The sequence below is a fragment of the Scyliorhinus canicula genome, chromosome 6 (assembly GCF_902713615.1).
Source record: "Scyliorhinus canicula chromosome 6, sScyCan1.1, whole genome shotgun sequence".
Taxonomy (NCBI): Eukaryota; Metazoa; Chordata; class Chondrichthyes; order Carcharhiniformes; family Scyliorhinidae; genus Scyliorhinus; species Scyliorhinus canicula.
In genome coordinates this window covers 108,231,018-108,366,601 of record NC_052151.1, presented here as the reverse complement: position 1 = coordinate 108,366,601, position 135,584 = coordinate 108,231,018, and the positions used below count along the sequence as shown (strand labels likewise).

General features: G+C 47.0%; 1 protein-coding gene and 1 long non-coding RNA gene across 2 annotated transcripts; one reads left to right on the top strand and one right to left on the bottom strand.

Moving 5' to 3' along the window:
* The first annotated feature begins 16,871 nt into the window (after positions 1 to 16,871).
* Positions 16,872 to 21,337, top strand: LOC119967381. The gene is made up of 2 exons (XR_005460973.1): positions 16,872 to 20,315; positions 20,878 to 21,337. It is a non-coding gene; the product is annotated as an uncharacterized LOC119967381 (long non-coding RNA).
* moxd1 (monooxygenase, DBH-like 1) lies at positions 20,780 to 130,510 on the bottom strand. Its single transcript, XM_038799875.1, has 12 exons — positions 129,830 to 130,510; positions 109,448 to 109,597; positions 87,524 to 87,691; positions 87,270 to 87,353; positions 66,648 to 66,827; positions 65,391 to 65,493; positions 49,533 to 49,699; positions 46,737 to 46,928; positions 39,564 to 39,623; positions 31,590 to 31,732; positions 24,724 to 24,892; positions 20,780 to 21,308 (listed from the first exon to the last, which is right to left on the bottom strand). Exons 1-12 carry the CDS (start codon positions 130,115 to 130,117, stop codon positions 21,153 to 21,155), a joined length of 1,860 nt encoding a protein of 619 aa, XP_038655803.1. The 5' UTR covers positions 130,118 to 130,510; the 3' UTR covers positions 20,780 to 21,152.
* Positions 130,511 to 135,584: the final 5,074 nt, after the last annotated feature.

Below are 135,584 nucleotides of genomic sequence, written 5' to 3'. Positions count from 1 at the left end.
AAGGCTATTTGTGGGGTGGTGAATGTGATATGTGGCCAATGATTCCTGCCATTTTATTCAAGTGCAACCTCTAGATAGAGAATGCAACTGGAGGGTGGTGGGCATAGGACAATGTAATACAGCATTATTATACTGCTTGCGATATGATTAGAGGTTAGGAAATTCCACTTTATATGGAAAAATCAAAACCATTCATTGTTCAATCATGGTTGGATGACAAGTCCATCAAATGTTTTACATATTCGGGATCAAAAAGTCAGTTGTTCCCCCTAGTATGGAATAGATCTAATAGATTTATCTTTCCTTACATTATTTTAAAGTGTTAAATTTTGATCTGTAGTAGTTTGCACTGTTTTCATTTTTGACTGCTCAGATTGGCAAGGAGATATCCAGATTTGGGTTTTACATTACTGTTCTACTACTGGTTTCCAAGAGTTGTTACCGTGTTGGGCAATGAGTTGGTAAATGTATGAGATGGTAAAACTGAAAAAGGGTTAAGCTTCAAAATATCAACCTTTTAAGGCTTGGTGAAATGCACTAAATTCTGTTTCCAATGTACTGACTTTTCTCGTGTGAGGTAGAGTTGATTGACATGTATGTGAAGGTGTTGGCCCTGTTAATTTCTTAGTTACTGAAAAGTATTGTGTTAGGGATAGTTGATGTTTAAAGAAAAAGCCTGAACACCTGGCAATTGACCAACATAACTATAGCACAAGATTGCATGTTTTTAAACAAAAAAAACCCTTCATTTTATATATAAAGAGGAATTTAACAAAGCTCAGATCACTAACTTAACACTTATGAAGACGTGCTATAAACTCAGTTGTACTTCTTTACTCCCTCAAGAGCTCTCATCTTACAAAATCTTCACTCACCTTTTCTGGGACCAACCTAAAAGATATGCCACAGCCCTCTGGAATTTACTTTAATTTTCCTTGGTAGTCCAGCTATTCTTCAAGGTACACATTACATTGGAATCTTTCCATTAACTTTGGCTGGGCAATCCTTTAATTTTCTTCAACCACCTCAGCAGGACTGTGGACTCTTCAGCTCCTTGTCCTGGAGATGGACACAGATAAAAAAATTTTAACCAGTCTTCTCACACAACCTTCGTATAATTCTTTCTAAGATAACTGCTCTAGCTGATTCATTTCTCCCACAAGGCTCTGTGAGGATTACTGTAGATTCCTTCTTCTAGTTGCAAGCTAGAGAAAATCTTTTAGTTCCTCCCTCACAAAACTTGGAACTGCATTGCCTGCTTCTGTTTTTGCAAGCACATAACTGAAAGAAAATAATTTTCTAACCAAGGGTCCAACCCTGAATCACTCATTTCTGCAGTAAAATTGCACACACTGCTTATTCCCTGGCAGATATGCTGACTTTAGAATTTCAACATTTTCCTTTACTCTGGGAAAACATATGAATAACTTGTGCTGTGTTTCTTTGAAAGACGGAGCAAAGCGGTGACTTGTGCTGTGTTTCTTAGAAAGATGGGGCAAAGTTGTGACTTGTGCTGTGTTTCTTAGAAAGGTGGGGTAAAGCTTCCCAGACTTTCTAGAACCATTATGAAGCTGATAGCAAGCTCCCTCCTGTTTATGATCTTACCTTTCTAGCCAGGGCCGGCTCAAAGCACCGGCAACTCAGGCAGTCGCCCGGGGCGCCATGTGCTAGGGGGCGCCAGACTCGGGTCCCGCGCATGCGCAGTTGGGCCGGCGCCAACCAGCGCATGCGCGGTGGACGCACTCCCCCAGTGTGGCCGCACTCCCCCAGGGCGGCCCCCCCCCCGGTCCGCCCCTCGGTCCGCCCCCACGCTCGGTCCGCTCCCCCCGCCCCCCCCTCGGGTCCGCTCCCCCTGCCCTCCCCCCGGGTCCCCCCCCCCCCGGGTCCGTCCCCCCTCGGCCCCCCCTCTCGGCCTCGCCCCCCCCCTTCTCGGCCCCCGCCCCCCCTCTCGGCCCCGCCCCCCCTCTCGGCCCCGCCCCCCTCTCGGCCCCGCCCCCCTCTCGCCCCCCCCTCTCGGCCCCGCCCCCCCTCTCGGCCCCGCCCCCCTCTCACCCCCCCCCTCGGCCCCGCCCCCCTCTCTCGGCCCCCCCCTCTCTCTTGGCCCCCCCCCCCACTCCCCCCTCGGCCCCGCACCCCCCCCTCTCGGCCCCCCCCCCCACCAAGGGCGCCGAAGTTCAGCTTGCCCGGGGCGCCAGCAACCCTAGGGCCGGCGCTGTTTCTAGCTCTGACTACAAGTGAATATGACCTGTATGCTTTGATTGCTAATTACCTTTTTTACCATTTTTGACCAAGAGCTTGAATCTCCATTTGGGAGACTAAGTGTTGACGCCAGTGGAGCATGTGTGGACTTTCACACCGAAAATAATCGGTGCAAAACTCTCTCCGATTCCGGTACCAGTGAGGGGCTAGCACCAGTGGCGAGTGAAACTCCCACGAAATGTGGCAAAAGCGGCTGAAGAATAGCCGGGTCCTGGGCCCCGCACGGCTGATATCCTGCACCGGTCACGTCGTAGAACATTGGGTCAGCCGTGCGCGAACCCAGCCATGACTCCACAGCCAACACTCTGGCCACCCCCCACCAGTCCCCCCACTTCAGCAGAAGCCTCGCCGAGCAGCGGCACGGATCCCGACCGAGTGTGGCTTTAAATATCAACAACTTTCAAATTGCCCTCACGTTTCTACAGCCAGATTTAAACATCAGTCAGAATAGAATTTTGGACATTGCCAGAGCAATGGGTTTAAAGATTGCAAAGAAAAGGTCGATATGTCAGGCGGTACTGCAGAGGACCATAAAATAGCGGCACTATCACTAGCATTGGCTGTGCGAAGTAAACCTCAAGGTCGCAAAAGAAAGAAAATGTAAAACATAAAACAATTCCGCAGCCGGCACGCTTGGTAGTGTAGCCACCGAAGCTGGCCACTTCCCGACATAAAATGGAACATTGAGTTGCATGCAGGGAAAATTAGACAATGACAGAGAGGCAAGCAGGTTGCAGAACCTCTCTGCGGATTCTGTCTGTGAAGAAACCAGACAGCATAGAAACTAGCAGCTTGCATACTAATTGAGTGATTCCCAGGCACAATGGACACAACAATTAGAAGAGATTGAAACATTCTATAGCAGGTCAGACATCCCGGCGCCAGTGGAGTCTGAAACAAAAGGACACAAACAAGGTAGAAAGAACTGCCCAGTGATCAAGGAACAGCCCCGTTATTGGGGAAATTCAAATCAATCAATTGGGAAGAGACCCAATTGATTGCAAGTTTATAGAGTGTCCGCCCAGATGGGCGCGAAACCCAAAACAGTATAAGACAGAGACCCCGACTCCAGCTCTCACTCTTAGCCAGCCTTCCTTACTCTTAGCCAGCCCTCCTCGCTCTTAGCCGGCCCTCCCAGCAGAACACCTTTGCAGCAGCTCTCCAGGAACATGGACGTGAGAAGGAGAGGCCTGGCCAATTGCTATACCGACAAGTAAGTGTCATACAACGCACGCTACGAGAGTAGACACTCCTGACCCCTTTAGTCCACACCAACTGGAAGCCTGCGGATCCGGGACAAAGCAAGAGGCCATTGTTCCCTGATCCGGCAGTTCCCTTATTCCAGATAAGTATTGGCCTAGTAGTGGTAGGAAAAGTTTAGTCTTAGTATTATGTGCATGAGTTGTAAATAACTGTAATAATAAACGTGTCTTGTTTGAACTTACTAACTGGTGTATCGAGTCATTGATCTGAACTTGAACTTGAATCTTGTGGCGGTATCATAAGGATACCTGGCGACTCTAGAGCCAAGAAATAAAGCAGAGCCAATTGAGTATAAAGCACACTCACCCAGAACGAGCAACAGTTCCCGCATGCTCGGGACCACAGGTGGTCAGCGCCATAGGGACCTCGGCCCATTGGGGGTGGAGCATCACTGGTGGGTCGGCCGATGACACGCCAACTGTGTTGAAATGGCGCGTGTTTCAAGATGACACCGGATTTGAGGGGATAGAGCGTGTCAACCAGCGGTGGCCCCGATTCTGGTGTCGGAATCCATTCTCTGCCTGATTGCCGATCACGATTTTGGCATCAGGCTAAGGAGAATCCAGCCTGAATCCAGGTTTTGTTTTAAACAATTAAACTTTCTTTGAAAAGTTCAAATTACAAAACCAGTTTGAAAACATATGAAGCATTGTTGCAACATGTTAGACATTCATACCAGTACTCAAAGGCCAACAGCATATTGATTAATTATCTGGTGTTAGAGCAAAAGAAGATGAGGAACTGAGTGGGGCCATGAATAATTCTCCATGGGAAAATGTTCAAGGGTGTTAGCAGATAAACAACTTTAATTGCGAGGAAATACAACATCATTGCAGCTGGCTTTCAGTTTGACATGAGAGTGGATTAGTAATGTACAACATTTGAATTAAATCATTCCCCTAGGTTCTGTCACAGTTCAGAACAGAGGGCAATCAAGCAAATTTGAAATCAGGCCAAAAGTAATATGAGGGGTCACTGAAGTCTTCCTTCGAACTAGGTTTGTTTTTAAAAGAAAGGCCTTGAAGGAGAGAGGCAGTGATTTTCAGTTCCTAGATGACTGAAGGCATAGCTGGTAATTTAGGTCAAAAGAAAAAAGGAATGAAGTTTTAGAGGTTTGTTGATTGGATAATGATACAACGATAGGGAAGAGTGGACTGAAAGACAATACAAGTCAGTGAGCACACGGTGAGAGAGTTTGTGAAGGGTAGGAAGAAGTATGATGTAATGCAACTTTGGATGAGTTGAAGCAATAGAAGGAGGGCTAATGGTGCAATGGCAGTATCCCTACCTCTGGACCAACAGCTCTTGAGGTCAAGTCCCACTTCAGGACTTGATGGCCATGGAAGGTGCGTGCCTAATGTGATGGTGAGCGGCTGCCTTGAATCGCTGCAGCCCATGTGGTATAGGTGCGCTCACAGTGCTATTAAGGAGTTCCAGGATTTTGACTAACGGCAGTGAAGGAACAATGATATATTTCCAAGTCAGAATGGTGAGTGGCTTGGGGGGGAACTTCCAACTATCTACTGACCTTGCCCATCCAACTGGTAGTTGTGGGTTGGAAGGTGCGGTCTAAAGAACCTTGGTGTGTTCCTGTAATGCATCTTGTAGAGAGTACATACTGTTGCTACTCTGCATTGATGGAGGGATTGAATATTTGTGGGTGGGGTACCAATCAGGTGGGCTGCTTTGTCCTGAATGGTGTCAAGCCTCTTGGGTGTTGTTGGAGCTGCACTCATCCAGGCAAATGGAAAGTTTCCATCACACTCCTGACTTGTGAATTGCAGAATGTGGACAAGCTTAGGGTGTCAAAAGGCAAGTCAAAAGGAGGAGGAAGAAGCTATGGAAGACGGGGATGCAGACCAGCTGAGCATTTGAATAGTCGAGAGGTGACAGAAGTGTCAATGAGGATTTGAGCAGTAGACTTTGCATGGCTGGGTGGAGATGGCAATGTTGCAGAGATTCAGAAAATGGGCAGCCATTGCGATAAAGTGGAGGTGGATTAAATGTCCAGCTTATCAGGTAATTAAGAGATAGGAAGGTTGGTTTGAATGCTTTTAGATGATGTCAAAGGGAACATGTAGATAAAAGGAGACAATCATAGATAGATCTGTCATAATATGCATCCATGTATATAATGCAGTGCAGACAGGCAGTGATTGACACACAGGATGACCTGTGAGCACACAGAACAGAGCAGCCAATCACCAGACAGGACACAACCACTATAAAGCCAGAGGGCACCAGTTTTCCCGCTCCCTCGGGATCCAGCCATGAGACAGTCAGAGTTCGTGAGCATAGCCAGTACAAACAACATGTGGTAGTCAGTTAGTCTGGTCAGGCTAGCCTCAGGTCTCCAGTCAAGTCAGCATAGTGTCAACCCACAGTTGAACATGTAAAATAGTTAGATGTTAAATAAAATCATGTTGCATCTCATCAAGTGTTGGAAGTCTGTCTCTCGCTACACTGCATCAAAAGCAGTCCACATAGACCCAACCTACCCAATACATCATGGTACCAGGTTTGGATGCTGAAAATTGACGGACCTACCTTGAGTGAATCAGCGTTGACCTGCAAATAGCTATCCGGTAACATGGACAACATCCGCCCTCCTCCGCAGCTCCGCATCGCCGGCAACCTCGGTGCAAATTGGAAGATCTTCAAACAGAAGTTCCAACTCTATCTTGAAGCCACCGACCTCGAGGCCGCATCGGACGCCAGGAAAATCGCACTATTCCTCTCCACAGCCAGGGACCACACCATCCACATCTACAACTCCCTTACATTCGCTGAAGGCAAAGACAAGACAACATTTGAAACAGTCCTGCTGAAGTTCGACAGCCACTGCGACATTGAGGTGAATGAGAGCTTTGAACAGTACGTTTTCCAGCAGAGGCTTCAGGGTCAGGATGAACCTTTTCAATCCTTTTTGACCCATCTCCGCATCCTCGTGCAGTCATGTAACTATGACTCGACAACTGATTCCATGATCCAGGATCAGATTGTTTTCGGGGCCCACTCCGATTTCCTTTGCCCGCAGCTCCTGAAAGTCAAGCAGCTCACCCTCACCATCGCCATCGAAACGTGCATTCTCCATGAGCATGCTAACAACCGGTACACTCACATCAGGGCAGCAGAAACGGCTAAGCTAACCCCCCACGAGACAGAACGGGTGCAGGCCATTGCACAAATGCAGGGCCTGAGTCTTGATGAGAGTGGCCATTTTGCGTGCTTTTCCCGGGCCCCTGCGCATGCGCTCCACGACCAAGGGGACGACGAGACCGACAACCAGCCTGTGCAGGTGTGTACATCATTCGACCGCACTGCGCATGCGTGATGGCTCACGGAACGCGCTGACGTTGGCGTCATGATGTGTCCGAATTGTGTCTCCACCCATTTAAAGCAGCAATGTCCGGCAAAATCACAACGGTGTCTACAGTGTGGCAAGCTTGGCCACTACGCAGCCCTTTGCAGATCTGCTCCACTGCCCAACATCCAGCGATCCCAGCCACGGCGCAGAAGCGTCCGTTCAATACAGCAGGCTGTGCCAGACTCCGACCCCGACAGCCCATCTGATCCTGGCGCCGAGTGCTTCACATCCCCATTCCGGGTGGGCATCATTCCCAAGCATGCGCTGCCTTTCTCAAAGATGGTGAAACACCTCCCAGTCCTAAGCGTGGATCCTGACGATGAGTGGTGCGCTGTCCTCACAGTTAACAAGGCCAGCATCCATTTCAAGCTGGACACCGGCGCATCAGCGAACCTCATGTCAACATCCGATCTCGACACCATCTGCGTCAGACCAAGCATTCTTCCACCGACCTACCAGCAATCCTACCGACCTCTGCGACTACCGCATTGGCGGCAGTCCCGCCCATCAAAGTGCAGGCGGCCCCTGCTCCACCCTTGAGGTGGTCAACCAGAATTCGTCGCCCACCACAGAGCCTAAACTTATAGACTGAATGTTTGCACAATTTTGTTACCTCATCGTTTTGACATCTGTAAATATCATTTTTTGACCATTTTATCTGCACTAGCGACACCTTCCTATGTATATAAGTCCATTTTAGCATATTCTGTATATAGTCACGTACATATACACATCTTCATGCACATACACCTTACTATTTATTATCTGAGCACTTCTTTTTAATAAAGGGCAGGAGAGATGTCATAATATACATCCATGTATATAAAGGCGTGCAGACGGGCAGTGATTGACACGCAGGATGACCCGTAAGCACACCAAACACAGCAGCCAATCACCAGACAGGACACGACCACTATAAAGCCAGAGGGCAACAGTTTTCCCACTATCTCGGGATCCAGCCTCTGAGACAGTCAGAGCCCGTGAGCATAGCCAGTACAAACAACATGCACTGGTTAGTCTGGTCAGGCTAGCCTCAGGTCTCCAGTCAAGTCAGCATAGTGTCAACCCACAGTTGAACATGTAAAATAGTTAGATGTTAAATAAAATCATGTTGCATCTCATCAAGTGTTGGAAGTCTGTCTCTCTCTACACTGCATCAAATGCAGTCCACGTAGACCCAGCCTACCCAACACATCAAGATCTTTGAGATTCCAGAGGCAACTGAGGCTGGAAGACAAGCCATCGCGAGAGATGTTGATGGCTATAATTGGAACTAAGCGAGGGTATTCCCACTGAGCTGGGAAATAATGAAGTGGCATTGGAGGAGAATGTTATACAGGTTAACTCTATTAAAGGGTACAGAGTGATCAAGTATAATAGATTATACCATGTTTATCGTGACAGAGGAAGCCATTTGTGACTTTTTTTTCCATTGTCATTAAAAATGTAGTTTGTGAAGCTCAGTGAATCGATTGGAAAATGTATTGTGTCAACATTTGTTAAAAGGTCTTCATGGGCATTTGCTGTGAATGTCTGCAATCTTTTCTTATATAACTGACTATACTTCAAAGTAAGTTGCAAAGCTGCCTTGTGGATGAAAGGAACTGTTTAAATTAAAGTACTTTTTCTTAAAGTCCTTGATCTGTGCCTTGATTAGATAAATCAGACAGATGAAATATTCTGATAGATTAATACAAACAAAGTGATTGAAAAACTCAGGCCTGGCAGCATCTGTGGAGAGAGAAAACGTTTCTTGAAACCGAGTGGGCAGCATGGTGGCACAGTGGTTAGCATTGCCCTCTCAGCATCAGGGACCTGGGTTCGATTCCAAACCTGGGTGATGGTGTGGAGTTCTCCCCGTGTCTGCGTGGGTTTCCTCTCACAGTTCAAAAATGTGTAGATTAAGTGGATTGGCAGAGTGGCCTAGGTAGGGTGCTCTTTCTGAGGGTCGGTGCAGACTCGATGGGCCAAATAGTCATCTCCTGCACTGTGGGGATTCTATTTTTTTTTAAGCTTTGACAAAGAGACTTACAGACTCAAAATGCTAGCTCCATTCTCTCTCCGCCGATGCTGCCAGATTTGCTGAGTTTTTCCACTAGTTTCTGTTTTCATTTCTGACCTCCAGTATCCACAGTATTTTGCTTTTACTCTGTTAAATTACTTCTCTTGCCTGGGTATTTGCATTCCAGGATTCACAGGTGAGTATAAATGCTGACAGCTGATGAAGGATGTACTCTGCTATCCTTTTGTTAAAAAGACAAAACAATAATTATGCTGTAGGTCATAGCAATGTCAGTGGTCAAGACCTTAGTCCTTAAGCAGCCATTTAAGGAGCAAATAAGATCGATAAAAGCAGGCAAAGGTTGAAACTAGAATCATACACTAATTAAAGTGCACTTCCTATTAGCTGTGTTTAGATAGTCATTCCCCTGCATCTGATACAAGACACTTCAACACCTGATATTTTAATGTCCTAACTGTTGCCCTGATAATATGGGACTCCCCTCATCTTAAATGTTGCAGGAGCAACTCAAATGGGACTCATGATGTAACCCTAGTTAACAAGGTTGCCTTCCCAGAAGTCTGAGTATTACCTCACTTTAAGATTAACAAATTTACCAATGACCAGATGGTAATCTACATGGCATTGGACTTGAAGTGATAGTTGATGGAGCAATCCACCACAGACATCAGTCAGTTAGAAAACAAGCAGTAAAGGCTGGCACGGAGAGCTTCTAGATCAAAGTGCACAGGAAACATAACTATAATGTTGACTGACCACAGATAAGTGCATTATTAGGCAGTGCAATTCTTGTTGACCATGTTTAAAGACAGACCTGCTATTGTGTTACTATGTTGGGTCACTCTTAAGTCAGCACTCAAGTGGCAGAGTCAGTGCGGTACATCTCAATTCACCCTCCACGTGGAAAATAAACTGATTCAGGATATTTTAAGGAGTTGAAGTTTGTGTCCAAAATGTTTTCTACGTACTACAATCCCATCCTTCAGTGCTAGGGCCACAGATTTAAGGTGGTGAAATTTAAGTAACATTTTGGTTTAGATTGGAGCCAAAATGAAACAATACAATAATATAATTTGTGGGGCATGTATGATGCAAGAATAAGAGTTTGTATATGTTACTTCACATCAGCATCATGCTATTTTGATACCTATGCTCAGCAGTATTCCTGCTGTCTGATGAACATATCTCATTTGAGGACTAAAACCTTTCCAAAGTAGGCAATGTGTCCCCAAGTTTCATGAATTGAGATAGAACTGTACAGCACAATACAGGCCCTTCGGCCCACGATGATGTGCCGAACTAGTCTGAAACTAAGATCAAATCAACCAACTCCCAATCATTCTAGTGCACTCTATATGCCTATCCAATAACAGCTTGAAAGTTCTTAAAGTGTCCGTCTCCACTACCATAGCTGGGAGTGCGTTCCACACTGTTGCTCGTTTTGGGTGAGTATGCTTAACACTCAATTTGGCTCTATTTCGTTCGTTAGCTTTGGAGTCGCCAGGTATCGTTAAGATACCGCCACAAGTTTCAAGGTCAAGTTCAAAGCAATAAAACCATACACCAATTAGTAAGTTCAAACAAGACACGTTTATTATATTACAGTAATCTACTAATCATGCATATAAACTATAAGACTAGGCTAATCCTACTACTACTAGGCCAAATACTTATCTGGATAAGGGGGCTGCCGGATCAGGGAACAACGGCTTCTAGCTTTGTCCAAGGTCCGCAGGCTTCCAGTGGTTATGGTCTAAAAGGGTCAGGAGTGTCTATTCCCGTAGCGTGTGTTGTGACACTTACTTGCGGGCGCTGCTTTTCCAGACCTCTCCTGCACAAGGTTCTTCTGCTGCAACGGTGTTCTGCTGGGAGAGCTAGCTGGTCAAGGAGAGGCTGACAGAGAGCTAGTCGAGGAGAGGCTGGTAGAGAGAGAGAGCTGGGGTTGCGTTCTCTGTCTTATACTCCTCTCAGGGTCTTGCGCACACCTGGGCGGACCCTCTATACTCTTGTAATCGGTTGGGTCTTTCCCAATCGATTGATTTGAATTCCCCAATAGTGGGGCAGTTGCTCGATCACTGGGGCGGTTCTTGGGGCTCATTGTTTTGGGCTTATTTGGCGCCGAAAAGTCTGGCCTTCCATCCAATGTATCGATTAGTGTTAACTTGTGTCTTTTGTGCCTGGGGATCGCCCGGTATCGCCTCATTAATATGCTAACTTTCTTTTCATAGTGCTGTCTGGTTTCAGCAACAGCCAAACTGGTTTCTGTAGCAGTCCAAATATACAAGCACTCTGCAAGCTGCTTGCTTTTTACAACCTGTCCAATTTTCCCTGCATTCCTTGCAATCTTCCATTTTGTGTTTGGGCAGTGGTCACCCCAGGTGGCTACAACACCCCAACCACTCTGAGTAAAGAACCTACCTCTGACATTCCTCCTATATCTTCAGCCGTCACCTGCGGGAGATGTTCACAGACTCGCTAGCTCGGGGCACACTGCCACCCACGTTAGCACAGGCCACAATCTCGCTGATACCTAAGAAAGACAAAGACCCAACGGAATGTGGGTCATACAGACCCATATCTCTGCTGAACGCAGACGCCAAAATCCTAGCCAAAAGGCTAGAAGACTGTGTACCTGAGGTGGTCACAGAGGACCAGACGGGCTTCGTCAAAGGTAGACAGCTCACCTCGAACAGCAGGCGCCTGCTGAACGTAATAATGACCCCCTCCGGGGAGAGAACACAAGAGATGATTGTCTCCCTGGACGCAGAAAAGGCCTTCGACAGAGTCCAGTGGAAATACCTCATAGAGGTACTGGAGCGGTTCGGGCTTGGAACAGGGTTCACCGCTTGGGTAAAGCTCCTATACAATGCTCCCATGGTGAATGTACGGACCAACAATACCAACTCCCAATACTTCCAGCTGCACAGGGGCACCAGACAAGGATGCCCACTGTCCCCGCTGCTGTTCGCACTAGCAATCGAACCGCTAGCAATCGTGCTCAGGGCAGCAAAAAATTGGAGGGGGATCCGAAGGGGAGGTAGAGAGCACAGAGTCTCACTCTATGCGGATGATCTGCTCTTCTACATCTCGGACCCACAAAGCAGCATGGACAGAATCATGAAAATGAAAAAAATGAAAGTTTTCATCGCGCTCCTGAAAGAGTTTGGAGCCTTCTCGGGCTACAAACTCAACATGAGCAAAAGCGAGATCTTCCCAGTACACCAGCAAGGGGGGGGGGGGGCAACACTAAAGGGGCTGCCGTTCAAACAAGCCCGACATAAATTCCGCTACCTGGGGATCCAAATAGCCCATGACTGGAAAGGGATCCACAAATGGAACCTCACCAGCCTGACGGAGGAAGTAATAAAGGACCTGCAAAGATGGAACACACTCCCACTCTCCCTCGCAGGGAGAGTCCAGACGATCAAAATGAACGTATTGCCCAGGTTCCTCTTCCTGTTTAGATCCATTCCGATCTACATCCCCAAGGCCTTCTTCAAAGTGCTGGACAAACTTATCATGGCGTTGATATGGGGGGGTAAAAATGCTAGGATCCCAAAGAAGGTCCTACAAAAAACAAAATCCAGGGGGGCTAGCTCCCCCGAATCTACAATTCTACCACTGGGCGGCAACAGCTGAGCGAGTAAGGGGATGGATCCAGGAGCCAGAAGCCGAGTGGGTGCGTGCGGAGGAGGCCTCCTGCATGGGGACCTCCCTCCGGGCCCTCGACACGGCAGCACTCCCATCCCCACCCAAAAAACACTCCAGCAGCCCAGTGGTGACAGCCACCCTCCAATCCTGGAACCAACTGCGGCAGCAATTTGGCCTGACCAAAATGTCGGACAAGGCTCCCATCTGCAACAACCATAGGTTCACACCAGCACTGACTGACGCCACCTTCAAAAGGTGGAGGCAGGACGGGGGGGACACTGACAATCAGGGACATATACACGGACGACAGGATCGCAATAACTGGACGAACTCACAGAGAAATTTCGGCTAGCTGGGGGGAACGAGCTGCGGTACCTCCAGCTCAAAACCTTCCTACGAAAGGAGACAAGGACGTACCTACAACCGCCACGACAGACACTACTGGAAGACCTACTGGACGCAAGTATCCTAGAGAAAGGGAACTGTAGCGACTTGTATGACTGACTGGTAGAAAGGGACGACACCGTACTGGACGCAACAAGAAGGAAATGGGAGGACGACCTGGGGATGGAGATAGGGTGGGGACTCTGGAGCAAAGCACTACATAGGGTCAACTCCACCTCCACGTGCGCAAGGCTCAGCCAGACTCGTGGAGTACTGGACAGCCTTCTTCGAGGCTATGTCCAAAGTGGTGGGGGTGAGGGTGGAGCCATGCCCGATAGTGGCGGTCTTTGGGGTTTCAGACCAGCCAGATCTGTTCCTGGGGAGGAGGGCGGACGCCCTTGCCTTTGCCTCCCTGATCACCCGCCGTAGAATCCTGTTTGGCTGGCGGTCAGCAGCACTGCCCAGAGCTGCAGACTGGCTGTCCGACCACTCGGAATCTCTCCAAATGGAGAAAATCAAATTCGTCATCCGAGGGTCGGACAACTGCTTCCACAGAACATGGGAGCCATTCATGCAATTGTTCCGGGACCTGTTTGTGGCCAACGAACAAGAGGAAGAATAGTCGGGTGGCCAAGAATCAGGGGGAAAATGGATGGGAATCGGGGGGAGGTTGCCGGGGGGGGGGGGGGGGGGGTCTCCGGGTTCGTTATGAGGGTTTGATGGCTAGCTAAGGCCCAAAACCAAACTGTAAATAAATGCCTATAAACGTGCCTCGGCCATATTGGGGAATGTAAAATATGTATGCCGGCTAAAGGGGGGCGGCCACAGTTATTATTACGAAGATGCTTACCTGTAAATATATATGTTAATTTTTCCGTGTTCTTTTTTTTTTCTCCCTTTAACAATTTGTAATTTGTTCAATATAAAACATGAAAACTGAATAAAAAATATTTTTAAAAAAAAATATCTTCAACCGTGAACCTTATAGTTATACCCCCTTGTAACAGCTGCATTCACCCGAGGCAAAAGTCGCTGAACGTCCACTATATCTATCCCTCTCATCATTTTATACACCTCAGTTAAGTCGTCTCTCATCCTCCTTCGCTCCAATGAGAAAAGCCCTAGCTCCCTCAACCTCTCCTCATAAGACCTAACCTCCAATCCAGTCAGCATCCTGGTAAATCTCCTTTGCATCCTTTCCAATGCTTCCACATCCTTCCCATAATGAGGTGACCAGAACTGCACGCAATACTCCAAATGTGGCCTAACCACTGGTTTAGCACAGTGGGCTAAATAGCTGGCTTGTAATGCAGCTCAATGCCAGCAGCGCAGGTTCAATTCCCGTACCAGCCTCCCCGAACAGGCGCAGGAACGTGGCGACTCAGAGCTTTTCACAGTAACATCATTGAAGCTTACTCGTGACAATAAGCGATTATTATTATTACTATTATTATTATTAACCAAGGTCTTGTACAGTTGCAGCATAACCTCACGGCTCTTAAACTCAATCCCTCTGTTAAGAAATACTAACACACTATAGGCTTTCTTCACGGCTCTATCCACTTGGGTGGCAAATTTCAGAGCTCTATTGGCTCGAGATCTCTCTGCTCCTCCACATTCTTCAGAACCGTGCTGTTAACCCTGTAATCGCATTCAAATTTGTCCTACCAAAATGAATCACCTCACACTTATCAGGGTTAAACTCCATCTGCCACTTTTCAGCCCAGCTCTGTATCCTATCAATGTCTCTGCTGCCTACAACAGCCCTTCACATTATCCACTACTCCACCAATCTTGGTGTCATCAGCAAATTTACTAACCCAACCTTCAACTCCATCATCCAAGTAATTGATAAAAATCACAAATAGCAGAGGACCCAGCTCTGATCCCTGTGGTACACCGCTGGTTTCTGGGCTCCAGGATGGAAATTTATCATCTCCCACCACCCTCTGTCTTCTATGTGATAGCCAGTTACTGATCCAATCAGCCAAATTTCCCTCTATGCCATGCCTCCTTGCTTTCTGCATGAGCCGACCACGGGGCACCTTATCAAACGCCTTACTAAAATCCATGTATACAACATCAACTGCTCTACCTTCATCGATGTACTTAGTTACCTCCTCAAAGAATACAATCAAACTTGTGAGGCAAGACTTACCCCTCACAAATCCATGCTGACTATCCTGGATTAAGCTGTATCTTTCCAAATGATCATAAATCCTATCCCTCAGGACCCTTTCCAATAATTTACCTATGACCGAAGTGAGACTAACCGGCTTATAATTCCCAGGGTTATACCTATTCCCTTTCTTGAACAAGGGGATAACATTTGCCTCTCTTCAGTCTTCTGGCACTATTCCTATAGACAGTGAGGATATAAAGATCAAAGCCAAAGGCTCTGCAATCTCATCCCTCGCCTCCCAAAGAATCCTAGGATATCCCATCAGGCCCAGGGGACTTGGCTATCCTCAGGCTTCTCAAAATTTCTAACACATCTTCTTTCCGAATATCTACCTGCTCCAGTCTATCAGCCTGTATCACACTATCCTCCTCAACAACATGGCCCCTCTCCTTTGTGAACATGAAGAAAAGTATTCATTTAGGGCCTCCTATATCTTCAGACTCCATGCACGCGTTCACACTACTGTCCTTGACCGGCCCTAACTTCACCTTGGCCATTCTTTTATTCCTCACGTAAGTGTAAAAAGCCTTGGGGTTTTCCTTGATCCTACGCGCCAAGGACTTCTCATGCCCCCTCCTGGCTCTCCTAAGCCCTTTCTTGAGCTCCTTCCCAGCTATCTTCTATCCCTCAAGTGCCCTAACTGAACCTTGTTTTCTCATCCTTACATAAACCCCCGAATTCCTCTTGACAAGACGTTCAACCTCTTTTGTAAACCACCCTCACTTGACCATTTCCTCCCTGCCTGACAGGGACATACCTATCAAGGACATGCAGTATTTGCCCCTTGAACAAGCTCCACGTCGCAATTGTGCCTATAGCTGACAGTTCCTGTTTCCATCTTATGCTCCCCAATTCTTGCCTAATCACATCGTAATGACCCTTCCCCCAGTTATAAAACTTTCCCTGCCGTATGGCCCTATCCCTCTCCATTGCTATAGTGAAAGTCATGAATTGTGGTCACTATCTCCAAAGTGCTCTCCTACAACCAAATCTAACACTTGGCCCGGTTCATTACCCAGTACCAAATCCAATGTGACCCCACCTCTTGTCGGTCTTCCACAAATTGTGTGAGGAAACCTTCCTGCACACACTGGATTAAAAACAGCCCCATCCAAACTATTCGAATTCTAGTCGATATTTGGAAAGTTAAAGTCACCCATGACAACTACCCTGTGACTGCCGCACCTATCCAAAATCTGCATTGCAATCTTTTCTCCACATCTCTGTTACTGTTTGGGGGCCTATAGAAAACTCCTAACAAAGTGACCACTCCTTTCCTATTTCTAACTTCAGCCCACACTACCTCAAGAGACAGATCCTCCTCAAACTGCCTTTCTGCAGCCATTCTATTATCCTTGATTAACTACTCCTCCACCTCTTTTACCACCTTCCCTAATCTTACTGAAACATCTAAACCCCGGAATCTCCAACAAGCATTCCTGCCCCTGTTCTATTCATGTCTCCGTAATGGCCACAACATCTTTGTCCCAGGTACCAATCCATGCTTCAAGCTCACCAACCTTATTCCTGATGCTCCTCACATTGAAGTAGATACACTTCAAGCCACCTTCATGCCTGCAGGTCCACTCATGTGACTTTGGTACCTTCCTCAGTACTGCACTACCCTCAACTTCCTGAATTCCAGCAATGCTATCTCCTGGACTACAAATCAGTTTCCCATCCCCCTGCCAAATTAGTTTAACCCCCCCCCGAAGAGCTGTAGCAAATTTCCGTCCCAGGATATTGGTGCCCCTCTGGTTCAGGTGTAACCCGTTCTGTTTGTACAGGTCCCACCTTCACCAGAACATGCTCCAATTATCCAAGTTACTGAAACCCTCCCTCCTACACCATCCCTGTAGCCACGTCTTTAACTGCAGAGATCTCTCCATGCTCCTCACCTCGCTAGCACGTGGCACTGGCAGCAAACCAGAGATGACAACACGGTCTGTCCTGGCTCTCAGCTTCCCCCCTAGCTCCCTGAATTCCTGTTTTACATCCCCGTCCCTTTTCCTACCTATGTCGTTGGGACTTCTGGCTGCTCTCCTCCCCCTTAAAGATCCTGGAAACACGATCAGAGACGTCACGGACCTTGGCAACCGGGAGGCACCACAACAACCGTGAGCCTCTATCGTTGCCGCAGAACCGCCTATCAGTATCTCTAACTATAGAGTCTCCAATAACGAATGCTCTCCTGCTCTCCCCCCTTCCCTTCTGAGCCGCAGGGATAGACTCAGTGCCACGGAGATGTACCGCACTGACTCTGCCACTTGAGTGCTGACCTAAGAGTGATCCACCATCGTAACACAATTGCAGGTCTGTCTTTAAACATGGTCAACAAGATTTGCTCTGCCTAATAATGCACTGAACTATAATGTTGACTGACCACAGATAAGTTTCCTGTGCACTTTGATCTAGAAGCTCTCCATTCCCGTACCGGCCTCCCCGAACAGGTGGCGGAATGTGGCGACCAGGGACTTTACACAGTAACTTCATTGAAGCCTACTTGTGACAATAAGCAATTATTATTATCATCTATGAATATGAATTTCTACAATCCAACTATTAGTTTCAATTTAACTTTATAACCAAATGTAAATTGCTTAGGTGTTCATGCATTTGAAATATAGATTTTTCAAAATGTAAGCAATTTTAGTGGCATGAACATAGCAAACAATTTGATGACCTTAAATTCTTGTTTCTCAAGGTGTGAAAATGTTTGGCAAAAAAGCCTATTGACGCATGTTTGCATTTTGTCAACACAAATCTTGCTCTTTGGTGTTATTAAAGGTGTAAAGTTTTCCATTGGGTCTTGATTTTAATGGGTCTCTTGCGTGATAGATGTTTTGTGTTATCTAATTTTCTATGTTAGCTTATTTTAATCTTAAATTCTCCGGAGTTACACCACATGGTGAAGATTACCTTATTTCCCATTTTTTAATTGCACCACTTTGAACATAAAATTCCCAAATGTTCATGAACAAAATATTCTCAAATGCTCAATGAATGAGGAAAAGGAGATCATTAACATCAGTTTTTCTTTGTATTTGCATTGATATGTATTTAATATTTATCTATTACCACCCGCAAGTTTGTACTTTGTAGTAACTTATTGTCACTTTATGAACTTAGTACATTCCATATTATTATGCTTTCCTCAGTGGAAAAACTCCATTACAGTCAGATAGATTCCTAATATTTTCAGCTAACAACTAATACATTTTTGGTGCATGTTTATAATAAATGTAACTTGTTCTTATACATGTGGATGTTGATTGTCTGTTTTTATAAATATGCAACTTTACCTTTTTATTCATATGAATGCGGAAGCCTACATCTTTAAGCACACGTGATTGTATTTTATTTCACACACGAAGATACTCACATGTAGCTTTTTAATTAAAAAAAAAAAAATCTTCACCACCACTAACCCTTTTCAAGGCGTTAGCTCATCACTGGGGTTCATTTCCAGAACCTTCTAAGTGCTTGGTAAAACTAGCCATTTTTACTGAATCTTTCTGGGCATTATGAAATTGTTTTTGCCACCATGATCGGATGAGCAATTGAGCAGTTGCTTTTTTGACACTTTTTAAAAGCTACTTCAACAGAGTGATGGGTTGAGACACTAAGGTTTGTAGCCCTTTCAGGTAACTGCGTTCAAGATGTTCCCAAATGGGACACCAACCAGTGTTTCAGAACCATGTAGGTTCAACACCAAAGTTAATGAGTGGGTCCAAACCCATGTTCATATTTGGATTTTGAGGCCACACCACCAGAATGTTTCAGTTGAATGAATATTGGCATGATCATCAGAAAAACTCCCCAATCCTCTGAATAGTGTCACTGGAAATTTGATGTTCTTCTTGCACTTCTGATGTTCTGACTTATAAATATTATTTAAAAATCAATCAGGAAGACTAAGGCAAGTAATTGTACAAGGGAAGGCCGATTACATTAACATAAGGAAATGTCTTCAGAAGGTCACCTCAAGTGATTTTCAGGGGCCTTTAGAGCTATGTTAGGTCTGAATTGATTGTGATACAAGTTAATTACCTGGTGACGCACTTTAAGTTTCATGTACCTCAGATGCTGTGGTTATAACTGATCAGTTGGGTAGAGTTCTTTCTGATATACTTCAGGCAAGGTCTGAGAAACAGCCAGTTTTCCAGTGTTAAACTTCATTTGAGGCTGGTGTCTCCCACCAGTTTGTAAAAGCTAGGTCATTTAGTGTCAAAAATTGAACATCGGGGGTGGTCACGCGATGTTAGGGCATGGGAGCAGCAGTATTTTCGCGAGCACTGGATCTACTTGTCTATTAATCCTTTATTTTCTCCTAATGTGCATCCCATAATTGCTTCTGGGATATATGTCCCTGGAAGATCCTGGCTAGATTTTACCAATGAGCTGATTTAAATTAAAAAATCCTTGTTTGTTTGAGGCGACCGGAGGCAGCTGGGGTGGGGCCCAGCTTGCAGTGGCAGTTTTGCTGGTGGGTGGGCAGACCTACACCTCAGTGGTGCTGCCAGCATCAAGATGACGACTGCCATTGCGAATGATGTTGTGGACGATGATCTTGGCTCTGTGGTGCAGGTTTTTGGTGCTCACTTTGATAAACTGCAAAATATCCTTGAGAAAATAGTGGAAATGGAGAAGAGAATCCTGTTGTTTGATAGAACAATTTCCCTGGTGAGGACTTGCCTTTCGTCCTTGGAAACTCTGCTGCACAGTATGTCATTTATCCTTGCCATTCAGAGAATAGCGGCCAAAGGAATGATGGTATATGCAAAAATTTCCTTTTGGAATTGGTGTCCTTGTGAATTTTTAGTTTCTGTTACTCTGGTAACTCTGCTCCTATGTCATAATTCTGCTCCTATGTCTTATGGTCTTATGATTAATAAGGGGATCAAGGGTTATGGGGAGAAGGCAGGAGAATGGGGATGAGAAAATATCAGCCATGATTGAATGGCGGAGCAGACTCAATGGGCTGAGTAGCCTAATTCTGCTTCTATGTCTTATGGTCTTATGGTAATTAGATCCTCCAAGGGTGCAGACAGGTCTGAGAGGAGAGGAAGCATGTTATTGGTGCCTCTGGTGATGTTGGAGTCGAGGGAAATATATTCTGGTGTGCGGTCGAACATGGCGGAGGATCCTGTCCTGAATTCTCCTGAGATCAATCGCCGCGTGGGAAGGTGTGTACCGTTTTACCATATTTTCATGGCCTTATCCTGTTCTCCCTTGTTTGCTAGTAATGCATGTAGAGACAACAAGTTGTGTTTAGTGACTGTACTGGATCAACTGTATTGCTGTTCTCCTGCCCTCCTCTGTATCTATATGTATATCAAGACATTTTTGCTATGCTGAACCATTCCTGTGGTTTCGTTGCATTATTTGTTAGAAGTGGAAAAACCTCAATATAAATACTTTCTTTCGAGAAGTTGACCATCTGTGCCCACTGTTTGGTTATTTTCAATATCAGTTACAGTGGAGAAATTAAATTGGACTTGGGGAGGTCCAAACACCTAATGATTTTTAATTTTCATGGAAATATGAACTACTTCCCTGAAGCGCATCAGGTGAACTTCGTGCAACCTGGAGTAATTTTTTTTTATTCACAACCTTGTTAACTGTGTTGTTTTTAAAAAATTCCAGGAAGTTTTGGGTCATAAACATATATTTAATTTTGTTGATCAAGGAAAGTTTAAAATACAGCTGTGAAACACATGGTAGTCATAGTGATGTCATTTTTTCCAGGAGTAAAAAATCCCATGATTGAGAACATCTGGCAGGACCTTTGTTTCCAAAGAGGATATACTGACTTTCATCAGAACAGATGATGACAATTTGTATGGATCTCGAGAGTTACACTGAAATGATTATGCAAAAAACTTTTAACCAATTGTATTTTTTTTAATTGAAAGGATTATCTTGCAAAGATGAAAGTGATTTGGTAGTGCAAATTCAATTTCAGCATAAAAATATAGCTTACACATGAAAATGTATAGCACAGATAAGTTTATATGAACAAATTAAATTCCTGCAGTAAAAATAACATATGAGGTTAATGATAAAAATACATGGAGTGGATCTGAGTATTGCCAAGTTGTTCGACAGGTCACTGGCTCCATTTCTGATTTTGGTTCCCAAGGCTTTAATGACGGTGGTAATATTGCTATACCATGTACCTATATTAAAAAGAGGACATTTTCAAATCTCTTACCATGGAATATATTTTGTGTTCTACACAGTCTAAATGAAAATATCTGGAGCACAAGAAAGAATTCAAGTATTGCCATGTGCTCCACATAGTTGCTGCAATAATACAAGAGGTCAAAGGATCCAGAATCGGGTAATCAGTTGGTCCTTGATGACGATGCCATGATTAAACATGATTACTTCAATTAGCTATGGTCCAGATGCATTTCTTGAAGAACAGGAAAAGTTTAGGTTTGTGTGAATGACAATTATCTAGAGGTGGACAGTCATGATTAGATGTGGTAATCTTTGGAATTGACCTAGGGCCGGATTCTCCATGCCCGAATGCCCGGATAGCGTTCACTGATGGGATGGAGAATCGGGCGTCGGGGCAAAATTGGGGTCGGAGCAGGGCACCGACCCGAACGTGATGCTCCGACCCTCGCTGGCAGCGGGAATGAGGTCCACGCTACATGCCAGCGGGAGCATGGAAATAAATGCAAATGGGTCTTAATGGCCCATTCACATATATTTAGTGGGTCCGGTGCTCTGTGCTCCACCCTCCAGTGATTCTCCAGTCCCCACGGCAGGAAATCCGGTGGACGCGGATCACTGAGGTTTTTGCCAGTGTGTCCCTGATGTGATGGACCTAGTGGTGGGCCCCCTTTGCCCTACACAAGGTCCATCATTTCAGGGCAACCCTGGTTGAGACCATCCATCCAGACCATCCCCCAACAATGCAATGACTGCCCACGCCTCCTCTACCCGACTGACCAACCCCCCCCCCCGCCCCACACACACACGCACACACACAGGAACCACTGTAACAGGGAGACCCCCTTGGAGATCCCCACAGGGACCTTTATACTGGGGGACCCCCCCGAGCACACCTCCAATTGGGAGACCCCCCAGGGGCCCCTGCAAGACCTCACAGGGACCCATAACAGGGGAACCTCCACTGTGAGCTCTGGCTAAAGGAACCCCTCCACAGACTCCACTCCCCCACATACAGACCCCCAACACAGACCCTCTCCCTCAGTGACATAGTAGTGCTAACCACTAGGCCACTGCCACCTTTGGTCTACAAAATTGAGGGACATGAGTTGATAGTCAGTATCTTTGTCCAGGGTGAAAGAGGCAATTACTAGGGGACATGGGTTTAAGGTGTGGGGCAAAGTTTAGAAGAGATGGGTGAGGGGCATTTTTTACGCAGAGGGTGGGTACCTGCAACCTGCTGCTGGATGAGGTGGTGGAAGCAGATCCAATAGTGACATTTAAGGGGCATCTTGACAAATATATGAATAGGATGGGAATAGAGGGAAAAGGAACCCGGAAGTGTAGAAGAGTTTATGTTAGACAAGCACCACGGTCGGCTCAGGCTGGGATGGCCGAAGGGCATGTTCCTGTGCTGTAATTGTCTTTGTTTTTTTTGATAGAGACTGTGATAGAGACCCCGACAGAGATCTCTGGGGGAGGGGAGGGGTCCCCCCTATTACTGGATGCACATCCTCAGATTCCATCTGTGCACTGATGACACCCAACTCTACCTCACCACCAAGTCTCTCCACCTTTCACAGCTTTGGTCTTGTCGGGTTGCTCGTGGTGCATCCAGAATTGGAGGAATAGAAATTTTGTCCAGTTAATATTAGGAATACTGAAGCCATCATCTTCAGCCTCCGACACAAACTGAGCCACTGCTTTTGTTCCTTTTGCTGCTGCTGCTCTGACTGTAAACCAAACCATTCACAAACTTGGCATCCAATTTGAACCTGAGCTGAGCTTCTGCCTTTGTACCCGCTCCATATGGCCAACTTCCACCATTGTAACAACCCTAATCCCTACATTATCCCAGCTCATCTGTTGCTGCAATCCTCAGCGATGCTTTTGTTTCTTGCTAGATTTGACTATTCCAATGTTCTTCTAGCCAGCCTCCCAATTTCTACTTTTTGTAAACTTGTGATCATCCAAAACTCTACTGGTTATATCCCAATTTGCACCAAGTTCCATTCACGCATTGGGCGGGATTCTCCCAGCCTGGGGCCGGGCCGGAAAATCCCCGCAACCGGGCCACGCTGCCCCATCGCCAGCACGCCGATTCTCCACTCTGCGGAGAATCGGCGCCTTTGGCGCGGTGCTGGTCTCTGTACGCAGCCGGACCGCCGATTCTCCAGCTCGGATGTGCCGAGCGGCCGCTCTAAAAAGGCAAAGTCCCACCAGCGCCGTCCACACCTGTCACAGCCGGCGGGGACTCTGCACGCAGGGTCGGGGGAGCGGCCTGTGGGGGAGGGAGGGGGGACTCCAGCCCGGGGAGGGCCTCCAATGGGGCTTGTTCCGCGATCGGGGCCCACCGATCAGCAGGCCGGCCACTCGCTCCCTGGGCCTATTTTCTTCCGCGCCTGAACTCCTGCGCCATGTTGCATCGGGGCCGTCACGTTGAGGAAGGGCATCGCACATGCGCAGGTTGGCGCCGCGCCACTGCGCATGCTCGGATCCACAATTCGCATGCACAGTTCGCGTTTCCAACGGCGTGGACACCCTGCCGCCGATGGCAGAATCCCATTAGCTCTGACCTACATTGGCTACTTATCTAGAAATGTCTTGATTTTTAAATTCTCACCCTTGTTTTTAAGTCCCTCCCCATAGGCTTGCCTCTCCCTATCTCTAGCCGTATCTTGGTACAATCTCAGATATCTGCTCTGCTCCAATTCTGGAATCTTGCGCAACCCCAATTTTCACCATTCCAGCATTGCCTTTAGTTGCCAAGGCCCTAAACTTCACTCCCTAAACCTCTCCAACACTTTATCCCTCTATTCTGCCTTGAAAATGACATCCTTCAAAACCTACATCTTTGAACAAATGTTTGGTAACTGCTCTGCATTCAACCTCAGGCCCTGAACTCTTCTGGTTATTTGAGTAGGTGTTCTTATATATGAAGTTCAGGTGAAACAAATCAAAACTCACATACCTCTTGCTGTACTACAGACTTTAAGAACTACATAGGAAGTCGTGCAACAGTTCAATGCTGCAGACGAGGTTTATTCACCAACTGTGAGGGGTTCTCGTAACAATGAGACTTGTTCCCATCTTGTGTGTTCAACAGCGGTTAGTGTAAACTGGAGCCCTTCCTGTAACTATTTGCTCTTAAACCACACATCTGGTTTATGCTTTGAAACTCAAATCACCTACAGTGAGTAATTTAAAATGTTTTCTGGGCATTCATCTTGATTATATTTGTTAAGATATTGCAGCAAATATTTAACAATGCAACACATTCAAAAATGTTGAATATTCAGCCTATCTTGTTTCTCAGTAATTTCCTTGGTTATGCTTGGAAACATCTTTGGATGCAGTGCAGAACATAGTGGGATGCAACCTGGAAGATTAAGATCAACAATACATACTCACCGGCCATTCCCTCTGATCATGTTTAACACATCTAATATTCATCTCAATCCCATGTACAAGGTTGTTAAATTCTCTTCCTTTCTTCTTGGACCATTTAAATTTATTCATGGCTTCAGTGAAGGAAAGATCCTTGTACTTCTTGGGACTTTTAATGATAAATGGCCATGTCCTTGAGACAGAAATAAATATTTTAAAGTAATTCGGGGAACACACATTTTCTATTCTATCTCTGTACAGATTTACTGCAAAGCAATTGGATAATACCTGTTTCTGGTGCGTAACCTGATCCTGTTAATCAAAGTGAGCCTTCTTTATTGATTCCCTAATTAATAAATTATTTCTTCCAGTAGAATAGGTTTTCATAGAATTTACAGTGCAGAAGGAGGCCATTCAGCTCATCAAATATGCATCGGCCCTTGGAAAGAGCCCCCCACCCTCCCCGTAACCCCAACCCTCCCTGCAACCCCACCCAACCTTTTTGAACACTAAGGGCAATTTAGCATGGCCAATCCACCTAACCTGCACATCTTTGGACTGTGGGAAGAAACTGGAGCACCTGGAGGAAACCCACATAGACACTGGGAGAACGTGCAAACTCCGCACAGTGACCCAAGCCGGGAATATAACCAGGGACCCTGGAGCTGTGAAGCAACTGCTAACCACTGAGCTACCGTGCTGCCCACGGAATCTTGCTAAGTGTGAAATTATAACAATAACAGCCATTTAAGTGGAAATAGTTTCTGCTTTCATACTTATAAATATTACAGTTAAATTTTAAAACCGTTGTCAAAAGGCTAGTTGATTGCCAAATATATTTCCTTACATAACAAAGACAACATTTGCTCAGCCTGTACATAGCAGCAATATTTGCCATCTCATAAGCATAAAACCCTTTTGCAGTTGTTTTCTTTTATTCGTTCAAGGGCCAGTATTTATTGCCAACCCGTTGTAACTGAATGACTTGGTAGGCTGTTTCGGGGTAGTTAAAAGGCAGCCTCATTGCTATAGGCCTAGAGTGGCTTGTAGACCAAAATGAGATTGCCTACCCAATAGGTCACTGGGAACCAGATGCATTTTAAAACAATCTGGTAGTTTCATGAATATTGCTGATTCAAGCTTTTTATTTAATTTATTTATTTAATTAATTCAATATACATTCCTGAGATGCCATAAAAGGATTTGAATGCAAGCCTCTGATCTTGGATTCTGTAACATAACCATGAGGCTATCCATGGAAGCCCTTTCTGTTGTACTGTTCATTATTTGGCTACCTAATTTCCCTTCCTCCTGTCTTCGCCAAGATTTGAAAACTTGTACTTCCCATTTCCTCATCACTAATTTGTGGTTTATTTAAAATTCTCTCCACAGTTTTTTAATATTTTTTATATCCTGCATGAAAGGCATGACTTTCATCCAGAATTGCATCAGCTTTTGAAAGTTTTAAGCTTTCAAGGAATACAGTCCCATTCTGGATTTTGCCTCTTGAGGTATGGGGCAGGATTTTCACAACACGCTTCCGCACCCCGCTTCGAGTCAAATAGGGGTCCGTGGTTGGGGAACAGTCACTCAGTGCAATTTTGTCCGAAGTGGCCAAAGGGCAAGCTTACCATCCAATTAAAGACAGAGGGCAGGCAGCTCTCCAGCTCATGCGGAGCAGAATCTGGCTTTTTCAAGTGAGTGCGCCCCAAGATAGAACATAGACATACAGTGCAGAAGGAGGCCATTCGGCCCACCGAGTCTGCACCGACCCACTTAAGCTCTCATTTCCACCCTATCCCCGTAACCCAATAATCCTTCCTAATCGTTTTGGGTCACTAAGGGCAATTTATCATGGCCAATCCACCTAACCTGCACGTCTTTGGACTGTGGAGGAAACCGGAGCACCCGGAGGAAACCCGCGCAGACCCGGGGAGAACGTGCAGACTCCGCACAGACAGTGACCCAGCAGGGAATCGAACCTGGGGCCCTGGCGCTGTGAAGCCACAGTGCTATCCACTTGTGCTACCGTGATGCCCTGATAGGGTGCTTTCCAACATTTTAAAAGTTAAAATAAAATAACACTGAGCATCTGGGCCACCATTATCCCTCCGCAGGATGGTCAAGGGAGCCTGGTAGACAGGGGAGGGCTCCCATAGGAGAGCATCTCTATACAGTTACTCTATCCTCCAATCCCTCCAGGGTTCCAGAAATGTCCTGTTCATATCCATCAATAGGTCTCGAGCCATTAACCCTTAACCTGCCAGTTAATGGCTCGAGACCTATTGATGGATGTGAACAGGACATTTCTGGAACCCTGGAGGGATTGGAGGATAGAGTAACTGTATAGCGATGCCCTCCTATGGGAGCCCTCCCCTGTCTACCAGGCTCCCTTGACCATTCTAACTCCGGGGAAGCATGTCCCGAGATGGGATGGAACTGGAAATCGGACAGTGGCACAAAATTCCACACCCACCTGTCTCTATGCCCATCCCCATCAGCGCCTAAAAATTTGCATCATAATTTTCATTGCTAACCTGAAACTACAAAATGCTGACATGGCCTCAAAATATTTGCAAACTAATCATGAGTTTGAGCTGAAAATGAGTTACATAGAACAGTACAGCACAGAACAGGCCCTTCGGCCCTCGATGTTGTGCCGAGCAATGATCACCCTACTCAAACCCACATATCCACCCTATACCAGTAACCCAACAGCCCCCCCCCCTAACCTTACTTTTTAGGACACTACGGGCAATTTAGCATGGCCAATCCACCTAACCCTCACATCTTTGGACTGTGGGAGGAAACCGGAGCACCCGGAGGAAACCCACGAACACACGGGGAGGACGTGCAGACTCCGCACAGACAGTGACCCAGCCGGGAACCGAACCTGGGACCCTGGAGCTGTGAAGCATTTATGCTAACCACCATGCTACCGTGCTGCCCACAACATTTTATATTTATAGTTCTGCTGAGTGACACATCAAAAGACACTTCCAACAGCAAGGCCCACCCTGGTGGTTCAATCTCCCAAACTCACCAGGATGCATCTTCTAGTTTCCTTAAATTGCTGCAGGTTCCTTCTCTTCAACAAGCTTCTACCAACATGCTGCCTAGAAGCTAGCAGTGAGCCATTTTTGTCCTGCTGCTCACAATGGCCGTCACAAAACTTTACTTTTTTACTAAAATCTCTGTTTGATATAAAAGCATTCAATCAAACAAGCACTATTAATAATATGGTTTATAGCTATCTATGTTATGCACTCCGATTGAATTCTTACTTCTCCAAGAATTCTCTTAGAACATACAGTTCAGAAGGAGTCCATTCGGCCCATCGAGTCTGCACCGACCGACTTAAGCCCTCATTTCCACCCTATCCCAGTAACCCAATAACCCCTCCTGACCTTTTTGGTCACTAAGGGCAATTTACCATGGCCAATCCACCTAACCTCCATGTCTTTGGACGGTGGGAGGAAACTGGAGCATCCGGAGGAAATCCACGCAGAAACAGGGAGAACGTGCAGACTCCGCACAGACAGTGACCCAGCAGGGAATTGAACCTAGGATCCTGGCACTGTGAAGCCACAGTGCTATCCACTTGTGCTACCGTGTTGCCCAAGATTGATAAGACACATGAATCTTAAAGTTATTTGTTTCTATAAGGACCACCCATAAGTATCCCAAAGTCCTCTTGAGAAGTTTGCTCAGCTCCAGCTATTCTCAGAGGTAAAACTTTACCTTCCCATCTGTTGACTCTGACCACCTCAGTCCCTTTTTCTGATCACTTTCCCAATATTTCTAGGCAATCTTCCCGTTTCTGTTGCCTCACAAGATTCAAACTGAGATGAAGCCTCCACATGGTCAATGATAAAGTTAATGTTTTACTCTGCTTACAGTGCAGGCCTATCTACCATTGATTTTGTCTAACTTCTCTCGGTGAACTGTAACTCCACTAGTTCCAAACTCAAAACGAACTCAATCACCCAGATAAATTGAAACCACAAACCCTTGCTGAGCTCTACCCATCTCCATGATGGCATAGACTGCTCTGGCTATCCTCAAACTGACCTTTATGTTAATTATCCCTCATTTGCATTTCTTTATTTTGATCTGATCAAGTAAAAATGGGTTTAACAACCTTTTAGTGTTTACTAAATACTTTTAAATTAATTAGCGCTAATTCTCAAAACAAAAACTTCTCTCTGGACTGATTTTGTCGCAAGCATTGCAGTCATCACATCTCAGCTCCTTTGCTAATTAGCCCCCAAGCTGTTTCATAGCTCTTTCTCTTCTGACTTACTTAAGCAAACATGCATCACATTTTGAGCTGCCGTTTCTTGAGTTTTTCTCTTAAGATTAGCATTTTAATTATCTTTCTAACTGTTAACCTCTTAAGGCAACATGATACCAGTAATAGGCTCCAATGGCTTTAATTGCAACGATAACAATTTTTTTCACTATTATTCCTGAAACTTAAAAATTATATTCTAAAACAAATGAACCATAAACTAGATATTCACAACAATATGAAGACCATCTCTTCAAACTCTGCTGTTTCAGCATAGACAACATCTCAACATATACAGCAAGGATTTGATAAGGTTTAACATTGTCCCTTTAACATTTTACAGTGTTGCTAAGTTAATGGCACCTATTGTGTAGTTGAGTGTTGAGAGATTAATTTCAACATTGTTTCCAATGTGACCCAATAGGCACAATTTTGGTGTGGCCACTTCCCGGCCTTCCGAGTTGTGACCTCTCTACATTCCCTGATCTTCCAAATTGTTATTTCTCCCCCTCCCAAAACCTCCCACTCTTTGACTTACCTCTTGCCGATTTCCTCTCCTGGACTCATGTTCATGCTCAAAGAACAGGTCCAACTCGAAGCCAGAGCCCCGATGTAGTGGAAGTGTGGGTCAGCTGGGGTTGCCACAATTTTCCAGAGTAACTGTCGAAGCTGTTCCTGCTTCATTGCACTTGGTCCATGTGCTCGGTGAAGCTGGAACATTGATTTTAAAAGGATTGTAGCAGTCCCAGCTCAGCACTTCTACACCATTGGGACTCACAATTCCACAATATCAGAGCTCTAGCTTTGAATTGGATCTGGTCTTGAATGAAACTGCAAGTCTAGGAGAGGGAAGCAGCAAGAGGTTGTGTTAGGGAGCAAGAGGTTTGGGGATTGGGAGAAGCCACAATTCAGGGGTTTGAGGAGTGGGGAGAGGCTGCAACGTGGAGGGTCCGAACAAAGAAGAACAAAGAATAATTACAGCACAGGAACAGGCCCTTCGGCTCTCCAAGCCTGCACCGATCCAGATCCTCTATCTAAAACTGTCGCCTATTTTCTGTATCCCTCTGCTCCCTGCCCATTATGTATCTTTCTAGATACATCTTAAATGCGCTTTCGTGCCCGCCTCTACCACCTTCACCGGCAATGCATTCCAGGCACCCACCACCCTCTGCATAAAGAACTTTCCATGCATATCTCCCTTAAACTTTTCCCCTCTCACCTTGAACACGTGGCCACTAGTAATTGAGTCCCTCCTCTGGGAGAAAAAGCTTCTTGCTATCCACCCTGTCTATACCTCTCATGATTTTGTAGACCTCAATGAGGTACCCTCTCAACCTCCGTCTTTCCAACGAAAACAATCCTATTCTACTCAACCTCTCTTCATAGCTAGTGCCCTCCATACCAGGCAACATCCTGGTGAACCTCCTCTGCACCTTCTCCAAAGCATCCATGAGCGAGAAAGGCCACAATTTGAAGGGTTGAGCAGAGGGAGGATTTGCAGTGGTAGATTAGGGAAGCAGAATTGATGATGAGCAGGAGTGGAAAGCTACATCTTTCTTAGAAAATAAAATAAGTTAAATGGTATTTAATTTATCAATATGGGAATTTACCAATGTAAAATATTGAAACTGTTTTAATACTTTTTTCTGATAAGGTCCTTCAGAACCTAACTCCTGTTTTAACATTGATTCATATGGGAACTAATGTTTTGTTTTAAGTTGTTTCACTTCCACCTTCCAGTCTCAGAATGTTCCTGGAGATCCATCTTTGTTCTCAGGAGGTCCACCTTCTTTCTTCAGTGGTGGGTCAGTATTTTCAATATGATGTCCAGATCTGATGATGGACTACAAGCCACCCTGATCTGTTCCTCCAATGAATACGGCTTAAACACCGAAGTGCATAATTAATGAGGTTGGGGCCGGAATATTTGGCATGTTTTCGTGTCAGCTGCCCCAGCAGGAAGCACTCCAAGTTCCTGTATCCACTACGGTACTCAGTCTCAAAATGGGAGACTTGCACCCTGAAACATCTGAGCACAACAGAAATGACCTGTCTCTTGACCTGCTCTCTCCCCTGTGCCAGAGTGTTTCACATCAGCACACACTGTGGTTTTCCGACCATTTGTAGGTGAAACGTAAAATGTTGTGCGTAGAAGTTTCTGGCCCAGCCGGCAGTACATGGATATTTGGTACATGGGGGAGGTTGTGGAAGCAGATACGTTAACGACGTTCAAAAGGATCTTGACAAATAAATGGATAGGATGGATATAGAGGAATACAGCACTAGGAAGTGCTGAGGGTTTTGCAGAAGGGTGATATCATTGCCGGTACAGGCTTGGAGGGCCAAAGGGCCTGCTCCTGTGCTGTATTGTTCTTTGTTCCACGTACGCACGATTACCCAAGTGCGGAATTGAACCCTGGTCCTTGGCGCTATGAGGCAGCAGTGCTAACCACTGTGCCACCATGGCGCACATTCTTCCAGTTTATTGATTTAAATGTGTTGTTATTTAGCTGACATGAAAGTACAATTGTCTAGAAAAGGCTTCCTATAGTTATGTAGCAACATTACGGATACAATAGGGAATGATAAATATATTTACATGACAGGATGATAAATTTCTTTCACTCCAATAAATTTCAACTGTGGGTCTATGTCAGGAAGACTCTCACATCTAGAAAGATCTATTTTTGGGTAGTATAGTAGGTATGACAAACACATTTCATCTTTTGTGCTTAGACCACCCTGCAAAAGAATGAGAAAAATCTTTTAGTTTAAAGGTGTTTCATTTTCGAGTGCCTGAACTACTTAGATTTATACCATTATTTAAGTCATACATCAAAACATTTGTAAGATTTAACATGTATCATTCTAAAGCATTACAGCAATTTTCACCTTACCAACCTACAACAGTGAGAAGGGCAACAGTGGAGTTGGATCAGAGTTCACACATAGAATTCCTACAGCGCAGAAGGAGGCCATTCAGCCCGCCATGTCTGCACTGACTAGCTGAAAGAGCCGTCCACCTGGCCCCACTCCCCAACCCCATCTCCGCAATCCCACTTTATCTGCACATCCCTAGTCACTAAGATGTAATTTATCAAGGTCAATCCATCTTCCCTGCACTTCTTTGGACTGTGGGAGGAAACCAGAACAGCCTGAGGAAACCCATGCAGATACTGGGAAACACTGCAGTCTTCACATTAGACACCCAAGGCAGGAATTTAACCCGGGCCCTGATGCTGAGTTAACCACTGTGCCACCATTCTGCCCTTGCAAGGGGAATGGGGGTATGAGGAGCCATGAAAAGGGGGAGGGGGATAGTGGAGCATGGGTTGGCATGGGGGCATGAGGTGGCATATGTTAACATGGATGGAGCAGAGGAAATATGTGACATGCGTGAGGGGTGAAGGAATGTTTTTATTCCTTTATTCCGGAGTACAGAGGCACAGCCCTCCTCCACACCTGGCAGCTTCTCCATTCAATCCAGGGGCAACTGGCCCGACTTCCAATCCAGCTCCCCACCCCACCCCCCACCTTTCCCACCATCCCCAGTGGAGGAAAATCTGGCCACATGTGGAATTATGCCATCTCTGCGCACCTGACCCGGGAGCACAAATCTGAGTGTGTAAAAGGCAACAAACATTTTTTCTAAAACAATTACATTATTAAACAGAAGGTCCCAGATTTTGCTCAGTGTCTGTGCTGAATTCATTGACCTTCATTAGATTGCCATTATAAATGCTCCTGCTGATCCCGGCTCTGGGTCACTGTCCGTGTGGAGTTTGCACATTCTCCCCGTGTAGGCGTGGGTTTCGCCCCCACAACCCAAAAATGTGCAGAGTAGGTGGATTGGCCACACTAACTTGCCACTTAATTGGAAAAAATAATTGGGTCATCTAAATTTATAATAAATAAATAAATAAATAAATGCTCCTGGTGGCCTCAAAATCCTTAGGACAAGATAGGGAAATTCAAGTTAATGTTTCAACTATCTAACAGCCCCTGCTGCAAGTGCATATATATGGTTATATCAGAGTTGACTGTGATATTCACCATAATAAAATAACCAACTAGTGTTTGCAGTCGAGACTTAAAGCTGCACAGTGACCACTTGGGCAAGATGTGAAAATAACTGGTTTGTAACTGTGTCACTGCCATGAATCAGCACCTTCAACACAAGAGGGGTGATGGAAAAGAAACGCTAATTGAGCAAGTAGGATTTTGTGGAAAAAGCAGGGGTCTTTCAATATAAATAGCCTCCCTTCATCTAAATATCTAAATATCTTGATATTGTGGTGATATGCATAATGTAAATTTGTACATAATGTTATGCATGGCTCCGACCACTAGGCGGCATTGTAAACCCATCACGGCACCATGTGATCTGCGAGTTGGGAGTTGATTGTGCTGGGAGATGACGTATTTGCAGTCGTTCCATGAGAGTTGTTCAGTGTTAGCTGTTTGTTAGTTAATTTAGCCTAGTTATCTTACCACGCAGTTTGGTCTATAATAAATTCTTTTAAACTACATGTCTGTAGATTATCTATCACTTTGGCCAGTCTACAGAATATGACAGATATGGTTTTATTTATTTACAACACTTGCTCATATTCAGCTAACTCTACAAGTGTAATTGATCATTCATAATGATATGGATATCGACAAGCACTTTTAAAAAATGTAAAACTTAAGATTGGAAACTTGTTTGGCTGCTACTCCAGATACATTCAAGTCCAAAAAGGAGTAATAATAAATCCATTACATTTGTGTAACTTCATATATAGATGCTGCCGTTTACATAATTGGTCTTTATTCAAGTATCTACAAAATGAGTACACAAATTACACAGCTAAATGTTTACAGATTTCATATGAATCAAATGTGTTTCCATAGTGTATAAAATTCAAGTTTCAATTATTATAGTTTGTGGGTTATTGTTGCATCACCATCACGCTATCACCAAGAAAGCACAACAGAGCCTATACTTCCTCAGGAAACTAAGGAAATTCGGCATGTCCACATTAACCCTTACCAACTTTTACAGATGCACTATAGAAAGCATCCTATCGCGCTGCATCACAGCCTGGTAAGGCAACTGCTCGGCCCACGACCGCAAGGAACTTCAGAGAGTCGTGAATACTGCCCAGTCCATCACATGAACCTGCCTCACATCCATGGACTCCATCTACACCTCCCGCTGCCAGGGGAAAGCGGGCAGCATAATCAAGGATCCCTCCCACCCGGCTTGCTCACTTTTCCAACTTCTTCCATCGGGCAGGAGATTCAGAAGTCTGAGAACACGCACGAACAGACTCAAAAACAGCTTCTTCCCCATTGTCACCAGACTCCTAAATGACCCTCTTATTGACTGACCTCATTAACACTACACCCTGTATGCTTCATCCCATGCCAATGCTTATGTAGTTACATTGTATATTTTGTGTTGCCCTATTATGTATTCTCATGTATTTTCTTCAATTTTGTTTAATTCCCTTTTCTTCCATGTACTGAATGATCTGTTGAGCTGCTTGCAGAAAAAAACTTTTCACTGTACCTCGGTACACGTGACAATAAACAAATCCAATCCAATCAAATCCAATCCATCTCAGCTATTTTTCCAGATCTGACAGACTCAGATAGATATGAATGCTAATTGTAAATATTGACTTTATGTTTCTGTGGCTAGTCAGGAGACAAAAATAATATTGACAATTGGCAGGAAGTGGTAAGAAATAGGATTTTGTATATTGTGCTGTAGGAATGGTACAAGCTGTTTGTTATACTTGTACACAGACTTCCCATGTTCTTTTGCATCGCAAGATCCTGTCAGACAGCTGATATAAACAGCACACTGCCCTCTACAGGGCATTGAGAACCTGTATGACCAGGTACCATTTAGTTCCTTAGCGAACTAATTAAAGTATGGGTGATGAGCAGTACGGGGTCTGAACCAGAAAATGTCAATGAAAATACTGATCTCAATAGCAAGTCAGGTACAGAAGCAAAATAAAGAGAGGGAAAGAAAAGACGGGATTAAGGAAAAGGGATGAGACAGATATAAAAGTGAAACAAATGTTTTATTTATACTTACTGTATCTCCGACAATAATCAAGCTCTGAAACAATGTCATTTATGAAAATAAATGTCAAGTCACAAGCAGGTTGGCAGTAATTAAGACATTTAAGTGCATTACAAAAGACTAGTTACACTGGATTGGGCAAGCTGGAGAGTTTACTTTATTTTTATTCAGCATAAAGTAACTTAACATCTTCTAATATATTTGAAGGGAGAACCATATGGCAAGATGCCACTTTCAGGGAGTTCTTGGAGGAATGTTGCATCTAAGCCAGCAACTTCCAGATCTCCATATTTAGCTGTATGTGTGGTCGGTGGAGGTTGATGCCTTATTTTCATGTAAATAATGGGTTCCACTGCAAAATCCTGCCTGAGTCCTTTCCGTATACCTACCCTAGTCTGGAGCAGGGTGGAGCCATGGAGGAAGACTGAACAGAGTTGCAGAATTTACAGATGAAGTAAAACGGAAAATCAAAAAAGGAGCCATTTTGTATGCTCCCCAGCAGCAGAGCTTGGGAACACTCTTGAGTGTCTACACTATCTCTACATCCCTACCCTATTGCAGGACAAAAAAAAATCATGATTTAAAAAAAATAGTGAGGGTTAGGAATGTTGAAGCTCCACAACATGCTCATCTGGCCGTAAAATACAACTTTTGGATTCTACTATGTGAAGTTATCACTGTAAGTCCATCTTATGAACCTTCCAATAAGATGATCTATCAAAGAATCTTAACTAATATTGACAGCTTAAAGAGACTTCTCTAACTGTCCTGACAAAAAGTCATTTACCGGAAACATTGGGCGCAATTCTCCGCACTCACGACAATGCGGAGAATAGCGGGCGTCGTAAATTTTTACGACCACGCTGGTCTGACGCCCTCCCGCTATTCTCCCCACGCCCACCTCCCGACACGAATCGCTGCCCGCCGTTTTTTACGGCGAGCAGCGATTCTCAGCTGGCCGATGGGCCGAATTCCAAGGCCTTTACGACCGTTTTTATGAACGTCAAACACACCTGGTCTGACCGTTCGTAAAAACGGCCGTAAAGTCCCGATCTGGTGAACCATGGCACCGATTGGCACGGCAGTACCACGGCCGTGCCAAGGGTGCCATGGGCCCGCGATCGGTGGGCACCGATCGCGGGCATCGGGTACTTACCCCGCGCACTCTTTATCCTTCCGCCGCCCCGCTGTATCCATTCGCGGGGCGGCTGAGGGGCATACCGGCCCGCGCATGCGCGGGTTTTCACGCAAATGCGTGATGACATCCGCGCATACGCGGGTTGGAGTCGTTCAATCCGCGCATGCGCGGCTGACGTCATGTGACGCGTCAGCCATCGCAAACTCTGGCTAGCGGGCTTAACGAAATTCGTTAAGCCTGCGATGCCGGAGTTCACGGCCGCGGGATGCTAGCCCCGACCGGGGACCAGAATCGGTTCCCGGTCGGGGGGGGCGGAGGCTGGCGTCAAACCCGCCCGTTTTTGACGCCAGCCTCACGATTTCTCCCGGGTGCGGAGAATCACGCCCATTAACTGTTCCTTTCATCTCAGATGACAGCTGAAATGCTGAATGTCTCCAGCGTTTTCTGTTTTTACTGGATGAGCAGAAATTTTCTCCAATTAAATATTGGGATGAATGAAGCCATTTTATTTGTCACCCAGCACAAACACTGCTCCCTCGCCACCAACTCCATCTTATTCCTTGTAACTATCGGAGGCTGCACCAGACTGCTTGCAACCTTTGTGTCATATTTGATCGCAAAATAAGTTTCCCACCACATATCTACTACATCAGTCTTTTTCCACCTACTTAACATTGCCCAACTCTCCTTGCTTCAGTTCCTCAGCTGCTGAATCCTCATGCCTTTGTTATCTTTCGGGCTTGAGTTTTCTAACACACACCTGGTTGTCCTCCAACATTTTATCCTCTATAAATTTGAGATAATCCAAAACTCATAGTCGCACTAAATTCCTTTCACCACTTGTGCTTTCTGATCTTCAGTCGCTGTTAAGCAATGTTGTGATTTTAAATTTCTCATTCTTGTTCTCAAATCCCTCTATTGCTTGGCCCCTCCCTATCTTTATAATCTTCACCAGCCCTCGAACCCGCTATGATTTCAGTACTCCTCTAATTCCAGCCTGTTGAGCGTTCCCAATCTTAATTGGTACCCTACTGGTGGTGCCTTTAGATATCTAAGCCCCAAGCTCTGGTGTTCCATCGATAACCTCTCTCCAATGGATTGGATGGATTGGATTTGTTTATTGTCACGTGTACCGAGGTACAGTGAAAAGTATTTTTCTGCAAGCAGCTCAACAGATCATTCAGTACATGGGAAGAAAAGGGAATTAAACAGAATTCAAGAAAATACATGAGAATAAATAGGGCAACACAATATATACAATGTACTACATAAGCATTGGCATCGGATGAAGCAGACATGGGTGTAGTGTTAATGAGGTCAGTCCATAAGAGGGTCATTTAGGAGTCTGGTGACAGTGGGGAAGAAGCTGTTTTTGAGTCTGTTTGTGCGTGTTCTCAGACTTCTGTATCTCCTGCCCGATGGGAGAAGTTGGAAAAGTGAGTAAGCCTGGTGGGAGGGATCCTTGATTATGCAATGATCCCTCCACCTCTCAACAATCTTCCCTCGAAACTGTGAAGTCGTTCAAAAGATTCTGCACAGGTCACACACATCGGGCCGGATGCTCCATCCTGCAATGCCTGGATCGCGTTCCCCAATGGTACGGAGAATCAAGCATTGGGGAAAACCAGGATCAATGCTGAGAACTGACCCAATCGGGATGCTCCGACTGGTGCCGGCAACGAGGTCTATGGCCGCGTGCCGGTGGGGGAGTGTGAATGAATGCCCCAGCCCTCCCTGATGGCCGGTCCCGGATGGCCGGGTATCATGTGGGTGTGGATACCTTGTGGTCTCTACCAGTGTGACCATGGCATGGTGGACCAGGGGAGCAACTGTCCCCAGAAAAGAAATCCTTGTCGGGAATCTGTCCAGACAGGGGCAGTGAAAAAATTAAAGCTGTGACACATACCTGGAGGCTCCATTGTCCAGACCTCGAAGGAGAACAGCGGTGATCCTGTTTCTACCGCGCAAATCCATTCGCTGCCAGAAGTTCATAACTTTCTAGTAGTGGGCTGTAATTGACAGCTTCCACAAACCAGCTGCAGCCTTGATTCATTCATTCCCCTTCATGGATGAGTGACTACTTACAAACATTTATCACATCAAAGAGCCGTAAGTGAATTGTAATCATCTGCTTGACAGATTGGAATGCACTTCGTGTTTGGAATGTGTGGATGGCTGGAAGGGGGGAACTGAAGGGGGGCTGGGGGAGGGGGGGGGGGGGTGGTTGGGTAGCATTCGTGTTTGTGTGGTGTGCAGGAGGTTACTCATTATTCCCATGGTGGTGGGGAGGATGCCCTTCCTCAATGAGGGGTTGGGGTTCTCCCTCAGTGAGAGGGAGGGTTCAACATTCACGGTGTGAGGGTGAAGGAGGCTGCTTGACTTAGGAATCGAGGCACCTGGTCCGAATGGCAGCTGGAACCGGAGAGTGATGGGAATCTGATGCACTTGCCACTCTGAAAATTTACATTGCGAAGAATTATAACCCGCACCCGGGCACTGCTCTGAGTGCCAGTGGGGACCAGTCCTGATTCTCCGCTGGCAGGAGCACTTTAGGCGGGATTCTCCAATTGCCAATGCAAAATCACATTCGCTGATTGTCCGGAGAATCCGATTTTAGGACGAAATCGGAGGCGGTGCTGTTTTTCAGATGCTGCACCCCTCAAAAACGCATAATCGGTGAGTACTCCACATACCGTTGGGACGTCACCTGAGGACTTCCCCCGATGCTCCGCCCCCGATGAGCCAACTTCCCGTCTGCGTCGGTCGTGTGTCCTTTCAGTTTTCGGGGACTACGTGTGGCTGCTGCAGACTGTGTCCAGTGCCGCTACAGTCGGGGGGGGCGGGATGGGAGGAAGCTGTTCCGCTGGCAAGGGGGGCATCAGTGGGGCCTTGGGGGGACGGGTGGGGGGTGGGCCCAGTGGTGGTGAGTGGGGTTACAGGGGGCTGGCAGGCCGGGTTGAAGCGCGGCTGGGGCCATGTTCACCGGCGTGGCCACTGCACATCACCGCCGTGCGTATGTGCGGCCATGGACCCGGCAATTCTTCATCCATATCTGCAGGTAAAGCCGGGGGCTTTACGTGGTGCAGTTGCTAGCCCACCACCTGGCGGAGCATCGGTGCCTGGGCGGTGCCGAATTTTTGGTCGTGAGACCAGACGCTTCCTCCGGACAGAGCCACAAAATCGGAGAATCCAGCCCTTAGTGACAGAACGGGAGAATCTTGGCCAAGAGCATTTTCTTGTAAAACATCAAAACTGAGCATCAGCAACTTAAGTGTTTTAGTACAGCCAGAATAAACATAAACTCTTTCCAAAACAAACAGTAGATGACATTTTTATTGAACTTTATTTTTTCTTACCCATGTCATATTGCTGCGGAACGTGGTGTTATACTGACATTCAGTTACCAAACTATCACCCTGAAAAAGATTTCAAACATTTCTGTTAATAAGAAAAGCAGATGAAAAGAGCATTAAATATGTTGTACATTGGGTACAATTTCACATTTATATGAAAGAAGACTAAATATTTAAGGAAAATATCAGTAAAAACTATCGCATGAATACACAAATTCGGAGCAGGAGTAGGCCAGTCAGTCCCTCGGGCCCGCTCCAACAATAAGATCATGAGTGTTCTAAGTTTAACCTCAACTTCACATTCCAGCCTCCCTCCCAGCAACCTTTTACCTCTTTGCTTATCAAGAATCTATATACTTTTGCTTTAAATATATTCAAAGACTCTGGATGGAATTTTCCCAAAGAATTTGTGGGCAGCACGGCAGCAGTGGGCAGCACGGTAGCATGGTGGTTAGCATAAATGCTTCACAGCTTCAGGGTCCCAGGTTCGATTCCCGGCTGGGTCACTGTCTGTGCGGAGTCTGCACGTCCTCCCCGTGTGTGCGTGGGTTTCCTCCGGGTGCTCCGGTTTCCTCCCACAGTCCAAAGATGTGCGGGTTAGGTGGATTGGCCATGCTAAAGTGCCCGTAGTGTTCTAAAAAAAGTAAGGTTAAGGAGGGGGTTGTTGGGTTACGGGTATAGGGTGGATACGTGGGTTTGAGTGGGGTGATCATTGCTCGGCACAACATCGAGGGCCGAAGGGCCTGTTCTGTGCTGTACTGTTCTATGTTCTATGTTCTAATTCCTAAGTATGGTCACTGGCGGGAAACAAGGTACAATTCCCATTAGGTAGATGGGTGTCTTCCACATCACAATATACCCACAATTATAAATGTTTTGGAGGGTGGCGAGAGGGGCTGGGCCTACACACATCAGCAAACCCGGCTTCACAGAGATCGGAATGTCATTTTTAATGGGTGCCCCAATGTCCAAGTGACAGTCATGGCTGCCCCCCCACCCCTCCACCCCCACCCCATCACCAGTATCAAGATTTCACAGTTCCCCGCCCCAACCTCCATCCATGGCACTGCCAGGGGACAGTGCCATAGTACTGCCATGGCATGTCGCGGACCACCTGGGGCTACAATGTCCTCTGAGCCCCCACCCTGCTGTGGTCATTGCTACTGGTGGAGACAAGTGCCAGGATGCTCCCGTTTGAAACCGTCAAAGCATATAAATATGCTCATCTGGTTCACACCCAGTGAGGGCAGGAACTAGATTGCGTCCCCTGTAGTGAGCCGGGAACATCTTATACTTGCCCGGCGCAAACCCCATTTATTGGCTCTCCCGCTATTCTCCAGGCATAATGGGATGTGTGTCAGGTGCAACCCCCACTGCCTCACCCATCTTTTGAGGAACAGAATTCCAAAGTCTCACAACCCTTTGAGAGAGAAAAAGCTTCCTCGGGTAGGATTTTCCAAGCAATCTGTCATTGGTCCCGTCGTTGTCAAAGCAGTTTCCTGTTGAATGCACCCCTCACTGCCAGGGAACCCCACCATAAGTGCACATCGGCAGGACCGGAAGATCATGCTGGTGTGAACACCCAGAAAATTCAAGCCCTCACCTCTGTCTTAAATGGGCAGCCCCTTATTTTTAAACAGTGGTCCCTAGTTCAAGATCCTCCCATAGAAGGAAGCATCCTTTGCACATCCACCCTGTCAAGCCCTCTCAGGATCTTATGTGTTTCAATCAAGTTGCATCGTCTGCTTCTAAATTCCAGCAGCTACAAACCTTTCCTCATAAGACAACCTGCCCACTCCAGGTATTAGTCTAGTAAACCTTCTCTGACCTGCTTCAAAGACATTTACATATTTCTTTAAATAAGAAGACCAATACTTTACATAGTTCTTCTGATCTGGTCTTACCAAAGCTTTGTATAACGGAACCTCCTACTTTTGTATTCAATTCCCCTTGCAATAAACAATAACATTCTATTAACTTTGTTATTACTTGCTGCACCTGCACAATAACCATTTGTGATTTATGCACTTGGTCACCCAGATCCCTCAGCATCTCAGAGATTGGCAATATCTCACCATTTCGATAATATGCTTCTTTTTATTCACCCTGCCAAAATGGACAACGTCACATGTTCCACATTAAGCTCCATTTGCCAGACATTTGTCCACCTACCTAACTTATCTATATCCTTTTGTAGCCTCCTTATGTCCTCTTCACACTTTCCTTTCTTACCTATCTTTGTGTCATCAACAAATTTAGCAACCGTATCTTTATCCAAGTCATCTATATAAATTGTAAAGAGTTGAGACCCCAGCACTGATCCCTGTGGCAAACCACTCATCATTCCTGCCCATCAGAAAATGCCTCATTTATACCTACTACTGTTAACTAGCCAATCGTCGACCTATGCCAACATGTTACCCATACATCATGAACCTTTATTTTTCACAATAACCTTTGACGTGGCACCTTAGTTCTTTCAAAGAACTCCAATAAATTGGTTAAACATGAATTCCCTTTCACAAAACCATTTTGACTCTCGCCTGATTATTTTGAATTGATCAAAAATTAAAAAGACAATTAAAGGCTGATTTACATGTTGAACTGTATATTCCTGCCTTCTGCAGAATTTGTGTATCAGCTCTGTTGACTATGGGGGAGAATTCTCCGATCGTTCGCTGGTGGTGGAATTCTCTACTCCAGTTGGCAGTGCATCCCCCCCCCCCCCCCCCCCCCCCCCACCGTGAGTTTCCCGGCAACCTGGCATGCTTCAATAGGAAATCCCATTAACATGCGATGGCAGTGGAGAATCCTGTTGCCAGCAAATGACGTGCCAAAATTCTCCATCCTCGCTAGTAGCGGTAGCAGGACAGACTCTCAACAGAGAATCCAGGCCTATGACTATCCTGTTAGTTTGGGGTGTATTTTTCCAATCCTGTACAGGCAACTTTGGACACTGGGGGAGGGTATGTGATATGTTCCTGCCTTTGTGCACTTTTCCCAAATGCAGCTCTCAGCAGCAACAACTAATCACCTGGCACTGGTGTCTAACCAATGGGTAATTAGTCCCTATTCAGGCAATGGATTGAATATTTTTTCTAATGGCACAGGGACCCCTGTTGTGACAGAAACCTGGCAATGCAGTGGAGACAGTAGGAAGTGCAAGATACAAAACAATTAAAGTTTTTGTTAATTTGCCAGCATACAATGTGTCCAAGTTTGCAGATGACACTAAGATGAGTGGTAAAGCGAAAAGTGCAGACGATACTGGAAGTCTACAGAGGGATTTGGATAGGTTAAGTGAATGGGCTAGGGTCTGGCAAATGGAATACAATGTTGACAAATATGAGGTTATCCATTTTGGTAGGAATAACAGCAAACGGGATTATTATTTAAACAATAAACTATTAAAGCATGCTGCTGTGCAGAGAGACCTGGGTGTGCTAGTGCATGAGCATAGCAGCTGCTTCATGGGAAATAATGTGTCCATTAATGCTGTACCTGCTACATACAACAGCCAATGCTGTCTTGTTGAAGGTGCCTCCATGGTGCTGATCCGCCCCTGCTAATCCTGCTGCCAGCCCCTCAGGAGAGCTGACACTGCAAGGGCAGTTACTAGGTCTATCCGTGGAACGTGCTGAATGGATCATCCAACCCTACAGCTCTGCCACGTTCACCAATTGGACAGGGCACCCAGAGGTGGCAGCTTAATCACCTAAGATCTTGCCATGGCTAGATCAGGATTCCTGGCCTGCAAATAAGACTGACATCGGATTGGAAACACTCACTCAAGAGGGACTAGTCATAAAAACAGCTCAGTTTGGCTGGTTGGTTTTGTAGTACTTGTTGATCAGGGAATGGTGAAAAATAGTTTTGAAAATAATTGAGAAAATTGATTGCTCAGTTTCTTCATTGCTACAATCACTACCTTTGTCTTATAGAATGTATCTGCGATAGTTTCCTGGAACAATATGTAATGGAACCTACGAGGGAACAAGCGGTCCTAGACCTTGTCTTGTGTAAGGATTGATTAATGATCTCACAGTTAGCGATCCTCTTGGAAGGAGCGATCACAATATGGTGGAATTTCAAATACAGATGGAGGGTGAGAAGGGAAAATCAAGCTTAAACAAAGAAGCTTACAATGAGATGAGAGAAGAGCTGACTAAGGTCGACTGGGTGCAAAGACTTTATGGTGAAACAGTTGAGGAACAGTGGAGAACCTTCCAAGCGAGATTTCACAGTGCTCAGAAAAAGTTTATACCAACAAAAAGGAAGGACGGTAGAAAGAGGGAAAATCAACCGTGGATATCTAAGGAAATAAGGGAGAGTATCAAATTGAAGGAAAAAGCATACAAAGTGGCAAAGATTAATGGTAGACTAGAGGATTGGGAAATCTTTAGGGGGCAACAGAAAGCTACAAAAAAAGCTACAAAGAGTAAGATAGATTATGAAAGTAAACTTGCTCAGAATATAAAAACAGATAGTAAATGTTTCTACAAATATATAAAACAAAAAGAGTGGCAAAGGTAAATATTGGTCCTTTAGAGGATGAGAAAGGAGATTTAATAATGGGAGATGAAGAAATGGCTGAGGAACTGAACACGTTTTTTGGGTTAGTCTTCTAAATCGGTGGTTTTGAAAGCAGATCAAGGCAGGCCAGCAGCACGGTTCAATTCTTGTACCAGTCTCCCCGAACAGGCACCGGAATGTGGTGACTAGGGGCTTTTCACAGTAACTTCATTTGAAGCCTACTTGTGACAATAAGCGATTTTCATTTTCATTTCACGGTGGAAGACACAAATAACATGCCAGTGACTGATGGAAATGTGGCTATGACAGGTGAGAACCTTGAGACGATTGTTATCATTAAGGAGGTAGTGATGGGCAAGCTAATGGGGCTAAAGGTAGACGAGTCTCCTGGCCCTGATGGCATGCATCCCAAAGTACTAAAAGAAATGGCTAGGGGAATTGCAAATACATTAGTGATAATTTACCAAAAATCACTAGAATCTGGGGTGGTCCCGGTGGATTGGAAATTAGAAAATGTGACACCATTGTTTTAAAAAAAGGAGGTAGGCAGAAAGCGGCTAATTATAGGTCAGTGAGCTTAACTTCAGTAGTAGGGAAGATGCTGGAATCTATCATCAAGGAAGAAATAGCGAGGCATCTGGATGGAAATTATCCCATTGGGCAGATGCAGCATGGGTTCATAAAGGGCAGGGCGTGCCTAACTAATTTAGTGGAATCTTTTGAGGATATTACCAGTGCGGTAGACAACGGGGAGCTAATGGATGTGGTATATCTGGATTTCCAGAAAGCTTTTGACAAGGTGCCACACAAAAGGTTGCTGCATAAGATAATGATGCATGGCATTAAGGGTAAAGTAGTAGCATGGATAGAGGATTGGTTAATTAATAGAAAGCAAAGAGTGGTGATTAATGGGTGTTTGGTTGGCAATCAGTAGCTAGTGGTGTCCCTCAGGGATCACCATTAGGGGCAGCACGGTAGCATGGTGGTTAGCATAAATGCTTCACAGCTCCAGGGTCCCAGGTTCGATTCCCTGCTGGGTCACTGTCTGTGCGGAGTCTGCACGTCCTCCCCGTGTGTGCGTGGTTTCCTCCCACAGTCCAAATATGTGTGGGTTAGGTGGATTGGCCATGCTAAATTGCCCGTAGTGTCCTAAAAAAAAAGTAAGGTTAAGGGGGGGGTTGTTGGGTTACGGGTATAGGGTGGATACGTGGGTTTGAGTAGGGTGATCATTGCTCGGCACAACATCGAAGACCGAAGGGCCTGTTCTGTGCTGTACTGTTCTATGTTCTATGTTCTAGTGTCAGGCCCACAATTGTTCACAATTTACATAGATGACTTGGAGTTGGGGACCAAGTGCAATGTGTCCAAGTTTGCAAACGACACTAAGATGAGTGGTAAAGCAAAAAGTGCAGAGGACACTGGAAGTCTACATAGGGATTTGGATAGTTTAAGTGAATGGGCTAGGTTCTGGTAAATGGAATACAATGTTGACAAATGTGGGGTTATCAATTTTGGTAGGAATAATAGCAAACGGGATTATTATTTAAATGATAAATATTAAAGCATGCCGCTGTGCAGAGAGACCTGGGTGTCCTAGTGTATGAGTCACAAAAAGTTGGTTTACAGGTGCAACAGGTGATTAAGAAGGCGAATGGAGTTTTGTCCTTCATTGCTAGAGAGATGGAATTTAAGACTAGGGTGGTTATGCTGCAATTGTATAAGGTGTTAGTGAGGCCACACCTGGAGTATTGTGTTCAGTTTTGGTCTCCTTACCTGAGAAAGGACGTACTGGCGCTGGAGGGTGTGCAGAGGAGATTCTCTAGGTTAATCCCAGAGCTGAAGGGGTTGGATTACGAGGAGAGGTTGAGTAGGCTGGGACTGTACTCGTTGGAATTTAGAAGGATGTGGGGGGATCTTATAGAAACATATAAAATTATAAAGGGAATAAATACGATAGGTACAGGCAGGTTGTTTCCACTGGCGGGTGAAAGCAGAACTAGGGGGCATAGCCTCAAAATAAGGGGAAGTAGATTTAGGACTGAGTTTAGGAGGAACTTCTTCACCCAAAAGGTTGTGAATCTATGGAATTCCCTGCCTCGTGAAGCAGTTGAGGCTCCTTCATTAAATGTTTTCAAGATAAAGATAGATAGATTTTTGAATAAAGGAATAAAGGGTTAAGGTGTTCGGGTGGGAAAGTGAAGCTGAGTCCACAAAAGATCAGCCGTCATCTCATTGAATGGCGGAGCAGACTCGAAGGGCCAGATGGCCTACTCCTGCTCCGAGTTCTTACATTCTTATATATTTTTAGTCAGATATTTGAGAATGTCTCAGATAACAACTTATTTCCACCTTCACTAATCTTTGCCTCATGGATATGTAATGAATATGCATGCAGTGGTGCTCTGCATTATAAAAATTCTGAGGCTACACTTTCTGCTATGGTGCCTTAGGTGTGATGTGATAGATGTGCGCTAGACCTGATACTTGCTACCTTCAAACTAACAGCCACCAACTTGTAAGGTTAATTAATTCACATTAATTGCTATTTTATTTCATCATAAATATGTAAAAAAACGTTAATTTTAACTTCATTGCTGCATAAAACAAGCTTTCAAAGCAAAACATTTTTTAAAAATTCCATACCGGCAGAAGAGCTCTTTCCTCTTTCAAATAGCGGAATTCTTGAAAATTAAAGTCAAATTCATCATCATGTGCAAGAAGAGGTTGCTCTACATCATTCCTGAAATGTCTTATTCTCAGGGCTCGTCCTGCAAGATGTGAATGGAGAAGAATAGCAAATACATGGATCCCAGATGCTTTTTCCTGAGACAAAGCCTGTGTGACAAAAAATATTTGTAATCTATGAGGAAAGTACGAAAATCAGAGATAGCTGTTCTAAAGAAAATTCATATCCGACTTGGAACTTTGGGCAAGAATCTCCTTTTGAGAGACGACGGGCTATATTCTCCAAATTTGAGGCCGGAGCATGTATCCAGTCTTACGGCCAAAAAGTCAGTGCCGCCCCCGGGCCGATGCACCTCCTGGTGGGGGGCTAGCAGCCGCGCCACATTTGCCAGTGGATATGGATGGAAAATTGCGGCGACATGCAGCGATCGCACCATACAACACGGACCCAGCCTGCCAGATAGTGCTCCCCTGTAACCCAGCTTGTCACCCCGGGACCACCCCCACCAGTCCCCCCAGCCCCTGCCGAAGCCCCACCGGCCAGCGGAACGGCTTTTATCCTCCCCCCTTCCCTCCCCAACACCGATTGCGGCGGTTCTGGACATAGTCCGCAGTCGCCACGTGATGTCCCTGAAACCTGTGAGCACACGTGTCCGAACCATCGGGAAGTCGGCGCATCGGGGGCGGAGCATCAGGGGAGGGCCTTAGGTGACGGCCTGAGGCCGTCCCAATGGCGTGTGGCTGACTTAGCGATGGTGCCATTTTTGAAGGGGCGGGGCATCTGAAAAACAGAGCCGCCCCCAATTTCGGCATCAAAACAGATTCTCTGGCCAATCGACAAATGCGATTTTGGCGTCGGCAATCGGAGAATCCTGCCATACGTTCCCCCTAAGGGGAACCTGTTGAGTGTTTCCAGCATTATTTCAGTTTTCCAGCATCTGCAGCATCTGCACATACTTTTATGTGTCAATAATACCTGGAATTTTTCTCTACACTCTGAATTCACACAAAAAGACTGAAGTTGTTATTAGGTAAACCATAGGTGAGTTTACACATACTTCAGGTATCTTTTTCCTTTCTTGCACTTCATGTACAACAAATGTGCGGCAGGCTAAAAGTTGTATGCAATACACTTGTTTTTTTGTAATACCACCAGCTATTATCAATGGCATTATTCCTGATGAGTCAGAAGATAACTATTTGCTAACAAGTGGAGTGGTCACATATTAGCTTCATTAATTTGTGACATTAAGTAAATCAAATTCCAGCATTAATTAAATCAAATTTCAATTACTAACACAGTATTATTTTGTTTGTCTTTTCACATCATGGAATGTACACATCAATGGCAAGTCCAACATTAATTTATAAGATGGTGGTGAGCTCAAACCACTGTGTGTTGCCAGGTGCACATGCAATGCTACTTGGTAGGTAATTCCATGCAATGAGGGAACGGCAGTATATTTTCCAAGTCAGGATGGACTGTGTCCTGGAAGATAACTTGGAGGTAGTTGTGTTCCCGCTGGGCACTTCCCTTGTTACACCTGTATCCAGGTGGAGGAGGTTGTGAATTTGGAAGGCAGGTGAATTGGGACCTTGGCAGGTTGCTGCATTACATCTTGAAAATGCTACACAGTGCTGCCTTTGTGGGTTGATGGTAGAGGGGATGAATGTTTACAGTGGTGCTTTAGGAATGACATTTCATTATTCTCTGAAAAGTATAAATGAGTGACTTTATTACGCCCATGTATTTAAACAAACATTTGATAAGATGAGGCCTGAGACTAAACAACAAGCTGAAACCTGACAGCTGGCTTCTGGGAGTGGTTGAGCCTTTCAAAGAAAATCTTAAATCAAGAAATTGATTCACTTTAACTTGGTTTAAAATTATAATGTGAACTTAAACTTTTCAATGAACAAAAAACTTGATGGACAAAAAGTTATTCAAAATAATTTTAATTGACTCAAGTGGTTCATCATGATGGGGAAAATTGATATACTTAGAGTTCACCCATTAGGATATTTTGTTATAGCTTTTCTATTATAAAATTGCAGCAAAGCATGTAAAATTTATCTGCACAGAAAGTGTACACCATTTTAACACGATTGTTAATAAATATAGATAGATATGGAAAGTGTGATTGTTAGAATAATTAAAAACATTAAAATATTCTTTACTCTACCAGATATTTGTAGCTGCCAGATATTTGTATCTGGCTGCCAGATATTTGTAGCTATATTTTATAAGATACTAGAGATCCCTTCAGCCATCAATATAAATGGTTTTCAGCTGCCTTCATTTCTGTTTCAGATGTCACAATCATGTGGCATTTTGTAAATCTTAGCAAAATTAAAATATTTGTAGCAATAAAAAGATAAAAGCAACATATTGACCTAACCACAAGAAGCTTAAGTTTTAAATTCATTTGTCTGATCAGATGGATTAAATTTAGGTGTGTGAAATCCTCATCGCAGCACAAGAAATTCTAGAACCAGTACTGTGCAGAGCAAAAAATAATTGGTACCAACATAGTTTCACAAATAGCATTTTGGCATGCTAAACTGTAACTTCTCTCTGACTGATGCTAAAGTTGTTACACAAGGACAGTTGCCCTGCATCTCACAATTCAGTCCTTTCCTTATCACTCATTACAATGGAAGCAATCTCATAATAGAAATCAACATAAAGCCAGACTCCATTTTATTTAACAGATCTGAAAAAAAGGAGTTCTTGGGAGACAATATCGAGCTTACCTCCTGCAGGCATTCCATGCTGCAATGGCCTTGTGAAATATAGCTTGACATATCAGGTGGTATCATATGGTAAAGACTGACCCAAACGCCAGTTTCAATAACTCCGGCATCATATTTTCTCAACACAGGTGTATAGAGCAACTTTAAACCAGAGCTATCTACATATCCTACAGAAATAAACGGTTAAGTGGAAAAATCAGAAACAAAAATTTGATTTTTTTTTTTCAATTAATGAGTAATAATGAAAAGTTAAAATTGAAATCTTTCACAGATACACTTTGTTTCTTAGATACGCTTCCTCTTGTTTATATTTGTTTAATATACAGTGCGGTCAATATGGTAACAAAAGTGGTATAAAATTAGTAAATTGGATTGTTACTAAATTATTAATTTCACAAATACATGATAATGTAGTGGTCACATTACTGGAATAGTAGATTAATGTGATTTCATGGCAGTTTGAGAATTAAAATTAAAATATATAAACAAAAATCTGGAAATAAAAATATAGGAATTGCTCTGATGAAGCTGGTAGATTGTCATAAAAGCACTTTATCGAATGAAATCTGACATTCTTTCTGGCCTGGCCCATATGTGACTCTAGACTCGTAACAGCCTAGCAACTCGCTCAGTTGTATCAAATTGCTACCATCTGCATCTTCTCTGGGCAATAGTTAGCAACACTCACATTGAGATTTAAAAACAAAATAAGCATAACCTGCATTTCTAATTGTAAAGTGCCGAATGACAGCAGGCAGGTCATTCAAATAAAATCAAAATTGTAAGTAGATTGTTTACCAGGATATTTCATATTTAATGTCGCTTACTGTAAGTGTGTGGGAATTTTAGAGATAGAATGCAATTATGGTTGGCCTTTAGATAGCCTATCGCGATTACATTGGACATTATTGCAATTTAACTCTGATTTTAAGTGTTTGCCTTGTACTCAAAAGAGAGACAGGCAGAGGGATTCTCCATTTCTGAGACTAAGTGTTGACGCCAATGCAGATTTCGTGGACTTCCATGACAGTAAAACTGGCGCCACGCGAGGACCGATTCCGCTACTATTGAGGGGCTAGCACCAGCACCGCGTGGAACACAATCGATTCTAATGGAAAACGCTGCAGGATTTGCCAGGTCCGTGTCTGACACTTGGGAGGCTGGCAAGCTGCAGCTGCACATACACTTAAAATCCCCACACACTCATCCCAGCCAACAAGATCACACTGGTTGTGCTGGAGTGAGCCCATACAGCTGATGGATGGGTCGGCTGGAGCCAGATGGCACCTTGGGGGGGTGGCCTGGGGGGACACCTTTATGACCCATGGAGTTCACAGTGGGCTGGTAGCAGCTGCATGGCTGCCTTGCCGGCAGCGGCAATGGTGTTCCGTGTCAGTCCACCCCGATCCCACAGCCATCTCCTGGCCACACCTCCCCCACGTCCCCGCTACTCCATCCGGTCCTGGCAGAAGCCCCTAGCCAGCGGCACAACTGTCAGCAAACTATGACGATGTTGGACACTTTTTGTACCACCTCTCTCTCCTTCAGCAGCCATGACGCCCGCTTCACGATTTTTAGTGATCGGGAATTCTGCCCACCGGAGGAAGAGAATCGTGGAGGCCCCAGAGAAGACCGGGTCGGGCCTCCTAATGATGTGCGAACAAAGTCCACTGTACGTGTGTTCCAGTATGCATCAACGCCGCTGTTGAAGTGACAGAGAATCGCGATTTGGCGTCAAATCGACGCCCGCCACGATTTTGCCGTCAGAACCTATTCACCGTCCAATCGCGTTTTATGATTTCGCCGTCAGCAAATAGAGAATCCCGCCTAGATATCCTCAATGGTTTACAGGCCTTTGTTTTTGGGGGCAAATAGTTTTGAAATATTTCCTGTCTTTATTTTCTGGGTGCCCACATCATCTTCCACAGAAGATCGAGGTGATGGGTGAGGCATCTGCACCAAGTCTCTATCAACTCAGCTCCAAATTCAGCTAGCGATTGCACAAATTTAATCCAGGATTAGTCTCGCTCTCAATGAGGAATTCACTGGCTTCTCTATGGCAACTTCTCATGGTGTCATGACTGACGAGGAATGCCGTCTGTGGGGAATTGTGGCAAAGCACTTATAATCCACCACTTAATGGCATAGCATGTCAAAGCTGCATTCAACTGTTGTCACTATCTTATCCTCAAACCTAATTATTTTAATCAATGCATTCTCGGTTTTTCATATCCACCTCAAAATAAACTATGATCATATTTTTATCCAATGGCAGAATAATAGAATCATAAAACCCCTAAAGTGCAGAAGGAGGCCATTTGGCCCATCGAGTCTGTACTGACCCTCTGAAAGAGCACCCCACCTAGACCAATGCCCCACCCTAAACCTGTAACCCCATCTAACCTTTTGGACACTAAGGGCAATTTAGCATGACCAATCCACCTAACCTGCACATCTTCAGACTGTGGGAGGAAACCAGAGCACTCGGAGGAAACCCACGCAGACACGATGAGAAAGTGCCAACTCTACACAGCCACCTGAGGTCGGAATCAAACCCGGGTCCCTGGCGCTGAGACTGCAGTGCTAACCACCGTGCCGCTTTGTTTCACTTTCTGCAAGGCTGTACTTAATCTTTATCCCATTTTCTGTGCCATATTAATCTTCATGAATAACTTAATTTATGTCTCTGTTCTTCTCTCCCATACCGAATCCTTCTCCATATCTTCAATATGTACAGAGATTATTTTTTAAATGCCCTGACCAGGGGCGGAATTCTCCGACCCCCCCGCAGGGTCGGGGCATCGCCCAGGGCCGGCGTAAATCCCGCCCCCGCCGTGGCCGGAATTCTCCGCCACCCGGGAATCGGCGGGAGTGGGAATCACGCGATGGGCCGAAGTCTCGCCGCTGACAGGCCAATCCCGCTGACGTGGTTTAAACCACCTCTGGTGCCGGCAGGATTGGCGGCTCGAGCGGGCCCCCGGGGTCCTGGGGGGGGGGGCCCGGAGCGATTGGACCCCGGGGGGTGCCCCCACGGTGGCCTGGCCCGCAATCGTGGCCCACCAATCGGCGGGCGGGCCAGTGCCGTGGGGGCACTCTTTTTCTTCCGCCGCCACCACGGCCTCCACCATGGCGGAGCGGAAGAGACCCCCCTACCACGCATGCGCCGGTGGTGATGTCAGCGGCCACTGACGCACCGGCGCATGCGTGGACCGGCGAAGACCTTTCGGCCAGTCTTGGCACCACTCTGCTACGCCGGGACCCCCCGCCCCGCTGGATAGGGGAGAATCCCGGCCCAGATTCCTTTCCTCTGCCCTTCACAAGCTTCAATTAATTGAAAATTTAATGATCCCTGGCCTCTTGCATGCTGAATCCATTACTCTCACTGCTTCTTCTTACAATGCTGTTCTGGATCACTGCCAAAATACATATTTCAAGATCCTGATTATTAACATCCCTCCATTCTCAGTCCTAGCTTGACCCCAACTCTGCAATCATATAATTGGTCATTCACCCTCTTCACGTCCAACGCTGGTTCATTCCTAGCCCTACTTCCTCTCTAACTTCAGTTGTGAACCTGCATTCATCAGTGTCCATGTCATGTGAAATTCCCCTGAAACCTATCTACCTCTTTCAAAAATCTCTTCAAATGCAAGCGTTTCAAAAAGTGCTTATGGCGCTTCTTTTACTTTGTCCTCTCCCCCCAGATGTCCTCTTTCCTTTCCATGTTAGGACGTTCTCTATGTGAAGGGCAACATTCAAATTCTTGCTGTTGTTGAGCAACATGTTTTGGGGCTACAACAAAAACAGCTTGCAACACAAACCGTCTGCTCAACTAAGTGCACTATGAATATAAAGCTGCCATAGGAGCACTGAAAAGTTACACCAAACTTCACAGTTCCCTTCCTGCCTTTAGAAATGGTTTCAACTTCATACTTTATGCTACATAGCTGTATTAATCATTCAAAGAGTAGGTTCATTGTATCTATTTCTTTGATTCCAACAGGGATCATAAATGTGATTCTAATCTATCTTCAGTTCAACTGACTTAGTTTAACGAGGATATCCCATTGCCTTTCAAAGCAGGGTATCAAGTTAAGACATCCAAAGGATAATTTGAATCTTGCCCCAGGATACCGACAATATTGTCAGGGTAAGTGATGTTTTTTTCTGAATTGTGTTGAAGTAATATGAATATTGTATTCATGTGAATGATAGTGGTATGAAACTCACACATGTTTTCCAGATGTTAATACACTCCAACTAGATTTTTGATATCAGAGCATTTTTTAAAAAAGCGGTCAACAGCATCAATGTACTAGATACAGAATTTGAGCTATTATGTTGGGAATAGTTAATGCATCTGTTTTAATTATTTAACACTCAAGTTACTAAATAAAGATTCTTGAAATAATCTAACAAGAAGCTGTTACCTATGTAAAAGTAACCATAGGCACTTCCAATCTTTACTGAGAACATCACATTTAACTTGGCCTCATCTGCCCACAAATTATTGACTGTTACGACCAGATGAGAAGTGTTAGAACGGCTCTCTCTCTGCCTCTTGGTTGACAGCAGCAGGTATTTTAATTTACTTGTTGATGCGACCATCAATTCACTTGTACAAGAGTAGATGTAAACCGTGGCTTTAATCAACTTAGAACAGTGCCTGCCTGCGACTGATCCAATACTGAGAACCGCCTACAGGTCGACTGCTCTTTATACCTCCCTTCAAGGGGAGGAGCCATGGGTAGAGCCCACACATGCTCCAACATGTTCCCCTATAGATAATGCCATACAATGGCCCATAGGAAAAGCCCACAAGGGCAACAGCATAGCACAGATACAAATACATGGGCAACAGCACAGATACAAATACACTGGTGGATTATTGGCATAATACATTCACCACACTTGTCAAACTTAGTGAGTGTTTAGCTCTGGATATAAAAGACACACACACAGCCAAATGTTCTTGTAAGTTTTAAAAGAAAAGGAACTGGTGTTTATTGTTATGCACACCCAATTTGAAAAATACCACTCAAATTCATGTATCCAAGAGACTCACAGAAGTAGGTACAAAGAGGGAGGGTAGGTTAAAGTTTTTCAAAATAAGGCAGCACAATGGAGCAGTGGTTAGCACTGCTGCCTCATGGCACCGAGGACCCGGGTTTGATTCCAGCCCCAGGTCACTGTCTGTGTGGAGTGTGGTGATTGTAGATCTGAGTAGATGCAATACAACTGAGCAAGCACTAGAGGGAGCACGGGAGAGCTATAGATACACAGGGACAGGAAGTGACGACACACTTGAAAGAATGAAAGAAGATACGAGGCATTTTTGGGAAAAAGCAGCGCCTTGTTATCAATGACACCCTGTGGACTGCACAGCCCAAATCCAAAGAGAGCTATACAAAGGCCACCTGCGTTTAGTAATCGAGACTTCCCAAAAGGTGATGGAAGGCAGAACTGGGAGCAGGACACAGACACACAAGCAGGCAGCATTTGAGGTAGCCGTAAATTAAGCTCTGAAGAGAGAACGAATTCATCTTCTCCACATTTGAGACTACGAGCTTTATTAAGACACGAGGAACAACACATGGAGTTTGCATATTCTCCCCATATCTACGTGGTTTTCACCTCCACAATCCGAAGCTGTGCAGAGTAGGTGGATTGGCCACACTAAATTGCCCCTTAATTGGAAAGAAAATGAATTGGGTACTTTAAATTTTTTTTTTTTAAATTATGAAAATCTGAAAGCCAAAGTCACTCACATGCACATCCTATGGGTTGACGAGTTGGAGGTTTCAGGCCGCAATCAGTGATTTTTCTTGAATTCTGTGCAGAGATGATTGAAAGGGCGCGATTCTGCTGAAAGATTTCTAAGTGTGGAGGTGGGCAGGAACCCCTGTGCTTGGCCCGGTGAGGACGGTAACATATTCAACATTAATTGGTCCACTTAAAGAGGCCCCAGGGGCTTCACACCGCAAATGAAGACTCACCAGCCGATTTGCAAGGACCTCGCTCGCCAGCCCCCACCCTGGCTAACAAGATCGAGCAACACTTAAACAGTTTTTGCACAACCCACTCAGATCGCAGCCATGGCGACGAGATGACTGGCACTACTATTCAGGGATGCCGACCTGGGGAGACTCCTGGATGCAGTCGAAGCCAGAAGGGATGTCCTGTTCCCTGAGGGTCCAGGAGGGTGAGCTACAGGACACCAGCCGTAAGCTCAGGCAGCGTTACCAGGAGGACTGGCCTGCAGTGCCGCAAGAAGATCAAAGACCTACACCAGAGTTGGCACCACCCCACCCCCCCTTCCCCCCAGAGCATTCCCGCCCTCCAACGTGAACAGCACCTTTCCCACCTGCCACCCAACTCTCCATCTGCTCCCCCCCAACCCTCCCTTCACATACCGCACCCCCCCACTGAAAGATGATACGAGGCATTTTTGGGAAAAAGCAGCGACTTGTTATCAATGACACCCTGTGGACTGCACAGGCCAAATCCAAAGAGAGCTATACAAAGGCCACCTGCATTTAATAATCGAGACTTCCCAAAAGGTGATGGATCATCCATTAAGACAAAGGCCCTGCAACCTTCCTTTCAATTCATAATGGCTGAGACTTTTAACAATTTGGAATCCAGATGCTGGAATCAGGGGCTGGATTTTCCGTTTTTGGGCCTAAGTCCGCACGCCGTCTTCAAAACTGTGGTCTTTTAGGCCAGGAAAACTGGCGTCAAAAGGTCACAGATTCCCTGTTTTGTTGGGGGCTAGCAGGAAGCCATAGTAGAGCTCACAACTCTAGCTGCCGATAGGGCCCCCAGCACTTCCGGGTCAGAGGTCGCGCATGAGCACGGTGGCGATATGCAGCGGCCGCGCCGTGCTACATGGTGGACTCAGCCCGCGGATCTGGACCAGCAAAGTAGTGCCCCATATCGGCCGCTCACATGCCCTGGACCGCCCGGCCACATTGGCCCCAGTCCCGAATGAAGCCCCCCCCCCACCCCAGCGCCCGCCGATTGGTCCTCCCTAGACTGTGGCAGCCCCGGACTGAGTTTGCATATGGCATGAAACTCAGAAATATAAAAAGTGTGGGGAATACTGACAGATTTCAGAAGACATGGGCAGACTGGTGAGATATGTGGATACAGATTAAGGGTAAAGTAGTAGCATGGATAGAGGATTGGTTAATTAATAGAAAGCAAAGAGTTGGGATAAATGGGTGTTTCTCTGGTTGGCAATCAGTAGCTAGTGGTGTCCCTCAGGGATCCGTGTTGGGCCCACAATTGTTCACAATTTACATTGATGATTTGGAGTTGGGGACCAAGGGCAATGTGTCCAAGTTTGCAGATGACACTAAGATGAGTGGTAAAGCGAAAAGTGCAGAGGATACTGGAAGTCTGCAGAGGGATTTGGATAGGTTAAGTGAATGGGCTCGGGTCTGGCAGATGGAATACAATGTTGACAAATGTGAGGTTATCCATTTTGGTAGGAATAACAGCAAACGGGATTATTATTTAAACGATAAAATATTAAAGCATGCCGCTGTTCAGAGAGACTTGGGTGTGCTAGTGCATGAGTCACAGAAGGTTGGTTTACAAGTGCAACAGGTGATTAAGAAGGCAAATGGAATTTTGTCCTTCATTGCTAGAGGGATGGAGTTTAAGACTAGGGAGGTTATGTTGCATTTGTATAAGGTGTTAGTGCGGCCACACCTGGAGTATTGTGTTCAGTTTTGGTCTCCTTACTTGAGAAAGGACGTACTGGCGCTGGAGGGTGTGCAGAGGAGATTCACTAGGTTAATCCCAGAGCTGAAGGGGTTGGATTATGAGGAGAGGTTGAGTAGACTGGGACTGTACTCGTTGGAATTTAGAAGGATGAGGGGGGATCTTATAGAAACATTTAAAATTATGAAGGGAATAGATAGGATAGATGCGGGCAGGTTGTTTCCACTGGCGGGTGACAGCAGAACTAGGGGGCATAGCCTCAAAATAAGGGGAAGTAGATTTAGAACTGAGTTTAGGAGGAACTTCTTCACCCAAAGGGTTGTGAATCTATGGAATTCCTTGCCCAGTGAAGCAGTTGAGGCTCCTTCATTACATGTTTTTAAGGTAAAGATAGATAGTTTTTTGAAGAATAAAGGGATTAAGGGTTATGGTGTTCGGGCCGGAAAGTGGAGCTGAGTCCACAAAAGATCAGCCATGATCTCATTGAATGGCGGAGCAGGCTCGAGGGGCCAGATGGCCTACTCCTGCTCCTAGTTCTTATGTTCTTATGTTCTTATGGCGGATGAAAGTTGACGCAGACAAGTGTAAAGTGATTCAAATGGGTAAGAAAAGGAGATCAGAGGCAATGAAAACAAAACGGTACAATTTAATGGGGGGGTACAGGAATAACGAGAACTTCGGGCATATGCATATGAGTCTATGAAGGTAGCAGGACATGGGTGGAATTTGCCCCCCAAATATAGCAAAGGGCAGGATTTTCCATTCAGCAACCCCGGAATTGCGAATCACGATTGGGTGGAGAATCACGTGCCAGCCAAATATTGAGGCCTGCACCGGGCGCCCGATGGACTGCCATGCTCCAGTGCCTTGACAGCGGCATGAATCTGTTCCATGCGCAAGGTGGGGCATGCAAATTGTACCGTAAAGGCCGTTGGCATATCATTAATGGGCCCGACCCGCATTCTCTGGGCATCCCGCGATGCTCAGCCTCCACCAGGTGGAATTACCAGTGGCAAGGTTCACTTGTGGTATTTAAAATTGGGAAACTGGTGCTGTGGATGCTGAGGGGGGCAGAGAAGGTACAACATGTTTCCGAAGGTTCAGCCGTGGGCTGCCAGTCATGCCGCTGACTGGGAGGGGGCGGCGTCTGCCAGGGCTGGGGGGAATAGCAGGGAGAAACCAGGGGATGGGCCGAGATCTCCCCGGTGCAATCCCGACATGACCCTCTCACAAGAGTTAACGGCCATAACAGGATTTATGACTGTGGTGAATGGCCTGGAAAATCCTCCCCCCCACCCTCCCCCCACCAAGTTAACAAGACTGTTAAATAAAGCTTTAGAATTTCAAAACAGATAAATTAGGTTATATCTTCATAAAACTGTGGTTAGGCTCCAGATGAGGCAATGTGGCCAATTCTGGGCACCACATTTTAGGAAAGCTATCAAAAGTGCAGAGGAGGCTCATTAGAATGGTGCTAGGGTTCAGTTACAAGACAACACTAGAGAGACAGAAAGTTAAGGGGAGATTTTCTAGTGCTGCTCAAAATCATGGTGGACCAAAGATGTGCAAGTTAAATTGATTGGCCATGCAGAATTGCCCTGTGTGTCCAAAAAGGTTAGGTGGGGTTACTGGGTTATGGGGATGGGATGGAAGTGTGGCCTTAAGTGGAGCGCTCTTTCCAAGGACTGGTGCAGACTTGATGGGCCAAATTGCCTCCTTCTGCACTGTAAATTCTGTGATTCTATGACCTTGACAGGATCTATAGGAGAACCTACTCCCACTGGCAGAAGGGTTGGTAACACTAGGGTAGATCCCTGCCTGCTGGCTCCGCCCAGTAGACAGAGTATAAATGTGTGGGCTCTCTGAGCTGCAGCCATTTCGGCAGCAGCTGCTGGAGGCTCCACATCTCTGTGTAATAAAGCCTCAATTACTCTCTACTCTCGTCGTAATTGATAGTGCATCAATTTATTATGCGGAGATTTTAAAGCGATGGATCTCCGCATCAAGCCTGATCACCTGCAGCTGCATCCTCAAGCAGACAATGCCAAGTCGGCCTTCGCACATTGGCTAGCCTGCTTCGAGGCATACATTGGATCTGCAACTGAACCACCCTCAGAGGCACAGAAGCTCCAGATCCTCGACACGCGCCTGAGCTCGGACATCTTCCCCCTCATTCAGGACGCGCCGACATACGCTGAGGCCATGGCGCAACTGAAGGAGAACTTCACTCAGCAGACCAACAAGATCTACGCCAGGCACCTCCTCTCCATGTGGCATCAACTCCCCGGTGAGTCTGTGGAGGATTTATGGCGGGCCCTGCAACTCCTAGTGCGATACTGCGATTGCCAGGCCATTTCGGCCACTGAACATTCTGACTTGCTACTTAGAGACGCATTCGTTGCAGGCATAGGGTCGGCCTACATCCGCCTGAGACTCTTAGAAGGGGCTACCCTCGACCTTGTGGCGACCAAGAAACTAGCGCTCTCGCTCACAGTCGCCTCACGCAATATTCAAGCGTATGCCCCCGATCGTGCGGTCCACCCCTCCTGGACATTGTGGACCCCACCAGCGAACACTCTACCGTGCACCCCACCAACGACCTCCCCCAGCCAACTCCAGGACTGTGCCGCACGGCAGCCAAACAATCCCGGGGGATCCAAGTGCTACTTCTGCGGACAGTCAAAACACCCCCGACAACGCTGCCCGGCATGGAGCGCGCTGTGCAAGACCTGCGGTAAGAAAGGACATTTTGCTGCTGTGTGCCAGGCCCGCTCAGTCGCCACTGTTGTCCCAGCACCCCCCATTATGCGACCCGCGGGCGCCGCCATCTTCCTCGCCTCAGACCTCGTGCGGCCCGTGGGCGCCGCCATCTTGCCTGCCTCAGGACACGTGCGGCCCATAGGCACCGCCATCTCCCCCGCCTCAGGACCCCTGCTCGCAGGCACCTCAACGGGCCGCTCATCGCCTGCAATCGCCGCCGACCAACCACATCTGGCCTCCGTCACGATCGACCAGTCCCAACCGCACAACCTCGCGACCGCGTCGACGACAGTGAATGCCGCCGGCCACAAGATATCCTGCCTTGTGGACTCCGGGAGCACTAACAGCCTCATCCACCCTGATACGGTAAGGTGCTGCTCCCTTACGGTCCACCCACCAACCAGAGAATCTCCCAGGCCTCCAGATCCCACTCCGTGGCGATCTGGGGGTACTGCACCGTCACCTCACCATCCAGGGTGTTGAGTTCAGTAGCTTCTGGTTCTACATCCTCCCCAACCTCTGCGCTGACTTGCTGCTCGGCCTGGACTTCCAGTGCAATCTCCAGAGCCTAACCCTGAAATTTGGCGAGCCCCTACCACCCCTTACTGTATGCAGCCTCCCGACTCTTAAGGTCGACCCACCTTCCCTGTTTGCGAACCTCACCCCGGATTGCAAACCCATTGCCACCAGGAGCAGACGGTACAGTGCCCAGGACAGGACCTTCATCAGGTCTGAGGTCCAGCGGCTGCTGCGGGAAGGTATTATTGAGGCCAGCAACAGCCCCTGGAGAGCCCAAGTGGTAGTGGTGAAAACTGGGGAGAAAAACAGGATGGTCGTTGACTACAGTCAGACCATCAACCGGTACACGCAACTCGACGCGTACCCCCTCCCACGCATATCTGATATGGTCAATCAGATTGCACAGTACCAGGTCTTCTCGACAGTGACCTGAAATCTGCCTACCACCAGCTCCCCATTCACAAGGCGACTGCCAGTACACCGCATTTGAAGCGGACGGCCGCCTTTACCACTTCCTGAGGGTTCCCTTCGGTGTCACTAATGGGGTCTCGGTCTTCCAACAGGAGACGGACTGAATGGTTGACCAGTACGGACTGCGGGCCATCTTCCCGTATCTGGATAACATCACCATCTGCGGCCACGACCAGCAGGACCATGACGCTAACCTTTCCAAATTCCTTCACACCGCCAAACTCCTCAACCTAACCTACAACAAGGAGAAGTGCGTGTTCAACATTGACCGATTATCCATCCTCGGCTATGTGGTTCAAACAGAGTTCTAGGACCCGACCCCGATCGCATGCCTCCCCTTATGGAACTCCCCATCTGCCCCAAGGCCCTCAAACAATGCCTGGGGTTCTTCTCGTACGACACCCAATGGGTCCCTAACTATGCGGACAAGGCCCGCCCACTCATTCACTCCACTGTTTTCCCACTGATGTCTGAGGCTCACCAGGCCTTCAACCGTATCGTGGCCGACATCGGCAAGGCTGCGATGCACGCGGTCGACGAGACGCTATGCTTCCAAGTCGAGAGCGCTGTATCAGACGTTGCTCTGGCCGCCATCCTCAACCAGGCAGGCAGGCCCGTGGCATTCGTTTCCCACACCCTCCATGCCTCCGAAATTCGGCACTCCTCTATTGAAAAGGACGCCCAGGCCATCGTAGAAGCTGTACGACATTGGAGGCACTTCCTGGCCAGCAGGAGATTCACTCTCCTCACTGACCAAAGGTTGGTTGTCTTCATGTTTAACAACACACAGCAGGGTAAGTTAAAAAATTATAAAATCTTGAGGTGGAGGGTTGAGCTCTCCACCTACAATTACGAGATTTTGTATCGCCCCGATAAGCTCAACGAGCCCCCGCAATGCCCTATCCCGAGGTACTGTGCTAGCGCACACATGGACCGACTCCGCACCCTGCACGACGATCTCTGTCACCCAGGGGTCACCCGCTTTTATCACTTCATAAAGGCCCGCAATCTGTCCTACTCCATCGAGGAGGTCAGGGCTATCACCAGAGACTGCCAGGACTGCTCGGAATGTAAACCGCACTCTATTGGCCAGACCGTGCGCACCTGGTGAAGGCCTCACGCCCCTTTGAACGCCTCAGCGTGGACTTCAAAGGGCCCCTCACCTCCACCGACCAAAAGACGTACTTTCTCAATGTGGTCAAGGAGTACTTGAGATTCCCCTTTGACATCCCATGCCCCGACATGACGTCTACCACCGTCATCAAAGCCCTCAACACCATCTTCGCGCTGTTCGGTTTTCCCGCCTATGTCCACAGCGTCCGGGGATCCTCATTTATGAGCGATGAGCTGCGCCAGTTCCTGCTCAACAGGGGCATTGCCTTGAGCAGGACAACCAGCTACAACCCCCAGGGAAATGGGCAGGTGGAGCGAGAGAACGGGACGGTCTGGAAGGCCGTCCAGAAATCTCCCGGCCTCCTGCTGGCGGGAGGTCCTCCCCAACGCCCTTTACTCCATTCGGTCGCTCCTGTGCACTGCAACCAACGGAACTCCCCATGAACGTCTCTTTGCCTTCCCTAGGAAGTCCACCTCCGGGGTTTCGCTCCCAACATGGCTGGCAGCTCCAGGACCTGTTCTCCTCCGCAAGCACATGCGATTCCACAAGGCGGACCCGTTGCTTGAGAGGGTACAGCTACTCCACGTGAACCCACAGTACGCCTACGTAGCGTACCCCAACGGCCGCCAAGACACAGTCTCCCTCATGGTCCTAGCACCAGCTGGGTCCACACACTCCTCCCCTCTGCCCCGGAGCCACCCTCCCTACCCCCGGCGCATCCCACCACAGCCCCCGGTCCAGGATGATCCGCCCTCCCCTTGGTCCCACCCGTGGATGAAGATGAGGTCGACATGCTCCTGGAGTCACCGACGACCGAACCGATGCCGAAATCGCAACAACTGCGGTGCTCGCAACGTCGAATCAAGGCGCCTGACTGTCCAAATTTGTAACCGCTTTCTTAAATTTTAAACAACCTGTATGTAAATAGTTTCCACCACCCCGGCTGGACTCTTTTTTTTTAATAGGGGATGAATGTGGTAGCCACCACTGTTGTATTATGTATACTGCATACAAGTTATTACGTTAAGGCCCCTGTACTACAGGTACGGGGGTAGATCTCTGTCTGCTGGCTCCGCCCAGTAGGCAGAGTATAAATGTGTGGGCTCTCCGAGCTGCAGCCATTTCAGCAGCAGCTGCGGGACCCTCCACATCTCTGCGTAATAAAGCCTCGATTACTCTCTACTCTTGTCTCATAATAATTGATAGTACATCAGTCCTGAAATCTTTTTCTCTCCTTTTTGCAACTATGGTATCTGCTTGTATAAAAGAAAAATAGGGTGGGGCAGCAGGTAGGTATTTATTTACATGAATATTGTTGAGAAAGTTTTCTGAGATATGCTTCAAGACTATTCATCAGACACTGGGAAACTTCAATCCTCAAATGGAGTCTATCGCAGTTGAACAACTATCAGGGAGTGTGGAGTTTGCACTCAGTTATCCATGATAGGAATCTATCACCTCAGCACTTCAGCTATTGGCTGCCAAAATGTTGAGGCTTTGAGTAAACAGAGTGTGAAGGAATTTCGTCCTCCACTGTAAAATTTGTGTTTGGTTCTCATAGTGATGATAAAATAAAGCCCGCTGACAGGCGTGTTTAGCTGGGTATTTCTCGATAGCTGCAGTGCTGAGAAACATCCTGCTACCCTCCGAGGGATTTCCTGCTGGCGAGCTGAAGCAGATTTTGTCCCCCGCCCATCCCATTCATCCCCCCTCACCCCTCCAACCTTGGAAAGCACGCAGGACCCCCCCCCCCCCCCCCCCCCCCCCCAGTGGCCAGGCACCTTGGGCCCGCCCCCAGCACTGCCAAACTAGCACCTGGGTGCCTTGATATTGATGCACCAGCAATCGGACTCAAGTCGTAGTGAAGTTCCAAACAACAGGCTTTAATACGCTAGATGTGAGCCAGGCAGTGGTCGGACAGAGAAAGGCCGACTGCCAGCCAACACGAGCTCTTATACCCCGCCTTGTAGGCGGAGCTAACAACCTCTCAGCCAATCAGCGGGTAGTCACATGACCAGCCACAACCAATTGGCAGAGAGGCACATGACTTGCCTGGGCCAATGGGCAGCGAGGCTGCTATACCAATGGCAGCCTGGGTCTCCGGTAATATGATCCCTCTAGCCATACTACCACAGATATTACCAGCCAGGCAGTGCCACCGGTTTTGTGGACCAGTACAGAACAGCAGTTGAGTCCCAGGCACCAGCTGAATCCGGCGTCCAGGTATTTAAATGAGCTGTTCGGCTCATTTAAATATTCAGATCAGGATCTCGCCCAGTGAGGGTGAGAACCAAAGCGCGCTAGGTGGGGGGAGTCGGGTGACCCGCGATTAACCCGATGTCAGACCTGCAGCCTAATTTGGGCTCATGTGAGATTCACCAGATGCCCCCACCCCCCCGATCTGCACCAGGCGGAACACGGTCGCTGAATCGCGTCCATTGACTTGTTAGGTTCAATGTGAATGACTTTGATGATGGTGGAGGTGTTTGATCGTCGGGGATTCAGTGATGGTATTGCCATGTTGCCATTGAACACATTCGGCGGGGGGGGGGTTAGATTCTCCCGTGCTGCCAATGGTCATTGTCTGGCGCTTGCATGGTGCAAATGTTACTTCTCACTTGTCCAGATCTTTGGACATGGGCTACTTACAGTGGGAAATGGAGTATCTGAGTGCTTGGTGCTGTCTTGGTTGCCAGATCACTGGTAGTCTAATGGAAAGTGATAGATGGTTTTGAGGCATGTATTTGTTTAGCCTTTGGCACGAGCTTCAAAGGACTTGAGATTCAGTCCCTCTGAAACAATGGCTCACAAATGAATTCAGTTACAACCAATTTGTTTCCTTAGACTGGCTGACAGTCACGCAAAGGTTGGCCTTTTTGTAGTTTTATTGTTGTTTTGTACTCTTTAATGTTTTCCCAGTGGAATTAGAGCTTGATGGTACTCATTAGTGCACATCAAATTGGGAGGCTTGAAGCCTACATTACAACATACATTTTCTACCATAGAACACATGTAAAAACATCCAATAATTTGTATTGCTGGCAGTTATAAACAATAACAATTCAAAGCATTCTCCCAATAGTTGGATTGTTGCCTTTGCTGCTTTAGTTTAGAGCAGACTCCTATTTCATAAAATACAAAACGTTTCTATTTTGTTTCGTGGCAAAATGAAAATATTAAAACAAGAAACTTGAAACTTGATGATATCTGAATGATCTATTACTAACCATATTTTGTAGATTATACAAAGGAGGAAATGTTCCTACCTTCCCGATAATTCGAGTTATCATAATGCATTTCCATCATTACATAAACTGGATCGGCTGATGTTCCAAGTGAAAGTCCCACATCGGAAGGATAGGAAAATCCCTGTCATAATTACAGGAAAAACAATTGTAAAATAGTTACTTAATGTTGGTAATATGCTTGTACATTAACTTGAAAAAATAATTTTTAAATCCAATGTTCAGAATGCCGAAAGCATTTATAAATATGCATCAGGGATTGGGACAACGTCTCTCAGAAATATTATTTTGATAATTTCTATAGCATTGTAAAATTCCAAATGTATGATGTAAAATATTACCCCGTGGCAAAATTTGGCATCCATGAATGTAAATTCTTACATTATTCAGCAAATACATTGAGAGCACTGTGATGCTGGTAATTGTTTCTTGTATATTTATATATTAATACTTATACTTTCAAAGAACAAACAAAAACAACTACATCTTTGTGGATAAGGGATAAATGCAAGCCTTCAATATAAAAGGTTTAAACTGTACAATATATAGTGATAATACTTCACAATGTCATGGCAAAATTCAGAGTTAACCAAACATGTTTTTGATGAAAGAAAGGTAGTTTTGATAAGTCTCATTGTAACAAGCAAACGTCCTTGGCAATCAAACTGATGAAGTTGAAGAAGCATTTATAACTGTTGGGACAGAAAATGAGAAGTTGCACAGAGGTGTGCTATATCTCATGAATCAATGCCAAAATTCCAGACTTTGTGAAGGAGAAATACTATAATTTTGCACTTATTGCTGGTAGATGTTTGCTAAGTAAATATACACATGAAGCATAAGTGGTGAGTAAGGTTTTTTTCTACTAAAATGTGCGTATGTGGCTAAATTGGTGTCAGTATAAAGATTTGATTGGACAACATTGCTCAACAAGAAGACAGGAGAAGATTATACTGCATCTTTGTTGGACTGAAAAATGAACCTAGAAATGCAAGGTTCACAGTATAAAAAGGAACATATGTTCATGGCATTATAAAAGTTGGATTTGAAATAAATAATTTCAAATAAATAATCATTCAGCTGTATCCATTATGTTTTTAAACTCCTGGAATATGTCAACAATTCACTGACTCAAAATATTGAATAAAGTTGACTTTATATGCTAACAGTGGTAGCATATAATCAGTTTTAAATAAGTGTGTTACCTCTACTGTGCTGAACGAAAGGATTTGTAATTAGAGTTAAATAAATTAGCTTACTACAGCAGTAAGTACCTACCTGTCCACCGATTGCCCATGCTAAAATGATACTTTCACAATTAAAAAAATCATCCGGCATATTGGAATTATAACATTCATGTCCAACATCAAGGGCACTATCATTCAAGATGCTGTGACACTGATAAAGGAGAATATGATGTACCAAATGTTCATGACCTTTCTGAATAATAGGCTCAACCTGTGAATAAATGAAAAGACAGTCAGTAGTCTTCTACCTTGAATCAAAGCAAGCATCCTTTCCTCCAGGTACTCTATTATAAGACCAGAAGACATAGGAGCAGAATTAGGCCACTCGGCCCATTGATTCTGTCTGCCATTCAATCATGGTTGAAATTTTTCTCATCCCCCTTCTCCTGCCTTTTCCCCATAACCCGATCCCCTTATTAATCATAACCTATCTGTTTCTGTCTTAAAGACACTCAGTTTGTAGACCTCCGCAGCCTTCTGTGGCAAAGTGTTCCACAGATTCAACACTCTCTGGCTGATGAAATTCCTCCTGATCTCTTTTTTAAAGGATCGTCCTTTAGTCTGAGATTGTACCCTCTGGTCCTAGATTTTCCTAATTGTGGAAACTTCCTCTCCACATCCACTCTATTCAAGCCTCGCAGTATTCTTTAAATTTCAATAAGATTCCCCCCTCATCCTTCTAAACTGCAATGAGTACAGGCCCAGAGTCCTCAGCTGTTACTCATACCACAAGCTCTTACAGGGGCTGGTTTAGCTCACCTTCTATATTATGAATGCTAGCAGATTATTCTGTAAACAGGGTTGGGTTTTGCTGGCAGGGGCCACAACACTGATTCTTGAGACACTCCACGAGTCACAGCCTGCCAGCTTGAAAGTGTCCTGTTTATCCCTACTCTCTGTTTCCTGTCTGTTAATCAATCCTCTATCCATGTCTATATGAGGGCTGGTTTAGCTCACTGAGCTAAATAGCTAGCTTTTAAAGCAGACCAAGCAGGCCAGCAGCACGGTTCGATTCCCGTACCAGCCTCCCCAGACAGGTGCCAGAATGTGGCGACTAGGGGCTTTTCACAGTAACTTCATTGAAGCCTACTCGTGACAATAAGTGATTTTCATTTCATTTCATTCCAGGGATCATTCTTGTGAACAACCTCTGGACCCTTTCCAAGGCCACAACATTTTTCCTCAGATACGGCCTAAAACTGCTCACAATACTCCAAATGGGTCTGACCAGAGCCTTAAACAGCCTCAGAAATACATCCCTGATCTTATATTCTAGCCCTCTCAACATGGATGCTAACAATGCCTTCCCAACTGCCGACTGAACCTGCAAGTTAACCTTAAGCAATTATTATGCAATTATTTATTATTTATCCTTAGGCAGCACCTTCCAAATCCATGACCACTACCATCTAGAAGGCCAAGGACAGCAGACACATGAGGACACCACCACCTGGAGGTTCTCCAAGCCACTCATCATCCTATCTTGGAAATATATCACCGTTCCCTCACTCATTGGATCAAAATCCTGGAACTCCCTCCCAAAAAACACAGTGGGTGTACCTACACCTCAAGGACTGCAGCTGTTCAAGAAGGCAGCTCACCACCATCTTCTCAAGGGCAATTAGGGATGAGCAATGAATGCTGGCCAAACTAGCGAAGCCCATATCCCTGGAATGAATGGTTAAAAAGTACCAGTGGCATTGTTTTCATTGGTGCCACACCAGAAATAAACATTCAAATTTGAGATAGAATATCAGATTTAGAGGGGTTGAGTCAGATATGTTTACATTGATACCGGTCTTAACCCCCTCCCAAGTTGCAATTGGTTATGGGAAAGACCAAATCTGACAACATTCCCTGAGACTACAGCGGTAGAAATTATCGATATGGACATCAGCACAAAGAATCCCCTTCAAGCTTTGAGGTTTTGCAGAAGCAAGTCATAATGATGATCAGATTTAGTGTTACTTACCTGAACTTTATGGAGGTCTTGTAGCACAATGGGTAGCGTCCCTGCCTCTGAGTCAGCAGTCATGGGTTTGAGTCTGATCCCAGGACGGTAGCACGGTAGCACAGTGCTTAGCACAATTGCTTCACAGCTCCAAGGTCCCAGGTTCGATTCCCAACTTGGGTCACTGTCTGGGTGGATTCTGCACGTTCTCCCCGTGTGTGCTTGGGTTTACTCCGGGTGCTCCGGTTTCCTCCCACAGTCCAAAGACGTGCAGGTTAGGTGGATTGGCCATGCTAAATTTCCCTTAGTGTCCAAAATTTCCCTTAGTATTGTGTGGGATTACTGGGTTATGGGGATAGGGTGGAGGTATGCGGTTGGGTAGGGCGCTCTTTCCAAGAGTTGGTGCAGACTCGATGGGCCAAATGGCCTCCTTTGCACTGTAAATTCTATGAAGTTCTATGACTTGATGGCCAAGGAAGGTGCATTCATAACACGGTCAAACAGGCTACACAATCCTTCCAATATACAAATGGCAGGCAGTAGGTGCAGGAGAGACACCTGGATCACCCATGCTTGGTGTGCAGTGGCACCCTTCAAACTATAAGCTTCTGATTTCAGCTGCTCCTGCAACAATCAACATCTGCCTCTAGATGGAGCCTGGTCAATCCAAAACTGGGTGAATGTCATTTTTTAAAACATTTATTTACATTTATTGTCCATTTTCTTTTTTATACTTTTAAAGTTATTTTATTTTAAACATTCTTTCAATTCTGAATACAGGTTTTTAGGAAAAGGCAGCATTTCATCTGAAAGGATGTGATTCAGAGACCCCTTTCCGCCCAGCGCAGACCTGGAAGTCAAGGGTTAATCACGCGAGAACCACAAATCGGGCTCCGCACCGGGCCGATCGCGAGTCACCCAATTCGCTCCGCCCGCCGCAATCTGGACCTCGCCCTCACTGGGCAAGATCCAGATCTGAATATTTAACTAAGCCTAATGGCTCATATAAATACTTGGATGCCAGATTCACCCAGCACCCGGGCCTCAACAGCCGTGGCTGGGAGATCTCACCACATAAACATGGACGAGCGTAACCTTGGGAGGTCTCCCAGGCCAGTGAAGACCCCTGGGTGGTCGGTGACAGGGCAGGGTGGCACCCTGGAACTCCCCTTGGCACCCAGGTACCTTGACACTGCTAGTCTGGCACCCTGGCAGTGCCACCCTGGCACTCCGAAAGTGCATACTCCGGAAGGTATGCACTGCCAGGGATTGACCCGTGGAAACCTTGCCAATTAGAGGTGGGGTGAGGAGGGTTCCAAGGGGCCTCCCCAAGGTTGGTGGAGGGTGATAGCTGGATCAATAAACCGGGGAGGCCCTAAAGGGGGGTGGAGGAAGAGCGGGGAGACAGTCAAAGTGGCCGATTTGCGGACAGCCGTTGCTGCTGCCGAGATGAGCTCGCCAGCAGGAAATCACTCAAATGCGGCCTCCCCAGAGTGAAACTCCCCAAGGCCAAAAACAAAATGGCAAATTCCCGTCGAATAGTGGGATGTTTCTCGGTGCTACAGCCGCTAAGAAACACCCCACTGAACCTGTCTGACAGCGGGCTTTGTTTTAAGTCCGCTGAATTGGGCCCATAATTGTTTCAACGTTTATTTTCTGCTGTGAAATATCCTAAAGAATATAAGAACTAGGAGCAGGAGTAGGCCATCTGGCCCCTCGAGCCTGCTCCACCATTCAATGAGATCATGGCTGATCTTTTGTGGACTCAGCTCCACTTTCCGGCCCGAACACCATAACCCTTAATCCCTTTATTCTTCAAAAAACTATCTACCTTTACCTTAAAAACATTTAATGAAGGAGCCTCAACTGCTTCACTGGGCAAGGAATTCCATAGATTCACAACCCTTTGGGTGAAGAAGTTCCTCCTAAATTCAGTCCTAAATCTACTTCCCCTTATTTTGAGGCTATGCCCCCTAGTCTGCTTTCACCCGCCAGTGGAAACAACCTGCCCGCATCTATCCTATCTATTCCCTTCATAATTTTATATGTTTCTATAAGATCCCCCCCTCATCCTTCTAAATTCCAACAAGTACAGTCCCAGTCTACTCAACCTCTCCTCGTAATCCAACCCCTTCAGCTCTGGGATTAACCTAGTGGATCTCCTCTGCACACCCTCCAGCGCCAGTACATTCTTTCTCAAGTAAGGAGACCAAAACTGAACACAATACTCCAGGTGTGGCCTCACTAACACCTTATACAATTGCAGCATAACCTCCCTAGTCTTAAACTCCATCCCTCTAGCAATGAAGGACAAAATTCCATTTGCCTTCTTAATCACCTGTTGCACCTTTAAACCAACTTTCTGTGACTCATGCACTAGCACACCCAGGTCTCTCTGAACAGCAGCATACTATAATATTTTATTGTTTAAATAATAATCCCGTTTGCTGTTATTCCTACCAAAATGGATAACCTCACATTTTTCAACATTGTATTCCATCTGCCAGACCCTAGCCCATTCACTTAACCTATCCAAATCCATCTGCAGACTTCCAGTATCCTCTGCACTTTTCGCTTTACCACTCATCTTAGTGTCATCTGCAAACTTGGACACATTGCCCTTGGTCCCCAACTCCAAATCATCTATGTAAATTGTGAACAATTGTGGGCCCAACACGGATCCCTGAGGGACACCACTAGCTACTGATTGCCAACCAGAGAAACACCCATTAATCCCCACTCTTTGCTTTCTATTAATTAACCAATCTTCTATCCATGCTACTACTTTACCCTTAATGCCATGCATCTTTATCTTATGCAGCAACCTTTTGTGTGGCACCTTGTCAAAGGCTTTCTGGAAATCCAGATATACCACATCTATTGGCTCCCCGTTATCTACTGCACTGGTAATGTCCTCAAAACATTCCACTAAATTGTGGCAGCACGGTAGCATTGTGGCTTGGGTCACTGTCTGTGTGGAGTCTGCACATCCTCCCCGTGTGTGCGTGGGTTTCCTCCGGGTGCTCCGGTTTCCTACCACAGTCCAAAGATGTGCAGGTTAGGTGAATTGGCCATGATAAATTGCCCTTAGTGTCCAAAATTGCCCTTAGTGTTGGGTGGGGTACTGGGTTACGGGGATAGAGTGGAGGTGTTGACCATGGGTAGGATGCTCTTTGCAAGAGCCGGTGCAGACTCGATGGGCCGAATGGCCTCCTTCTGCACTGTAAATTCTATGTAATTAGTTAGGCACGACCATGCTGAGTCTGCCAATTTCTATCTAGATGCCTCGCTATTTCGTCCTTGATGATAGATTCCAGCATAGAACATAGAACATTACAGCGCAGTACGGGCCCTTCGGCCCTCGATGTTGTGCCGACCCGTGAAACCATTTGAAGCCTATCTGACCTACACTATTCCATTTTCATCCATATGTCTATCCAGTGTCCACTTAAATGCCCTTAAATTTGGCGAGTCTACTACTGTTGCAGGCAGGGCGTTCCACACCTCTACTACTCTCTGAGTAAAGAAACTGCCTCTGACATCTGTCCTATATCTACCACCCCTCAATTTAAAGCTATGTCCCCTCGTGTTGGTCATCAACATCCAAGGAAAAAGACTCTCATTGTCCACCCTATCTAACCCTCTGACTATCTTATATGTCTCTATTAAGTCACCTCTCAGCCCTCTCCTCTCTAATGAAAACAACCTCAAGTCCCTGAGCCTTTCCTCGTAAGACCTTCCCTCCATACCAGGCAACATCCTATTAAATCTCCTCTGAACCCTTTCCAGAGTTTCCACATCCTTCCCATAATGTGGTGGCCAGAACTGCACGCAGTACTCCAGGTGCGGCCGCACCAGAGTTTTGTACAGCTGCAGCATGACCTCGTGGCTCCGAAACTCAAACCCCCTACTGATAAAGACTAGCACACCATATGCCTTCTTAACAGCCCTATTAACCTGGGTGGCAACTTTCAGGGATTTATGTACCTGGATGCCGAGATCTCTCTGTTCATCTACACTACCAAGAATCGTGCCATTAGCCCAGTACTCTGCATTCCTGTTACTCCTTCCAAAGTGAACCACCTCACACTTTTCCGCATTAAACTCCATCTGCCACCTCTCAGCCCAGCTCTGCAGCTTATCTATGTCCCTCTGTAACCTATAACATCCTTCAGCACTATCCACAGCTCCACCGACCTTTGTATCATCTGCAAATTTACTAACCCATCCTTCTACACCCTCTTCCAGGTCATTTATAAAAATGACAAACAGCAATGGCCCCAAAACAGATCCTTGCGGTACATCACTAGTAACTGAACTCCAGGATGAACATTTGCATCAACCACCACCCTCTGTCTTCTTTCAGCTAGCCAATTACTGATCCAAACCGCTAAATCACCTTCAATCCCATACTTCCGAATTTTCTGCAATAGCCTACCGTGGGGAACCTTATCAAACGCCTTACTGAAATCCATATACACCACATCAACCGCTTTACCCTCATTCACCTGTTTGGTCACCTTCTCAAAAAACTCAATAAGGTTTGTGAGGCATGACCTACCCTTCACAAAACCGTGTTGAGTATCGCTAATCAACTTGTTCTTTTCAAGATGATTCTAAACCCTATTTCTTATAACATTTTCCAACATTTTACCCACAACCGAAGTAAGGCTCACAGGTCTATAATTACCAGGGTTGTCTCTACTCCCCTTTTTGAGCAAGGGGACAACATTTGCCATCCTCCAGTCTTCCGGCACTATTCCTGTCAACAAAGACGACATAAAGATCAAGGACAAAGGCTCTGCAATCTCCTCCCTGGCTTCCCAGAGAATCCTAGGATAAATCCCATCTGGCCCAAGGGACTTATCTATTTTTACACTTTACAAAATTGCTAACACCTCCTCCTTGTGAACCTCAATCCCATCTAGCCTGGTCGACTGTACCTGAGTATTCTCCTTGACAACATTGTCTTTCTCCAGTGTAAACACTGACGAAAAATATCCATTTAACGCTTCCCCTATCTCCTCTGATTCCACACACAACTTTTCACTGATATCCTTGATTGGCCCTAATCTTACTCTAGTCATTCTTTTGTTCCTGATATACCTATAGAAAGCCTTAGGGTTTTCCTTGATCCTATCCGCCAACGACTTTTCGTGTCCTCTCCTCGCTCTTCTTAACTCTCCCTTTAGGTCCTTCCTGGCTAACTTGTAACTCTCAAGTGCCCTAACTGAGCCTTCATGCCTCACCCTAACATAAGCCTTCTTCTTCCTCTTGACAAGTGCTTCAACTTCCTTAGTAAACCACGGTTCCCTTGCTCGACAACTTCCTCCCTGCCTGACAGGTACATATTTATCAAGGACACGCAGTAGCTGTTCCTTGAAAAAGCTCCACATTTCGATTGTGCCCATCCCCTGCAGTTTTCTTCCCCATCCTATACATCCTAAATATTGCCGAATAGCATCATAATTGCCTTTCCCCCAGCTATAATTCTTGCCTTGCGGTATATACCTATCCCTGCCCATCGCTAAAGTAAACATAACCGAATTGTGATCACTATCACCAAAGTACTCACCTACATCTAAATCTAACACCTGGCCGGGTTCATTACCCAGTATCAAATCCAATGTGGCATCGCCCCTTGTTGGCCTATCTACATACTGTGTCAGAAAACCCTCCTGCACACACTGCACAAAAACTGACCCATCTAAAGTACTCGATCTATAGTATTTCCAGTCAATATTTGGAAAGTTAAAGTCCCCTATAACAACTACCCTGTCACTCTCGCTCCTGTCGAGAATCATCTTTGCAATCCTTTCCTCTACATCTCTGGAACTATTCGGAGGTCTATAGACAACTCCCAACAGGGTGACCTCTCCTTTCCTGTTCCTAACCTCGGCCCATACTACCTCAGTAGATGAGTCCTCAAATGTCCTTTCTTCCGCAGTAATACTTTCCTTGATTAACAATGCCACACACCCCCCCCCCTCTTTTACCATCTTCTCTGTTCTTACAGAAACATCTAAATCCTGGAACCTGCAACAACCATTCCTGTCCCTGCTCTATCCATGTCTCCGAAATCGCCACAACATCGAGATCCCAGGTACCAACCCATGCTGCAAGCTCACCCACCTTATTCCGGATGCTCCTGGCGTTGAAGTAGACACACTTCAAACCAGCATCTTGCTTGCCGGTGCCTTCTTTCGAACTTTTAACCCTATCCCTGACCTCACTACTCTCAACATCCTGTACACTGGGACTACAATTTAGGTTCCCACCCCCTGCTGAATTAGTTTAAACCCCCCCGAAGAGCACTAGCAAATCTCTCCCCCCCCCCCCCCCCCCCCCCCCCCCCCGGATATTGGTACCCCTCTGGTTCAGGTGAAGACCATCCTGTTTGTAGAGGTCCCACCTACCCCAGAATGAGCCCCAATTATCCAGGAAACCAAAACCCTCCCTCCTGCACCATCCCTGTAGCCACATGTTCAACTCCTCTCTCTCTTATTTCTCACTTCGCTAGCACGTGGCACGGGTAACAACCCAGAGATAACAACTCTGTTTGTTCTAGCTCTCAGCTTCCACCCCAGCTCCCTGAATTTCTGTCTCAAATCCCCATCTCTCTTCCTACCTATGTCGTTGGTACCTATGTGGACCACGACTTGGGGCTGCTCCCCCTCCCCCTTAAGGATCCCAAAAACATGATCAGAGACATCACGAACCCTGGCACCTGGAAGGCAACACACCAACCGTGAGTCTCTTTTGTTCCCACAGAACCTCCTGTCTGTTCCTCTAACTATGGAGTCCCCAATGACAAGTGCTCTGTTCCTCTTCTCCCTTCCCTTCTGAGCAACAGGGACAGACTCTATGCCAGAGACCTGTGCCCCATTGCTTACCCCTGGTAAATCCCCCCCCCAACAGTATCCAAAACGGTATACTTGTTATTGAGGGGAACGACCACAGGGGATCCCTGCACTGCCTGCCGGTTCCCTCTCGTTCCCCTGACGGTAACCCATCTACCTTCGTCTTTTACCTGAGGTGTGACTACCTCCCTATAACTCCTCTCAATAACCCCCTCCGCCTCCCGAATGATCCGAAGTTCATCCAGCTCCAGCTCCAGGTCCCTAATGCGGTTCTCAAGGAGCTGGAGTTGGGTGCACTTTCCGCAGATGTAGTCAACAGGGACACTTGAGGTGACCCTTTCCTCCCATATTTTGCAGGAGGAACATTCAACTGCCCTAGCCTCCATTCCCACTGAACTAACTTCCCAACTACTGAAAACGAAAAATTTTTTTTAAAATTTTCCTATTATCTTCCCTACTACCGAAGTTAAGCTCACTGGCCTATAATTTCCCGCTCTCTGCCTACATGGTGTCATGTTTGCTAATTTCCAATCTTCCGGGACCACCCCAGAGTCTAGTGAATTTTGGTAAATCATCACTAGTGCATCTGCAATTTCCCTAGCCATCTCTTTTAGCACTCTGGGGTGCATTCCATCAGGGCCAGGAGACTTGTCTACTATTAGCCCCATTAGCTTGCCCATCACTACCTCCTTTGTGATAACAATCCTCTCAAGGTCCTCACCTGTCATAGCCTCATTTCTATCAGTCACAGGCATGTTATTTGTGTCTTCCACTATGAAGACCGACCCAAAAAACCTGTTCAGTTCCTCAGCCATTTCCTCATCTACCATTATTAAAACTCCCTTCTCATCCTCTAAAGGACCAATATTTACCTTAACCACATTTTTTTGTTTTATGTATTTGTAAAAACTTTTACTGTCTGTTTTTATATTCTGAGCAAGTTTACTCTCATACTCTATCTTACTCTTCTTTATAGCTTTTTTAGTAGCTTTCTGTTGCCCCATAAAGCCCTCTAGTCTCCCTCCAATCTTTGCCACTTTGTATGCTTTTTCCTTCAATTTGATACTCTCCCTTATTTTCCCTCTTTCTACCGTCCTTCCTTTTTGTTGGTATTTATTTGACACATACAGTATTTATTTTATATTTAGTGATTTATTTCTTGGTGGTGTGCTATTTGCTGGCAGCATGATTCTCTCTTCCCGCAGTTTGCCAATGGGATTTCCAACTGAAACCACCCCATGCTGCTGGGAAACCCACGGGCAGGATCGTGCTGCCAGTGGAAAAAGGGACTCCAAACGGCCAGAGATTTCCGCCGAGTATTTAGTGATCTTTTAATTGTGTCACTTAAACAGATAGATGTGTATAATATGTATATTCTTCCAACTATGGAAGAATTACAGTTGGATCACTTCTCTTTCATGCAATATTTTCTGTTCATATTTAGCTTCATTGAAAATACCATGTAACCTTAAGAAAACGTTTTTTTAATTTTAGAAATAAAATTAAATCTTCAGCAATGTCAATCATGGCTTTCAAAATATCTTTTTGTACAGCGCATTTAAAATCGAAAGTGTAGCAAATGTAGAACATACAAGGAAGCAGTTTGGAGTAATCTTCACTACATGATTCACTGAAGAGCATCAAGGATGAAAGGAAGATAAACCAGACCAACCCAACCGATGCAATGTTTCCATATGTCCCATGTGTCAAAGATAAAGACATTTACAGAATGAAGGAACCATTAATTCTGTAACAGCTGGAGTTTATCTTTGTGCATTGTAGAATTTGCAGAGCTACTTGGTGAAGAGAGACACCTTTGTGATCATAATATCAACAAGGAAGACTGAAGTGTTTGAAGCCGTAAAAAATGGCAAAGCGTCGGGATCTGACTGAAAACCGAAGTGTTTCCCCAGAAACGCAGCTTGGTTTTCTTTTCTTTTTTCTTTTTTTTAAATTTAGAAAACCCAATTAATTTTTTTCCAATTAAGGGACAATTTTAGCATGGCAAATCCTACACATCTTTGGGTTGTGGGGGCGCAAGCCATGCAAACACGGGGAGAATGTGCAAACTCCACACGGACAGTGAGTCAGAGACGGGATCCAACCTGGGACCTCAGCGCCGTGAGGCTGCAGGGCTAACCCACTGTGCCACCGTGCTGCCCTAAAGCTTGGTTTTCTGTCCAGATCTTCTGATTTTGCCAGAAATAAATCAGGGTTGTGTTTTAAGCAGTGACTCTGTCAGTGCAGGGTCTCACAGAGCTGGAAGATACAGCTACACAGAGATCAAGGCACCATCTTTAAAGGGTGTCCTGATCTGCGCTAAAAATATACTTCCCCTACCGCCCTTCCACAGCCATGGAAGACCCCCCCCCCACCACAGAAGCATCAGAGGGCGCACTCCCCCTTCTTCACGCACTCTCCCGCACATTCTCTGGCGCGCACCCCTGTACCCACCCACCATATATAAGAGGAAGCCCCCTCCCCCAATAGGTAATATTATAGCAGAGCGGATGTTATTATGTTTTTTTCAGTCTACTAAAAATCAGACAATTTCTACTCAAGCAATCAATCTGCTTCAACACATTATTACCATGTGGCAAAGTTATAATTTATCACATTCTTTCTAGTGATTGAAGAGTTCAGAACAAAGGGACCGAGATACAATATTGAATGTGAGCGATTCGGAACAGAGTGCAGGAGATACCTTTTTACACAGAGGCTTGTACAGGTCTGATGTGGAATACACTGCAGAAGCTAGCAATTGAAGCAAGTTAGATAAGTAGTTGAAGGAAAATTAGTTTTCGAAAAGGGATGAAACATAGATGTGGGAGTGCTGTTCACGTAGAGGAGAAACAGCAACATGGCCATTTCTGATCATGTGTCATATTGGACTAGAAACATTAACTGCTTCTCTCTCTACAGATGCTGCCAGAACTGCTGAGTATTTCCTGCACTTTCTGTAATCATGTTAGTAACGTGGCCTAGCTGGGCCAAAAGCCTGTTTCCATGCTGTAATTCATATCTAATTTTATCAAGCACAGTATTCCCTTTAGGTATACTAACATAACTCTAGTTCTATCTGAATCAATTTCTTTTAAGACAATAAAACAATAAAATACAATATAGCCAAAATTTTCTGGCCTTTACTCGCCAGCGGTGACTCCCCGCAGCCGGACTGCGAACAACAGGAAAATCCGTTGACAGCAGCAGGACCAGAAGTTCCCACCATGGGCCAATGGTCCGCCACAAAACATGCACGCAGTGGGAGGGTGGGGCGCCCATAGTGTTCTCCAGTGTTATGTGGTTCATGGCATCTCGGAGGTACTGGGAACCATAGACTGCATGAGGGAAGGGAAACCCCCCAGACAACAATCCCAATGGCCCCTCTTTCCAAGTTCTGCCCAGTTTCAGTGCTCTATTAGATTTCTGGGTTCTCAGCCACGAATACATAATGGGGTTGGCTAAGAGCCTGTTGAAACACGTGAGCACCAATGGAAACATTGCTTGATTGACAGATCTGGCTCTTTGATCTCTGCTGTCAATTTCACAATGTTTATTAGATAAGATAAGGAGGTTTCAAGGTTTTCAGTTTCCGTTACCAATACTTTAAATAGTCTGGGTGATTGACACGTTCATTGGGCCCTTGTAAATAAAGTTTAGGAAGATGGAAAGTTATCAATGTATGACTGTTTGTAAAGCTTTTATTTACATGTCCTATAGGGTTCATTGTTTCTACGCAGTGTTTATTGGGTGAGTGGGAATGGAAGGACCATAGATTGGAATGGGGATAATGCAGGACCATAAGGGTTATTTGAGGGCATACCTTGTCATGGGGAACATTAGAGACCATATGGGTGGGTGGAGGCATGAGGTGGGATGGATGGAGTATCGGGAATGTGTGGAGGGTGAGGGGATGTGAGGAGTGAGGGTTAGAGGGCCTTTTTGTTTTTACTGGGCCAAAATCCCACAGCACCAGGCCTTTTAAACAGCCTGCCTCCTCCACATCAGGCAGCCTCTGTGGCTGACTCTGAACCTTTTCCTGGGTTGGCTGCCTCAACTGCAGCCCATACCCAACCTCCACAATCAAAATCCCGCCTTTGTCAGGCACTTTCTCGTGAAAATGAAATGAAAAATGAAAATCGCTTATTGTCACGAGTAGGCTTCAAATGAAGTTACTGTGAAAAGCCCCTAGTCGCCACATTCCGGCGCCTGTTCAGGGAGGCTGGTACGGGAATTGAACCATGCTGCTGGCCAGCCTTGGTCTGCTTTAAAAGTCAGCGATTTAGCCCTGTGCTAAACCAGCCCCTGAGAGTTGCTCGGGCTGAGCTAGGAATTTTACCAACTGCTCGCCGCGAGGATGAAAATTCAGCCTTATATTGTTTATGCCAAGTCCATAAATTGTCTCTATCACCAAATTATGTTCGGGGTCAGTATTATTTCCATTTAGCTTGCAAATCTAATCCAAGAGCATCACCCTGCATTACAATTCTATGAAAAACCAGGAAACTATTCGTCAGGATCTAAACGCATACATTTTTGGATGATTAATCATTTCTGACAGACTTATAAATCATAACCTGGAATATGTAACACCATCCCTTAACAAAGAGGATTATTAAGATTAGCCAAGTATGATTTGGGGGGCAAGTGCAATATAAAAGACCACACTGTCGTTGATCGTTTATGATTAATCTGTTAGCCACTTACAAAATTCCCAATAAAACAAGCACTGTCTGTGCAATATGCTCGCTGCCGTCATCCTAGACTGAGACTCTTTGTGTTCTTCCACTCGGCTTTTGAAAAAATCCAATGCTGGAAACATTCAATGGTCTAACACTTGAGTTGCCGCTGGCAACAAGATATGTGAGTTCTAATCCAGTATCATGTGGTCACATAAGAGTTACTTATGGCAAGTTACTGTAATTTTAACTGTCAGCTGCCAGTCTTTATTTACATTATCCGTGTCTGCCATGGCTTTGAACACCTGAATCATGCCCCCATATAACCTTTCAGTTACTGATGAAAACAATTGAATTTTGAATATATCTACATAATATAAAGATCAAATTCCATAAGCAGATCTATTGCTCTTCTCTGAACCCTTTCTTTTTTTTATATCCTTTAAACAGTAGTAATTGGTTAAATTTGCTGTTTTAATTAATTGGTACTAAACTCCACCATTATGTTAAAGCTACATTACAATTTGAGAATAAATATGATTAGCACCTAAGTTGTCATTTACTGATATACTGGTACATGCAAGCCTACACATACAAGGTTCTGCAAATTTCTTCCGAATCTCTGCATATTATAAACCTTTAATTACTGTTGACAACATAGATAGATAAATGTGTCCAATCGATATTCCTCTGTCCAATAACAATAGTCTGTTTAAATTAATACCCCATTAAAGAACCAGACAGTGGAAATTTGAGGATGCATTAAATGCTGCTCTTCAAACATTACCTACCTGTAATTTCACAATACTCCACATTCTCAAGACAATTTAACCAGATTAAGAAATTGTTCATTGAAGAATCCGACCTGAAGCATTTTGTCATTCACTGCACTTTAATCATTTTGAAAGAGGAAACATGTTGCCAAAGCTTTTTGTCTTGTACTCATCAGGACAAATGCAATATTATCAGGTTTCAAACCATCACAACAATTTATACAATAATAAAAACTGAAAATGCTGAATACATTCAGCCGGTCTGGCAGCATCTGGAGAGAGAAACAGTGGGCGCATTCTCCAGCCATTTGCTAGTGGCAGGGTTCTCTGGTCCTGCTGGCAGCACGCCCCCGCCAGCGGGTTTTCCGGTGTGGAGTATCTTCAATGGGAAATCCCATTTACAAGTGTCGGGAGTAGAGAATCTAGCTGCCAGTTAATGGAGTGTCAAATTCTCAGTCCTCACTAGCAATGGTAGTGGGGCAGACTCGCATCGGAGAATCCCGCCCAGAGTTAACTTTTCGGGTCTAAATTACCCTTCCACAGACAACAATTTATACTACAGGAGAAGGTGCTGATTGGCTGGCAAGTTGACTTGATTGGCCATGTCCTTGTCATGGATAAAACAGATGGAGACTATAAGGGCCAGATTCTCCACTGCCTGATGATTGGGCGAAGAATGTTATGTGGAGCAAAAATCGGGTTTGGCACCCAGCGCCGATTCAGACACCATGCTTCAGTCCCCCGTTGGCGGCAGTGAGGTTCACGCCCGTGCCAGCGGGCCCATGCCATTCCATTATTTGCATGGATTTAACTGTGATTAACGGGTTGGATACCGGATGCTACCATCCTCTGTGATGCTTCACCCCTCTCAGGCGGACGTCACACGGGCGTGAATTAGTATTTACAAGCGCGACCCGGGAACCATGGCTGTTGAGGTGAAGCAAAATGTTTCAGTCTTGCTGGGGGGAGGAGGGGGAGTGTATGCCCAGACCACAGAGAGTAATGGGGAACGACTTGGTGGCAAATGCGTGCATTCGTGGTGTCCTCCAAGGATTGAGGTGGTCTTGCTCAGACCGCCATTTCAGCAGTATGTTATTGAAACCCACCCCTTTGCTGCACCGTACAGGCTCCTGGCTGTTCACCTTGCTGATTGCTCACTGCTCAGAGAGCCTCTGGTCATGTGGGAACCCAGCCAGCTAGCCTCTCTGGAAACCCTCAGACTCAGCAGTATCATCAATGGGATGGGCATGGTCATGCTGAATCGCCGGCTGACAAGGTGTTGGTACACCTCAGTGCACTCCTCAGCAGCTCAGCCCTACAGCAGAGGATGCAGGGGAATTGCAGAGCTCACTCCAAAGAAAGGGCACATGCACCGTGCCCACTGGAACCCTTCCTGACACACAGCCCCTCTCAGAGTAGAAGCCTCACCAGTGACGCTATCAGCTAGCCCACCCTTGAGGATCGTGAGATATCTCCAAGCGTTGCATGTCCACCGCGCTCCTGCTTCTATCTATCCTTCCCCTGGCTGGTAAACCTGGCCAGCTCTCAGTTACATCCTGTGTGTTACACCCAGGCTCCAAATCACATTGCAGCTAAGCTCCCAGCAAACACACACATCCCTCGCTCACCCCTGTCTATTGCACCTGCCTGCACACCAGCCTGTTAGCATGGAGATGACTGGCAGCACAAATTAACCGTCTCCATTGCACAACCAGTTGCCACCCTGCTGGCAGGATAACACGCTCACTCAGTGAGGAGATCCACAGTAAACTCCACCGGTTGCGGCAGCCACTTTTGCCCCTGTTGACAGGGATGGGTGGTGAAGATAGAGGCTCCACACATCACACGCCAGACACTGATGGGGATAGTGGTATAGTGAGGCCGACAACATATCGAAGGGGCCTGGTAAACAGTGGGAGGCGGGAGTGCACATGTTGAGGGTGCCGCAGCTGTAAAACTCAGGGTAACAGTGTAACTTGGTGAACCAAAAACAGAATATGCTGGACAACCTCATCAGATCTGTCAGCATCTGTGGAGAGAGAAGGGAGCTGATGCCTCTTTGTCAAAGCTAGAAATAACTGGAAATAGAATCAGATTCACACTGTTGTGGGAGGGTGTGGAGCAAAGGGACTGGATAGACAGCTATGATAAGTGGAGATTGACAAAGATGTCTGTGTGGAGGTCCAAGATCAAGGCGGAGAACCGCTATAAAGACGCCCATGCAGCAACCAGGAGCATTAGGGAGCGGTGCATCAGTTTGCTCTAGATGTGTTTCCTTTGCCTGGACTACTCTGGTGGGGCTCTCCAATAGAGCCTCAAGAGGGTGGTGGCCTGCTGCTTCCTGCACAACACTGCGCACAATAGGGGGTGACATGCTGGAGGAGAAGAAAGAATGCCAGGCCTGATCTGATGTGGACGATGAGAGAGGTGTCCAGGAGGATTTGGGTATGGAGTCTGAGCTGGCGGGGCAGGCCGTCCAATGTGTGATCCAGGGCCACCACACATGGGACAAATTCATCACCTCCCGATTTACCAACTGGGAGGCCTGGCCTCTGGCAGCTCTGCTGCCCTATCCCAACTCCGCATCCCAGCCACCCATCCCCCACCCCAAATCTCCCCACAACAGAGTTTCTCCACCCCAAAACCTCTTGCCTCTTTTCTGTCCCTCAGTCCTTCATCCACCTTCCCTCTGACCTTCCACTCCTTCCCATTACCATAGCTCCTCCCCATCACTACATGGTGTTGGCCCTGTGTTGGCAGCTTCAGCGAGTCTTGTCCACGGGATGGAGGATGATGACAACTCGCTGTGAGATTAGTTTTGGTGCTCCTCATCGTTTGACAAAGTCTGTTTCCTGCCTTAAGGATAATATTCCATTATCTGCCCGGGTGATCCCTGCACATGTGGTGGTCAATCCATCACATGGGGGTAGGGGGAGGGGAACTGCGGGAGATGGTGAATGGTTAGGGCTCACTGGTGGAACCATCAATTCACCAGACACGTGTTTCCGATATGAATCTAGTCTTTAATCGACTTACTTCAGAGCCAGCCTGTTACCCGTTGATGAACTCTTAGGAACTCAGGCTGACTCTGGACAAGGGTATTTATACAGCTGCACTAGGGGGAGGAGTCATGGGCGGAGCCAAGGCTGGAGCCCAGTACAAGTTCCTGAGTACTCCCAGAGCTACTCCCCCTAGTGTTAGGATAGCGCTACTGCGCTTACACAGACTGTGTGAATTATCATATATACATATATATTACATTCACCACACTCACCCACTGGGAATGCTGTTATACAAGGCAGATTCACACTGCTGCCTCCATGCCCTGCCACTTCTCTCAGGGAGTCACCATGTGGGACGTTCACGTGTCATGGGGGCTTTGCCCATCCCAACTTCCGCAGAGCCCTCTTCCCACCTGTGGACAGATGGCACCCAGACACAGCACATCTGTCATACCCATCAGACAGAGGTTAGATGCAGGTTGGACTGGTGGTGCAAAAGTGATTAATGGTGACTGCGTACAACAGTGTGCTCTAACTCCTAACTATTGTCTATGTGCTACACTGGTGCTAAATTAAATGTCATCCACCATCTTTATCTTGCGTGGCCTACCTCTCCATCTAGGTGTTACCCCAGACAGCACATGAAGTGGAGACTGCCTGCTGCGTGCCTCAACCTCTGCCCTCTGGAAGGACTGGGCATGGATGGGTCCGGCCAACTTTTGGGTGTCACAGGTGATGCCTATTCTGCTCGCTGTTCATGAGAGGTGCCAGTGTCAGGAGGTGAGAAGTTCAGAAACGTCTAGGTATTCCAGCCTCTGTGGGAGGCACTGGCATGGGCCTGTTGGTCGTTCTGGGTGAGTGTGCTTAACACTCAATTTGGCTCTGTTTCTTTACTTAGCTCTGGAGTCGCCAGGTATCGTTAAGATACCGCCACAAGTTCAAGGTGAAGTTCAAAGCAATAAAACCATACACCAATTAGTAAGTTCAAACAACTGAGTTTATTATAATACAATTATAATAACTACCCATGCACACGCTAAAAGGATTAAGCTATTCCTACTGCTAAATAAACTAATGCTTATCTTGAAGGAACTGCCGGGTCAGGGAACAAGGCCTCTTGCCCTGCTCTGGTCTGCAGACTTCAGGTTGGTATGAGTTAAAAGGGGTCAGGAGAGTCTATCTCTGGTAGCGATCATTGTGAGACACTTACTTGCTGGTGGCTGCTGTCTGAACCCTCTCCTCTCTCTCGTTCAAGGTCTTCTTGGCAAAAGCTGGTCGAGGTGCTGGTCCACGGAGGAGTGCTAGTCAAGGAGAGAGGAGGGCTGGACGAGAAGACTGAACCATGTGTGGGACCTGTCTTTTATAGGTCCCAGGGATCCACGCCCCTTTGGGCGGACTCCCTTACCTGCTTGGAATCGATTGGGTCTCTTCCCAATCAATATGTTTGAATCCCCCCAATACTGAGGCTGTTCCTTAGCTACTGGGTGGGCTTTCAGGCTCTTTGTTTTCGAACATTGCTGGTGCCGGGGTGTCTGCTATTCTTTACAATGTTGCAATCACTTCCCCATTTGTGTCCATTGTATCTGGAATCGTTCCATTAACATGTAAACTATCCCGGAGATTGCCTCATTAGTATGCGGAATGTTCATTTCGGTGCTGTCTGCTTTCTTAGCAGACAGAATCCACACCTGCTTGATGCAGCCTGCTGGTGCTGCAAACATTGTCCATTTTATCCTATATGCTTTGCGTTCCTCCATTTTGTATTCAGGGAATGGCCAACTTCGGTGGCTACAGGCCCCATCACTTCCTCCTCCCTCTGGGTGATCGCTGGCCCCCAGGCTATTCCATGGGACAATTGTGAGGCTGGAGTGAGCTCCAGAAGTTCCATCATCGCAAGGTGCTGCCAGTCCTAGAGGCTCATCCTTGTCTGAACCATGTTGTTGATGCCCTCAGCCATGATGCACTGAGACTGGGACATGTCTCTCAGTGAGTGAGACATGCCACTCACTGCCTCAATCATGTCCCTCTGTATCGGCGACATGTCCCTCTGTGACTGGCCAAGTTCAGTCAGTGTCTGGCCAATACTCACAATGCCAACAGCCATGATGCTTTGTGATTGGGTCAAGCTCTAGAGCTCCAGTGTAATGTCTGTCTGCAGCCGGTACATGTCCACCTGTGACCGGGCATTCCTGTCCTTTGCCTCAGTCATGGAGAACACTGTGTGTCCCTAGCCTTGGACATCATGACACATGGCTCTGACATCTCACCCCAGGCCTTCCGCTGTGAACGCCGCCCTTTCAGCGTTGGTCTGGGTAGCATGCAATGACGGCACCATCTCCTACACCTGGAGGTGGTTGGACTCCTCTGGCTGTACTTGTAGGTGCTGGAAAGTTGCTGACACCCTCCTGTGCATTATGGCTCTGTGTCTGCATCTGCACCAGTGATGGGATGATCTTTTCAGAAGCGTGACAACTGCCTGGGTGAAAGCTGTTTCCTGGGATAGGGCAGCTCTCCGACTGTCCGCTCCCTCAGGAGTCCCTGCCTCCACCCGATGTACTTCAGCATGTGTATGCTGCTCACCAGAGGGTGACCCAGGAACCTGATCGCTAACATTACCCATCAAGGTGACAGTCCCTGCGATGGTGAATGGTGCAGGTGACAACAGTGTCAAAATATTGGTGACTTTCCCGGAATGTCGTGAGACAGCATTGCAATCAGGATCTCACCCTCGCTGGAAGTGATCCAGATCAGCATATTTAAATGAGGCATTAGGGTCATTTAAATATACATTTGCGGGATTCCCCGGTGCCCAGGACTGAATGGCGATGCCTAGGAGACCTCGCCAGGGTGTTATTGCTTTCCTCAAATGTGGACCAGGCGCAATGGCACCCTGGGGAGCCGAAAACAGGGGAGGCTGAAAGTGGGGGGGGGGGGGGGGGGAGATCGGGGAAGTCAGAAAAAATGGTGACCCAATCTGCGAGAAGCCTTCCCTGCTGTGCTTACAACAGGAAATTACTCTAAGTGCAGCCTGGCAGAGAGAAACTCACAAGGCCAAAAAAATGGCAAAGTGCCGTTGAATAGAAAACAGTTTCTCAGCAGCTGCAAATCCAAGAAACCACGTTTAGCAGGGTGCTAAATGTGGTCAAAACCAGACAGATTTTCTCCAGTTAAATCGCGGCCCATAACTCACCAAACTGTACGGAACAGGGATAAGTGCTAACAGTAATCTTTTGAATGACAAGAGGAATAAAGAGCCCAACAAGAGTGCACGGATCCACCCTCAGTTGCTCTGCACTTCAGGGTTACACGCAATGCTCTAAATTACAGACTCTTATTTACAGATATTAAAAATTAACATTTTTATTCATTGAAAAATTGTACTGCTTACCCTTATCACATGATGCTTTTTGGTCAAGTTTGGCAGTTTAAAGATTTGACACCAGTAGGTGGTGTCCTTTGTAGGTATTGAGACCTGTCTTGAACAAAATAAACCCAACAGTTGAAATTTTTTTTCTCGCTGTTTAAGACAATGTTTTTCAGCAACAGAAAAGAAAAGCAATTCATAATGTTTACATAATATTTTGTTCTTAGTATTGTAATATTCGGCTGGAAACTATTAATTCTCAATTTCGTTATACTTACGTTATAATGTCTTATGTTAAATACAAGTACGTCATTAGGAATATAAGCGTCCACCACAGGGTTCAATAAATGAAGACTTTTCCTCCCACGCTTTGTTGAATGATACTGTGGACCATCTTGTTTCACATCTTCAGGGTGATAAGCCCAAATCACCCTAACTGTGTTATCCTGACCACAAGCAACGGAAAAAGACAAACTGTGGAATAATACATTGATTCTCTGATTCTAACAACATGAAACAAATCATTTAAATTATTCACTAAACTCTTTAAAAAATATCTCACACTAACTCAGAGAGAAAATAAGCTCCTGGTCATGCCAGTAGAATGCGAGAATATATCGCCACAGTAGCACAGTGGTTAGTACTGTGGCTTCACAGCACCAGGGTCCCAGGTTCGATTCCCGGCTTGAGTAACTGTCTGTGCAGAGTCTGCACGTTCTCCCTGTATCTACGTGGGTTTCTTCCGGGTGCTCCGATTTCCTCCCACAGTCTAAAGATGTGCAGGTTAGATGAATTGGCCATGTTAAATTGCCCTTAGTGTCCAAAAAGGTTGGGGGGGGGGGGCTTTCCAAGGGCCGGTGCAGACTCAATGGGCCGAATAGCCTCCTTCTGCACTGTAAATTCTATGAAAACAATAAGATATACATTTTACAAGGGTTTGCCTGAAAGTGGTCTCATACCTTGTGCAGAAGAGGTTTACAAGAATGGTTCCAGGGATGAGAAACTTCAGCTGTGAGGATAGATTGGAGAGGTTGGGACTGTTTGTTTAGAGAGGGCTAGGTCAAGAGATTTCATAGAAGTGTTCAAAATCATGAGGGGCTGGACAGAGTAGATGGGGAAAAACTGTTCCCGCTCGTAAAAGGATTGAGAATTGAGGGCACGAATTTAAAGTAATTTGCAAAAGAAGCAAATATGATGTGAGAATAAACTTTTTCACACAATTAGCAGGCTGTGTCTGGAATGCACTGCCTGGAAGTGTGGTGGAGGCAAGTTCAATTGAGGCATTCAAGTAGGCATTACATGATTATCTGAATAGAAACAATGTGTAGGGGTATGGAGAAAAGGTAGGAGAATGGTACTAAACTAAGTTGTAATGCCAATTTGGCGAGCCAGTGCAAACATGATGGGCTGAATGGCCTTCTGTACCATGACAATTCTGAATTTGATCCAAATGTGGAGATACCAAAACATCATACCTTGTTTGCATTCAGTTATCACACGTGCATCAGAAAGGGTACAGACAAAAGCAGGTTTGCAGAGAACGAGTGATAAAGAAAGACTAAAGAAATTTAAGATTTGCTTTATGGAAGTATTAGCAGAAAGGATCTCAAGTATATAACATCGCAAATGTTACAGATAAAGTAAATCCAGACCATTACATCTAGGTCGGTTATTAAATTATTTATAAATTGATATTAGAGGAAAGTAACTTTCCATCAAAAACTTTGTTGTTCAAAATATTTGGAATAATTTAACAACAGAGACAAAAATGGTTTATTTGAAATAGAGATCATGATGAGATAACTGAAGTTGGTGACAATGATGAATGGAGACCCCGGGCTGGATTCTCCACCACACGACACCGGGGCAACACGGTGGCAGAGTGGTTAGCACTGTAACTTCACAGGGCCAGGGTCCCAGGTTCAATTCCCTGCTGGGTCACTGTCTGTGAGGAGTCTGCATATTCTCTGTGTCTGCGTGGGTTTCCTCCGGGTGCTCCGGTTTCCTCCCACAGTCCAAAGATGTGCAGGTTAGGTGGAGTGGCCATGATAAATTGCCCTTAGTGACCAAAAAAGGTTAGGAGGGGTTATTGGGTTACGGGGATAGGGTGGAAGTGAGGGCTTAAGTAGGTCGGTGCAGACTCGATGGGTCGAATGGCCTCCTACTGCACTGTATGTTCTATGTCTACACCGGAAACGTGGAATGCAATCGGGTGGAGAATCAGGCGTCCACAGAAAAATGAGGTACACGGCCGATGCCTGACCGAATGCCATGCACCAGGGCCCCGTTACTGCCGCCAACGCGATTTGCGACCCCGCCTGTGACGGCATTCAAAACTGGCATTTGCACCCTGACGCAGAAATCGCGGCCGGCGCGGGGTCCAGTTTGGCGCCCTAATCGGGCCCGGGCACTAAAAATCGGCGTCACCGTAGCGTACACCTTGCCACCGGGGACCATTGCCAGAGGCCCACTCAGCAATCCTCTGCCCCCGACTGGCCAAGTTCCCGACGGCGTGGAACTAATCTGCTGCTGTCGGTTAGGCTGCTTGTGTGGTGGCTGTGGACTCAGTCCGCAGCCGGCCTGGTCGGGGGCGGGAGGATTGGAGACCGGGGGGGGGGGGGGGGGGGGGGGGGGGGGGGGGGGGTTCATTATAGGCAGCTGGGGCATTAATGTGCGGGGTTTGAGGGTTGGGCGCATGGCCGATCGGGGGTTCTCTTTCTTCGGTCTGGCTCCACGGTCCGAGTCCACCATGGAGCAGGCAGCCGCTGGTGGTCGCCGCCATGCGCATGCGCGGCCTCTGACCCGATGTGCAGGGGTGGGTATCTGCAGCAAAAGCTGCGAGATTCACTCCGGGTCCCTGCTAGCCCCCTGCAGGGCTGTGAATTTGTTTCACTTTTTTGCCTGACTTTCAGGAGTAAAACTCCACCGTCTTGATGCCGGCGTGGGGACACAGTCTCAATAATGGAGAATCCAGCCCATGATTTCAGTTCGGCCCAGTATTTTCTGGGCCTTCGTGATGCTCCGCCCCTGTCAGGCGGAAGTCACACAGGCGAGATTTGCGACAGATATTTATAAATGGGGACTGGGCGCCATGGCTGCCGAGTGGGGGGAGAGAAGCCAAGAAAAGTTTTTTATATTGTTACATGTTGTTAAAAATTGTGGCTGTGATGAACGGTATTAATAACTGCCGTAAACGGTACCTGACCTTTAATACCTTGCCCCTTTAAGAGGCTTGGAACCCTGGGGGACTCCTCCTCTGGCTGCGCCCCCAGGAAACGGTATATAGGATAAGGCTCCATGTGGCGAGCACACTTCTCTCGAATGCTGTCCTGTTCTCTGTAGATTAAAGCCTTTTGATTACCGACCTCGCTCTCGCGTCGTAATTGAGGGTGCCTCAGTGGCACTTGGTGGGGGGGGGTCTGTGCCGGGAGGTGTAGTGGAGATCAACCTGGTGACACCTCAGTGGATTCAGAGTGTCGCCCCCAGGATTGGGATAGCCTGGCTCAGACCCGCCATTGCTGCAGTATTTGTTTTAAACAAACCCATTGAGTACAAGGTACAAGCCCTGGGTTGCTCACTCTGCTGACTGTTCACTGTGACCTGTAAATGTTCACAGACCCTCTGGTTATTTGGGAGCTGCCCCTCTGGAGACGCCCTGACCCCAGGTGACCTATGAGTGGGAGGGCGAAGCCAAACTCAATCACCGGCCCACCAGGTGCTCTCACTCCTGAATGCACTCATCAGAAGCGCAGCCCCACTGCCGGGGAAGCAGAGGAATAGCAGAGCTCACCCCAAACAAAGAACACATGCACCGTTGCCTTTGTCACCCTCCCTGGCACACTGTCTCACTCAGGGCAGAGGCCTCACCAGTGACAAGATCAGCAATACCACCCCTCAGGACCGCCAGCTTTCTCCAAACCCTGCCTGACCACATGCCCCTTTTCACATCCATAGTTCTCCCAGTCAAGTTGTCACAAATCCTTCCTGACCCCCACCCCACCCCCGCCGGACCCACAACACACTGCAGCTACACTCCCTGTGGATTCCCACCCCCTCACCCAGCCACACCTGTAGGACTTGCCCACACACAAGCCTCTAAGCATGGAGGTGGTTGGTGGCACTTGGTGACCTCCTCCACCCCACAACCAGGTGTCACCCTGATGGGATAACACATTACCCACCCGGTGAGGGAATCCACAGTAGACCTCAATGGAGGGAATAGGAGAGGGGCCACAGAGCCTATTGCTGACACGGGCTGCAGCAGACACCAGTAACCCCATCGACAGGGATGGGTGGTGAGGATAGAAGCTCTCTGCTGACACTCACCGATGGGGTATTGTCCAGAGGCCCCAGACCGACATGGAGAACTGTTATAACAACAGTCATACAGCAAACAGCAGTGTCATTTTTTTAAATAACTTTAGAGTACCCAATTATTTTTTTTTCCCAATTAAGGGCAATTTAGCCACAGAATGCTGAAGGAGGCTGGAGAGGAAATTGCTGAGGCCTTGACAGAAATATTTGGATCCTCACTGTCTTCAGGTGATGTCCCGGAGGACTGGAGAATAGCCAATGTTGTTCCATTGTTTAAGAAGGGCAGCAAGGATAATCCAGGGAACTACAGGCCGGTGAGCTTACGTCAGTGGTAGAGAAATTACTGGAGAGAATTCTTAGAGACATGATCTACTCCCATTTAGAAGCAAATGGACATATTAGCGAGAGGCAGCACGGTTTTGTGAAGGGGAGGTTGAGTCTCATTAACCTGGATAGAGTTTTTCGAGGAGATCACAGAGATGATTGATGCAGGTAGGGCAGTGGACGTTGTCTATATGGACTTCAGTAAGGCCTTTGATAAGGTCCCTCATGGCAGACTGGTACAAAAGGTGAAGTCACACGGGATCAGGGGTGAGCTGGCAAGGTCGATACAGAACTGGCTAGGTCATAGAAGGCAAGGAGTATCAATGGAAGGCTGCTTTTCTAATTGGAGGGCCGTGACTAGTGGTGTTCTGCACAGATAAGTGCTGGGACCTTTGCTCTTCATAGTATATAAATGATTTGGAGGAAAATGTAACTGGTCTGATTAGTGAGTTTGCGGACGACACAAAGGATGGTGGAATTGCGGATAGCGATGAGGACTGTCAGAGGATACAGCAGGATTTAGATCGTTTGGAGACTTCGGCGGCGAGATAGCAGATGGAGTTTAATCCGGACAAATGTGAGGTAATGCATTTCGGAAGGTCTAATACAGGTAGGGAATATAAAGTGAATGGTAGAACCCTCAAGAATATTGACAGTCAGAGAGATCGAGGTGTACAGGTCCATAGGTCACTGAAAGGGGCAACACAGGTGGGAAGGCAGTCAAGAAGGTATACGGCATGCTTGCCTTCATTGGCCGGGGCATTGAGTATAAGAATTGGCAAGTCATGTTGCAGGTATATAGAACCTTAGTTAGGCCACACTTGGAGTATAGTGTTCAATTCTGGTCGCCACACTACCAGAAGGATGTGGAGGTTTTAGAGAGGGTGCAGAAGAAATTTACCAGGATGTTGCCTGGTATGGAGGGCATTAGCTGTGAGGATAGGTTTAATAAACTCGGTTTGTTCTCACTGGAACGACGGAGGTTGAGGGGCGACCTGATGGAGGTCTACAAAATTATGAGGGGCATAGACAGAGTGGATAGTTAGAGGCTTTTCCCCAGGATAGAGGGGTCAATTACTGGGGGGCATAGGTTTAAAGTGCGAGGAAGGCAAGGTTTAGAGGAGATGTACGAGACAAGTTTTTTACATAGAGAGTAGTGGGTGCCTGGAACTCGCTGCCGGAGGAGGTGGTGGAAGCAGGGACGAAAGTGATGTTTAAGGAGCATCTTGACAAATACATGATGGGAATAGAGGGATACGGACCATAGAAGTGTAGAGGATTTTAGTTTAGACGGGCAGCATGGTCGGCGCAGGTTTAAAGGGCCGAAGGGCCTGTTCCTGTGCTGTACTTTTCTTTGTTCTTTGTTCTTAGCATGGCCAATCTACCTAACCTGCATATCTTTTGGTTGTGGGGGTGAAACTCACGCAGACATGGGGAGAATGTGTAAACCCCAGTGACCCAGGGTCGGTTCTCAGCACCATAGTCCCAGTGCTAACCACTGCGCCATGTGGCACCCCAAACAGCAGCGACATTGAGCCGTGAATCGGTGTCCTCAAGATGAAGTTCAGATGCCTGGACCACTCTGGTGGGGCCCTACAATATAGCCCCAGGTGAGTCTCCCACATCATGGTGGCCTGCTGCATCTTGCACAACACCATGCAGCGGAGGGGGGACATGCTGGAGGAGGAGGAGGAAGAACAGCAGGCCTCATGTGATGAGGAGAATGCGTGTGATGGCTTGGATGATCAGAGCCTGAGTCCCGAGCAGGCACTGGAGGCCGCCCAAGTGTGCTCGAGAGCCACCACATATGGAACAACCTTATGACCTCCAGGTTCGCTGACTAGTGGGCCTGGCCATCGGCAGCACAGCCTCCCTGTCCCACCTCTTCATACCTCCGCATAGCCACTCTCATCCTCCCCTGCCCCTCGTCCCGTCCCTCCAGCTCCTCCCCCCCCCCCCCCCCCCCCCCCTCCCCCGAGGGTCCTACCACCATCACTACATGGTGTTGGCCCTGGGTTGGCAGTATCAGCAGGTCTTGTCCATGGGACGGAGGATGATGGCGACTTGCTGTGAGATGAGCCCTAGTAGAATCATAGAATTGACAGTCCAATAGGAGGCCATTTGGCCATTTGGACAATTTAGCATGGCCAATCCACCTAACCTTCACATCTTTGGACTGTGAGAGGAAACCGGAGCATCCGGAGGAAACCCACACAGACATGGGGAGAACGTGCAGACTCCACACAGACAGTGACGCAAGCCGGGAATCGAACCTGGGACCCTGGAGCTGTGATGCAACTGTGCTAACCACTGTGCTACCATGCTGCCCTGGTGCTCTTTATCGTTTAACAAACTCTGACTCCAGCCTTCCTCTGTCTGTCTGTGTTGTCCCTGCATGTCTGCTGTCCATTCCAGCGCACAGGCCCATATATCCTCAGCAGAGTCAGGGGTGGGATTGGATTTGGGGGAGCGAGGTTATGGAGATGGTGAACTTTGATGGGTAAGCTGTCATTCATGGCCCCCCCACATTTCTGGCTGCGTTCCCAGCACCTCCGAAAGTGACCAATGATGGAACGTACAATTGTCCTTGGTGCCCTGCCCGTGCCATCCTCCAACACACACACCCCACACCACCACCTTCCCACACCCTCCCACGAGGCACACCTTTGACAGCCAGCCCATCCCTTCTACCCTCCTGTCAGAGGATTAGGCAGGTTGTAATGTTGGTGAAACAGTGTTTAATAGTGACTATATACAATTCTTGTGCCCTGATCACTAACTCTACCCAATGTGCTGCACCTGTGCCAACTCAACTGATGCCTAACCTCTTCAATTTACGTGGTCTTCTGCTCCTCCTACGTGTTTCTCCAGACAGCACATTAGACGAGGAGGTGGCCTGCTGTGAACTGAGGTGCCTTTGCCTCTGGAGGGCCTGGACCTGGATGGGCCCAGTTGCCTTCCGGGTGGCATAGGCGATGGGTGCCACCCTGTTCTGCCAGTTGCCCATGAGATGCGCCAGTGTCAGGTGGGGGGGATTCAGAAGTGCTGAGGTCTTCCGACACCTCCTCTGTGGGCGACACCGACAAGGGCCCCATCACTTCCTCCTCTCTCGGGTTGTTTGATGGCCCCTGGGCTACTCCATGGGATGGATGTGAAGCCGGAATGAGCTCTGGGGCCTCCACTGTCACTTGGCTCTGCCAGATCTGGAAGCCCGCTCTTGTCTCAACTAAGATCTCGATGCCCTCAGCAATGGAGCACAGAGACCGGGCTATGTCCCTCTGCGACTAGCCCAGGTCAGCCAATGTGTGGCCAATGCTGTCAATGTCCACAGCCAAGAACCTTTGTGACACCTGCAAAGATGGAACACACTCCCGCTCTCCCTCGCGGGGAGAGTTCAGACGATCAAAATGAACGTACTGCCCAGGTTCCTCTTCCTGTTTAGATCCATTCCGATCTACATCCCCAAGGCCTTCTTCAAAGCGCTGGACAAACTCATCATGGCGTTCGTATGGGGGGTAAAAATGCTAGGATCCCAAAGAAGGTCTTACAAAAAACAAAAACGAGGGGAGGGCTAGCCCTCCCGAATCTACAATTCTACCACTGGGCAGCAACAGCCGAGCGAGTAAGGGGATGGATCCAGGAGCCAGAAGCTGAGTGGGTGCGTGCGGAGGAGGCCTCCTGCATGGGAACCTCCCTCCGGGCCCTCGCCACGGCAGCACTCCCATCCCCACCCAAAAAACACTCCAGCAGCCCAGTGGTGACAGCCACCCTCCAATCCTGGAACCAACTGCGGCAGCAACTTGGCCTGACCAAAATGTCGAACAGGGCTCCCATCTGCAACAACCATAGGTTCATACCAGCACTGACTGACGCCACCTTCAAAAGGTGGAGGCAGGACGGGGGGACACTGACAGTCAGGGACCTATACACGGACGACAGGATCGCAACACTGGACGAACTGACAGAGAAATTTCAGCTAGCTAGGGGGAACGAGCTACGGTACCTGCAGCTCAAAAACTTCCTACGAAAGGAGACAAGGACGTACCCACAACCGCCACGACAGACACTACTGGAAGACCTACTGGACGCAAGTATCCTAGAGAAAGGGAACTGTAGTGACATGTATGACCGACTGGTAGATAGGGACGACACCGTACTGGACGCAACAAGAAGGAAATGGGAGGACGACCTGGGGATGGAGATAGGGTGGGGACTCTGGAGCGAAGCACTGCATAGGGTCAACTCCACCTCCACGTGCGCAAGGCTCAGCCTGACGCAACTAAAAGTGGTACATAGAGCCCACTTAACAAGAACCCGTATGAGTAGGTTCTTCCCGGAGGTGGAAGACAGATGTGAACGGTGCCAAAGAGGCCCGGCCAACCACGCCCACATGTTCTGGTCTTGCCCCAGACTCGTGGAGTACTGGACAGCCTTCTTCGAGGTTATGTCCAAAGTGGTGGGAGTGAGGGTGGAGCCATGCCCGATAGTGGCGGTCTTCGGGGTTTCAGAACAGCCAGATCTATTCCTGGGGAGGAGGGCGGACGCCCTTGCCTTTGCCTCCCTGATCGCCCGCCGTAGAATCCTGTTTGGCTGGCGGTCAGCAGCATCGCCCAGAGCTGCGGACTGGCTGTCCAACCTCTCGGAATCTCTCCAAATGGAGAAAATCAAATTTGCCATCCGAGGGTCGGACGACGGCTTCCACAGAACGTGGGAGCCATTCATGCAACTGTTCCGGGACCTATTTGTGGCCAATGTACAAGAGGAAGAATAGTCGGGGGAAGGTAGCGGGAGGGGGGGGGGGGGGGCCACAGGTTCGGTACGGGGGTTCGATGGCTAGCTAAGGCCCAAAACCAAACTAAATAAACATGTTGGGGGGGGGGGGGGGGGGGGGGGGGGCGGGCGCAGTTACTACTACGAAGATGCTTACCTGTAAATATGTATGTTAATTTTTGCGTGTTTGTTTGTTTTTTTTGTTTTTTTTTTTCTCTCCTAACAATTTGTAATTTGTTCAAGATAAAATATGAAAACTGAATAAAAACATTTATAAAAAAAAAAGAACCTTTGTGACTGGGTCAAGCACTGGAGTGCTGCAGCATTGTCCCTGTGGGCCTGGTCTATGGCTGCCTGTTTGAGCCTCAGCCATTAGCCTCACAGTGTGTCCCAAGCCTTGGACATATTGACTCATGGTTGCAACTTTCTCACCCAAGGCTTCCACCGCGGACGACACTTGTTCAGTGCTGGCCTAGGTACCACGCATTGTCGGCATGATGTCCTGCACCTGAAGGCAGTTGGACTCTTCCAACTGCGGCTGCAAGCGATGGAAGGTTGCTGACACCCCCTCATGTAGATCTTGGCTCTGTTTCTCCATCTCTACTATTGATGAGATCATTCTTTCCAGAAGCATGAGGCCTACCTGGAGTACATCCAATTCCTGGGATCCAGCAGCCCTCCGACTTCCCACTCCCTTGGGAGTTCCTACCTTCACCTGATCTGCAGCAGCATTTAATGACATGTGCACCAGAAAGTGTCCCATGACCCTCTTCACTAACCTGGCCCTCTGAAGTAATAGTCTCTGGGATGGTGGAGGGTGCAGGTAAGTGCAGTGGCAGGAAATCAGTGTCATCCCCGGACTGGTCCTCCGGGGTGTGCTAGGCTTGCAGGGGAATAGCCCGGACGGGCCGGGTTCATCAGATGGTGATCCTGCAAGACAAAAGAATGAAGAGGGACCACAGCAAGCCACCGTTTAAGTTTGTTATGGACAAAGAAATGGACAAGTTGCAAAACAAGGTTCTGGACTGGAAAGCGTTACTTGTGGGGAAATCTACAGAAGAGCAGTGGGAGGTGTTCAAAAAGGAAATGTCATAGAATCCCTACAGTGCAAAAGGAGACCATTCGGCCCATTGAGTCTGCACTGGTCCTTGGAAAGAGCACCCTACTTAAGCCCCATGCCTCCACCCTATCCCTGTAACCCTATCTAACCTTTTGGACACTAAGGGGCAATTTATCCTGGCCAATCTACCTAAACTGCACATCTTTGGACTGGGAGCACCCGGAGGAAACCCATGCGGATACTGGGAGAAAGTTCCACATTCATGAATCGTGGAGCAGCCCTTCTCTGGGCCATCTTCTTGGCTAGAATGTGAATTTGTGGGGAGTGAAGGAAGCTCCAGTTTGTCAAGCTCTCCGGTGCCAATTCTGGCCCCAGTGAATCTGGCGACGGAACTAATGAGAATTGCGCCAGTGGGCAGTGTGCTGAACCATTAGCATGTCCAGGGCTAATGCGCCCAATGGGTACACGAAACCCACGCAATTCAGTCTCGGCGTCAACACTTAGGGCGGGATCTCTGTGCGGTGATGCCGGAATCACGAATCGTGTTCAAGTGGAGAATTCGGCGTTAACCGAAAATCAATGTAGGTGCCGGGCACCCAACAGAATGCCATGCTCTGGCATCTCGATGGCAGCGTGGATGCATAATCATATCATTAATGGGCCCGACCCAGTATTCTCTGGCCTCCTGGTGTACTCTGCCTCTGCCAGGTGGAAGTGGCGCTGGCGTAATTCACTTGTGGTATTTAAAAACGGGGACGGGCGCCATGGCTGTTAAGGGAGAGAGATCAGTTTCAGTTGGCTGGGGGAGCGTCTGCCAGGGCTGGAGGGAATAACTGGGGGCGACCAGGAGATAGGCCGTGGGCTAGGGCCGTGTCCAGGCAAGGACCGCCATTTCTGCACCCTGCAAAGCATCCATCTGTCTGCGCACTCCACTGACTCTTCGTGGTGTCCCGTGCAGAGTTACATCGGTCTTATTGGTGCCGCCCGCCATCCCAGGTCACCCCCTAGGAACTCCCAGACCAGAGCCGAACCATCAATGGCATGGGCATGGTGCATCAGGTGATGGCACCCCTCAGTGAACCCATCTGAGGCACCGCCCACTGCAGAGAAGCAGGGGGAGAGCAGAGTGCACACCAAACAGCCGACACATGCACCGTGGCCTTTGTCACCCACACTGGCAGACCCTCCTCTCGGGTAGAGGCCCCACCAGTCGCATTATCAGCTAGCCCAACCCGCAGCAACACCGGCCCTCACCATGCCCCACTTACCCAATGCGCACCTTCTCCCATCCACCTTGCCCCCGATAGGTAGACACAACCCATGAGTCGCACAAAGGACCCACGGCACGCTAGAGCTACGATCCCAACGGGTGCCCACCCCCTTGCTCAGCACCATCTGTGGGCCCCACCCGCACACATGCTACCAGGCATGGCACGGTTGGTGGCACATAGTGCCCCCCACAGCCAGGTGCCACCCTCCTGGCGGGGTATCACACGGCCCACCCAAGGTGAGCATACACGGTAGACCCCATAGGAGGACGCCGGACAAGGACTGCAGAGCATATTGCTGGCTGGAGCACCCCCTCCCCGATGACAGGCACCATGGAGGCCAGGGGCATGGTGCGGGAGGCAGAATGTTGGTGGGAACAGCCAGGGCTGGGGCTAGGATCGGGGGAGGAGGGGGATATGTGGGGGAAAGGGCTGCAGTGTAGTGGCAGGGCCACCGTGTAGCCCAATGAATTTGGTTGGGCACAGGAGTATTCACCATCCTAACGTGTCTGTCTTTTACCCTCTGCAGAAAATGAGTTTCGGAGTCCAGCCATGCATGGCTGCCATCTGCCTAGATGGCACAGCCCTAGTAGACGCACTGAGGCTGCGTGAGCAGGAGCTGCTTGGGGAGGACCCTGCAGAACAGGAGCCTGCCCCAGAGGAGCAGGGGGTGACAATGGAGAGCTGGCCACCCAACAGGTCGAGGAGGAGGTGGGAAGGAGGCATCACATCAGGTCTCATGTGTACCAGCAGAGCCTGCCATTCGAGGACATGCTGGACTGAGCCTGTCGCCGCTGTCGATGGCTGAACAGGGACAGTGTGCGACTCTGCCCGATGATGGTGCACCTGGAACCGCAGCTGGAACCATTCCCCGTGGCCATCAAGGTGACTGTCGCCCCAAACTTTTATGCCATGGGGTCCTTCCAGGCGCTGAGCGAGGACCTGCTGGGATCTCGCAGACCTCCGTGCACAGGTGCATCCGCGCTGTAACAGATGCCCATATGCCCGGGCGACACAGGATATCACCTTCAACATAGACAGAGCCCACCAGGTTGCCCGAGCAGCAGGATTCGTCACCATCACAGGCATGCCTCAGGTCCAAGGGGTGATCGATGGGATGCATGCCCTCCTACAGCACCAGCACATGAGGAGGTGCCCTTCGCAATAAGAAGAGAATCCATTCCCTGAATGTGCAGCTGGTGTGCACCCACCAGATGTGGGCTGTAGTGATATTCAGATATCAATATACATGATCAATGTATGTAAATGTAGTACAGTCATTTCAACACTAGATGGCTCACAGTCAGATACTATAAGAACTGGATTCCCGCCTTTTTAAAGTCAAATGACATTATGGTGTGATTCAGAACAGTGAACAAGCAAGATATAGAATAGCTAGAGTGAGATAAGTTAGAACTAGTTTGTTATAATAGTGTATAGTTACATAGTTATCTGTATTGTACTTTAATTCTTTATGTTAGTTTAGTATTGAGTAAAAGGACTCAGTTTATTATTTTGTTACTCATTAAATAGTTTATTTTTCAACAAGAAGACTATTGGTCATTTTATCATCCTGGCGGATTCAAGAGTAATATATATATTTTTGATAAGTCATTATTTAAAATATAACATGGGCGACAGGGGTTATCTGCTGCAGTTGTGGCTGATGACGCCTATGCGGAGGTTCCAACCCAATGCGGAGGCCCACTACAATGAACCCCATGCAACGACCAGGGGTGTCATCGAGCAGTGCATCGACTTGCTGAAGGTGCAGTGCCTGTAGCATTCTGAAAGGGCCCTCCAGTAGGAAGGTCTGCCACATCGTGGCGGCCTGCTGCGTCCTTCACAATGTTGCGCAGCAAAGGGACAATATGCTGGAGGAGGTAAAGGAATGCCATGCCGCGTCCAACAAGGAGGGTGAGGAGGATAGACAAGATAGGCAGGACATGGGGCCGAGGCAGGCAAGGACAACCTGATTCTTGCTCTTCATTTCCCCTCCCACCCCCACACCAGCAGCCCCAGCCCCCTCCGAGCCTGCCCACCATCTGTGCTGCAGGGTGGTTGCCCTGGGTTGGCAGTATCAGCAGGTCTGGTCCATGGGGCAGAGGATGATGACAACACGCTCCACAATGTGCTCTGGTGCTCCGCATCATCTGACAACGTCTGACACCAGCCCCAGTCACATACCGCTGTCTGCCCAGTGATACCTGCATGCGTACTGGCCATTCCATTAAAAAGGGCCACAGACCTTCTGGGCGGTGCAGGGGTCTGGGGCTAGGGTGTGGGGGTATGGTAAGCCATTATGGGTCACTGACTGGGTAGGCTCTACCACACAGCGACCCGCATCTCTTGCCCAGGCTCCTGCTGCCTCCAGAGCGGCCAATGGGGACACTGACACGTGCTGTCCTGAAAAGCCCGCATTCTACACGGCTGGCCACCACACCCTCTGCACCCAGCCAGTCCATCCCTTTCACCCTTCAGATAGAGGCACGAGGCAGATCAGAAGATTGGTGAAAAGGTGTTTATTTGTGACGGTACTATGTACAATAACTGTGCACGAGCCTCTAACATTATTCTATGTGCTGCACCTATGCCAATTTAACTGTGTCTAACTTCCAAACCTCATGTGTCCTAATGCTTCTTCTAGGTGGTTCCCCCAGGCAGTACACCAGCTGTGAAAGCAGCATGCTGCATTTCCCGCCCTGTGACCTGGGTCCCCTTTGGCGGTGAACCTCGGGGCTGCTCTTCATGGTGCCATCTTCTTGGCTGGAATGAGTGTGTGTGTGTGCATGCGTGGTGAGGGGTGGTGGTGGAGTGCTTATATACAGCTCCAGCTTGTCAGGCTCTCCAGTGTCAATCCTGACCCTGGCGAAACCACTGCTGGTGTCAGTTGGAATTGCATTCGTTCCACATGGAGCGAGCGCAGGTCCATTGATACGTCCTGAATGGCTCTGGGACTGGCGTCCCCATTGGGACTGTGGAACACCTGCCATTCAGTCTCACCGTCTCTCAAGTCGCGAATCCTACCCTACATATATCTGTTCAAACAAATGTAAACAATCCCATGACAAAGTATAGCAGGGGCTAACAGATCTTTTTTATTCTACGATTTTTCTACAATTTGTCATTAACCATGAACAAGGTGGTAAGTAAGATGGATTTAGAATTCAATTCAGTTAAAAGTGGTGATAAACATTCAGCTAATCATGTCTGCGCTGTAACAATGATCTCACCACTCTTCAAGCAGCAAACGTAGAACGTCACAGTATAAATGATGAAAAATTCAGTCATCACCAGTGGAACATGGGGTATTTGTGGGAAATACCTAACGAACAAACTCAGCATTCCCATTTTAGCTCTCAGATGCTGCATGTGCCTATACACTTCTGTCACCACTGTGACCTCGCAATGCCTGTTAATGTAACTGGTAGAAGCTGAGAGAGGAGTCTGTCCGTTTGATGTGATGCTGCCAGTAGGATGCCGCTTCCAGGGAGAGATAGGTTAATACAGAGCATTCTTAATCTCAGTGTCTCAAATGCTAACACTAAAATTCCAGAAAAGATTGTGCGAACCGTGAAGGAAATTTATAATTGATGCAAGAGTAGGGCATAGGGCAGTTGTGTGAAATAACATGAGTGTTGTAAAGTGCATATTGTCATTTCTATGGTTTCAAAAAGAAAATAAGGCAGCACGGTGGTGCAGTGGTTAGCAGTGCTGCCTCATGGCACCGAGGACCCAGGCTCAATCCCGGCTCCGCGTCACTATCTGTGTGCAGTTTGCACATTCTCCCCGTGTCTCACCCCCACAACACAAAGATATGCAGGGTAGGTGGATTGGCCACGCAAAATTGCCCCTTAACTGGATATTTTTTTAATTTAAAATTTAAAAAGAAAACATACCTGCATTCTATAAAGTCTCTCAGTCTGCAGTGTAAAGCCTATTGGGGACCAACACTTTATTATATAAACCAGGGAAGATTTAAAGCCTCAACCTATTGTTCGTGAGACCTTTTGAGAAACAAAAGGGTGATGACTTTGACCTGAAGAATTATGAGCTAAATTTTCTGGTCAGAAGCTCCTCGCAGATTTTAACGATCACCAACCAAAATAGCTGTTAGAGCAATTTGCTTCACCCCATCTCCTGCTTCTAGATTTTGCTGGTCAGAGAAAAAGAAAATTGCCATAGCACCTGCAATAATGCTTCTTTCATACTTCTCAAGTTGCTATAATGAATCAATTAACTTTCCAAATGAGAAACATTTCATCCATCTAGCTGCAGACTCCATAATAATTATCAATAATTGTTCAGTGTTAAAATTGAATAGCTCGTTCAGCTGCCCAGGTCACAGACGTCATTGCAGACAGCATGATGGAGAAAACCGCAAGACCTTTTACGTGCTGTGGAGGCAATCAAGTGGCACAAAACTAATAGCTCTGTTACCATCAAGAGCGAGAAAGAGATCCAGGAGAAGTAGCATGACTTGAAAAGGGCACCACAATTCAGCATCAACAAAGGACAGATATGGAAATAAAAGATGAACATGGGAGCTAATGTGAATGGGAGCTTTTACAGAAACGTGCAAAACAAACTATGGCCACCTAGACAAATAAATTACTGCCAATAGGATTTTAAAAATTCTCTTAGCATGAACTAGAAAAATTACAATTTTGAGATGTAATGTGTTAAAATGTATAGAGAAATGAATGAATAAGACATTTGGAATAGTAACCAGCCTCAATCTACAACATTGTTAAGCTCAAAGGTAGATGTTTTACTTCAGGGGTCAAAAGTTTAAACCACCTCTGTGCCGGCGGGATTGGCGGGGTGGCCTGGCCCGCGATTGGGGCCCACCGATCAGCGGGTGGGACAGTGCCGTGGGGACACTCTTTATCTTCCGCCGCCACCACGGCCTCCACCATGGCGGAGGCGGAGGAGACCCCCTCCACCGCGCATGTGCTGGTGGTGACGTCAACGGCCGCTGACGCCCCGGCGCATGCGGGACCAGCGAAGGCCTTTCGGCCAGCTCCGACGCCGGGCGGCGTAGCACCAAAGGCCGTTGGCGCCAGTTTTGGCGCCGGCTGGCGGAGCGGAAACCACTCCGGCGCGGGCCTAGCCCCTAAAGGTGCGGAGAATTCCGCACCTTTTGGGAGGCCCGACGCCGGAGTGGTTGGTGCTACTCCGCTACGCCAGGATCCCCCGCCCCGCTGGGTAGGGGAGAATTTCACCCCTTATATTTGAGGTCGCTCGTTCTGATTTCACCTGCAAGTGGAAACACCTTCTCTGGGGCGATTTTATTGGGCAGCACGGTAGCACAGTGGTTAGCACAGTTGCTTAACAGCTCAGGGTCCCAGGTTCGATTCCCGGCTTGGATCACTGTCTGTACGGAGCCTGCACATTTTCTCTGTGTTTGCGTGGGCTTCCTCCGGGTGCTCCGGTTTCCTCCCACAGTCCAAAGATGTGCAGGTTAGATGGATTGGCTATGCTAAATTATCCCTTAGTGTCCAAAAAAGGTTAGATGGGGTTATGGAGACAGGGTGGAGGTATGGGCTCTTTCCAAAGGATGGTGCAGACTCGATGGGCCGAATGGCCTCCTTCTGCACTGTAAATTCTATTCTAATTCATTGACTTTTATGGAGCCTGCAAGAACGGAAAACATGACATGTGGTTGACTGGAATTAGGTGGGATGCAAAATTTTGATTTCTCGACGGCAGGTGAGATGACGAGGTTAAGTCAGCGACGTGTTTGTGGCATGTGCGTCTTCATGCCAGACAGCGATGGGTTTGTACTTATAATGCAATTACATTCCACAAATATTCAATAGTTCTAAACGTTTTTCAAATAAAACCCCACCTTCAAGATAAAGTCAGGGCACATGTGAATTTTGTTGTACACGGTTCATGTTTGTTTAAAGGTGGTGTGCACCAATTAGCTTTGTGCAGTTGAGTCGGAGGTCAGCAGTTTTCGTTAACTCTGATAGGGGAAAGGCAGCTTGGATGGAGGCTCGAGACTGGCAAGAGTGAGTCATTGGTGAGGGGCATGAGGTGTGGAGTGGGGTCATGGTCATAGAGGAGTAGAAGAGAGGACAGAGGATGAGGTTGGAGGGCACGGAGGAGTGAAATGGGAAGGGCGTGGTGTACTAGATGTGGTGGGGACAGTCAGTCAAGGTAAGAAAATTATGGACCTATAGGGAAGTGTCAGTACTGTGTATCCAACTAGCTGGCAAGAATCCTCACAGTGCTTTGTGTTGACCCACAACATTTTAATTATCCCTGCTGAGTGTGAACTTGGACCATAATCTTTACAAAGCATGGAAGGGAAGGTCGGCTGAGCCTGCACATTCACCGTGTTCTATAGAGTAACAAGTACAACTCTGGACACTAAAATCCACATTCAATAAAGAGTGAATGCAAAAACATAGGAATATAGGACTTAGGAGGTAGGCCATTCAGCCAGTTCTGTCATTCATTAAGGTAATGACTGATCTGTTTGTAGTCTCAACTCCACTTTGCTCTGTGTCCCCATAATGCTTGATTCCCTTAACGATCAGAAATTGGTTTCACTGTGCCTTGAACAAATTCAGTGACCCAGCCTTCACTGCTTTCTGGGGAAGAGAATTCCACATACTAACAACACTTTGAGAGAAAACATTTTTCCTCATCTCCGTCTTAGACAATATACCTCTTATTCTTAAACTGTGTCCCCTGGTTCTATTCTCTCCTACAAATGGAAACATTCTCCCAATGTCTACCATATCAAATCCCCTCAGGACCTTGATTGTTTCAATATGATCACTTCTCATTCATCAATGGGTAGAAGCCCAACCTGTTCAACCTTTCTTCATAAAATATGCTCCTCATCTCGGGAATGAACCTCCTCTTAACTGCTGCTACCGCAATTATATATTTTTTCAAATATGGGGACCATAACACAGGGCTCAAACAACAAAATTGCGTTCGAAAATCACCCGTCGGGAACTCGGCATGGTGGCTGCGGACTCAGTCCAATGCCGCCACAGTTGGGTGAGGGCCGATCCGTGGGCAGGGGGACTTCGTTAGGGGTTGGGGGCACTGTTAGGGGGTGGTCCGGGGCTTGCAAGCCGGTCAAAGGGGGAGCACTATTTCGCAAGCCAGGTCTGCGCGCGGCTGTTGCCACATTGCATGGCGCAGCCGCCGCCTTGGGCAGGCGTGGCCGAGGACCCACCAATTCTCTGGGCCGTATCGGCAGCTAGAGCCGGGTGCTCTACGCTGCTTGGCTGCTAGCCCCCAGCCAAACGGAGGATTGGTGGCCATTTTCCGCTGAGTTTTTGGGCGTAAAATGCCACCGTTCCCACGCCAGCGTGAGGACATAGCCTCAAAATCGGAGAATCTATCCCACAGTACCTCAAATGTGGGCCAGAATTTCCTGGCCATTCGCTGGTGGTGGGATTCTCTGGTCCCTCCTGCCCAGGGGTTTCCCGGCAGCTGAGAAACACGTGGCTGAGAAGCTGGGATTTTCTTGATTTTCACAGTAACTTCATTTCTGTGTTAATGTAAGCCTAATTGTGACAATAAAGATTATTATTATTATGAATAAAGTGGAACCAATGTAACGTGCATCATTTACAAGTGAAATTTACATCTGAAAAACACCCATGCCACCTGTGTGCTCTGAATGAAAGTAGGGGAGGGAAATATTGGCCGTGATGCAGAGCCTCCCTATTTGAGGAAAAGGCTCTTTTATATCCCACCCATATCTGGAGCATTGTCAGCTGCTGGCACGTTTTACCAGCAAAACTCATCTCTTTTCGTAATTTTATAATGGCATTTATCAAGTCTTCTCTTTTCTAAAGAAACAAAACCCAGCCTGCTCAATCTTTCCTGATTGGTATAATCACTTCTAGTGTCATTCTAGAAAATCCTCTTCGCACTTTCCCCTCCATAATCTATGTTCTTTTTTATAATATGGAGGTCAAAACTGTTCACAGTACTTCCAAAGCTGACCCCCACTGTGGGTTTCCGGTGGCAGGATGGACGAGTCACGCAAAACGACCTAGACTTCAACTGGACCGAAGGATCCTGCTACAGACAATGACAATGCACCTCCACCGCAGGAACACCCGCTGTGGGGTGGGGCGGGGGAGGGGTGCTAGAAATATCCGGCCCCAGTGTTATGTTTACTTCGTTATGGCCTTGTTAAGCTGTGTCACTACTTTCAGTGATTAGTGTACCTGTGACCCAGCTCCCTCTGCTCTACAATTGCATTTAATTTTCTAACAAGTATCTGCCATCCTAACTTCCCTACCAAAATTACCACCTCACATTTATCTATAGTGAAGTTAATTTGCAATTACATGCCCATTCTGCAAGATAATTAATGTCTTCCTGTATTTTATTGTAGTCGTCTGTGTCAACTACACCTCCCATTCGGCATTGACCGTAAATTGTAAAGTTGTACTCCAGATTCCCAAGCTTTGTTGGATTTCTCTTTCTGACAGATTCCATTGGGGTTTCTATCTCTACATCACATTATGTTTTGTTAAAAATGCTAATTTGGCTCAGATGGCTAAAACAGAGAGTAACTATGCCTTGCATTATTAGTTCAATCCTTTCTGAATTGCATGAACTGCTTAAGCAGTGTGGCAGAAGAAATGCCCCAATAGTTGGCCTCCGTGATTTCTTAGCCCCTTCCTCATCCAGGGGCAGTAAGACAACCTATTAAGGATAACAAATTTGAAGTGGTACTTTTCGCAACCTCAGACATACCAATGCACATCTTAGCCAATTAATTACTTTTAAAGTGTGTCCACTTCTGTGATGGTGGTTTCTACAGATGGTAATCTGTGGTTTCAAATCCTGTATTTTTTCAGATGGACACTAATTGAAAAGACAAAGGAAACTGACCCTCCAAATTTTGAAGGAAACAAAACCAAAACTGTGATTAAAAACCAAAACTTCTCATGAGAATAGACCTCATTGAAAACAAAAGGGCAAAGATCAACCCAAGCTCAGTAGCAGTTGATGACTCCAATGGTACAGTACAGGCAGGTTGAAGATGACAGGCACTAGCTGCAGAAGCCAAGGATGAAAAAATACACAGTTGCTGTTGCTGTTAGTTAAAAATAACATTGGTGGATCTACACTATGAAGACTGAGTTAAAAATGTTCTACAGATGTGTGCCATTTTTGGTGACCCTTGAAACTCAGGTCAGTTGTGCACTTAGGTTGGCTGGGGATCAGGCAAGCTCTTAGAAGGAGAGCACCTAAAATTCCTCATGAGGAATCAAAGTTTTGAAGGACTTTTATAACTGACACTGATCACAAATGTGCTGGGTGGACTTCTGAGCCAATTCAAAAGGTCTCTTGTATTTGCCATTTAATATGTAATTTATTATAAATAATCAACTATAATTTGTCTGTGATTTTGTATTTAACTTATGTTAATTCTGGGTTTCAGAGTATAGGTGGTTAGTTATAACAGTATTTAGCTTTGGTTGAATATTGTATCGTGAAAATTCTTCTGCATTAAACTGACATATCTTGTGGTTTAATTCTCTCCATCAATAACTGTGAACATAGAACATAGAACAGTACAGCACAGAACAGGCCCTTCGGCCCTCGATGTTGTGCCGAGCAATGATCACCCTACTCAAACCCACGTATCCACCCTATACCCGTAACCCAACAACCCACCCACTATTTGTGTTAAAGTTACAAACCTAGTGGCTGTAGTTTATTGGGCTCAGTCAAGGTCCTCAGGTATTTTAAAATAAAATCTAATTTCACTGTGTTGCCACACCAGGTCAAGTGGGGCTGGCATTGACTGCACACTATCCCAGGATCACGTGGCATCTGCATCTCAATCCACCATTAGGAAATCAAAATTTCACCTCCAGCCTAAATCAGTCACACCACATGCCACATTTACCACTTTTGCAGGCTCCATAAAATTCCTCCCAAAGTCTGAGAAAGAAAATGCACTCATATGTCCCCCAGTAGACATTCAAGTGTTTGTACATATAGTCACATCGATAAAAATAGTTTTGGACAATCCCCATCTGGTTCAAACCAGCCTATGGGGGGAATCCTTTCTCCCTCTTTTTTTTGCCTGCAGGAAATGCAAATAGAGCCTATCTCTCAGTCAATATCAATTTTAAAACTAAAAACGGTAATGAAAGAATCAGCGAGATTTAAGTGGCTGTTCTTTGGCGACTACGTTAAAAAGAAACTCCTGCTAGGGGAATGTCAAAGCTTGAAATGAAATGAAATGAAAATGAAAATCGCTTATTGTCACGAGTAGGCTTCAATGAAGTTAAAAGTGAGAAGTGAAAAGCCCCTAGTCGCAACATTCCGGGGAGGCTGGTACGGGAATCGAACCGTGCTGCTGGCCTGCTTGGTCTGCTTTAAGAGCCAGCGACTTAGCCGAGTGATAATCTTGCTATCAATTTCCCATCAGCGGTATGGAAAAACTGCAGAATGAAAAATCTTACCGTTATAATCTTGTCTTTATGGTCACAGGAATTCAAGTCGCGTGAGAAAGCGATGATTGTATGCGTATTGTTTTCCATGCCGTACTCAAGGCGATAATCCTGTCGGTGATCCTCATTCAGATTTCCATCGAAGTTCAACGTATTATAATCCTATTAGAATATAAATTAGATGATGGATTGCAATGCGATTGTTTCTGTGGAATTTCACATTTAGGATAAAATTTAGAATTATGCTGCAGCCTTTATAATCCAAGTGAATTTAATGAAGATAATTAAGTGATCTAATGTTTCCACTGGGGACTAACACTTGTAGGATGGGGACCTTTGCTGTGCTGTGCACAATGTTCTATCCATTTGAAACAGTGGACAAAAACAGGGCTTAAATATTCATGGTGTCTGCAGATATACTTGCTGAGGGTGTTATTGGACCATGAAAACACCCGTGATGTCAAAGCTGTTGGTCTGCTGACCACTGGGAGGGTGGTGATGGTGGGGAAGTCAAAATCAAGGAGATAGGAAGATTAAGAGGTATCAAACAGAAGGGGAACTAAAAAATCAATTTATTGTCTATTACATTTCCCAATTAATTAAATTCCAGGCCATATTCTGTCTTCTATTAATGCACATTCTGGGCTGATTCTATGGGTCCCGCAGGAGCTACTAGGAGGCCTTCAAGGGTTGGGGTCTCGGGGTGAGGTTAAAATAAGGAGAGAAGACAGGCTGCTGTGCCCATTACCTTCTTGTCACTATGCCATTTTACCAATGGCAAGGAAGGTCCAGAATACCACCCCCACCCTCCCCATCTAAAGACTAAAGGACCCACATCAAGTCACTAATTAAGGACCTCTAACCACAGCTGCTGGCATTTTACTAGCAGTGTTGGCCCTCTAACACATAAGCAGACCTCCTAGTAACGAATAGTGGGTGGAATTCTCCAATAATGGGGCTATGTCCCCACGCCCAAGAAAGTCCAGGGCGATTCTCCAATTTGAAGGGGGCTAGCAGGGTCCCGGAGTAGTTCTCGCAGCTCTGGCTGCCGATATGGGGCTCTGCACGTCCGCTCGAGCGTCCGCGTATGCGACGGCGGCAGCCTGTGTCGGCGGCCCCGCGCGACATGGCCAACCCACACGGCAGACTGGCACCGAAAACATAGGCCACACCCAGGTCGCGGATGCCCGCGGATCGGTGGCCCCCAATCTGTAGCCTGGCCGTCCTCTGTGAATCGCCGGCGCTGTGATGCCCCCGCGCGCGTGATTAGTGGCAATTCTCGGGGGACCAGAGACCACGGGAGCGGCGTCGGACTCGATCATGGGTTTGACGCCCATTTTCCGCTCCCATGCCGACGCGATTTCAGCTCGGAGAATTCCGTCCTGGGTTCTCTCTGCCTGGTGAGCAACACGCCTAATCAGACACTTTGTGACCACGAATTTGCCCCTGTCCTCACCTACCATCCCCCTTCTCCTCACCGGTGCTTGCCTCACTTGCCTTACTGTGAGGGCAGTACCATTGCGATGTCCTGTCAGCTAGGTGCAGTCACAGCAGTGGCCACCATTCCAGATGATGCTGCCGAACTGAAGGGCTGCCAGTCCACAAATTGGCCAGAAGCTCAAGGCAGGCTTTCAGTCCTTAAAAACATAAGTTCCTCAACAGCATCTCATTAGCTACAAGATAGACATGAAATTCAAGCTATCCCTCAACTTTTTGGCCCTCCTCATGTACTACAATATCCAGCTCAACAGCTCCAAACATTATTTTAATAAATTCAAAGTGCCTAATTATTTTTTCCAAATATGGGGCAATTTAGAGTGGGCAATTCACCTACCCTGCACATCTTTTTGGGTTGTGGAGTGAGAACCACGCAGACACGGGGAGAATATGCAAAATCCACAGACAATGACTCGGCTTGAGATCGAACCTGGGTCCTCGGTGCCGTGAGGCAGCCATGCTAACCACTGCGTCACCATGCCGCCCGTTGCTCCAAACATTGTTGCATATTTGGTGCATGAATGTTTTTTGTTTCTTCTATATTCGAACTCACTGTACCAGGCTTCCATAGAGTCCATGGAATTCCTACAGTTCAGAAGGAGTCCCTTCAACCCATCGAATCTCCATCGATCCTCAAAAGAGCCTATTACCTAGGCCCATTCTCCCGTCCTAACCTCATAACCTCCTGCATGTCCAATCCACCTTACTCTATGTGCTAGCCACAAAGATCTCATCCTTGTGGATGATGACCAACCTGTGGTAGTCGATATTAGGGGTATTACGGTACCCAGGTTGAGGCTATAAGACCATTGGTGTGGGAGGTACCTGAGACAGCAATATCATTGGTGAAGCCTGCCTGCTGGTTCCGCCCAGTAAGGCGGAGTATAAGAGTCTGTGTCTCCCCAGCTGCTGCATTCTGTACCTGCGCTGCTGGGGGAAACATCTAGTCCAATAAAGCCTTCAATTGTCATCCAATCTCGCTTCTGAAGTCATTGATCGAGCATCAATTTATTGGACTAGATTTTAAAGAATGGAGCTCCGAATCAAGCCGGAGAGTCTGCAACTCAGCCCCCACGTGGAAAACTCAGCGGCAACTTTCAAACACTGGCTGGCATGCTTCAACGGGTACCTCAGGACGGCCACGACTACACCCACGGAGGACCAGAAGATGCAAGTTCTCCACTCGAGGGTGAGCCCAGAGATCTACACCCTCATCAAGGATGCGGACGATTTCAAGGCCGCGATGGCCCTGTTGAAAGGACACTACATTCGCCCAGTAAAACAGGTCTACGCCCGACATTTGCTAGCGACAAGGCGACAAATCCCGGGGGAATCCCTGGATTAATTCTATTGTGCGCTTCTGGTACTAGGTAGGAACTGTGACTGCCTGCAAGTTTCAGCCAGCGACCACACAGAACTTTTAATCTGGGACGCAGTCGTTGCAGGTATGCTGTCTTCCCAAATCCGCCAGCGACTGCTGGTGAAAGAGACACTAGGCCTCAAGGAGGCACGGGCCCTTGCTGGCTCCCTGGATGTGGCCTCCTGAAACACCCGCACGGACGTACCCGACCGCGCGGCAGCCCCTTGGGCAGCGTGGAACCCCCCCCCCCGCGGCCGACTCTGATGTATCCCGCATCCCCCCACAAGCTTGTGCTGTGTGACTACCAGGCAACACCGGGGGGCCCCGGTGTTATTTTTGCGGGCAGGCCAATCACCCCCGGCAGCGCTGCCCGGCCCGCTCCTCCACCTGCAAAGGGTGCGTCAAAAAGGGCCATTTCGTGGCTGTATGCCAGGCCTGGGCGGTCGCCGCCATCTCATGTGTGGGCAGCGGGCACCTCCATCTTTGTTTTCCCGAGCCACGTGCGGGCCCTGGGCGCCGCCATCTTGTTCCCCAGGGACCACGTGCGACGCGTGGGCGGCGCCATCTTGCACACCCCCAGCCATGTGCGACCCGTGGGCGCCGCCATCTTGGCTGGAGTCTCAGGTCCACGATTCGGATTACCACACACCGCCCGAGGAAAATCTTCAACTTTTACCACGACTCGCCTCGGTGGCCCTGGACCAGTCTCGGCCCCAAACGCTCTCGACCGTGACGATGACCATGCTCATCAACGGACACAAAACATCCTGGCTGATCGACTCCGGGAGCACAGAGAGCATCATACACCTCAACACGGTAAGGTGCTGTTCTCTTCCCATCCACCCAGTTAACCAAAGAATCTCCCTGGCCTCCGGATCTCGCTAACCTCACGGTCCAGGGAAGGGAATTTTAAAATTTCCGATTCTATGTCCTTCCTCACCTCTGTGCTGCCACGCTTCTCGGGTTAGACTTCCAATGCAACCTCCGGAGCTTAACCTTTAGATTCGGCGGCCCTATATCCCCCTCACTGTCTGCAGCCTCGCGACCCTCAAGGTCGATCGATTTCCCTTTTTGCGAACCACACCCCAGATTGTAAACCCGTTGCCACCAGGAGCAGATTGTACAGTGCCCAGGACCGGACCTTCAATAGGTCGGAGGTCCAGCAGCTACTGAAAGAAAGTATTATTGAGGCTAGCAACAGCCCCTGGAGAGCTCAAGTAGTGGTTGTAAAGACCGGGGAGAAGCACAGGATGGTCATCAATTATAGTCAGACCATCAACAGGTAAACGCAGCTCGACACATACCCTCTCCCCCGCATATCTGATTTGGTCAATCAGATTGCACAATACAAGGTCTTTTTCACGGTGGACCTCAAATCCGCCTACCACCAGCTCCACATCCGCGCGGACGACCGCAAATACACTGCATTCGAAGCAGATGGGCTACTCTACCACTTCCTAAGGGTTCCCTTCGGTGTCACAAATGGAGTCTCGGTCTTCCAACAGGAGATGGACCGAATGGTTGACCGGTACGGTTTGTGGGCGACGTTTCCGTACCTCGACAATGTCACCATCTGCGGCCACGACCAGCGGGACCACGACACCAACCTCTGAAAATTCCTCCATACCGCAAGAATCCATAATCTCACCTACAACAAGGACAAATGCGTGTTCAGCACCGACAGTCTAGCCATTCTCGGCTACGTAATGCATGATGGAGTTATAGGCCCAGATCCCGAATGCATGCGCCCCCTCACGGAGTTTGTCCTCCCCCACTGCTCCAAAGCCCTGAAATGCTCCCTGGGATTTTTTACATATTACGCCCAGTGGGTCCCCAATTATGTGGACAAGGCCCGCCCACTAATCCAATCCATGATTTTTCCCCTGTCGGCAGAGGCCCGCCTGGCCTTCAGCCGCATCAAAGCGGACATCGCAAAGGCCACGATGCACGCAATCGATGAATCCCTTCCATTCCAAGTCGAGAGCAACACGTCCGACGTAGCTCTGGCAGCCACACTCAACCAAGAGGGCAGGCCCGTGACCTTCTTCTCCCGGACCCTCCACACTTCAGAAATCCGTCATTCCTCTGTTGAAAAGGAGGCCCAGGCCATAGCAGAAACTGTGTGGCATTGGAGGCATTACCTGGCCGGCAGGAGATTCACGCTCCTCACTGACCAACGATCGGTTGCTTTCATGTTCGATAATGCACAGCGGGGCAAGATAAAGAACGATAAGATCTTATGGTGGAGGACCAAGCTCTCCACCTACAACTATGAGATCTTGTATCGTCACGGGATACCCTCCTGAACCTCCTGATGCCCTATTCCGCGGCACATGTGTCAACGCACAAGTGGACCGACTCCGGGCACTCCATGAGGACCTCTGCCACCCGTGGGTCACTCGATTCTTCCATTTTATCAAGACCCGCAACCTGCCCTACTCCATCGAGGAGGTCAGGACTGCCACCAGGAACTACCATTTCTGCGCGGAGTGCAAGCTGCACTTCTACAGGTCAGAGAAAGCGCACCTGAAAAAGGCTTCCCGTCCCTTTGAACGCCTCAGTATGGACTTCAAAGGGCCCCTCCCATCCACCGACCGCAAGACGTACTTCCTGAACGTGATTGATGAGTACTCCCGGTTCCCATTTTCCAACCCCTGCCCCGACATGACCGCAGCCACCGTCATAAAAGCCCTCCACAGTATCTTTACACTGTTTGGTTTCCCCGCCTGCATACACAGCGATAGGGGGTCCTCCTTCATGAGCGACGAACTGTGTCAATTCCTGCTCAGCAAGGGTATTGCCTCGATCAGGACGACCAGTTATAACCCCCGGGGAAACGGGCAGGTAGAGAGGGAGAATGGAACGGTCTGGAAGACCGTCCTACTGGCCCTGCGGTCCAGAAATCTCCCAGTCTCCCGCTGGCAGGGGGTTCTCCCCGATGCACTCCACTCCATCCGATCACTGCTGTGTACCACGACAAATGAAACACCTCACGAACGTCTCCTTGTCTTCCCTGGGAAGTCCTCCTCCGGGACCTTGCTCCCAACCTGGCTGGCAGCTCCTGGACCCATCCTGCTCCGTAAACACGTGTGGGCGCACAAATTGGACCCATTGGTCGAGAAGGTCTACCTCCTTCACGCTAACCCTCAGTACGCCTACGTGGCGTACCCCAACGGCCGACAGGATACAGTCTCCCTACGGGACCTAGCACCCGCTGGATCCCCACCCATACCCCCCACCTACCCCACCCTCCCTTCCACTGGCGTACCCCACGGCCGCCCCTTCCCAGGTGGATCAGTTCTCCCCCTGGTCCAATCTAGGGGTGATGAAGCTACCGAAGAAACCAAAGTCACGCTTCCGGAGTCACGGATGGCCGAGCCGGTGCCTGCATCACCACCGAAACTGTGATGTTCACAGAGGACAACCAGGGCCCCCGATTGACTAATTGCTTCATTTTGATATGTACATATAAATAAATACTGTAAATAGTTGTGACATGTAACAAAGCAAAACACTGTACCACCGACGGGTACCACCATAATCTCAACCTCTACCACTGTATAACGCAAACTGCCACCCCCGCCGGACTCTTTTTTTAACAGGGGGTGAATGCGGTAGTCGGTATTAGGGGTATTACAGTACCCAGGTTGAGGCTGTAATACCATTAGTGTGGGAGGTACCTGAGACAGCAATATCATTGGTGAAGCCTGCCTGCTGGTTCCGCCCAGTAAGGCAGAGTATAAGAGCCTGTGTCTCCCCAGCTGCTGCATTCTGTACCTGTGCTGCTGGGGGAAATATCTAGTCCAACAAAGCCTTCAATCGTCATCCAATCTCGCTTCTGGAGTCATTGATCGAGCATCACAACCCACCTAAGCTGCTCACCTTTGGACTGTGGAAGGAAACCAAAGCACCCGGTGGAAACCCACACAGACATGGGGAGAATGTGCAAACTCCACACAGACAGTGACCCAAGAACTGAATCGAAACTGGATCCTTGGCACTGTGAGGCAGCAGTGCTAACCATTGTGCCACGATGCTGCCTGGCTTAATCAACCTTTTCAATTAGTGGTGGGGAATGGGGGACGGGGGGGGGGGGGGGGGGGGGGGGGTCGTGCAGTCAGGAAGGGGGGGGAGGGGGTGCACTGGAGTGTTGCCCTGCAGTAAAGTGAGACAGGAGTTTGGTGGCCAAGGGAGCTCGGTGAGAATGGAATCAGATGATCTTTTAATTTTCTATCTTTCCTCAGAAAGAAGCGTAGTTGCTTTGATCAGGACAACCTGCCCTTAATATACTCTAAACTAGAGGAAGTAAAAGTAAAGGGAGTAATTTAAGAGTAAGCCATAGCAGTGCACCTTGGCCAGAGGTTATGGTCCATATTTGTATCAACAACGTAGGCAGGAAGAGGGATAACGTCCTGAAAGCCAAATACAGGGAGCTATGAAATACATTAAAAAGCAGGACCTCAAAGGTAGAAATCACTGGATTACTCTAATTGCCACGGGCTAGCGTGAGCAGTAATAGGAGAATAGACCAGATGAATGCATGGGTGAGAGTGCAGTTCCAACATCAAGAAGCTCAACATGTGAAAACAGCTGCTTGATTGGCACCCCATCCACCACCTTCAACATTCATTTACTCCACCACCAGCACATAGTGGCAGCAACATATACCATCTGGGGCTGGTTTAGCTCACTGAGCTAAATCGCTGGCTTTTAAAGCAGACCAAGCAGTCCAGCAGCACGGTTCGATTCTCGTACCAGCCTCCCCGGACAGGCGCCGGAATGTGGCGACTAGGGGCTTTTCACAGTAACTTCATTGAAGCCTACTCGTGACAATAAGCGATTTTCATTTCATTTTTTCATCTACAAGTTGGCACCAACTTGCCAAGTCTCCTTCGGTAACACCTTCCAAACCCGTGACCTCCGCCATCCAGAAGGATGAGGGTAGCAGATGATTGGGAACAGCAGCACCTACATGTTCCCCTCCAAGCCACACATCATCTTGACTTTGAATTACGTTAAGAAGTCTTACAACGCCAGGTTAAAGTCCAACATGTTTGTTTCAAACACTAGCTTTCGGAGCACTGCTCCTTCCTCAGGTGAATTTTTTTACGTTTTCTAAAGAAGGAGCAGTGCTCCAAAAGCAAGTGTTTGAAACAACCATGTTGGACTTTAACCTGGTGTTGTAAGACTTCTTACTGTGCTCACCCCAGTCCAACGCCGGCATCTCCACATCTTGAATTACGTTGCCATTGCTTCACTGTTGATGGATTCAAACTCGCTTCCCAACAGTACTGTGGGTGTAGCTACAACAGACGGACTGCAACTCATCACTTTAACAGGAGTAATTAGGGATGGGCAATAAATTTTGGATTTGTCAGTGATGCCTACATCCCAAGAAATAATAAATATAGAGGATAAACTATTACGTATATTGCAGCATCTGTGATATTTATACACAAATGTTCTTTTTGAAAAACAGGTTTCCCTGATTGTTTTTGGGTTGTGCCCTTCATTGCTTGCTTGGAATACCACTTGGTGTTTATGTTTTTATAATCAGGTCTATACTTAACAAATTACTTAAGCTCTAGGATGATTTTAGCTGTCTGTATTGTTGGTTCACTACATTCCTCTGCACATGTATATGTCAAAGGCAAAAATTTCCTGAAACCAAAACAGGAAATTGTAGATGGGTATCAGGATAGATTTATTATATAGTTGGCTCCATTCTTGTAAACGTTGATCCAAACAACTCCTTAACTGAAAATCATCCCTTAATTAGAAATGTCAATATTCACTGTAAAAAAAATTGTTATATTCCAACAAGATATTGCCATATTTAAATCTTTCAACAGAAGTTAAATTTTCCACGAAGCACTTAGAAGTATTTTTCTTTCATAATTTTGTTCCCATGCTGATGGAATTTTGCTCACTGTGACAATTATAAATAGACTTTGCAATTTAAAATACTACATTGACCAACAAATCTGGAAATTTCAGCATTTACATAAAGGAACAATTTTTTACGTTTTCTAAAAAACGTTAAAAAATCAATTCTTTAAATTAGATCGTGTTCTCTAGAATGCATAATAGAAGACTAGCATGTTTTCCTTCTGCTCATGAGAATCCCGTTTTGGCACTCACGCCCGATTCAACAGGAAATCAGGAATCGCGCCTTGAGCTAATCCCAGAGCATGTGAGAACCTGATTATACTGATCAACATGAATTTAAATACCATTACTTGGTTTGAAGCCAAATGCTTTGGCCTGCAGATATGCTCATGCCTCCAACCCTAGCTGGAGGTTCTACAGGCGCCAATCTCTCCTGGTCCAGACAGGTGGGGACTAGGTACAATGGACTCGGATGGGGTGGGGTGGGAAGTGAGGGTGGCAGGTAGTGGTGAGTATCCTCTCTACACTTACCTCCAGGGTGCCGCGGGGCATCCTTTAGGGAAGGTGGGGATCGCAGGGGTGGTCGGTATGGACTGGAAGGGCTCAGGTGGGGGGTCTTTCTCGGGCTGGGGATCATGTGACATGTCTTCCCTCTATAGCTTTGCAAATCATTAAACTATCTTTCAGCATGTCAAGTTTTAGTTAAAAGTATTTTCTCTGATGTGTTAGATCCCTTTGATGACTCTCTCAGCATGCCAATATCAATGACCTGTCAGATGAAAATGAAAGTCTTCCCTTTGATTTGCCAGAAAACTTTGATGTGCTTTTTTCATAGTCAATAGTGGTTAACACTGTTGACTCACAGTGCCAGAGACAAGGGTTCGATTCCAGCCTTGAGTGACTGGCTGTGTGGAGTCTGCACATTCTCCCCATCTCTACGTGAGTTTCTTCTGGGTGCTCCAATTTCCTCCCACAATCCATAGATGTGCAGGTTAGGTGGATTGGCCATGCTAAAATGACCCCTTTGTGTCCACAAATCTGCATATTAGATGGGGTACGTAGATAGGCCAGGGGAGTGGGCCGTTCAGAGGGTCGATGCAGACTTGATGGGCAAAATTGCCTCCTTCTGTACTGTAGAATTTATGAATTTATGAATTTCATTCCCTTTAAACTTTTTCAAGCCTCTGGCCATGCTGAGGAACCTAAAATCTTTGAATTGTATTGTTCAAATTCAATTTCATGACCCTCTACATTTTATAACCTCGTGATTATTTCAAATTAGCTTTGTTTGTTTTTATAGCCCTTCATTGTCCATTAAGTGATTCCTCCTTTGAGCAAGTGATCTTTCCCTTTTTGTAATTATAAATTTAGAGTACCTTTATTTCCCCCCAGTTAACAAGCAATTCAGTGTGGTTAATCCACCTACCCTGCACACCTTTGGGTTTGAGGGGTGAGATCCACGCAGGCATGGAGAGAATGTGCAAAATCCACAAGGACAGTGGCTGGGGCTGGAATTGGACCCGAGTCCTCAGCACCGTGAGGCAACACTGCTAACCATTGTTCCACCAGCAGGTGTTCATTCTCGCCACAATTTTCTTAAAGAGGCTGCTTCTTTGTTCTGAAGAATTTCCTAGAAACTCCTGTCTGAGTGCTAGCCCCAACCTGCCCCTTGCCAATGGTTGGGTGGGACGGGGTGGGGGCACCTGCTAGTGATTGATGGGAGTGGTGGGGGGCTTGACAGCAATTTACATATAATGGGCTGTAGTTAATGGCTTCGATGTGGCTGCCATGGTGGCCCTGATGGCTAGTTAGAAGCTGGGGACATCTCGCTACAACGATTTTCGGAAACCTAAATGCAATTTTATGCACCAAGGCAATTAGCTGCCTGGTGTAGAGGCCGCTGTCACATTAAGGGTGAAAACCAATAGGAGGACCAGGAACTCTTCAGTCCCAGCAGCCAAGACCAGAAACGTGGAGCAGGCCCTGAAATAGATATAAGCGTATCTGATTTGTCAGCGTCTGTCAGGCAAGTACCGGAAAGGCATACAAGAGGTAGTTGCTGAGGGAAGTGTGGGTGGCTTTCTGAGGGGTAATTCTTGCTGCCAGGTTGACCCTCCAGTTTCCATTGCATGCCCAATAAAGAGGAAGCCCCTGCCTGTGCCCTCTAATCCACAAAAGGAGGTCACCTTATTTAACTGAGTGGACTCCCTGCTCGACTGAAGGTCTCTTGACTGCTGGGAAATTACCTGCAGTGGCAGGACGAACTGCTTAAGCGGTCTTTAATTGACCTCAAATGGTGTCTGGGTGAAAAGGCCGTCTTTGCCATCTGTGGATTGCAGGGAGTGAGCATAGGGACTTCACTCCTGATTGTGTGGCACCCCTCATCCTGAAGCCCCAGGGTTGCCAAGAGTGGAATTTGATTCTGTCCATGTGTCTGGGGAAATGATGTCTTCATTACTCTCATTCCAAATAGCATGTCAGATATTTGTACAATTGAAAGAACCAAGTCATATTTAAAATAGCTACAGCTTCAAACAATTGTTGGTTTACACACTTGTACAATAAGTCATTTAATAGGTTCCATGGCCTCACCACGCTCTCTACCACATTATGTCTGTAATCTCTTCCAGCCCGACAGCCCTCTGGGATCCCTGCAGTTCTCTAATTGTGGTCTCTTGTGCAGCCCAATTGTCTTCTCTCCACTACTACAGTACCTGTCATGTCTGCAGTTTTCGAGCTTTTAAGTTCTGGAATTCACTCCTTGAATCTCTCCACCTTTCAACTTCCCTTTCCGCTTTTATGGCACTTCCTTCAAATCTATTTATTTGACCAAGCTTTTGATCATCTTTCCTGATGCGTGGCTCAGTGCAAAATATGGATTGATAATGTTTGTCTGAAGCACCTTGGGAGAGTTTTACCAACATTACACAAGAACACAAGAATTAGGAGCTGGAATAGGTCATTCAGCCCCTCAAACCTGCCATTTGATAAGGTCATGGCTGATCTGGCTGTGGCTTCAATTCTACTTTCCTGTCCATCCCCCATGACCCTTGATTCCACATTGATCAAAAATCTAACTAACTCAGCCTTGAACAATGACCCAACCTCCATGACTTTCAGAGCAAAAGAATTCCACAGGCTAACGACTCTGAGAGAAAAACAGACCAGAGAGGGGGATTTTGCATCAAGATTTAGTGCAACAAGAGATTACTGCAAAGTCCTGAAGTTGTGCCTGTCATTCACTGCTCCACCACAGGCTGCACTCTGGACACCCTGCCACTCACCCACCTCCCCACATGGCCTCAAGGTACAGAAATCAGTGAAACCAATTGGCCTGGTAATAACCTCCCTTTTACAATGAACACAGTGTTTGAAACCCCATTATAGGTTAAGACTTGTTCAATGATGTTTAGCTGAGTTTTCAATCAACAATCGGGCTAATAGCTATTGCTGATTAATCAGGACGTGGCTCTGGCCGCGCCACTGTAAATGGGAATTCCCATTGAAGCCAGTCCATGCTGTGCTGCCAGTGGGATCAGAGAATCCCGTTGGCGTGAACATACAAGGAATTCTGGCCTCAATCTGGCCCCCCCAAGAAAAGTAGAATGTTGTTAGATTTTTCTGTTATGATTAGTTATTTTTTTTTTAACCAGCTTTTCAAAAATAATTCTAAAATAATTTATGCCCAAATCTTTATCTTGTTCGTCATTTTTTTTTGAAAAGGGGTTGATTTATTAATCCTTTTCATTTGCTGGTTTGTAATCTGTGAAAATTCTTGAATGTGACCCGCTATGAAGAAAATTTGATGAAATCACTTTGCTCAACACTGCAAATCTCCAACAAGCTATGTGGCAATCAATTGTACATTGTGAGAGGTAAAGCTCTCATCACAGGCATTACTTGATCGCTCAGCGATTCACCACTGAGTGACAATTATGGGCCAATTTATAAAAATGCAAGTTGTTATGCACAATGCTTTAGTGCATGCCACATGCTAGATGGATTTTCACGCCAACTGTAATTTTTAAATTCCCTCGATAACGTTTTGCAATGCTGCTGTAACTGTCTCTGGGAGAATTTTCGTGGGGCACAATACTTCATTAATAATTCCTAGCATGCATGGCCAAGGGCATAGCCCCATCCTTCAATGCTAATTAGCAATTAATCTCTCTGTTGCATCCCAAATAGTATTTCAACACTAAACTGTGGCTATCAGTAAGGTTATGGTTTGTTTTAACAAGCTAAGACTTTTTTCTGCGTGAGTCATCTGAACTGGAACTTCTTCAGCATGTAATAAACATGCCAAGAAATTTCACAACCATTTTTTAATTGAGCACCAATCATTACAGTCAAGTAAATTCAATCTGTTATTTGAAAGAAAATGAAATGAAATGAAAATCGCTTATTGTCACAAGTAGGCTTCAAATTAAGTTACTGTGAAAAGGCCCTAGTCATAATTAGAAAATACAATACCCTACCAGTTAATCTATTTTATTTTTTGTTGTATTTTTTTATCATTTACTATTTTATTTTCTTTGGTATGTTTGGGTGTGCCCTTCCCTTCTATATATGTGATATGTCTCTTATCCTGTGTACGTAACGGTAAATATACTTTGTTCAAAAACCCAATAAAAAACATTTATTTAAAAAAATAATTAGGAAATATCATTGCCATTAATTTCTCACTGAAAATGTAACTGCTTCTATTATTTTATGTATTGAATATCTTTCCTCGGTTAATTATTGTACATATAAATGTTATACATAGACATAGAATTTACAGTGCAGAAGGAGGCCATTTGGCCTATTGAGTCTGTACCGATCCTTGGAAAGAACACTCCACTTAAGCCCACACCTTCACCACCTCCCCATAACCCAGTAACACCACCTAACGCTTTTGGACACTATGGGCAATTTAGCATGGCCAATCCACCTAACTTGCAAATCTTTGGACTGTGAAGGAAACCGGAGCACCCGGAGGAAACCCACCCAGACACGGGGAGAACGTGCAGACTCCGCACAGAGTGACCCAAACTGGGAATTGAACCTGGGACCCTGGAACTGTGAAGCAACGGTGCTAACCACTGTGCTGCCATGCTGCCTTCATGTGTAAGGATTAATATTAAGTTGCATAGCATAGAAACATAGAAAATAGAATGAAGAGGAGGCCATTCTGCCTTTCGAGACTGCTCTGCCATTCAATATGATCCTGGCTGTTCCTCTAACTCAATGCCATATTCCCGCACTCTTGCCATATCACTTGACACCTTTAGAGTCTAGAAATCTATCTATTTCAAGCTTAACAATTTGGACAAGGTGATTAGAAATCTGTGGAGATTTGAACCAAATTGCTTGGTGCTGGAAGTTAAATGAAACGTTGGCCCGAATCTCCTGTTTAGGGCAGTTCTGCAGAACTCATTCAACACAGGAAACCTCAGAGATATCAGTGGAGGGAATCGCCACAGAAGCCACATTCCTTTCTTTATGCCACTGGCCGCTATATTGTGGAAGTAAAGAGTTTAAATGTCCCAGGTGCTCTTTGAAAAGCTATGGAGAGAAGGTAAGAAAGATGAGGTGTAGGGTGGCAAGTTTATTTTATTCATTCATGGGATCTGGGCATTGTTGGCTTGACCAGCATTCATTGCCCATCCCTAATTGCCCATGGACTGAGTGCCTTGTTCGGCCATTTCAGTGGGCATTTAAGAGTCAACCACATTGCCATGGATCTGGAGTCACATGTAGACCAGTTAAGGGTGGAAGATTTCTTTCCCTAAAGGACAGTGAACCAGATGGGATTTTACAATAATTGACAATGGTTTCATGGACATCATTACACTTTTAATTCCAGACCTTTATTGAATTCACAATGTACCATCTGGCGTGGTAGGATTTGAACCCAGGTTCCCAGAGCACTACACTGGGTTGTTGGATTGTTAGTCCTGTGCCAATACCACTATGCCATCTGCCATCAGCTCCCTGGGAAGGAGTTGGAGTTGGGTGGTCACTATCCACTGGCAGTTCTGTAGTGCTCAGGAACACTCTGTAGGCATGGAGTGGCCATAAAGAAGAGTTTCCCCTGGAAACCCGAGTCAAATTGTAACTTTGCAATTGGTTTGCCAAGTTGAGTAAATTAAAAGGACTTCCTATCTTCACACTGACTAACAATGTGCTATCAACTCTTCTCACCCTCCAATGAAGACTATTCCCTTGATGCTAGTCAACATTTCAACTTCTGCTCCTCTCTCATCATCATATGTCCGTACAGCGCAGCATTATGGCTTCCACTTCCACCCCAACACATTCTCCTAAAAACCCCACGCACTCCTATTCCACAGGATCATTTGTTGACTGGAAACTCTGATGAGCAATATATCAGCAACAACTTCCAATTACACCCAATGATTAATATTTCCCTGGCCTTTCTTATCAGCCAGGTGTCACTGACATAGTCGGTGGAATTATATGGATGTGGTCCCTGCTGGAGACCGTTTGTCAGTTGGAAACCCATTAATTAATTAATTTGATCTATGCCTGAGCCATGGATTCCCTGACTAATCAATTGGGTGGGCAGAATGATGCACTTAAACAAACAATGAAAGGTTTCTATTTAAAGGACTCACAATGGCAGCACAGAGTGAAGCATTGAATATACCAGTGAGAAGAAGGAAACTCCTGCAGGAATGGAAACAATATGTGGGAAGGTTCCCTCCTCAACCCCAGCTCCCATCGGGTCCTAGAGGTGACATTGAGTTCTGAAAGGATCAGAAGTGAAGTCTTCTTCTCTGAGGGTGAGTGGAGAAACTCCGTCAGCCTGACTGGGCAGGCGTGGCTGCACAGAGCACAGAAGGAAAGCAGTGGAAGTCTGCTGCCTAGAACCTGGAGCTATTCTTGCAAAAGATTCAATAGCTTCATGAAGTCCAAAAAGGTGGATATCCTACAACTCTTACCCAGAACCATCACTCTCTCATCTCCCGAACATTCTCCTGCACAGCTCCCCCAAGCCATCCCCTGCTATTACACACATTCCTTTCTCTCCATATTCCCCAATTCTCCATCTCAACATATAACACTAATACTCATCCAAAATATGAAATACCATATTCTATACTAAGCTGATAGAAGAACGAATATTTCTACACTAAGCCAATGCTGACTCCTATTTCACCTACTTTCAGCACTAATTCATGTCTTCCACCTCCCATAGTGCTTCACTAAATCAAATAGAGGAGCCTGTGAAATCCTCAGAGAGCATTCTGAGGATTCACCAACACGTGACTCCTGCACATCCTCCGCCAGCGCAGATACACACTGCTTGGTGGGTCAGAGTCTCAGGCAGATAGGGTAGCACATAGCGAGGAACACATCACAGTGAAAAAGAGTGGGGACAGCAGTGGAGAATCCCTGTCTTAGAGTGCACAACACTTCAAGCCCTACTCTGCTGGACACAAAAGATGAGCCTCAGGGGTCAACAATGAAAAGGGAGCTTGTGGAACAGCAACAGAAAAGGTGTGCGCTCCTGTCAGCATTTCCAGTGCCAGTGAGTATCCTTGGAAAGGGAACAGCAAAGCCCATATCCAGCATGAATGCCATGAAGTCTAACACATTTGCACTGATGACCACATCTGTTGAAAGGATAGCCAACCTCATGGAGAGTAAGGTGCTGCAGGCTACTGAAGTATACTGACCCAAACCAATGACCACACACTGTGTCTGCCAGTTTACAGAGAACTGAACAAAGTATCTCCTTGATGGTTGAATGCTGCACGTACATGCAGTTGGTCTTGATTTGTAGGGAAATGCTAGTGGGCCCTGAGGCAGTGGGGGCTCATTGAAAGGTGCCCCAAGTTCTTGGTCCTTTCCCTTTCCCCCATGGTAGTATTGTACGAATAACTGAATCTGCCTCTACATAGGTGCAGAGCACCCCCCTCCCCCCGCTTGGCTCTGAAACCCAGAAGATGACCACCACAGTAAACTGAGTGTCAAACCAGACTGCCTCCAGTCAGTTGAAATTACAGGAGTAGTACCATTTAGAAGAAATAGAAAGTGTAACAGGAAGACATCTTAGTTGCAGAAATAAATTTGCTCGGATGCTTTTCAAGTGAAATGTGCAGGCTGAAAGCTGCAACAGTACGTCAGGCTCCTCCTGCTCCAACGATAGTGGGTGCTCTGCAACATCCTCTTGCATCAGCCCGAGTGCAGTGGAACACTACTGGAGATACTTGCTCGGGGATATTGAAATGCACCTCCAGATCTGTCAACGTACTGGATCCTCATCTTGAGCAAGCCAAAGGCCCGATAGCGACGTGTTTGCTGTTAAAACTCTCCTGTGTCTCTGGGGTAGGGCTCCACATTGGGGACATCAGCCAGGCCGTTAGTGGGTAACCCCTGTCTCCCGGAAGCCAAATTGTCAGGCTGTTTGTGGTGAGCATAAGTGTGGTACTCGAGATGGAGTAATGGAAGCGTCCTGGTTAACTGGCATTGACTTGAATGATGTTCTTGTGGTTGTCATAAACCAGCTGCACATTAACGGTGTGGAATCCCTTCCCATTAATAAAGACTCCTGGTTGCTCTAAAAGCACCTTGATTTCCACATAAATGAATTCAATCGCTCCTGGATGCGAGGAAATCCTTCGAATTAAGCTGATCACCTTTGCTGTTTGATACATTTAATCTTTGTCAAGCTGGATATAGTTAAAGGCCTTGACAAACAAGGCATCAGTGTGCTGGATAATGCAATTAGAATCATGTAATAATAGAAGGGTAGGAAGAGGCCATTCAGTCCATCATGTCAGTGTCAGTTCTCTGCAAGAGAAACTCAGCTAGTCCCATTCCCTTGTCCTTTTTTTCCGAAGCCCTGCACTTCTCTTCTCTTTAGATTAATTCCCTTGTGACCACCATGAATGAATTTGCCTCCACCACAGTCTCAGACAGTGCATTCCTGATCATAACCATTCACTGCGTAAATAAGGTTTTCCTCATGAAATGAAATGAAAATCGCTTATTGTCACGAGTAGGCTTCAAATGAAGTTACTGTGAAAAGCCCCTAGTCGCCACATTCCGGCGCCTGTTTGGGGAGGCGGTTACGGGAATCGAACCGTGCTGCTGGCCTGCTTGGTCTGCCTTCAAAGTCAGCGATTTAGCCCTGTGCTAAACAGCCCCTGTCCCCTCTGATTCTGCCGATCACCTTCACTCAGTTTCCTCCACTTTCCGATTATCCCACCAATTGGACGTCTCTTCCCATCTACTCTGTCCCGGTAGTGAAATCTGCAGCTGTCACCAGCAGACCACTGGAATGAGCTAGTTGCAAAGAGATTGAGGGCATTGGCCACTTGGCAGCCATGGACAAAGCAAGACCACCTTCTCCTCTTGCTTCAAGAAGGCTGTTGGCAACTAACCAGCACAAGTCTAAACCTTCTGTGGACTGGTGCTCAGATATGTCGAGGAAGTTCAGTCTTCAATATTAGTCCATGTGTTGAAGGTAGTGTTCCTTGGGGGCACAGCTCTGTGTTCATTTTCTCTGACCCATGGATCCCTATGTTTCTGTCAAGAAGGCAATGAGTGGCTGCTGTTGCTGCTGGAGTTAATTCCCATGTGGTTGCTGGCCTGGGACAAGTTGCTGCTTTTCCTCCTCAGAGCTCCAAGCTGCTGCAGCATTGGAGAACTCCTCTGTTACAGGGAAGTCTCAAAAGACAGGTTGAGATCCAATGCAATGGACTCCAAGGCACTTGAAGGTTGTTGGGCAATGTTGCTGTTCCTGAAGAAATCAGTGAATTCAGTATGAGAGAATTGTTTCTTTCAGGACTAATGTTTCACTGTGATGAACCACAGGCCTGCCAATTTCAGCCACTATACTGTTCCATTGATACTAGGTCAGTCTCGGTCAACATTAACTCCACACTTACCTCCTCCAACCTGTTGAAATAGCAGGGAACTCATGCACTGGCAGTGATGGTCTGAATGCAGGGTGAAAAAAGTATTTAGTTGACTTTTTAATTGTCTTAATTAGTTTCCTGCTGGCAGACCTGCCCTGTGGAAAACCAAAAGAGGGCAGAATGGAATCAAGATTCTGAGCCATTAACACTTGTAGAGAATTGAATTCCCTGTGTGCACCCAGACCCGCCTTCACTTGCCTGGAAAATCCCCACCCCCAACCTGATTTTTGTTACTAACCCCTCCCATTGAGGAGAAGTAATTCTCAGCCAGAACTTAACCACCTCCTCGTCCCTGCTTTACAGGGCAATTGCCAGTGACAGAAATGTGTCCCCTTCTCCCCTTCCTCTGTTCTTACGATAGTGGCATTTAAGGGGCATCTTGACAAATACATGAATAGGATGGGAATAGAGGGATTTGGACCCAGGAAGTACAAATGATTTTAGTTTAGATGGCAGCATGGTCGGCACAGGCTTGGAGGGCCGAAGGGCCTGTTCCTGTGCTGTACTTTTCTTTGTTCTTTGTTCCTAGGTATCCCACAGCCCTTAACCCTGCCTGCCTTGAATACTGCCATTCCTCTTCATGTGTCTGCAACTCTGTGGGAGATTGACTCGTTTTGTGTTCACATTTTCCAGAATTAGCCGTAGTAATGTAGCAAATAGATTATCTGCCAAATCATCAAGACCAATTTCTTGGCCACCAAGATTGGCAACTGAAAGAATTCTCTTTCTTAGGAACATGTAAATCAAATAGATCTGAGCATCACAATCTGAGCATCGGCCATAAATAGTCGTTCATGAATAACACCCTTCCAAAATTGAATTTTATAAGCACACCTTCATGTATTATATCATCATTGCTCTCCAACTTGGAAACATTGGGATTAGGTCATGTTGTATAAATGTGATATCTTCTAATGTCACCACCTCACAGACATGTACACTAACACCTTTCGTTGCCAAAGTTTATTCTGTTCAGGATAACTTATTCTTCAAATATGTCTAGTATCAATATGTTAATACAAAATTAAGCCACTTTTGTGAAGACATTTTTTAAGATGTGGACATAAGCAGTAATTAAGTAATATTTTTGAAGTTTCTTAAACTAAACTGCTGAATTTAGTTAATTTACCAGACTTTAAGATGCCTTTTAATATAAAAAGTCATCCGAAATGCATTTGCTGCCTTATTTTTATTTTTGTTCTCCAGTGGATATGCTTTAAACCTGGAAACCTTGGAGTTAATTGATTGGATCCCTCCTGTTCTCAAACTTCTAAACCTCTGATCATAACCTGTGAGTAAATAATTAGTAGCTGAAACATATCTCAGGAACTCCAAAATCTAAATGGCAATTTCACAGTATCATTGGATTGAGTTTCTTACAGGGGGGGTCGGAACAAGGAGCTGTACAGTTTCTTGCAATCTGATTAGGGGATGAACTGCAATTCGAAAGGACGATCTGATCTCTCAGATTTATCTGAGCACTTTACTTGCTTATCAACAATTCAACTCCATTGTCGATTTTTCCACTTTGGATGTTCAACAGAAGCAGCAAAATGGGTTTGAGACAAATCCAAACCGATAGATGAAAGCCAAAAACAGTTTGGATTTGTGGCAGGCATATTATTGGGTTATTTAGCATTAATCTCTGGGATCCAGTCATTGAAATATGTCCACATCTATACATGGGGATTGGATGGTTACTTGGACGCTTCTTACCTTGAGATAAGGGCGCCCATTGGCAACTCCTCCAATGACCATGTCTGACTGAGCCATGGATCCCGTTGGGGAAAGTCCAAGTCCAACATAGCCCCTGGTCTCAACTTCCACCTCGAAGGTGATGGTCCTGTTATCGTGCTTCCACCTCAAGTGGTATTTGCCATTCTCATCCAGCTCGACGTGTTGACTGAAGGTTGCCCTTCTCCAGGCGCCAGCGGCTGAAGCCGGACTCTTCAACACCAACACTCTAACCACCCAGAACCAGGGCACAACACAGCCCAACAGCATTCTCTCTGCGTCTCCTTGCAATCCACAAAGAGAAACACTCGTCCGGTGCTTCCCCCGAGACTAAATCCTTGTGTGCTGTTCAATCTCTTCAAAACTACCAGCAGCTGCAGTTGCAAGAACAGATGTGACAAAAGGAAACTCTTTCTTTCCCGGACTGGGGAATCTTTCAGCGGTTCCCGGGCGGATTGGTAAGTTTGTCAAAGAGAGAGAGAGACTCCACTGGCTGGCTGTGCGTGACCGGAATTCCAAAGACGAATTTCCCTGGCAGGAGAATCTCGGTGCAGGCAGAGCCCAGCCCCGTGAATCACTTGTCACATCAGCCGGGCAGATTGGGGCATGCTCGCTATGCCGAGTGTGTGCAGCACATCCCTCCCATATCCAGCCTGGCCTCTAGCTCTGCACTGAGAGGGCATGACTACCACATCCAAAAGCACCTCCTGGTCAGGGGGCGTGACTGCCAAACGATTACCTCCAAGTAGGGGAGTGAGACTGACAGTTATATAAATACCTGCCCAGTGAGGGGGTGAGACTGCCAGTTATATCAATACCTGCCCAGTGAGGGAGTGAGACTGACAGTTATATCAATACCTGCCCAGTGAGAGGGAGAGACTGACAGTTATGTAAATACCACCCCAGTGAGGGAGTGAGACTGACAGTTATATAAATACCTCCCCAGTGAGGGCTGAGACTGACAGTTATATAAATACCACCCTAGTGAGGGGGTGAGACTGACAGTTCTATCAATACCACCTCAGTGAGGGAGTGAGACTGACAGTTATATAAATACCTGCCCAGTGAGGGAGTGAGACTGACAGTTATATAAATACCACCCAGTGAGGGCTGAGACTGACAGTTATGTAAATACCTGCCCAGTGAGTGGGAGAGACTGCCAGTTATATCAATACCACCCCAGTGAGGGGGTGAGACTGCCAGTTATATCAATACCACCCTAGTGAGGGGGTGCGACTGACAGTTATATAAATACCAGCCCAGTGAGGGAGTGAAACTGACAGTTATATAAATACCACCCCAGTGAGGAGGTGAGACTGACAGTTATATAAATACCACCCCAGTGAGGAGGTGAGACTGACAGTTATATAAATACCACCCCAGTGAGGAGGTGAGACTGACAGTTATATAAATACCTGCCCAGTGAGGGAGTGAGACTGACAGTTATCTAAATACCTCACCAGTGAGGGAGTGAGACTGACAGTTATATAAATACCTGCCCAGTGAGGGGGTGAGACTGACAGTTATATAAATACCTGCCCAGTGAGGGAGTGAGACTGACAGTTATCTAAATACCTCACCAGTGAGGGCTGAGACTGACAGTTATATAAATACCTGCCCAGTGAGGGAGAGAGACTGACAGTTATATAAATACCACCCCAGTGAAGGAGTGAGACTGACAGTTACATAAATACCACCCCAGTGAAGGAGTGAGACTGACAGTTACATAAATACCACCCCAGTGAGTGGCTGAGATGGACAGTTATATAAATACCACCCCAGTGAGGGAGGGAGACTGCCAGTTATATCAATACCTGCCCAGTGAGGGAGTGAGACTGACAGTTATATCAATACCTGCCCAGTGAGAGGGAGAGACTGACAGTTATGTAAATACCTCCCCAGTGAGGGCTGAGACTGACAGTTATATAAATACCACCCTAGTGAGGGGGTGAGACTGACAGTTCTATCAATACCACCTCAGTGAGGGAGTGAGACTGACAGTTATATAAATACCTGCCCAGTGAGGGAGTGAGACTGACAGTTATATAAATACCACCCAGTGAGGGCTGAGACTGACAGTTATGTAAATACCTGCCCAGTGAGTGGGAGAGACTGCCAGTTATATCAATACCACCCCAGTGAGGGGGTGAGACTGCCAGTTATATCAATACCACCCTAGTGAGGGGGTGAGACTGACAGTTATATAAATACCAGCCCAGTGAGGGAGTGAAACTGACAGTTATATAAATACCACCCCAGTGAGGAGGTGAGACTGACAGTTATATAAATACCACCCCAGTGAGGAGGTGAGACTGACAGTTATATAAATACCACCCCAGTGAGGAGGTGAGACTGACAGTTATATAAATACCTGCCCAGTGAGGGAGTGAGACTGACAGTTATCTAAATACCTCACCAGTGAGGGAGTGAGACTGACAGTTATATAAATACCTGCCCAGTGAGGGGGTGAGACTGACAGTTATATAAATACCTGCCCAGTGAGGGAGTGAGACTGACAGTTATCTAAATACCTCACCAGTGAGGGCTGAGACTGACAGTTATATAAATACCTGCCCAGTGAGGGAGAGAGACTGACAGTTATATAAATACCACCCCAGTGAAGGAGTGAGACTGACAGTTACATAAATACCACCCCAGTGAAGGAGTGAGACTGACAGTTACATAAATACCACCCCAGTGAGTGGCTGAGATGGACAGTTATATAAATACCACCCCAGTGAGGGAGTGAGACTGACAGTTATATAAATACCACCCCAGTGAGGGGGTGAGACTGACAGTTATATAAATACCACCCCATTGAGAGGGAGAGACTGACAGTTATATAAATACCACCCCAGTGAGGGGGTGAGACTGACAGTTATATAAATACCACCCCATTGAGAGGGAGAGACTGACAGTTATATAAATACCACCCCAGTGAGGGGGTGAGACTGACAGTTATATAAATACCACCCCAGTGAGGGAGTGAGACTGACAGTTATATAAATACCCCCCCCCCCCCCAGTGAGGGAGTGAGACTGACAGTTATATAAATACCACCCCAGTGAGTGGGTGAGACTGCCAGTTATATAAATACCACCCCAGTGAGGGAGTGAGACTGACAGTTATATAAATACCACCCCAGTGAGGGAGTGAGACTGACAGGTATATAAATACCACCCCAGTGAGGGAGTGAGACTGACAGGTATATAAATACCACCCCAGTGAGGGAGTGAGACTGACAGGTATATAAATACCACCCCAGTGAGAGGCTGAGGCTGACAGTTATATAAATACCACCCCAGTGAGGGAGTGAGACTGACAGGTATATAAATACCACCCCAGTGAGGGAGTGAGACTGACAGGTATATAAATACCACCCCAGTGAGAGGCTGAGGCTGACAGTTATATAAATACCCCCCCAGTGAGGGGGTGAGACTGACAGTTATATAAATACCACCCCAGTGAGGGGCTGAGACTGACAGTTATATAAATACCTGCCCAGTGAGTGGGTGAGACTGACAGTTATATAAATACCACCCCAGTGAGGGAGTGAGGCTGACAGTTATATTAATACCACCCCAGTGAGTGGGAGAGATTGACAGTTATGTAAATACCTGTGCAGTGAGTGGGTGAGACTGACACTTATATAGATACCTGCCCAGTGAGGTGTGTGACTGACAGTTATATAAATACCACCCAGTGAGTGGGTGAGACTGACAGTTATATAAATACCTGCCCAGTGAGTGGGTGAGACTAACAGTTATATAAATACCACCCCAGTGAGAGGGAGAGACTGACAATTATATAAATACCACCCCAGTGAGGGAGTGAGACTGACAGGTATATAAATACCACCCCAGTGAGGGGGTGAGACTGACAGTTATATAAATACCACCCCAGTGAGAGGCTGAGGCTGACAGTTATATAAATACCACCCCAGTGAGGGCTGATACTGACAGTTATATAAATACCACCCCAGTGAGGGGCTGAGACTGACAGTTATATAAATACCTGCCCAGTGAGGGAGTGAGACTGACAGTTATATAAATACCACCCCAGTGAGAGGGAGAGACTGACAGTTATATAAATACCACCCCAGTGAGGGAGTGAGACTGACAGGTATATAAATACCACCCCAGTGAGGGCTGATACTGACAGTTATATAAATACCACCCCAGTGAGGGGCTGAGACTGACAGTTATATAAATACCACCCCAGTGAGGGGGTGAGACTGACAGTTATATAAATACCACCCCAGTGAGTGGGTGAGACTGACAATTATATAAATACCACCCCAGTGAGGGAGTGAGACTGACAGTTATATAAATACCACCCCAGTGAGGGAGTGAGACTGACAGTTATATAAATACCACCCCAGTGAGGGAGTGAGACTGACAGTTATATAAATACCACCCCAGTGAGGGGGTGAGACTGCCAGTTATATAAATACCTCCCCAGTGAGGGAGTGAGACTGACAGTTATATAAATACCACCCCAGTGAGGGAGTGAGGCTGACAGTTATATAAATACCACCCCAATGAGGGGGTGCAATTGACTCTGGGCACCCCACGCTGGGTGGGAGAATCGCGGCAGGGCTGGGCGAATCACGTCGTACCGCCCTGGCACCCCCCGTGATTCACCCACCCCCCCCCCCCCCAAAATGGCGTGTCACGTTTTGCGACCTGCCGCCGGATAATTGCCGCTCGCGTTTCTAACAGCGACCGGCGATTCTCCAGCCCGGATGGGCCGATCGGCCTGCCGAACCCGACTGGTTCACGCCGGCGCCAACCACACCTGGTCCCTGCCGGCGTGAACTGCGCGCGACTGGTGAGTGTGGGGCCTGTGGGGGGTGGCGGGAGGATCATGCACCACGGGCGTGCTCAGCAGATGTCTGGTCCGCGGTCGTGCCCACCGATCGTCGGGTCGGCGTCTCTAAAGGACGCACTCTTTTCCTTCTGCCGCCCCGCAAGATCAAGCTGCCATGTCTTGCGGGGCAGCGGAGGGGAAGACGGAAACCACGCATTCGCGGGTTGGCGCCGGCCAACCTGCACATCCGCAGCTCACATCACTTTGGTGCTGCCGGCCACGTCATTCCCGGCTTTGACGCAAGCAGGGCCGGCTCAAGGTACCGGCAACTCTGGCAACCGCCCGGGGCGCCATGTGCTAGGGGGCGCCATCAGTACTGAGGTTGTAAGATTCTAAGGACGATCTGCGCATTTGCAACATGTTGCCTCCGCTTGATGGCAGCTACGCATGCTCAGTAATTGCCCACACGTAGCCCGGAGTCACGTGGGGTGCTCCTTCAGCCCTAGCCCCGCCCCCTGTGCGGCCACCATGTTGATTGGCCTCGGCCGCCTGCCGGTCTGGTTCAGCCGATGGCGGCTGCTCAGTGTCTGTGTGAGGCAGTGGCTGCACGGAGGGTCCTCGGCGGGAGGAGGGCCACCGAGGGGAGCAGGAAAAGGCTATCCGCAGCGGGGAAAGGAGATGGAGCGCAGCGCTGGAGGCCTTTAAAATTGGCACTTGTAAGGGCGCCGAAGTTCAGCTTGCCCGGGGCGCCAGCAATCCTAGGGCCGCTGCTGGACGCAAGCATCAAGGCCTGGCCGCTCCTTGCCCCCCCCCCCCCCCCCCCCCGGGGGGGGGGGGGGCAGAATAGGGGGTGATGAGCAGCCTCCGACGCCGGAGTGAAACACTCCTGGTTTCACTCCGGCATTGGCTGTCTGTCTCCCTTTGGGAG

Coding starts and splice junctions, on each gene's coding strand:
- moxd1 (XM_038799875.1), bottom strand. CDS start 130,117: ATGCTGTTGGGCTGTGTTGTGCCCTGGTTCTGGGTGGTTAGAGTGTTG. Junction 109,598..129,829: donor ATGGGCGCCCTTATCTCAAG/GTAAGAAGCGTC, acceptor ATATTCTAATAG/GATTATAATACGTTGAACTT. Junction 31,733..39,563: donor TCCGCAGCAATATGACATGG/GTAAGAAAAAAT, acceptor ATTCTTTTGCAG/GGTGGTCTAAGCACAAAAGA.